At 40.9% G+C, this 140,135-nt stretch overlaps 15 protein-coding genes and 2 non-coding genes across 21 annotated transcripts; 10 read left to right on the forward strand and 7 right to left on the reverse strand.

The window, feature by feature from the left end:
- Positions 1-16,048: 16,048 nt before the first annotated feature.
- On the forward strand, positions 16,049-45,964 carry LOC6036502. Its single transcript, XM_038248985.1, has 5 exons — positions 16,049-16,431; positions 20,103-20,263; positions 26,542-26,743; positions 40,603-41,987; positions 44,324-45,964. The coding sequence occupies exons 1-5, from the start codon at positions 16,070-16,072 to the stop codon at positions 44,530-44,532; spliced, it is 2,319 nt and encodes a 772-aa protein (XP_038104913.1). The 5' UTR covers positions 16,049-16,069; the 3' UTR covers positions 44,533-45,964.
- Positions 45,965-53,455: 7,491 nt separating this feature from the next.
- On the reverse strand, positions 53,456-53,529 carry Trnar-ucg. Its single transcript has one exon. It is a non-coding gene; the product is annotated as a tRNA-Arg (tRNA).
- An 11-nt stretch (positions 53,530-53,540) lies between these two features.
- On the reverse strand, positions 53,541-61,639 carry LOC6036505 (autophagy-related protein 16). Its single transcript, XM_038249368.1, has 3 exons — positions 61,218-61,639; positions 53,794-54,570; positions 53,541-53,722 (listed from the first exon to the last, which is right to left on the reverse strand). Exons 1-3 carry the CDS (start codon positions 61,315-61,317, stop codon positions 53,556-53,558), a joined length of 1,044 nt encoding a protein of 347 aa, XP_038105296.1. The 5' UTR covers positions 61,318-61,639; the 3' UTR covers positions 53,541-53,555.
- A 1,657-nt stretch (positions 61,640-63,296) lies between these two features.
- LOC6036506 lies at positions 63,297-65,376 on the forward strand. The gene is made up of 3 exons (XM_038253061.1): positions 63,297-63,364; positions 63,581-63,729; positions 63,787-65,376. The coding sequence occupies exons 2-3, from the start codon at positions 63,650-63,652 to the stop codon at positions 64,985-64,987; spliced, it is 1,281 nt and encodes a 426-aa protein (XP_038108989.1). The 5' UTR covers positions 63,297-63,364; positions 63,581-63,649; the 3' UTR covers positions 64,988-65,376.
- LOC6036509 lies at positions 65,003-82,790 on the reverse strand. Its single transcript, XM_038253086.1, is given in 5 exon segments — positions 65,003-65,253; positions 81,464-81,616; positions 81,618-81,901; positions 81,963-82,292; positions 82,324-82,790. Coding segments are annotated over 5 exon segments (1,335 nt in total). The 5' UTR covers positions 82,666-82,790; the 3' UTR covers positions 65,003-65,027.
- LOC6036508 (ensconsin) lies at positions 71,722-73,672 on the reverse strand. Its single transcript, XM_038253053.1, has one exon. The coding sequence runs from the start codon at positions 73,545-73,547 to the stop codon at positions 71,895-71,897; it is 1,653 nt and encodes a 550-aa protein (XP_038108981.1). The 5' UTR covers positions 73,548-73,672; the 3' UTR covers positions 71,722-71,894.
- LOC119766857 (putative mediator of RNA polymerase II transcription subunit 26) lies at positions 76,475-77,966 on the forward strand. Of its 2 annotated transcripts, none has more exons than XM_038253069.1 (2): positions 76,475-76,659; positions 76,715-77,966. In XM_038253069.1, exon 2 carries the CDS (start codon positions 76,920-76,922, stop codon positions 77,898-77,900), a length of 981 nt encoding a protein of 326 aa, XP_038108997.1. In that variant the 5' UTR covers positions 76,475-76,659; positions 76,715-76,919; the 3' UTR covers positions 77,901-77,966. The 2 variants fall into 2 exon arrangements, with proteins under 2 accessions (XP_038108997.1, XP_038109001.1); XM_038253073.1 differs by having other exon boundaries at positions 76,728-77,966.
- Positions 82,791-83,739: 949 nt separating the features above from the next.
- LOC119765646 lies at positions 83,740-85,476 on the reverse strand. Of its 2 annotated transcripts, XM_038249937.1 has the most exons (5): positions 85,265-85,476; positions 84,695-85,209; positions 84,446-84,630; positions 84,148-84,390; positions 83,740-84,087 (listed from the first exon to the last, which is right to left on the reverse strand). In XM_038249937.1, the coding sequence occupies exons 2-5, from the start codon at positions 85,202-85,204 to the stop codon at positions 84,030-84,032; spliced, it is 996 nt and encodes a 331-aa protein (XP_038105865.1). In that variant the 5' UTR covers positions 85,205-85,209; positions 85,265-85,476; the 3' UTR covers positions 83,740-84,029. The 2 variants fall into 2 exon arrangements, with proteins under 2 accessions (XP_038105865.1, XP_038105864.1); XM_038249936.1 differs by lacking the exon at positions 85,265-85,476 and having other exon boundaries at positions 84,695-85,228.
- A 227-nt stretch (positions 85,477-85,703) lies between these two features.
- LOC119765339 lies at positions 85,704-96,672 on the reverse strand. Its single transcript, XM_038249036.1, has 7 exons — positions 96,464-96,672; positions 96,053-96,402; positions 93,346-93,522; positions 93,175-93,288; positions 92,757-93,115; positions 92,536-92,696; positions 85,704-85,942 (listed from the first exon to the last, which is right to left on the reverse strand). Exons 2-6 carry the CDS (start codon positions 96,391-96,393, stop codon positions 92,683-92,685), a joined length of 1,005 nt encoding a protein of 334 aa, XP_038104964.1. The 5' UTR covers positions 96,394-96,402; positions 96,464-96,672; the 3' UTR covers positions 85,704-85,942; positions 92,536-92,682.
- A 997-nt stretch (positions 96,673-97,669) lies between these two features.
- LOC119771209 lies at positions 97,670-102,573 on the reverse strand. Its single transcript, XM_038266912.1, has 6 exons — positions 102,033-102,573; positions 101,755-101,972; positions 98,623-98,874; positions 98,202-98,568; positions 97,972-98,141; positions 97,670-97,913 (listed from the first exon to the last, which is right to left on the reverse strand). Exons 1-6 carry the CDS (start codon positions 102,492-102,494, stop codon positions 97,724-97,726), a joined length of 1,659 nt encoding a protein of 552 aa, XP_038122840.1. The 5' UTR covers positions 102,495-102,573; the 3' UTR covers positions 97,670-97,723.
- Positions 102,574-102,955: 382 nt separating this feature from the next.
- Positions 102,956-104,151, forward strand: LOC119771265. The gene is made up of 3 exons (XM_038267097.1): positions 102,956-103,651; positions 103,707-103,876; positions 103,935-104,151. The coding sequence occupies exons 1-3, from the start codon at positions 103,037-103,039 to the stop codon at positions 104,119-104,121; spliced, it is 972 nt and encodes a 323-aa protein (XP_038123025.1). The 5' UTR covers positions 102,956-103,036; the 3' UTR covers positions 104,122-104,151.
- Positions 104,152-123,771: 19,620 nt separating this feature from the next.
- Positions 123,772-125,146, forward strand: LOC119765031. 3 transcript variants are annotated; one of them, XM_038248082.1, is made up of 5 exons: positions 123,772-123,894; positions 123,942-124,016; positions 124,084-124,438; positions 124,495-124,664; positions 124,724-125,146. In XM_038248082.1, the coding sequence occupies exons 1-5, from the start codon at positions 123,797-123,799 to the stop codon at positions 124,917-124,919; spliced, it is 894 nt and encodes a 297-aa protein (XP_038104010.1). In that variant the 5' UTR covers positions 123,772-123,796; the 3' UTR covers positions 124,920-125,146. The 3 variants fall into 3 exon arrangements, with proteins under 3 accessions (XP_038104010.1, XP_038104011.1, XP_038104012.1); XM_038248083.1 differs by having other exon boundaries at positions 123,951-124,016; positions 124,078-124,438; XM_038248084.1 differs by having other exon boundaries at positions 123,951-124,016.
- Positions 125,147-128,766: 3,620 nt separating this feature from the next.
- Positions 128,767-130,313, forward strand: LOC119765290. Its single transcript, XM_038248850.1, has 4 exons — positions 128,767-128,795; positions 128,831-129,218; positions 129,283-129,694; positions 129,747-130,313. The coding sequence occupies exons 2-4, from the start codon at positions 128,839-128,841 to the stop codon at positions 129,966-129,968; spliced, it is 1,014 nt and encodes a 337-aa protein (XP_038104778.1). The 5' UTR covers positions 128,767-128,795; positions 128,831-128,838; the 3' UTR covers positions 129,969-130,313.
- Positions 130,314-130,496: 183 nt separating this feature from the next.
- Positions 130,497-132,658, forward strand: LOC119765530. The gene is made up of 6 exons (XM_038249560.1): positions 130,497-130,922; positions 131,443-131,508; positions 131,565-131,591; positions 131,647-132,019; positions 132,080-132,246; positions 132,302-132,658. Exons 1-6 carry the CDS (start codon positions 130,591-130,593, stop codon positions 132,486-132,488), a joined length of 1,152 nt encoding a protein of 383 aa, XP_038105488.1. The 5' UTR covers positions 130,497-130,590; the 3' UTR covers positions 132,489-132,658.
- Positions 132,659-133,396: 738 nt separating this feature from the next.
- LOC119771221 lies at positions 133,397-135,090 on the forward strand. Its single transcript, XM_038266973.1, has 5 exons — positions 133,397-133,520; positions 133,968-134,042; positions 134,102-134,483; positions 134,546-134,709; positions 134,777-135,090. The coding sequence occupies exons 1-5, from the start codon at positions 133,492-133,494 to the stop codon at positions 134,955-134,957; spliced, it is 831 nt and encodes a 276-aa protein (XP_038122901.1). The 5' UTR covers positions 133,397-133,491; the 3' UTR covers positions 134,958-135,090.
- Positions 135,091-135,994: 904 nt separating this feature from the next.
- LOC6036510 lies at positions 135,995-137,696 on the forward strand. The gene is made up of 3 exons (XM_001846504.2): positions 135,995-136,842; positions 136,900-137,396; positions 137,466-137,696. Exons 1-3 carry the CDS (start codon positions 136,102-136,104, stop codon positions 137,686-137,688), a joined length of 1,461 nt encoding a protein of 486 aa, XP_001846556.2. The 5' UTR covers positions 135,995-136,101; the 3' UTR covers positions 137,689-137,696.
- Positions 137,697-137,763: 67 nt separating this feature from the next.
- On the forward strand, positions 137,764-137,837 carry Trnar-ucg. Its single transcript has one exon. It is a non-coding gene; the product is annotated as a tRNA-Arg (tRNA).
- The last annotated feature ends 2,298 nt before the right edge of the window (positions 137,838-140,135 follow it).

Below are 140,135 nucleotides of genomic sequence, written 5' to 3' on the forward strand. Positions count from 1 at the left end.
ATTATCATAATTCTTGCAGTGCTGCTGCACGGCCTAACGGTCCCCTTTCCTAAGCCATTAACTCTCGCCCACTCGCGCGCGCCGATCTTGAAGACGTCTTCACGCGAAGAAGTGCCGCAGAAGCTACCCCCTGTTTCGACCTTCTCCGAGAGAGCGCGCGCGCGCTCGCGCTCGCGTTGCATAATACATTATCAAAACATATTACATTACAATTTATTTTATGAAATAATCATAATAATAAAAGCGGGTCGCGGACTGCCGCCGGCGCTCGCGGCTTTTACCCCTGCGAGGTCGCCGCAAAAAGATGACGAATGACGACGACGACCTGGAAAAGACGGCCGCGGCTTTGAACTTGAAGCGCCGCGCGATCGTAAAAAGAGAGCAGCAAGATGAAATAACTTCCGCGTAAACTCTCGGGGGCCCGGATGGCATCATAAGTCAAACTCCCATCAGCGGACGGTCCGCCGAGCCTCGGTGAAAAGTGATGAATGGCACCGTAAGTGATTGCCATTGTGTGTCCCGCAGTCGAGTCCGAGGGAGGAACTCATTTGATCGGGTGTAAAGGATGGTGGTGTGCATCAATTTAGAAGAATGCCTGGCGCTGTCACAACTGTGTGACTTGTAAAGGGTGGGATTTGTAAGGGTCATTTTGCGCGATCTTGAGCCAATTACAGGGGGGATTGATGGTGTAGATCTAACGCTGGAACACTTTGTATACCGGTTGGGAATGTTTCTTGTAACCAAAACTTTAGTATTTCATGAGAGTTCATCTGTGAATCAATACAGTCAAATTAAGAATATGTAAGCAATTAGATTTTGCATTTTCAAAACAAATGTATGTTTAGTATTGGAAACATTTTTTTAAGCATTCCTCATCAACTATCTTACGACCGGACAACTGAATACCTTCATAGCTGGAGTACTAGAATCCATAGATTTTCCACACCTTTCAAAACTTCAGTGAATGAACTTTCTCGATCTAGAAATATCCCATTCTGGGCAGAATTAACTATAGCAATCCATTTCAACGATTAACTACATGCAGTAGGCCTGGCCAATTTGAAAGAAAGACTTTGGAAGTGATCAACATAGTACTTACACAGTAAAAAATGCTTAAATTTTGTCTATTTAATGATCTAATATTACCCCAATTAAGACTAGAAAAGGAAAAACATTAAAAAGGAGGTTAATTTACACATTTTAAGAAGTCAAATTACATTTTTTTCTGGCATGATAAATGTACTCATTCTTTGATGTAATATTACCATATATTTAGGTAAAAATTCCAAATTTTGCGTTACGTAATAAAAGAACGCTCCCTTACCAGCTAATTCATCATAAACAGTAAAAAATGTGGAAATTTGGAAGGTGTAAAATTTGTAGATCTTATTACCTCTTTTATGATGAAATTTCACAAGCTCTTGGTGTAAAATGAGCAATTCTCTACGAAATCGGTCTTTTTTCTTCAATTTTAATTTTTGTATTTTTTAATCCGGCTGAAACTTTTTTGGTGCCTTCGGTATGCCCAAAGAAGCCATTTTGCATCATTAGTTTGTCCATATAATTTTCCATACAAATTCGGCAGCTGTCCATACAAAAATGATGTATGAAAATTCAAAAATCTGTATCTTTTGAAGGAATTTTTGATCGATTTGGTGTCTTCGGCAAAGTTGTAGGTATGGATACGGACTACACTGGAAAAATAATACACGGTAAAAAAATTTGGTGATTTTTATTTAACTTTTATCACTAAAACTTGATTTACAAAAAACACTATTTTTAATTTTTTATTTTTGATATGTTTTAGAAGACATAAAATGCCAACTTTTCAGAAATTTCCAGGTTGTGCAAAAATCACTGACCGAGTTATGAATTTTTAATCAATACTGATTTTTCAAAAATCGAAATTTTGGTCGTAAAAATTTTCAACTTCATTTTTCGATGTAAAATCAAATTTGCAATCAAAAGTACTTTACTAAAATTTTGATAAAGTGCACCGTTTTCAAGTTATAGCCATATTTAAGTGACTTTTTTGAAAATAGTCGCAGTTTTTCATTTTTTTAAATTAGTGCACATGTTTGCCCAGTTTTGAAAAAAATATTTTTGAAAAGCTGAGAAAATTCTCTATATTTTGCTTATTCGGACTATGTTGATACGACCTTTAGTTGCTGAGATATTGCAATGCAAAGGTTTAAAAACAGGAAAATTGATGTTTTCTAAGTTTCACCCAAACAACCCACCATTTTCTATCGTCAATATCTCAGCAACTAATGGTCCGATTTTCAATGTTAATATATGAAACAATTGTGAAATTTTCCGATCTTTTCGAAAAAAATTTTTGGAATTTTCAAATCAAGACAAACATTTTAAAAGGGCGTAATATTGAATGTTTGGCCTTTGTGAAATGTTAGTCTTGATTTGAAAATTCCAAAATATTTTTTCGAAGAGATCGGAAAATTTCACAAATGTTTCATATATTAACATTGAAAATCGGACCATTAGTTGCTGAGATATTGACGATAGAAAATGGTGGGTTGTTTGGGTGAAACTTAGAAAACATCAATTTTCCTGTTTTTAAACCTTTGCATTGCAATATCTCAGCAACTAAAGGTCGTATCAACAAAGTCCAAATAAGCAAAATATAGAGAATTTTCTCAGCTTTTCAAAAATATTTTTTTCAAAACTGGGCAAACATGTGCACTAATTTAAAAAAATGAAAAACTGCGACTATTTTCAAAAAAGTCACTTAAATGTGGCTATAACTTGAAAACGGTGCACTTTATTAAAATTTCAGTAAAGTACTTTTTGATTGCAAATTTAATTTTACATCGAAAAATGAAGTTGAAAAATTTTTACGACCAAAATTTCGATTTTTTGAAAAAATCAGTATTGATTAAAAATTCATAACTCGGTCAGTGATTTTGCACAACCTGAAATTTCTGAAAAGTTGGCATTTTATGCCTTCTAAAACATATCAAAAAATAAAAAATTAAAAATAGTGTTTTTTGTAAATCAAGTTTTAGTGATAAAAGTTAAATAAAAATCACCAAATTTTTTACCGTGTATTATTTTTTCAGTGTAGTCCGTATCCATACCTACAACTTTGCCGAAGACACCAAATCGATCAAAAATTCCTTCAAAAGATACTGATTTTGAATTTTCATACATCATTTTTGTATGGACAGCTGCCGAATTTGTATGGAAAATTATATGGACAAACTAATGATGCAAAATGGCTTCTTTGGGCATACCGAAGGCACCAAAAAAGTTTCAGTCGGATTAAAAAATACAAAAAAAATCGAATGACCGAAATCCTAGAGAACTGCTCAAATTACACATTTTTTCCGACATTAAAAATGTACCCGTTCTTAAAATGCGATACTACTTTTTTTCATTCGAAATTTTATTTTTGACATTCGTGAAATTTGATGTTATCAATTCTTTTTCAGTGATAGAAAAACGGATTTCCAGCAATTCCTTAAGTTGATAAAGCCTTGAAAACAATAACCATGAAACTGCACTCTTCGTTCCATAAAACTATTTTATGTTTATTGTAGCAATGTAACTGCACTGCTTTAAAGTAATTCAACCAATAAAGTCTGTGTCAATGATCCCAAACAGCAATTCTTGCTTCTCGAAGCGTAGAATCCGTCTAATTTATGTCAAGTCTACTTCGACAGCAAAAGACGCAGAATTTGCGGAAAATTAAAACAGTTCCTCTGCTCCACTTGTACCCAAACCCGCTAAACAACGTTAAATCCCCAAACAAAAGACTTGTCCGCAAGCGGCGACGAACCCGGCGATTCCCTAGTATCCAATCCATAATACATCTCTCTCTCTCTCGCAGTTCTTTCTAAAACGCTGCTGTGTTACCATTTCAAATGAGTATGAATTATGGAAATGGTCGTCGTCGCCGCCGTTGCGCGATTTCGTCGACGACCCAACGGAACTTGCCCGCGCGCTCCAATTTGTTCGCTCACTTTGTCTTGGGACCACCAGAAATTAATATTTTATTTGGGTCTTGAACATTCCTGGGGAAGGTTCCCTGCAGCAGCCGGTCCAGATCATCGGCTAGTACGCGGTCGTCGCTGGTCGGTTCAAGTCGCGCGCGCGCACGTCTTGCCTTGCCTTGCTCTCCCAAATCAGGTTAGTGTCCAAACCGGGCAAAGCAAACAACCCCCGGCGGTTTAGTGTGTGTGTGTGTGCTTGTGTACGGCGAAGAAGTGGCCCGTTAAAAGTGCGCAATCATCATCGTTATCTGCGCGGGTTCTAAGCCGCGTATTGCACTAGTGCAAAAACACGTCAAATTAAACCATAAATGAAAATTTCCCTCCCATTTTTGTGCGCGCGGCATCTCGGCGACGGCGTTCCGTGGTGTACAAGGCCCGCAGGCCGTGAAAACAAAACACAGCCCATTGAGATTATGAATGCAAATATTGCAAGTTCAGCGCGCGCGGTTGACCGCAGGGTGACTCTCCGACAATATCTAGCAAGGAAATCGACAGTTTTTCCTGTGGTTTTTTGCGGGGTGCGCAGCGCGCCGCGGTCTACAGACCTACAAATTGAACCGACCCTTGCGCGCCCCGTGTAGATCGCCGGAATTTCGTCGTGTTTGGTGAATTTTTCGTGGACACCCCGAAGGCACCTGTGGACCTATAGATGGGCACGCTACAATGTTGCCCGCCTCTCCGAAAAACGACCGGCGAATCTCACGCTGGTTTTTGCACCCAAAGTAGATCCCCGGGTCGGCTCGGAGTCACGCAGAGCGCGGCATACCCGCGACAGACCGCGGTGTGACCTCCCCTAACCAACGGCAGTCAGTGTGAGGTATTCAGTGGCGCACGACGCTGACTTCGACATGATGTTACATTGTCTTAATCCCAGGTGGATTTATGGCTTCCATCCCGGACGATCCCGCGGGGGAAACCCCTGTGACGGGTGTAATTCCAGAGCAACAACTCCGGTCGCTGCTCGCTGTTCATGGGTCGTGGTTTTTGAATAAACATTTATTTATATCTGACTGAGCCGGGGAGCTTCTTTGCTGCTTAGAGAGATCGTCGGTCCTCGTCGCAACGGGGTTCAGAGGCTTTGTCTTTGCTGTTGCGCAAAAAAAAACGGAAAAAGTGTTGTATATATGAGCGGTTTCGTGAACCCTGGGTCCGAGAGTTCCTAAATCAATTGCAGAACTACAACCTACAGCACGTACACGGCAGCAGCTACAACTTCATGAAATGATGATGATGATGATTGTTGTTGCGCATAATAAGTATGTTCTCAACAACATCATCCGACATGTGTAGTCGACCTGGCGAAATGAGGTATCAATCTTGGTAGAACCGGAGAGAGATTACCTTCCCCCCTGGTAATGACCCCGCCGCAGAATAGAGATGTTCATCGGAAGTAATAACATTTTTTGTTACTCTGCTGCTGCTGCTGCTGTTTCAGCTGTTGCTACTTGAGCGTTCTAGGAGAGCAACTATTCGCACCACCAAGTTCTGTATGCGAGCGCATGATTAACTAGACGTGCGGAATGATATATAAGTTGGGTTGATTTATTTTCCGCCTGGAGTGGCTTCCAAGAGGTTCTCCCTCAGCAGAAGAGTGCTGATTGTTTTAATCGTACACGATTGGTTTCCTTCCCCCCCAACACAGCAAAGCAGCTGCTCGCGTGTAGCAGAATGTGTTTACTTTGAGATTACTACCTTCCTGGCGCGCGGAATCGGACGGTGGGATATTTTTGTTTTGATTGCATAATAAAATGATGTATGCACACATAGTTGATTCAAGACGGTCTTCTTCGCATACGCAAAGAGGGGAATTTTCTAGCCTGGAGTGGGACCCTCTTGGACGGTTGAGATGTTGCCGATTGGAGGGATAATTGGATTTTCAGACACGTTAGGCACGTTTTAGCCGACGTGTCTTCCTATAGCGCAAGATTGAGTGTGGTGGAGGTGTTTTGCTAACTATTGCAAAGTTTGAGAGCCCTTCTGCGGAAGAGTAGAAGAGTCTTCCAAGTAGAATGACCACAATATGATTATTTGATGATGATGAATCTTAATCATGAGAAAATTGTAATGAAAGCAATAATTGAGTTCAAAGTTAAAATTTTGTAGTTTTAATTTTAGTATTTTTTTTTTATTTTGGCACATATTTGAGATCCAACCCAATGACCAAATTCAATTTTGCCTCACTAACTTCAAAATATTTGAAAAGCTATATCTTGTGAACTGAATCTCTGATCCAATAAGAGGTTTCAACACAGTGCTAAGTATGAGAATGAGAAAAAATCAGGAAAATATCTGAAAAATCTCTGTGCGCCAATCATTGCTTTTGAAGATTTTTTATAAATTTTTATGCATAAAGTTCAGATTCTAATACCGGAATATTTGGGAAACAATAGTTTTGCAACGAGTTCCATACAACTTTTTTTGCAATTCCGAAAAATACCCTTTGGACAGAATTATAATACAAATGTCCATGCATTGAGTCAATGAATCGTTCAAATCAAAAAAATGTTGAAAAGTGTTACTTTTCGAAACAAGTGATGAAAAGTTCAACTTTTCAGCACCCATTTGAGTGCTGAAAAGTAGAACTTTTCAGCACTCAAATGGGTGCTGAAAAGTTGAACTTTTCATCACTTGTTTCGAAAAGTAACACTTTTCAACATTTTTTTGATTTAAACGTTTTATTGACAAAATACATGAAAATTAGACATAAAATTTCACTCAGTGTGTGATTTTTGGAATTGCAAAAAATGTTGTATGGAACTCGTTGCAAAACTTGATTTTTTCAGCACTCTTCGTATTTATCCAACTCGGTGAACCTCGTTGGATAAATGTACGACTCGTGCTGAAAAAATCCTCTTTTTGCAACTTGTTGCATAAACTACTATTTTTTTTAATGTTTGAGCATGATCAACAAAATTTTCATTTTTTAATGAAAATGAAAGAGACTGTAGGAAATTTTGCCTAAAATCGTCCTGTGCATTTTTTTATTTTGCGAAAATATTATTTCTTAGCAATTTAACGTTCTTTCAACACAAACAATTATTATGCGATAATTCTGTGTTTGCTTCATATTGTTTTGATTTTGTTTAGATTTTTTAGTTTTCAACCCGAGAAGTTTAAATTAATTTATATGAGGTTTTTATTCAGAGCTCATGATACTTTTTAATATCTGAGAAGATTAAAAAAAAATTGTGTATTTTTATTCTTCCAAGCAAGAGCAGCTCAAAAAACTCAAATTTATATTCGGGACCATCCATAAACCACGTGGATTTTTTTTTGTATAGACAATTGTCCACGATGGGGGGGGTCGAGATTTTCAAAAAAGTGTCCACGTGGTTTATGGATGGTCCCTTCTTGAAAACATGAGAACCTCACTGAAAATTTCAAAAGCTTTTTTAAAGTTGCTTTCTGTGGGGTTTTGCTGTAGCAAAGAAAAAATTTCTTTTTTTTTATTAAAAAAATAAAGATATTATGAAAACCTCCTCTCTGTATTTTTTTTTTCAGAACATTATGAAATACTGTTTTTTATATTCCTTTTTCATTTTTCTGCATTTTTTAAAGAGATTGCTTTTAATATTCTCTAAGCAATTTGACAATCTTTTAAAATGAACGGTTATTTGTTCATTAATTATATGTTAAAAATACTGTTTATTTTGCATTCTTCTAACATTTTATTAAGAAAATATATATTTTTCATTGCAAAGATATGAACTCTAGAACACTGGAAACAACGTTTAACTTCAGAAAAAAGATAAAAAAAATAAAAAAATAAAGATATCAAGAAAACCTCCTCCCTCTATTTTTTTTTTCAAAAAAATGCGAGGGCAAAAAAATTTATGAAGATATCAATTCTTCATTCAAAAGGCAATAAATTTCGAATACTGTTTTTCAATTTCTTTTTTAATTTTGCTGCATTGTTTTTTTTTAAAACGGTTGCTTTTTAATAGTTTCTTAGCAATTTAACATTCTCTCAAAACGAACAGTTATTTGTGCAATAATTCTATGTTAAAAATACTATTTATTTTGTATTCTTCTAACAATTCATTTGTTTTTTTGGTGATTTTTGAGTTTTCAACCCGAGAGTATTTAAATTAATTTATCAAGAGCTCTTTTTAAACTTTGACAGGTTTTGAAAATTATGTTTGTGGGTATTTCCATTCTTTCAAACAAGAGCAGATCATAAAAAATAATTTCAGGTTTATAGCTCGCTGAAAATTTCAAAAGTTTTGCCTTCCTCACTGAGGTAAGGCTATAATCCTGCTCTAAAATTGAACTTTTTATTAAAAGCTCGAAAACCCACCTTGATGTATACATATCGACTCAGAATCGAAAACTGAACAAATGTCTGTGTGTATGTGTGTGTGTATGTGTGTGTGTATGTGTGTGTGTATGTGTGTGTATGTGTGTGTGTATGTGTGTGTGTATGTGTGTGTGTATGTGACCAATAATGTCACGCAGTTTTCTCAGCACTGGCTGAACCGATTTTGACCAAACCAGTCGCATTCAACTTGGTTTAGGGTCCCATACGGTGCTATTGAATTGTTTGAAGTTTCGATAAGTAGTTCAAAAGTTATGTATAAAAATGTGTTTTCGCATATTTTCGGAAGATGAATAAATGGCAGTAAACTGAACCAAACATCATCATGTTATACATCGTTATTTAGGTAATTGAAAGACCTTTCCAACGAGTCAACAACTTAGAAGATCTGGCAACCCTGTCTCGAGTTATAACCACTTAAGTGATATTTATGTACTTTTTTGTAGCCGGATCTCATTTAAATGTATGTAAACAATGTCCGGATCCATCATCCGACCCATCGTTGGTTAGGTAATTGAAAAAACTTTCCAACGAATCTACAACATTGAAGATCTGGCAACCCTGTCTCGAGTTATAACCACTTAAGTGATATTTATGTACTTTTTTTGTAGCCGGATCTCATTTAAATGTATGTAAACAATGTCCGGATCCATCATCCGACCCATCGTTGGTTAGGTAATTGAAAGACCTTTCCAACAAATCTACAACATTGAAGATCTGGCAACCCTGTCTCGAGTTATAACCACTTAAGTGATATTTATGTACTTTTTTGAAGCCGGATCTCACCTAAATGTATGTAAACGATGTCCGGATCCATCATCCGACCCATCGTTGATTAGGTAATTGAAAGACCTTTCCAACGAATCTACAACATTGAAGATCTGGCAACCCTGTCTCGAGTTATAACCACTTAAGTGATATTTATGTACTTTTTTGTAGCCGGATCTCATTTAAATGTATGTAAACAATGTCCGGATCCATCATCCGACCCATCGTTGGTTAGGTAATTGAAAGACCTTTCCAACAAATCTACAACATTGAAGATCTGGCAACCCTGTCTCGAGTTATAACCACTTAAGTGATATTTATGTACTTTTTTGAAGCCGGATCTCATTTAAATGTATGTAAACAATGTCCGGATCCATCATCCGACCCATCGTTGGTTAGGTAATTGAAAGACCTTTCCAACAAATCTACAACATTGAAGATCTGGCAACCCTGTCTCGAGTTATAACCACTTAAGTGATATTTATGTACTTTTTTTGTAGCCGTATCTCATTTAAATGTATGTAAACAATGTCCGGATCCATCATCCGACCCATCCCTGTCTCGAGTTCTGACCACTTATAATGCCACTTATGAGCCCTTGAGTGATATGTGTGTTTTTTTGGATCAATTTTGTGTCCAAACCCATCATATTACATATCACCCATTGTTGGAAAAGAGTGAGGAAGGCACCAACCACATAGGTGGATTAAGTTAGTTTTTTTTATTGATTTCGGTGAGTTTTGCAATGTTTCAAGGTGAAAACATAATATTCAAAAATTTAAAAAAGATGTTTAGAACACCTCCTCCTTCTAATTTATTTTCCAGAAATTCAGGGGGCAAAAATGTATGGAAACATGAAATTTTCATTGAATCTTAGATTTTTTTTAATATTTTATGAATTCAACAAGCAATTCAACGATTTTTGATTGTTTTTGCATCCTTCTGCCATAAAAAATTTCAAAAACATATTTTGTCCCTAAATTTCCTTAGTTTTGGAATTTGGAAGATATAAAATCAAAAGACTAGATTTCACATCTATTATCATGTAATATTACCTCAATTTAGACTAAAAAAATCGCATTTCAACGAAAAGTTGTAAATTTACTCAATTCTCAAAAAGTCAAACTTATTTTTTACTGTGTAGGCTGAACAAAAGCAATCTCGTTTCTTATTTCATTGAAATTTAATTTGCGATTTTTTTGTTTTTGAAAAAATAAAGTACCTAACTAAAATTTAGAATTTTTGACCAGCAAGACAAACAAAATGTTTCCCCTCAAAAAAAATGTTTAGTCCGACAACTGATTATGCATTCCTCAAAAAAATGTCATTCCCGAAATGCAAATGTCCCACATTATTAAAATGACATCAAATAGCCCCATAAACCCATTCAATAGCTGTTAGCGGGGTCCATTATTCGAAGGTTAGAAGCTATTACCATTATTATTATTATGAGGGAACCCACTTTACGATCGCTGCGTCGTAAATATTTAGGCAGGTCGTTTTTGTCACTGCAACATCCATTTGGGATTGACAGTAAAATTTGATGAAGCTTCTAATTTCCTGGGTGTATTTATAACTTTATAGATTTCGGTTTCGGAAAAACTGGCGGCCTTATCTCTGACTACCTGGCTCGATGCCGTTGGTCGCCAGCCCACACACCTGATTGCTGAACAGCTTTGTCCGGATAATCGTTAAATTTTATTAGTCAAATTGTATCGAATCGCTACACGATTGAAACATAATTCCTTAATTTATGGTCGAACTGGACTGCACGCTGCAGTGAAAGTTTAAGAGTGTCATAATCTCCGACCGCGGTGATGTAACACAACTGACCGAAATTACTCCAAAACGTTGGGGGATCAATGACTTGCACCGGCAGCATCCGAAACTGCCGCAATTATAATGATTTTGACGGCGCGGCGTGCGCGATTGTATCGGGAAATAATTCCTCGGACCAACCCACGCGTTTGAATATCTGAAGCTGCGACTATTATCGACGGCGAAAACTGAGATGTTGGCGAGCCTGTTGACGCGCGCTGAAGTGCTACCGCGCGCGTCAACCCACTTCTTACAAGGGGGAGCGAACATTTCCCAAGAAGCCGCTCCGCCGTCATCACGATGGCCCTCCAGGAGTCCGGAAAGTTTCGCGTAGGCGGAGGTATCACACCCGCGCAATCTAGACTGATCCGCTGGGAAGAAATGGTCGGCCAGCCTGAGATAACATCCCCCTCTCCACTTTCGAATGCAAATATTTGCTTTTCAATTACCCTATCGCGAACTTTGGCGTCTTCGGGAGGATCTCAAGCGAGCTCTTGGGGCAATGGAAATGGGAAATTTTTCCGTGCACGGTGCAAGTTTCGCGAAGAGCTGCAAGCGACGAGGTGGTGCTAAACTTTTCGCGGGCCAGCGATTGTTGGAGGTGATTTGTTTTTATTTTTTGCCTCGTCTATGATAGGCATTGAACTCTGGCTGATTTCGAGGAGGTTGGTACCGTGGAGTGGTGTTGGGTTTGATCTATCATATTTTTATTTTCGTTTGCATTCGACTGGTCCAAAGTCACCCCGCGAGACAGGTACCACCCTCGCTCACCTTCCTCGAAAGCTCCCATTTCTCCGTGGCGTTTCGCGGACTCCATGGCGATCATTATTCTATTATCATCCGGGCGCGATTATTAAATCGCAGCGCGTATTTATGGCACGTTACGGCGCAAGACCCCCACCAGCCTCGCCTCCCCTCCTTCAGAGGGGACGGGGCGACAATTGCACGCGATCATCACCAGGGGTGAAAATTGACGGCTGAATGCGACTCCTTGCAACTGCCTCAAGAGGGGGTCTCCCCTCTCGACAACAGTCATGAATTTCATTGCGAAATTATTATGATTAGTGCTGTTGAAGTCGCTGCTGTGGCAGCAGCAGTCCAAAGACTTCATTCAAGAAGACGTCGACGACGTGCCAATCGAGAGGTGCGTCAGCGATCGACGACGACGACGACGACTGCTACAATGTCTGAGGTGATTCGCACCACCGCGGCGATGCAAATTGATGGGAGGGAAGGTTCGGAAGGCCAATTTGAGGATGAATTTATGACGAGTCAGGCAGAGGTCTGGTACGACCTGTGAGCGGAGCCGCAATTGAGTCATATTGAATCGGGCGAGAAATGGGTGTTTTGATGGAGTTGGGACGGGTCGTATAGGGCTTGTTAACACGTGACCCTAAAGGGTAACCCCTCCCTGAGGGTAATAGGCCTGGTGGGAGGACGTGTGAATTTGTGAGTTTGTCTATTCGGGAAAAGTGAGCTTGCGCAAGTGTTATGACGGCGAAGCATGCATGTTGAATTATGTTGGCACTGAACAACATTTTCATCACTTTTTAACAAAAAAAAAGTCATTTTACCATCAGTCAAAAGTGTCACGATTCACCTGGGTATTATTTTTTTCAAAAGCTTTTTTCTAAAATCTATTTGGGGGTACTTCTACAGAGAAAAATTTACCTACATATTTCAGGATAATTTTAAAATGCTGAAGCAAAAAGTATAGTCACATGTTTTTTTTAACAATTCCACATGAAGGTTCAAACTCAAAATTTCAAAATGGCCCTAAATTGTTCAGATGGTTCTTTAGCTTTTATAAAGACATCAAGGTTGTTAACGATAAAATTATCCAGGTTCGATAACGATAACGATAAATCTAATAAATCTAATAAATCTAATAATGGACGATAACTTGATTTTGACATCTTTCTAAAATCGACATAATTCAATCATATCATGTTAAATTTTCAATATATTTTTTGAAAATGTTGTAAGTTTCAAATTTTAAATACTCAAATTGTTCACAAAATACCGTATTTTTTTAAAAAAATACTCAAATTTTCATAATTTGCAATATGGGTATCAAACGAAGCGATGCTTTTTCATATTTTTAGATTTTTTAAATACTAAAATTTTCACAAAATACCTTATTTTTTCGAAAAAAATCAAATTTTCTAAATTTGCAATATGGGTATCAAACGAAGCAAAATTTTGTTTGCTTTTTCACCGTATTAAATTTTTTTTAATTTCAATTATCAAAAAATACCGCATTTTTTCTAAAATACACTATTTTTCAAAATTTTCTATATGGGCAAAAAGGAAGTGAAGTCTATTAGACACGTATTTAAACATAAGGGGCAACCTAGCAAAGTTAAGGCCAAACGTGGTTTGAAAATTGAAATTTTCGGAAAAAAATACAAAAATGTTAGTTCTTTTGGACGCTAATACTCTTTAGAAGTGTTTTTTAGGGCCAGTACGCGCCTCCCAAGTAAAGGGATCAAAAAATAGTTTGAACGATTTCTTGGAGCTTTTCTTCACCCTCTCCGGCTTGCTTTCGCTACCGCGGCTGCACATTTGAAATTTTTCTTGAAGTTTTGACGATTTTTTTAGAAAATAATTTTTTTTGTATTGTAAATCAAAATTTGACAAAAACAATTTTTTTTTTTTTAAACTGCTTCAATCATGCTATAATAGTAGTTTATGCAAAAAGTTGCAAAAAGAGGATTTTTTCAGCACGAGTCGTACATTTATCTAACGAGGTTCACCGAGTTAAATAAATACGACGAGTGATGAAAAATCAAGTTTTGCAACGAGTTCCATACAACGTTTTTTGCAATTCCGAAAAACACCCTTTGGACAGAATTATACACCCAAAATTCAGAATCGAGATAATCGTTCTCTCAAAATTTATTGAGGGCTCAGTGCCAAAATCGATAGAATAATGGTACCAACTCACACCATCATAACAAATGAGTTCATTCGTTAGTTGAATCAATAAATCTCCAACAAGTGTCATACATTGACTTCTGACTTCTCCATGGTCACCAATCTGTGGTGGCCGAGGCAGCTAAGTCATTGGATTGGTTTGTCAAAGGTCTCTGGTTCGATTCCCGTTGTCGACACTTGTGGTTTTTTGTTTAACGGATGAACTTTTTTTGCAAATGAACCTCGAGAGAATAGTTCTATCGCCCATCTCGAGCTGTGTTCTCTGCGTCCGTGAATGGTACCACTATTCTCTCGACTCGAGACCATCATTCTCTCGGACTAGCGCTGCCAGTTTTGGGTCAAATTTTCATGCATTGAGTCAATGAATCGCTCAAATAAAAAAAAATGTTTAAAAGTATAACTTTTCCTAACAAGTGCTGAAAAGTTCAACTTTTCAGCATCCATTTCAGTGCTGAAAAGTAGTACTTTTCAGCATTTGTTTTGAAAAGGGTTACTATTCGATTCTTTATTTTTGGTACAGAAAAGTAGGCTGTTTCGTCGTTCAAGAATGACAGGAAAAGTAAGTAGTTTCACGACGGAATTGCAAAAAAAATATTTTCAGCGTATTAAATTTTTTAAATAACAACTTTTAAGTTTATACAAACCGAGTGTCCTCCAACATTCCAAACAGACATTACAACATCAGCTCCTGTAAATCTTCAACCTAATGGGGCAAGGAAACCTGCACCAATTTTGACAAGAGCCGACCTCCCACCAGAATGAACGTTCCGCGCTCCTAAATAGCCACTCTGCGCTACCGGTCCTGCAGTGTTCCGCCATAAATTGGCCACAAACTACACAAATATTTACACCGTTGCTGCCGCTGCTACCAGTACAATATTTATAAGCTGCTGGGCTGTTGCTTCTGGAACCTAGTCAGAACTAACGAGGTCCCCGAAATGGTACGACGTGGACACGCCGGCGGCCGCGCGAGGAAGATGTATCAGGTTACCATTTAATAATGGTCCGACCCCCCCGCCAGTGGTGAGCTTCCAGAAGCACATGTTATGTATCGCTTGGTGGTCATCGATTTTTACATATTTTTCCACCGCGATGAGACAGAATTGAAGAACATTAGGAAGAAGGCGCGGGCGCGCGCCCTCGCTCATTTGTTCTGGCAGAAGATCTTGTCGACCTGTTGGGATTAGCCGTTTAGGGACCCCTCACGGGACAGGATCCTAGACGCGCGCGCAATTGGCCTTTTGCAAATGACTTGTAGGGGGGTGGGCCGGTTTTCTGTCCAAGTCCGGAGGGGAAAAAATAAAAAATAAATTGCTACTGGTCATGGAAGCTGCGCTTCCGAGGATGAAACAATACTTGGCAGATAACGAAGCCCTAATTGAGGCCGGCAGGCCGGCCGGGGTTCCTTTTTGGGGGAAACCTCCCGGGTTCGAACGGGAATTTCTCGCGGTATTTATGCACATAAATATCCGCTCGGGAGCGCGCGCTCGCTCACATCTCATATTCAATGTCAAAAGTTTATCCCTTACAGCTACTTGTACAACATCTCGGGAAATTTGTTATTCTGGTTGTAGTTTTGCACGCCGCCTACAACGGCTTCGGACCACATTCCTGCAACGTGTTGCCTTCGACGATGCTCCCTTCTTTGGCGTCCGTCCGACCTTACCGGAATAGATCGAATAATATGATTTAATTTTGGTTCGTTTCTACTGGCAAAACAAACATGACGTGGGGGTTCCACGAAGAAGATGCGTCTCGGGCCTGTTCCATTCATAATTAATAAAGTGACCTCGTTATTCCCGCTTTGGGATCCCACTTTCTTTCACTTGAAGTGGTGCCTCCAACTCAAGTCATCCTCCACGCTGAGCCCGCTAATGTACGCCTCCTTCTTCGGACGGAAACGTGGTTCTCACGACTGTCCCCGGTACCAACCAACTACCGTGTGTTCAAGTGGGCGCGATTCACAAGCCATGTCGCGTCCTTTGACAGACAAGCCTCGGCAGATCTTGAATCGATGAATCATCTCGTAAAGAGCGCGCGCGGGAAATTATCAACGCTGCTCCATCATCGCAACTGCGCGGGGCGTAATGACGACTTGCACCCCTCCCAGTTCTTCCCAACTCCCGGTTGACAAATTTAAAATTGATTGCTTGCGGACTCCACCTAATAACACACCAATTATCTGCTCCTTTCCCCCGTTTCCGCAGAACTCCACTCCAAGATGCTGCCAAGATCGTTACACTCGACGCTGCTAGCGTGTCTGCTGCTGGCGTCCGCGCTCAGTATAGAGGGCGCCAAGCGACGTTCCCGACTGGACCTGCCCATCTCGAAGCCTGCGGAGGCCCCACTCGAGGATAACCTGGCGACGGCATCGGGCGGCTCGGATCCGGCGTACGACCGGGCCGAACCACCGGCCGCAGTTGTGGCGACGTCGGCGGCACCCGCTGCCGCGCCCAGCTCGACGGAGGTGGACACGGCCAACAGTTCCGGCAGCGGAAGCTCCGAAAACAGCTCGCAGATGATCGACGAGTACACCGACGAGGACTGCGATCCGGACTTTGTGGCGTTCGAGCTGGTTACCGGGTAAGTGCCTTGAGTAGTAACTTTGTATGAAATTTTATTTTTCAGGATTTCCATACCTATCCTAATAAAAAATATTTGTGGATATTTGAATTGCGACATACTAAAGCAAGAAATGAAAATATCATTGAATTAAACATAAATCATAAACCAAATTGCCTTAAAATACGTCGCTCGTTCGTGGTCTGGACTAGAAAAATAAATACCAGATCGGCTTTAATTTCTTTGCGATTTTTATTTTCCGCAATACGTTCATTTTCCTCTCATACGCCATACGGCAATTCCATTTGAAAAGAGCCTAAACCAAAAAAAAAGTTTTCCGATCGGGCTCAATTTTTTCTGGGGATTCCCTGGCCAAAATAATTAGACCCGTTCTTTCAATTACGAAAATTTACCCAAACCTGTATCATCGCTAGGCTTAGTGATTTTTCACGCTCGAAAATTGCAAATTTCACGTGGACCTCAATTTCGAAACACCAAATTTCACGCAAATTTCGCGGAACGTGAAAAAAGTTAAATTAACTCTGAAAATCTTATGTTGAAATCACAGAAACTGTTTTTTTTTGTTTCATTATATATTATTTAAATAAACTAAAAACAATTTCAATAATTTTGAACCTGACACAAAAAAAATATCTCCTAATTTTCCAAAAAGATTCCACCTGGTTTATGGGTGGGCTCTATATATAATATATATATTGAAACAAAGTGTAGGGCATGCGTATTCTCATTTATTGAACTGTTTTTTTTTTTTAATATTCGACTAATATAGCTAAAAAGTTTTCGCTGATTTGCTACAATTTATTCTTGTCCAGCCAAAATGGGTTGAATAATTTGTATTTAAAAAAATTAAAGGATTTCATCACCCTATTCCAAATTTAAATTTTAAAAAATTAAGCAAAATTAATATGTTTGTAACGAAATCGAAATTTCTATTCAAAATGAAAACAAAAACAAAAAAAGTAGTATTGTTGAAAAACATCTACCCAAATAATCAAACATCGTTAAAATAAAACAGGCCTCAGAAAAATCTGATTTTTTTAAAGTTGATTTCAAAGATAAAAAATATTCTTCATTTTAATTTTAATAAAACAAAGCCTGATTCTTTTAATGTCTAACAGCAGTTAAATTTTTATTATAGCAAATGAAAATACTTAGTAAGTTTCTGAAAAAAAAACTGAAAAATTGGAGCAATTCTTCAAATGGTTCATATCAAGCTTTTCAATTGTAAACAAATAAAATTTACTTAAATAGTCTGTATGGATAAAATATTTTTTATGTCGTTATTTTGAAAAAAATATTTGCGAAAATTGATAAATTTCACGAATTCACGCCGTCCACGAAATCGACAAAACTCACTAACCCTATATTTGTAATTAAACAAGGGTATTCACTCGCTTAATTCTACAGCATTTCATAAGATTAATTTTACTCTTATTTGAGTTTGATAAATCATTTTGAAAAAAACCATTACAGTTTCACACATACGTAAAATTTCACGGGATTTCACGCTGTCCGCGAAATCGTGAAATTTCACTAACCCTAGTCATCGCTGACATTTTTAAGTTATTGCAGTTTTAGTGAAAAAAGTTGATTTTTAGTCGATTTCGTCATTTTCTTGTTTCAGCGCATGGCGCGTTGAAAAACTCAGTTTTTATTTTCAAAAAATCATATCTTGGAAACGTACGGTTCGGCATCGCCAATTTTTTAATGTGTTATGTGAAATTTACCGAGGAATCAAAAAAAAATATTTTCAGACAAAGGCTCTTTGGTTCAGCAACGGTCAAAACGCCATTTTTAGTTTTTAAACGACTTTTTCAAATGTTAAGCTAGATTTTTAAACCTTTCTTTTGCGTCTGAGGCAGCTAAAATCGGTTGAAATGGAGTGGAGTTATGATTTTTTGAAAAAAGTGTTTTTTGCTAAAAAATACGAAAAAGGCCTAGCAAGGTGTAGGTCACCCTAATGGCCAAACAAAAAAAAACAAAAAATTTGGCCAAGGAACCCCCAGAAAAATTTTGAGCCCGGTTGGAGAACTTTTTTTCCGGTTTAGGCTCTTTCCAAATGGAATTGCTTTATAATTTTTGAATCAAATTTTCAATTTCGATGAAAACTTGTTAGGATGACGGTGTCAAAAAAAGCTTTTTCATGAATATTATTACAAAATTCTAATTCCGATTTTTTCCTAAGAAAAAAAATGAACAATTTCTTGGAAAATCATATTGATTCCTACCAAACTATTTGGTACAAATATTTATTTAATATATTCACTTCAGATGTCTAAATTTCGCAAGCCCAAGTTGTTATGTTTTAAGTGTTTTAATCCAATACTCTAATTTCCATGAAGCTTGAGATTTTTTATCTCCATTGTTTACCAAAAAAAAAAATAATAATATTCACCTTTTTAAACACATTTTTAGATGAAGACTCAAATTTTAAAACAACAGGATCTCACTAACCAAATCTGATCAATTTTCAACAAATATATTTGTGTTTATATTCTCAAGGATTCATCATCAATTGATAATTATTTTAAAAAATAACAAATTTTTTAATTGCAATTTTCCTAAAATAATTTAATAATTGTTTTATTTACAGTTAAAATTGCATGATATTATAAAATATTTCTAAATAAATATTTTAACAAACTTTGAAACAAAAAAGATGCATTTTTTCAATTGTATATTGTGTTAAAAAAATGAATTGAATTCAGAGAAAAAAAAAATGAATTCACGTTAGAGAAAAAAATAGCTAAGCTAATAAAATTTTCTCGGTTTGTCAGCAAAATTCCGGTGGATTTTTCCGGTTTCCAAAAAATCCGAATTGTACAGCAAAGCGACAGTGTTGCCAGATCATCAAGCATTCTGACTGAACAAAAAAAAATGTTTTGAAATACATTTTAAAATTCATTTAGGAGCTCTGGAAATAATTTTCTACCAAAGTTATAACAAATCAAAGCTATGGCTTGATATCGCAGGGCATTGTTGTACTTGTAAACAAACTTTGACTTGCCTTTAAAAGCTGCAGCTAAGTGTCCGTTACTCTTGACAGAGTTGCCAGATCGTGAATATTTCATGCCGAATTGATTGACAAAAATCTCGGTAGTAACAATGCCATGATAATCAAGTGACTTTTGATTAAACGAATTTAATCGAATATAAGAAACAAAAATGATTTGAAAATTTTTAGTATCCAGGACTGAGTCGTAGGTTAGTCAAGCTTAGTCGTCGACTAACAAGTATTTTTTTTTAAATTAAATTATTTAGGTCGCCCTCCTTAAACAATTTGACACCCTCAGCAGAACCCATGAGAAACTTTGCATTTTGCCAATTTGCTTTTATACTCACGTAAGACGTCAATAAAATAATCTTGTAGATTTTCCGTTGTTCTTACCTGGAAAGAAAAAGAGAAGTTGATTAGAAGGATACATCGATATTTATTTATTTTAATTTTGACAATTTGAATATAAGAGAGACTAACCATTTAAATCAAAAATTGGTCGTTTTGTATTCTGTTCATAATAATATCCACAACAACTTGTCGATAATTTGATGAAATCAAATGTTGGAATGATAAAGCAAATAATTTATTTTCATGAAAAGTAATCAAAAATAATTAAACAACATTAAACAATTAACCAATTTCACATTTATTTCTCTCTCCCCGCTCCTCACAGCTACGTCTTTTCCGCGCCGAACAAACTGCTCGACTCGATCCCCGGAACGCTGATGCTGACCGACTGTCTGGAGGCCTGCCAGAGCAACGATTCCTGCTCGTCCGTCAACTACGAAACCGGCCTCTGCGTGCTGTTCTCGTCCAACTCTGACAAATTGCCAGGTATTTTTTTTGTTTCGGCGCTACCCTTTTTTGTGCGAATTTCGATATCTTAAACCCACATTTCGGGGCCCCATTACTCAATCATCATTAGGCTTCTGGGGGGGGAACCCGGGCAGGTGATTGATTCGAGGTCACACAAAGTCGTCGGGGAGTCCGACGTCCAAAGCCGAAATGGCTTTTAAAGCAGACAGGATGGGAAATCGATAATGAGGATAAATGATGTCAGGAAAGGTTAAAGAAGCGACGTCGTTCCGTGTCGTGTTGCATCTGGCGCGGAGGTCGCCAGTTTGTCTGCGCCTTGACGACACGCTCGCAACGGTTCCGTCCAGATGTAACACAAGAAGGGTGGGGAGCTGACTTCTTTAATCGCTAACCGTAAACAGAAAGACCCCACAAAGCAGCTCGGCTGTGTAAGCTCCGCGGGCAACTCCAGCCCCCCGGAGGGGTCCGTCTCTTAATCGTAAAATAATTAGAGATAGTGCGCTTTAGCGATTTTATGGAGTTGAGCGCTCGCGCGCTCGGCTCTGTCCCGCGAGATGACCACCCGTTTGTGCCACGAGGTTCCCAGGAGAACCCTGTGAAACTCCCACTCGGGAGTGACCTTTGATTCCAACGGCACGGCAGCCGAGACCGAGATCCGCTGAAGCTGCAGCAGCATCATCCACCATTACAGGATAATTAAAATCGTTTTCCAATTGAATTTCCCCTTCCTCTGCCAGTGTGGAAAGTGGGGAGGTCGCGACGGAGACATACTACATCCCGAACCCGGGTACCTTGCCGGTGGCCCTAAAGGGCTAAAGACTCTACCTTGGATGACGACGGTGCTGGATTCGAAATTTATTGCCATGTTACGTGCGGCCCATTGAAGTGTACATAAATAAGCACGAGTTGGCTACGAGGTGACCCCCTCCCCCGGGGGTCTCGGACAAGTGTGAACCGTTCAATTGGTTACCTCCCGAAAAAAAGCATCCCCACATGATGCATCACCCGAAAACGGCCATAAATCTCAAAACCAGCAATTAATTCAGGAGGCCGTTGTTGTAATACGACCTCCGGAAAAGGCGCGCGATAATGAACCCGTTAAGGTTGATCATTAGTCGCGCTGCATCTACCTGTAGAAAGCCCCAAGTGCGGCGAAAAACAATTCCAGATATGCACGCTTAAGCCACTGACCTCCGGTTGTAAATGGACCCACATTCCCGGGACGCTCTTTAGAGAAAAATATGGGAAAGTTGGAGGTCGTGATGAGCGTTGGACGTGACACAGTTTTTCACTCTCCACGCGGGCTCGGTCGATACATCATCCTGCCCTGTCTGCTACCTCACCACCTCACCGCCGCTGTTTATCGGACAAGTGTACCTATTATTGTTCCCGATACGTTTTATTTATTAATCGACATGCCTGCTGATAGTTTTCGTTCCGGAACCCCCGGCGCCCTGGAACTCGCAAGGTCCAACCTGTGTGTACCATACCGGAATAGCCGCCACTTCAAACTCATAAATTTACCATTACGTTTCGATCTGCGATCTTCGCAAGGGGCTCGCGCAAACACACTCTACACTCTACTAGGCAGTACATTAATCCCCGTGTACTTGGGTGTACACGGGTTCTGATCGTTTCGAGGCTGTGTGCACCTACCAAGTTTGGATTGCGACAGGGTTTTAGCCACTGTTTTATGTGCGTTTAAAGTAAAGCATTCGGTGCGGTATGTCCACGCAACCTTCCTCCCCTGTAATTTCTGTGAAATGAGATCCGTTCACAAAATGCTCTCTTCGGTTAAAGCAACACAGTAGGCCTGGCCGCTTTAATGAGTAGTAATTTAAAAAAGGGTTCAACCCTGTCAAATCACGCCCAAACAAACAGAGCTAGAGTCCATAATAAAAGAGTACCCCGCTAATACACCACCGTAGAAACATCCCAAAAAAAACACCCCGGCGAGTCGCGGTTGCGACCTAAAACGGCAGCCCGGCCTGGTCGTGGCGCGGCCCCTTATCGTGCTCGCAGAGTTCAAACGCGCCATAAATTATTACGCTAGAGCGAGCGCGCGCGCGCGCCAAGAATCGGTTCACATATATCTTGTTCTGCGCGGCGAGGTTCCCCCTCCGTGTGACGGACGTGATTTATAGTAGCTTCGACTTCGACTTCGATGGCCGATCAGCTGGTCAGCGCTATCGCGGGAGGTTCCCCAAGAAAGGGACACTTTCACTCGCGATGAGCAAACAAACACGATTCAACATTGTAGAGGTTCGATTCTTCCGAACGAGACCCCTATAATGGGTCAGCCTAATGGCAAGAAATTCCTGGCGGCGTGAGTCACCTCGCTGGTTAAGGTACCGCCAAACGGCTTGCACGGATTCCGGTTGGTAACGAGGACCCGCGAGGTTCCCACCGTCTGTCATTGATTGGTGCATCTCTTCCGATGTCGTCGGATTGGCATCCGTCCATTTTCCCGACACCGACTCGGCCGACTCGCCCCCCTTCTACACATGCGAGGGATATTGGAGACTTGCGAAAATTAATTAATATTTCGTAATTTGTTTCTCCTTCCTTTCTGCGCGAAGAAACGCCAACTTTCATCACCTATTTTCCGCCGCTACCTCCTCTTTTGTCACTGCAGGGCGAGGGCACCTGGGACACCGCGGCAAACCCACAAATGGTCAGAGCTTGGAAGTGCCGCGCAGATCTTGGGAAAACACGATTTTATCATTATCTCTATTGGGTCCCCTCGGATTTTTTTTTTATTGCATCCCCGGGAACCTCCGGTCGGATTCTCTCGCGGGCGCGGGAATGTCGCTCAGTCTCGCTGTCGTGAAGTCCGGGACTCAGAACCGAGGGGACCTCCGCCGCCCCGAAGAATGTTTTCTACCCGGGCGCGACATCCCGTCACAACGACTTCGGCTACCAACCGAAAAAAAACCGACACGGCCGGGAACCTCCGCGGAACTCTGAATTGAAATGTTATTTCCATTTTACTGTCATGTATTCCCGGGGCGAATCGTCCCGGAGAAGTACGCTCCGTAGCCAAAACAGGCACCCGTGATATTTCTCAATTCGTGATGCAGACCTAGATGTACATAAATAAAAATTGGAGTAACTCCGCGCGCCGTCACCTCCTCGGCGATCTCCGTATTAGAGAGCCCGCGCTCGTGATTGTGCATATATAGCAGCATTCCCATCGACCTTTCAATCGACGACGACCGCCGCCGCCGCTCGGGGATCCGGGCCTGGGATCTTCACCACCGCGATGAATGATGAGAAGATTTCCTTCAAAGTCCCCCGGGCCGCACCGTCGTGATACACTTTTCGACCTCCATGACTCCACCCCCGGTAGACGCTGTTCTAATTTCCTACCACACAAAGTACACTAGTACTCATATCTCGCGGACAACGCGGGTTCACGCGAGAGCGTAGATTTACGACCAGGGTGCCCAACCCACCGCAGAGATCGCAACCTGTTCTGTCCTATCGCGAGACTGCATCTATTTCCAAAGTCATGGACACCTCCAGGGCAACCCGAGCTCTGCACTAAATCAAACAGCACTAACAACAATTGCCATAACTCCAATATCTCAATTACCTCAACACGGGTTACCGCACTAATCAACACCAACTGGAGATCGCTGGACCTTGGAGTGGGACACCCCGAAGGAAGTTTATCGGCGCCTATGACTTCATTAGGGGCGCCACGAAGGCAAATCCCTTTCGTAGATATTGGGGATTAATGGACAAGATCCCGGAGGGTGCGAAAGCTACCCAGGTATTGATTGGAATCGTTTCCTGGGAAGCTCGAGGTGTCGGTGTCGATTTGAGTCTGAATTGGCGAATTCAATTGATTGGTTCACGTTCAATTACCGGGGTGGGTTTAAGTTGGGTTTATGAGTGGGAACTTCTTCGAGGCATTGAGGACCTTTAAAGTACACGCAACTTCGTGATGTGGAGGTCGTTGACATCGGAATCCTTGGGATTAGCATTTCTGATCATTATTCTTCAAATTTATTGTGATGAAATTAACCTACAAATTCGAAGGTCAATACCAAAAACATAATTTGAGTACAAATTGGTAGTATTAGGAGACCTGCCCCACTAAACTCTTACAAATTGCCTCGAACATTCAAGATCGTTGCAGACCAATCCAATCTATTCTTAATTAGATATTGAACGCCATCAGCCCATTTCGCACGTAACTACTCCGCCAGTCCGCTACTATCGAGTTACCACCTAGCTAGGGCGCCCAATCGCCTCTATCCATCTTCTAAGTAGCTCAATTTACCCATAACACTCCCAGTTTATGAGTTCCCCTCCGTCTTTCTTCACCCCCACAATGTTAATAAATGCAAAATAAAAGATAATGAAACGGCTGATTAGAGGCCCCGAGTCTCATCGGATCTAATGGTTTCGCGTACTATCTCGGAAGATAACCACCAAATCACCCCGGTGATCCGAACCAGATCACGTCGTTGGCCTCATCACGAAGAAGCGCACCAGATGGCCCCCTCCGTAATGATGGAGGTAGCCGCTCGCGTCAAGATTCAATAATAATCTGCAATTACCGACCGCCGATCGATCGTTCACCACCGCCGCGATCATCCCCTACAAAGTTGTGGGATGACTTGAACTTTTTTCCCCGATCGAGAACATCTAGAACCCGGCGTTACAAAGTATACCGAACGGGTCGGATATCAGGGTCACGGTGCGAAGAAAGTTGCACCCGCGTGAAAACCGAAAAAGAAAGTACCTCCCCTACTACCAATTACCAATTTTGCACTGCGCACATGATCATCGATCATTAGACTACCAATTTGACGAACACGCCAAACAAAGATTCACTTTCGGTGGCCACGAGACCGCAAGGTTGGGAATTCGTGAGATTCCACGCACGCCTCCGCAACCACCCCCACTACTATTGGTATCAATCACTGTTTACGTACGACGGTGCGAGAGCTGCTCGTATGTTACTTGGAGTTCGCAAATTGCCTGACTGCTTTGCGGTAGTCGCCTAGCGACTTGTGTACCTGGTGGCAATAAAAACAAAAGCACTACAGTGAGCTCTTGGATATCTGGAAGCTTCGATGATACCTCGATTGTATAGAAGGACTACCTTTAAGATCCAACAGTCTTACAAACATCAAGTCACTGCAATATCTGAACGTAACCAATACAGGTCTCTCAAAACTCTAAAGAGGAATATCTTAGAGATCTCCTACAAGAACTGACGTAATACTTGATTTGAAGTATCAAAAGATTACTTGAGTTTTGAGATTTCTCAGATGTCTAAAACCCAGTAGCTTCACAATGATACGTTGATTCCAGCGGTATGTAGTCTGGACTTCGCCATGTGTATATGAAGATTTTTCCGAACAGGGTTCCTAGGAATTGATATTTGGGAATAAAACCAATGATCGCCATCCAATCCACTTTTTTAAGGGGACAAGAGAAAATCTCCACGGTATTCCCAAATAAGTTTCGCTTGGAATTCAAGTTTTACGATTTTAAGGGGTAGGTATCTTAAGATTCCTCAGATGTCTAAATCACAATTCCTTGAATAAATGAATGTGTGAGGTTCCCTCGATCGGCTGGAGTACCCATTGATCAATGGTCCGCTACCAAAAAGATCTACCAACAAGTCTGATCACCAGAGGATCACTGTACCCAACCACCGCGCGTATCGTCGCAGCGTTTCGTCATGGGAAGTGACTTTGCGGCGTGAGGTTTCGATTCGAAGTGACGCGAGGGTACAAAACCGCAAACCTCGTCAATGGGAGACGCGTCGCAGCGATTTCGCTTTCGAAGCTCCCGGGGCGTCGCGGCGCTCGGGACTTTGTTTCTCTCTATGCAAATCTCGCTCGCTTGCTCTCCTTCTGGTCATGGGAAGGTGCGCGCGCGCGCGTAGATTATCCAAGACCGGGCATTAATCTTCGATCGGACAAATGGCGTATAATTTAAGATTGGATTTCCTCCCTTTTTGCGGGGTTTAGCCCCCCTACGGGGGGAGGAATGTGGAGCGTACGGAATTGGTGTATTTTGTACGGGGAAGATGGCTTTGTGTGTCACATCGATCAAGTCACTTCCGATGGGGTTCGGTTCTGCGCGCGGGAAAGAAAATTGGGAAGTGACAAATGCTATGAATTAAGAGGGCACATAAATCTCCAGGGCGTCGGAAGCGTGATCGAGGTGACATGAGTTTCGAATAACTGTTGGGTTTTGTAATTGGGACGACGAGAAAGCTAATGAAGACTTCACACGACGATTATCTGAACCATTTCTCTCTCTTTTTCCAGGTGCCCTCACCAAGTCCCAGTTCCCGGTGTTTACGATCTACGCCCAAAAGTCCTGCCTGAAGCTGCGTCCGTGCGAGCGCGCCTGGTGCATCGACCGCGTCCAGGGCTACAAGCTGAACGGCCACGTCAAGCGTACCGCCACCGTCCTGAACCGCCGCGACTGTCTCGAGATGTGCCTGGGCGAGAACGAGTTCACCTGCCGGTAAGTGATCGCCGCCCGCTTCCTAAATCCCAAAACAATGAAGATCGTGACCTCAAGGTCGCCGCCAAAATACCTTCCAGTCATCTAAGAATCGGTTCTAATCCGCGTGATTAGGCAAATTGTTCTCGGCTACCCGGCGCGATCGATCAGGTCGAAATAGAGAGCGATCGTAAATAGATTGGATGACTTTGGAAAAAAAAAATGCGCAAAATAGCTTCACTTTCGCGCACGGTTTAATGTAGTTAATTAGGAGTGACTCGGCCGAAAGTGAGGTTAAGTTGGGATGACTACTTTGTAATTGAGCGATGCCTTTTAAGGGAGAGATTGATGGAATTGTAACGGTATGCGCGGGCCAAATTGAATCTAGATCGCGGCGTTCCGATAGTCGTTGAGCGATATTCGAGCGCGAGTTCCCAGAACTGTCACTCTACACATGGTTGAGGTCCAAATTACACACTTAGCGCGCGCGTGAGAACGTTGCGTAATTACAAACGCTAATAGAGCTGTCCGGTGCGACTGATCCTTTGAGATGAAAGCAGCAGGTACCGCCGTCGCGAGTGCTAATGGTCCATAAACGGTCCGCCCGACAGCTAGAACTCGGTGCACGCGTGCGCTCACCCAAAGGTCAAACGGGCCGCTTTACGTTTTTTTTTACGATGATGCACCCGGCTGGAACTAGACCGCGGAGACCTCTCCGCGCAGTAACTATACGCATCATTAAAGTGCGGCGCACACGCACACAGGAAGTTCTAACCTTTTAGCCCATCCGGCCGGCACTTCAACGGGCCCGAGATCTTAACGATCTCGCGGAGATCACGTGAGACGGGATGATTTGACTAGACGTTCGTCGGCGCGGCCACACGTCCCGTCTTCTGTAGTCACCTAATAAATATCCGCCGCGAAAGAGATGTTTTAATCCACCCGGGCAGGACTCTACTTTGTTCGCGCAGCGAAGACGCCAGAGTAGTCGATCGCGCCCAGATGATGATGGTGATTGGCAGAACAATTACTCCTGTCGGATTCTTGGCCGGGTTCCGCCGATCACGACGTCGATCCGTCCATCCGTTGAACACTTCTCCTCCTTCCATTTTATTGATCGGTTATTAATACCAATCTTCCTCCCGACCGAGCGCTCTTAGTCCTCCCGAGAGAGAGTCCTTCCTTCCATAGAGCCGGGCATAATTGCACATGACTTCCCGCGACTCCCAGGTGTCGCGCCCGTAATTGCCTCTCTAGACGCGGCCACCTTTTAAGCCCTATGGAAATTTAATGATTATCCCCTTCGGTGAGGAAAGCCGCAAGTCATAACATCTTAAAGAATCAATTTGGCCAACCTGGAGGACGGTCTGCAACATTGCTTCCGTTGCCAGGCAACAACATCAACAACAACAAAAAACCCCGATGAATAATAATAGAGATGTTTTTAAGTGTCGCCAGAGTCGGGGACCTCCCCCGGGGACTAGGTGTCGAGCAACCTCGAGATGAAAAACCGACACCGTCGCCACTTGGCGCGGCATAGATAAGCAATCTTCAGCGCTCGAACGCCAGGGGTAATTAAAAATTATGAAACACACTCATTGCGCGCGGCCTACAACTAAAACAAACCACTAGCGATCGCGATTACGCTGGACTTTTTTTGCCGGTATTGAGCGGTGGGACGGGTCGACCTCTTAAGATATCCTCGGGTACAAGGGAGAAAAAAAAGCGGAGCAAGTGTCCTTCTCACGGTTGAACCTGGAAAATTTCCCAGGTTCAGGGTGGCTACTTAAATTCCATTTCCAAATTTTCGACTTTTTCCCGATTTTACCAGAATTGATTTTTTACCCAAATCGAAAATGGTTTTTTAAACTCAACACTAAATTTAATTCAAGTAAATTTAAAAAAAACTATTAAAATTTAATAAAACTGGAAACTTTGATGTTCAGTTTCTTTTTTTCTTATTAAATTTCTAAAAGTTTTTGTTACTGTCAAAAATGCTTCAAAAATAGAAGCACTTAAAACTCAGGGAAGAAACAACCCAAAAAAACTTAATAATTTAAAACATAAAAATACAGTTTTTTTAATTTACAGGCAATTTTTTTTTGTTCCCTGGTTTCAACAGGAAGAGAAAAAGAAATGACAAAAAAAAACAAAATTCAAAATAATTGTCTTATTCTTTCTAGAAGCGAAAAAGAGCTAGATAAAGTATCTTTATAAAGTTTTTCAATTTTTTGATTTGTAATTCTCAAAATCAGCGTTGATCAATCTAGTTTTGAATATTCCAATGTTTTCAATTTTATTTCAATTAAAAAATCAACTCTCTTAGGCAATTTTATTTGAAATTTTCCAAACTTTTCGAAAAAAATGTTTTGGGGAATAGACAATCGTGGACACTATTAAAAAAATCGAAAAACGGGAATTTTAAGAAAAAAAATCTTGAAAACGGTGCATTTTAGCAAAAAATCTGTTAAGTACTTTTCGATTGCAAATTTGATTTTATATTAAAAACTGAAGTAAAAAAAAATGTCTAAAATTTTTTTTCCAAAAGCACATTTTTTCCTAAAAAGCATAACTCGGCGACAAAAATGTCAAATGACATGTCAAAATAAATGAATAAAAACCCGAATTTTGGAAAATTATTTTTTTGAGAAAAATAAGTTAGGCCGTTGCAAATATTTTTCAAAGTTTATGTAGCCCCCCCCCCCCCCCTCAAAATTGGCCTGAATAATCAGGGGGCAAAAAATATTTTTTCGAAAAACTTCAAAATTTTAATGAAAATTGAAGTTTAATCAACTGAAAACCAGTTAAAATGCATTTTGCCGCGTTTATAATCATATTTAGCATGTTTGAACTCCTTTGAAAACATTTCAAATTTTCATGAAATACTAATGTATAGTCCCACGAAAAGTTTTTTTTTTTTGCAAAAAAAAAAATCCGTCAATACCCCGATATTTTCAAAACTGATGATTGGAAAGCAACTGTACGCCTGTAAAACGCATTTTAAAACACTTTTTTTTTTCATCCAAATGTTAAAACCTAGGCTTGTTATTTGAATTTTGATTTTTTTTTTCAACATTTAATGGGGGGTTTGGGTGTGCCAATAGCACAAAATGACTTCTTTGGTCATTTGGAAGGACCCCACAAAGTTTGAACCAAATAAAAAAATAAAAATAAACTCCATTTCCGGTTTTGGTAGACATTTATACGAGCCGGGGGCAGTTTACCCCCTGAAAAAAAGAATTCATGTAAAAACACTGTATTTACAGTTTTTCAAAGAATTTAAGAATTAATCTTTGAAATCAGTATTGGTTTATGAAGTTTTCAGTATTTCAATGTTTTCAATTTTATTTCAATTAAAAATCATGTTTAATAAGCATAAATGGGCTTTACATCAGATTTTATGCGATTTTTTAAGAGACAAATTTTTAAACATGTTTTAAATTGTCTAAACACAAAATATAATGTGATTTATAAATTTTAATATTTTTTTAGTTTACCATTACTTTTCATTGTGGGGTATTAAAAAACACCCAAAAAGCAAAAACTGAAAATTTGGTTTATTGGACCTTTTCAAAAAAAAAACTCCACAATTGCAGTTCTCAAACACAGTATGAACTTAAAGTACCTAGCAAGTGAAAATGCTAACAAGTATTTTCAATTTGTCCATACTATTTTATAAAAAAAATCACGAATTTCGGTTCATGATACAAAGATTTTATATTTTTTTTCGGTTTGAACTCAGTAAGATTAAAAAATCTGGAAACACTGTCATAGTTTTGAGTACTATTATAAAATAAATTTAGTTAATTGAAACATAATTGAAATCTGTCTCCGTTTTTACACCAGCTCAAACTGTCAAAATACGCTCCAAGAGTCTAAAAACATGGTATGCAAGATTTTCATTTAATAAAATGTCAACTTTTTACACAATCTCAGATTATGAAACAACATTTGATTAAGAGCAAAATTTATGATAAATGAATTGATTGTCTAAAACATTAAATTAATAAAACTTGAAGAATTTAGTATACCACATTTTCCTTACAACATGAACAGAAACCAAAATAAAACTGACAGCTCGCACCACTCAGTTGAAGATCTGGCAACTTTGCCTTGAGATTTTTTAAATAGGTTACGAATTTTACAAAAAAACATATTATTGATACAGATATTCTGACTTTCTGGGAACACTGCCAAGAATGACAAAAAAATCTAATAAAAACATATTTTTATTCGAGAAAGGCAGAAATTATCTACAGGTGGATTTGATAGCATTTTTTTAGCGGAAAAAGTTCTTTAAAACGACTTTGAAAGACTGTTCTAAACAATAGTCGTCTAACGAAGTTGCTGAATTTCTGCTTTCTCCGACTCAACAATTTCCTTCATTTCCATCTCAAACCCATTGAACAAGCGCTAGCGCCCATCCACCGCAACGAAACAGAACAAAACACCCATCGAGTCCCAAGAAACAGCACAAATCAGAGTAGAATGAACTTTTCGCTCGGCTGAACGTCGTTTTCCAGATCATTTTTCATGCTCGTTGTGCTCCGAACCGCCGCCCCTTAGCACCCATCCCTGCCCATTTCGTATTTACAGATGATCAATTTCAAGCTCATTTTCGTTCGATTCAACTTTGCTTGTGCCCCCTTTGTTGCTGTGTTACATCGCCAACAGAACTTGAACGCAAAAGCTAAGAACTTTTCTAGCGATACGTGCTCCCCACCGTAGCTTCTAATGCCATTTTAGAACACGCCAGCAGCACCAAAGCATCATAAAGCTAAATTTTATCATCATCTTTATGGCGATTTCATGACTTCTGGAAAATGTCGCGCAACTCTCCCCGCGACCGCACACCCCGCCCCGCAGAGAGCAAAAACGAAATTTTCCCTGAAAATAAAAGTAAATCTTTCCGGTGTGCGATACAAACAGACACACACACACAAAGTTGGGAAGAAAACGGTGGTTTGGCCGATTCCGCTCGTCCGGTCCTAGAACAAAGAACCCGTCCCCCTCTCGCCTCGCCGGTTCGTGGCCAGTGCCCCAATGTGTAACATGCAGTGAATTTATTGTTATGATTACAACCCCAAACAGCTCTCAACCGTTTACACTAACAACATCGGATATTGCTACCATTAAGAGACCTGAACGTCCGACGACGACGCGGGGAACTCGGCGTTGTAATGGATCTACGTGCGCCTTTTTTTGTCCATGAAGAAGAACCGCGGGCGCGCGCGCAGCGCGCATTCTTCAGCCGCCGAGATCTTCAACCGAAAAGAACATTCTTGGCTTGTCCGGTCGCTGCGCGAAGAAGTGGGGGCGCGGGGAGAGCGTATGAACACGCCAAAAGAAATCAGCCCAGGTCGCGGGTTCCGAGAATTGCACCACCACCACCAGCTTCAGCAGCAGCAGCAGTTGCAGTAATTTCCTGCTTGTTCAAAAACAAGTGCCCTGGGAAGTTTGTTTGGGGACTGACTCGCGGACTCACGCGAGTACAATTGCGACTGTGGTTGCCCTTTTATGTAATTTCTGTCAACTCGATCACTTTTTCCACTCTTTTTTATGCAAATACCTCGCGCGGATCTTCGCCCCCAAACAACCGCGCTCATTATAGAGACTCGACTTGGCTGAAGCTCGGCGAAACTCGGCGACTGCCGGGATAAGCGACGAACCTCGCACTCACTAAAGAACAACGGTAGCAGCGGCAATATCCGCACCAACTAGAACAAATCCAACCCTAATCGGAGCACCGACTGCGGGGATAATGAACGTTCTGCGCACAGCGCACTTACGCGCCCGGGTTCTGAGAAATTGCAGGCGATTTGTTAAACGCACCGGCGACATCGCGCGAGCGATTTTACTTGTGATGAAGATCGTAATGATGATGAGAACTGGAACAAATCGAGCTTTTTTTTTCGCAGTTCGGTAAGCGGTTCCAGCAGATGATCGTGAGCGAACGGTAGAATCATATCGCGAGACGTCAGAACGGGACTCGGGCGTAGCTTGCTGAACTCGATCAATATCGGGCAGGATTGACTCGCGTGTTGTGAATCCTAGAAGATCTTCGAGATTCATTTGAGTATCTAGTTCGAACCAACGTCAAGATCTTATTACTGGGCTGTTGATCGAGTTATTTCCACTCGATTTGAAGATCATACAAGGTGGTCTCCTCCGAGCCCACAAGGACGCTGCCCAGCTCATTATCAACTGCTCCAATTCCGCCCGCGAAAGTGCCCCAAATTAGGCGACCGTCGCAAAACCGGACCCTGCCTAACGGAGTCCCTCCTACTACGACACCACAAAGCCAATAACCAGGTTACCGGGGTCCAGCAATATGCCCTAATCCGGGCCGCGCAACCTGCGCCGATTATCGCGCGTATCTCCCCGGCGATCTGCCGCGTGCAGCGGCGATCTACTTCTGGGCTAATAATCCTGACTAATTTGGCTCGGGTGGCCATTTCTTGCGGCGATAAGCTGCGCGGATCCCTTTTAAAGCCGCGTGCGCCTAATCAATCGAACTGGTTTCCTCGCTGAAATTGAGCGCCCATTTACTTAATCTTGGTCCGCGCAGACTACGGTGATGAGCAACAGCCGCTTAAAAATCGAGAGCAAGGCGCGATCCCGGTCCGGAGATATCGCGCGGAGACCTTCACAAGTGGCCCGGTAACTGTAAACCCCCTGAACAAGTGACTGGAAGGTACACCCGCGCCCGACTGCACTTGTTAAATATTTATTTAAGCAATCAATTTAAATTACCCTATCGAGGTATAACCCCCTTCTACAGACGAGGAGTTCCTGAAGACCCGTAGATGATCTAGTCCGCGGCGGCGTCGGCGCGCACCAAACTTGTACATTTATCTCGGGCTTATCTGGTCCCTCTCATACTGGAGTAACTCGTGTTGTGTAGTCCAGTTCTTGCGCGAGCGAAAATCAGCACCTTTCATTACACTTCTAGCGCGGGCCTGCTGAAGACCTTCCTTAATCTAATTTATTAGCGATTTTCCTTGTTTTGCCAAGGTTCGGATCGCCAGATAAGCGCGTATGTGCGACGACTACACGCAATAAGCTGCGTTTTTCTAAGGACTCGACCAATTCCTTTTGACGTGCAGCGACCCTCTAATCCTACACGGAAAAAAATAGTTTTTTTTTTTTATTCATAACTTATTTTTATTAGGTCCTTTTAGGTGCTACGACCAGGTTAGGACCGAGGATCAGTTTATAATCAAAATAAAAAAAAACTCATTACACTCCATACTTGGAGATCATGTAACTGACGAGGGTTACTTGGTCCAAGCGGGGAAAAAAATAGTTCTGAAAATCGAAAACAAGTGTTCATGATATTGGGAACCACGAACAAAGCGTTCAAATTCTTTCAAACGTTTTTGAAACACGTACCATGAAATTTGAACATTTTGTTCGTGGTTCCCAATATCATGAACACTTGTTCACGATTTTCAGAACTAATTTTTCTCCGTGTGGTCACCCCACTCAATCCAACAGCTCCCAAATCAATAAAATTAACATTCTATCGGCCCCGGGGAGGAGTGCGACTTCAATTTTCCGGGCAGTTGCACAGAAGCCCCCATTCAAATCTGCGCGCCAAATGAAGCGCGCGCACTTTAATTTGTCAGTGTAAGGGCCCCGCCGAACCCCTGCCAGCGATTACCATTTCTTCACCCCGTTAGGGAGGGTCCGCAGCGCAGAAAAACGCGAGCAAATTAACATACAATGTTAATGTTATGATAATATAATGGTGTGCTCGCGCTTCTGGAGCAGTTCTAAGAGGTAGCTGAACAGCTCGGGGTTCTTGTTTCCCGGAACGCCCGCCCCTCCCCTCGGGACCGGCCCCGGAGGTGTCAATTTGTCCGCACTCAACCCCGTGAGGGCAATCAACTGCGTGTGAGCAAGCGCGCGCGTCCATCCTGATTATGTCATGTCGTCGCCGCGTTGCCCTTCTGGGCAGTGACGGATTAGCTGGTCGTCGTTTGAGCACTTCCCTAGAAGGTGTTTGAAATGACAAGTATGGTTGGAGCATTTGCATACTGTGAAGGGGGTTGAACTTGTACGTGGACTTGCATGCAAGCGCGACCTTTAACAACAGTGCCATCTATTGGCGAATAGTTGGAGAGGTTACTTTGTTTCAAGATTTCAACAACCACGAAGATCCGTTATCGAAAAACAAATTCAACGAACATTCCGCGGAAATTGTCAAGCTGCATCCGACAAGCTCTATTACCGGGGAAATTCTTTCCCATACAATGTAGTCACGACCTGGTTCCCCAACACAAGAATGCCATCTCGACATTCACCCAAGTGAGATGTTCAACCACTTCCAGTGAAAGTGTTGCTGCCTGCCTTCTACCGGGAATCCTCGAACCTTAGCCAGCTTCCACAAGGGGTTCGTTCCAGATGAAGTCTTTATCTACCAGCCCGAGATGGAGCGATTTGCTCCCTGCCAGCAGCCGCGTTACGAAGCTAATTAATTTGCAACAATTTAAAATTTATTTCTCATTAGCGAAGAACGGCGCCCGTAAGGGCTAGAGCGTAGTTCCGCCAGCGCTCCGTAGGGGTGTAATGAGGGCTACCGCAGCAACAACTTATCGCACCTGGTGTCGAACACACAATCCCACTCGACCTGGAGAGTCTGCCGATCAGATCACCGCGCAGGAAGGAAATTTATTTACATTTATTACGGCGAAATGTTAACATATAAACTAGTGTGCGCCCTCTATTCCGCGCTAGCGCAGCTAGCACTCGATAATTTCCGCTCGTTCAAAGTAGAGGCGTCGTCGTCGTCGTCGACGACGAAGTCATTTTCTCTTTTCGCGATTTTCCTCGCGCAGGTGAAAGAGAGTAAAACAAGCGTTCCTAAATCAATATAATTGAGTAATCAAAGGCCTGCGCCGAGCGGTTCCCTCGGAACAGCTGCCGAGAAGAATTAACTAAGTAATTAGGTCAATCAGACCCCGGCCAGCGCCGACGATGACGGTGATGACGATGATTGTGTATTAACACCTTCTGCGACGACGACGACGACGTCGACTCCCCCCCGGAGTCAACCAACTTTGTTTGCTGGCGGAGATCGTTTGCAAGTCGGAGATACGTCCGGCGCGCGCGCTCTGTCAAGCACAGTTAGCGCAAACTGGGGCTTGCAGCCTCGGCAAGTGACGATGAAAAACCGGTATGCGCAATCGTGGGGCGGCTGTACGGTATGGTCGATGACGATGATCTGGATCCGTACTGGTGTGGCAGGTTGGCAGAGTGATGATCTGGATCAACGGGTACGAGAGTGAAATTGCGCGGGAGAAAGTGAACGTAACTGTGATTAGATTTATTGGACGAGTTTTTTTCTCTTCTAAATGGCCTCGTATGAGTAGTTGAATGTTGGTCAAACATCGCTTGCACTCACGACTTATCGAGAGCTCGAACTTGCAAGTAAACTTGCATTCAATTTGCATCTTTAATAGCACTGCCATCTATGAGCGCTTCCTGTCAACAACCTCTCGGCATCATCTGGTGAGAACGTTTCCCAGAAACCAACTCCAGAATGTGATCCATGGTCAGGTTTGGCCGTAGATTGAACCGACGATAAAATAAATCATCTCAGCGAACGGTTCGCGTGTGACCAAGCCCCGTTATCACTCACGGATCACCCAAACTATAAATCCACATTCACCAACCAAACGAGCTGTCGCGTTCCACGCGACGTTCTGGACGAGCTCTACATTGTATAAACCATCCAATTGAGTCATCATCGTTCTAACCGGCTACCTGGCGTGCCCCTGCTCGTATAAATAGATTCAAATTAAGTCCAGTCCATTCCGTGAGTTCTGGATCGCTTCGTGAGTCGTAAAGAAACCCGAAACCCCCGTTGCAACCCAACATGTCAATCGTCGACCCCTGATCGATCTCCTCGATTGATTTATGGTTAGAGTCCTCTACTCCACAACCCATGTGGTAATTAGGGAGCAATTATCGCACCCTTGGGAGTCGGGACTTGAACCCGCGCGCGCGATCGGCGCCTTGTACGTCTAGACCCTCCCAGAGCTGTCAATCTCCAAGATCGACAAGATCTCGCGGCTGTCTTCGATCTGCTCGAGAGGAGCCATGTTTTTCATAATATTTGTTGACAACCGTGAAATGAGATTCCGCGGCCGCGGCGCGGCCTGTCACGCCGATCCCGAGGTCGCGTCTACGCGAGAAAAAGCAAATAATATGACAGCTTTTATGATAACATGCTCTCGCACATTTGCGCGCCGGAGATCCTCTTCGCTTCAAGTTTGCCGACGTCAACGTCGGCGCATTTATCACCGGGTGAAATCTCGCGTTTTTCGCTAGTTCCTGCCTGGGATATCGGGATGCACCGTACGGAGTTGTGGGCGACTAGCTGAACCGGTACCGCGCGGTGATGAGCGCGCGCTCGCGCGCTGCCTTAAATGGAAATTATTTTTAATTGGACTTTCTTTATCGTCGTCGTCGAAGACGTCCCGCGGGACTTCAAGGTTTGATGGTTAGGCACTGAGCCGTAGACGTGGACAGAAATTAATTACGGGCAGGCTCGCGTTGGTGGCGTTGCTTAATTGACGACGATCTATTTCAAGCCGAGCACGTAGCGCACAAACCGTACGGAACCGAGAGGGCCGGACACATGTGATAGATTAGTCGCGTGAGCGGGGCTTTTCCACCAACATTCCCGCAGCTTGACCTCGATCGGACGTGGGAAAAGGTCCCGAGCGATTCGGAGAATCTCCAATCGGCGGTTCGCGTCCTGGGAAAACTTGCACGCAAGTTAATCGCTCAAACGAGCTGCCATCTGTACGCGAAAACAAGTGAAAAGGCGTTCCAAGAATTCCTCCGGATTCACTTTTTCACCTGACCGCGGCGGTAATTATTCTTGAACTCCGCGGTAATTAACGACGCGACGCGCTCAACGAGTTTTCGCTTTCGCGGCGGTTCCCGCGAGAGTTATGATTTTTATTGGCCTGCGTTACGCCTCTCGGAAAGCGAAACTCAACCGCCGCGGGTAATGACTGAAGAACCCGTTAGTCGGTTTGTTCTTCCAGGTGGATGGGTTTTATGGGCACCGGGCCGGTATCGTTCCCAGGGGATCGCCGGCCGGCCGGCCACCCACCCAGCTAAATGTGCTCAATCAGCCCCGCAAGGTCATGACCCGGGAGTGTCTGCGTTGCGTTGCGTGCAAGTTCTTGCTAATCCGGCAACAACGAGCGGTAAAACAAATGAGATTAATGCATCATACGGGTCGGTCCTTTTCCTACGGGACGTGAGACCGGCCATTATCTGCAATTTATTATTATTAGCGCTATTGAATTGGGTGCAATCTCGTTGCGCCATCTCGGGGCGAGCCCCGAGAAGTGGTCAATGGGAAGCATGCACTATGTATTAATTAAAATTGTATTTACAATAGCTCCGCTCCACTCTGGAGCGCATTTCTTCCTTCTTCTAGTCTCGCGAACGTGCGATCATGCCAACCGGGCTCGCTCGCCGCGTAAATTGCATGGAATTAGTAGGTTTATTAATTGTTTAGAAATTAATTAACCTATCTCTGCGCGACGCGCTGCTTCCCAGAGGGCGTTCCTGCAGACATTGTGTTCCGCAATGAGTACCGTTGCCGCTAAATTGACGGTCTCGCCCCGCGAGTAACTGTCACGATGACCTGTGGCGAAGATTCACACCTCTGCTTGCACCTCAACTTGCACGCAAGTTGAAGCTCAGCTGTGCGCGCCATCTGCACGAGACTAGCAGTGACTCGCCCACCCAGTCACGGCGCGCGATTACCGCAAAAAGGTCGGGTCACGTTGATGAAGGTCCGATAGCCATCAAGACGCGATCTTGACGACGGTAAACCCGAGAAAACCACATACACACAGGTATTCCAATTGCTCCAATCATCTCTTCACTGTGCCGACCTTTCCCCCCAACGAGAGTTGCAGTTGTTCTTGTCTTATTAACACAGAAAAGGGATCACATGTAGCGGTGGTCCCCACGGGGCTTCAGAACCGTGCGCGCAACCTTACTCCGTCAAAGAATCCGTAACAACCTGTTAATTATATTCTTTCTCTCTGTTCTGTGTGTACGACGCCGGACTAACAAGATCCCCGCTCTCTATCATTACTGTGTTAGATAACCGGGGGTACGCGCGGCCACGGCCGCGGACAATCGGCCACAACACCAACAATACGCGGGCGGCCATTAGGGACCGCAGTCGTCGCGCGATACGATCGCGAGCCCTGCTTTCGTGTGCTCTATTAGGTCATGCACCCTCTCTGTTATTATCGATTTTCTTCGATTTAATAAACCACCAAGAACGTCGTCCGTTGGGGGGGATTCTAACGAGCTTGTCAATTCGGTTTGATCTTCCAGTGAGGGGTGCGCCCCGGTTAATGATGACCAACTACAGCTTGGTCGGGTTTGACGTACGGCGTTGCTGAACTTCTCCCAATTAGTACACGGAGAAAAATAAGGTTCCCAAAATCATGAACACTTGTTCACGATTTTGGCAACTGTTTTTTTCTCCGTGTACGGGGGGCGTTACGGCCAATTAACATCCTGACACGCGCGTCCGCGGGTTCAACGGACCTTCGTCACATTCGCGATGGTCTGTTTTTTTTCGGCTGGTGAAAGGGATAATTGAATTAATGGGTCGCCCCGTTTGATGAGGGTTATTTGGGTTCGTTTTGGCAAGGTTTTTTTTTTTTGCTGCGACAAAGAAAGCTTGCGAATATTTTTAATTTTGAGAAAACCGGTTGTTAGAACGATGCAGCGTGACTCGAGAAGAAGAAATGAAGATATTAATTTTCTCTGGAAGGTTTCGTTGATACGATCGCTGGAGAAGGCACTATCAATTTGGCAGATCGCTTTCATTTTTGGGATTTAAAAAAATCACTTTTTAATTAGTATACTTTGATATCTTCTTTAAACTCAATTTCGAATCGCTAAGGAGCTTAGCGATCGCACAGAATCCAACTCCGGTTTTCAACGAATCTTGTTGAGAATCCACTGGTCAAATCATACAATCGCTTGTACAGCTTCATTCAGCATTCAATTTCACGCTACAACGACATCACTTTTACCTAAATCAACACACTTTCGTTAAAACCACAACAATTCAGTGAAAACGACTATTCCTTAGAAATCCCGCAACCACAACCGCGGTCTTCACGGTCATTCACAGCCCCATCAGCAGCAGTAGGTGAAACTGTCCTTTTGTCCTTCTACAAAGGGAAAAGGGCCTCTCCTCTAATTCAATCAAGTTCGCTCCAGTTACTCCCAGTTATGACCCCGCCGGCTATGGGTTTCTGTAATTCGCTCGCGCGTTTTTATCCCTCTTCAATATCCAAAGTCATGGCCGGGTTATTAACTCCTCGTTAGGGCCGGGGATAGAATTTAAATTATGTGCCACTATAATTCATTCGCTCTATTCGCAAATGGAGTTCTAATCGACCATCACTTGGGCCGAGCGCCCCTTTGGGAATACCCCGCACTTAGAGTTCGGCGCGAACCCCGTTTATCGTGCCAAATTTATCAATTATTATAATTATTGGGTTTGCGCGGAACCGGACCGGGGCCGAGAAATGCAAATTTAGAGCGAGAAAGTATGCCGCGAGCTGCCCTCTTGTGGGACCGACGACCAGCCAGCGGTGTGTCATACGAATGGGACCGTTTTATTGCCACGTTCTCGAAGGGAGAGAGATTGGTATCGATGCTGGGCAACCAAGGCGCGCGCTCTCAACGCGGAAGTGCAATTTGTTGCAATTTTTATGATTCATTGTTAGCTATCGAAGGGCGAGGATCTTCAAGCCCATATAGCCAGCGGAGTCCGTATGGCACTTTAATTAACCGTTGTTTGTTTTCTCTCCTGCCAGGTCTGCCAACTACTACCAGTCGACCAACACTTGCGAGCTGTCCGACATGGACCGTATCACGCTGGCCGGATCGAGTGCCTTCGCCGCGACCGACGGATCGGACTACCTGGAGAACAACTGCGCCGAGGAGCCAACCAAGCTGTGCGAGTTCAAGCGTATGTCGGGCCGCATTCTGAAGACCGTGGATTCCGTGTACCAGGAGGTGCCCAGCGTGGACGAGTGCCGTGAACTGTGCCTGAGCTCGCCCTACCGTTGCCACTCGTACGACTACGGAGATACCGGAGACATGGTGTGCCGTCTGTCCCACCACAGCCGTGCCACTCTTGCCGACATTCAGGATCCCTATCTGGACGTGCCGGAAGCCGCCACCTATGAACTGAGCTCGTGCTACAACGTTTCGATCGAGTGCCGCGCCGGAGACATGATCGCCAAGATCCGCACCTCGAAGCTGTTTGACGGAAAGGTCTACGCCAAGGGAGCCCCCAACTCGTGCTCGGTCGATGTCAAGAGTGCTCTGGAGTTTGAACTGCGCATGGGATACCAGGATATCGATTGCAACGTGCGCCAGAACGGACTGGGACGCTACCTGAACGACGTTGTCATCCAGCACCACGATACGATCGTTACCTCGTCGGATTTGGGACTTGCCGTCACCTGCCAGTATGACCTGACCAACAAGACTGTGTCCAACGACGTTGACCTGGACGTTACCGGAGACATCGAACCTGCCCTGTCCGAGGAGGTCGTGGTCGACTCACCGAACGTAGTCATGAAGATCACCTCTCGCGACGGCTCGGACATGATGCGCACCGCCGAGGTCGGAGATCCCCTGGCCCTCCGTTTCGAGATCCTCGACCAGCAGTCCCCCTACGAGATCTTTGTCCGCGAGCTGGTTGCCATGGACGGAGTCGACAGCAGCGAAATCACCCTCATCAATGCCCGCGGATGCCCGACCGATCACTTCATCATGGGACCGATCTACAAGAGTGCCGGATCCGGAAAGATTCTGCTGTCGCACTTTGACGCCTTCAAGTTCCCCTCCTCGGAGATGGTTCAGTTCCGCGCCCTCGTCACCCCGTGCATGCCCACGTGCGAGCCCGTCCAGTGCGACCAGGATGACTTTGCCGCCGGCGAGCTGCGCTCGATCGTGTCGTACGGACGCAAGCGCCGCTCGGTGAACGCCACCGCCGACTTTAGCCTGCGCCGCGAACGTCGCGAAACCACCCACCAGGCGCCCCAGGACGACATGCTGCTGGTGCAGTCCATCCAGATCACCGACAAGTTCGGCTTCGAGAAGCAGCAGCAGGCCAAGCCCAAGATCAGCAGCAGCGAGACCGTGTTCGTCGCGTCGTCCGACGCCCAGGGCATCTGCGTCAACGGACTGGGTACGTAGCGACTCTACTCTTGAACTTTTAGAATCTTTCATGTCCTAAATGTTATTGAAACAACATTGCTTACCTCTAATGAAACGTTTGAAACCCGTACCGTATTCAAACCAAAATCTTCGAAACTTTGAACCGATCAAACATAAGCCGGTGACCAAAATTGGATACCACATTGCCTACCCCTTTAAAACAGGTCAATAGGCAAAACTTATAACAAGATTAAATCTTTATTCACGTTCGATCGGAACATTTCGAAACATACTCGGAAGCTCAACTTTTCAAACATTGGCACGTGATGTTCTTTGTTAGGGACAACATTGCTTACCTCCAATGAAACTTGAAAGAGTTCTTCTGAAAGGATTAGAACACGAAGATCGGATCCTTGTGCTTTCAACGATATCATAGACTTAGAAGAGACCATTCGACCAAACTTTGCCTCGGTACATTGAAGACCACACTGCTTACCCCTTTAAAAAAATAATTACGTACGATCGGACGAAAAATTTGTAAAGACACTTTCAACGATCTTTAAACTATTTGAAGGACAACATTGCTTAGGGCTTGTTCAAATATTACGTCCTGACACTTCACGAGTTATCAGAATTTTACAAAAAAGTTTTTTGAAAAAAGTTATGATTTTGACTATTCTTTTACCAGTTTTTCAAATTTTAACCCCAAAAACACAATCGTGTGCTTTTGAAAGTATTTTTTTCGGAAAGTTCTGCTAATTTTGCATAAGAATGACCCCTTGGATGATTGTTGTGGCTGGAGTTTTTTAAGTCCAAAAACAAACCAAATTTCAAAATTTTTTTTAATTGTTCTCGCAACGAGTCACTCAACTCAGTCAGTTTCAAAAACACCCAAAAAACAAAAACACGATTGTGTTAAAAAAACTGGTAAATTGTCATCACTAACTCAAACTTTTAAAATCTCTAACTCGAAAATACATGCCAATACTAATATATACAAAAATGTTTTTGTCATTACAATTTGTAGAACATATACCTCTCAAATATACCTATAAACACGTAATTTTAAATGAAATGTCGAAATGAAATGTTCTGGGTTATTTCAGTTCAACATTTTTCCATAAAATGACATGTCTCACGATTTGGCTGAAATGGCGATTTTGGCCGTTTCTTTATTCTGTTTTCGTTTTGGGATACCCTAAGACCCTATTAAATTTTATTTTATTCGTAGTAAAGTAAATTTAAAAAGTTAAAAAAGAAAAAGATTTTTGTAGATACAAAAATGGGTGATTTTTTGCATAACCTCAAGCAAGACCGGGTCTTTTGTTTCGTGTGAGTTGAGTCGCGCCTGATTAAGCGATTTAAGTTCGCCGAAATGTAGATTGCTTTCATGATCACGTCTGGAAGCTTCAAACTTTTCATGTATATTTTTTCATAAACTTATTTTCATTATTACTTTGTTAATGTGAGGAAGGCACCACCCACCTAATGGTGGATTAAGAAACTTTTTTAAATAAAAACTCTAGATGTGATCTTAACTTAGGACAACATTGCTTACCCCTATAGAAATCGCAAACAAAACGTCGAAAAAAATATCTAATCAATATTATGAACGGTCGGATCCTGATGCTTTCAACGATATCAGAAACTTCCATTCGAGCAAACTATTGCATGTGCAAAACATGAAAGACCACATCGCTTTCCCCTATAAATAAAAAGTCCGTAAGCAAAACTTCTAACAGGATAAAATCTGAATAATGTTTCAACCGATCTTGATGATTTAAATTTTGAAATTCAGAAACTTCAAACTGATCAAACAATAGCCTGTGAGTTAAATTCGAGACCACATCACTTACCCCAAAAAAACAACAGGCTAGTTTCTAATAATGTTCAATCAAATTACGTAAGATCGACACCTTTGTAAAGGTGCTTCAAACGGTCTTGAAGTTCCTTTACTTCAACCCTTTTACATGTGGTCTTCTTTGAGGACAACATTGCTTACCCCTTTAAAAAAGATGATTTCGTTTGGTTGAACTCTGAAGGTAAACTGCAATCGACGCATCCTAAATTAAGAGACTTCAGAATGATCCTGTAAGTTAAATTGGAGACCACATTGCTTACCCCAAACAAAAAAAAATCACAAGCAAATTTCTAATATTGTTGAATCAAATTACGTACTACAACTTTGTAGAGATGTTGTCCTCAAAGTAGATCCTTTGAGGACAACATTGCTTACCACTACGAGAAAAAAATATCGTTTGGTCAAACCCTAAAGATCAACCGCGATCGAGGTTGATCGAGCTCCTAAAGTGTCCTCGCGCTCAACGAATCTAATTCAAACCTTTTTCTTCCCCCCCATCACAACAGGACTCATCGTGGCCGCGGCCGTCTTCCTGCTCGGCCAGCTCGCCGTCATCGCCATCTGGACGTTCCTGTGGCAGCGCCGCCGGAAGCAGCGCCAGTTCGAGGGCGCCTCGATGGGCTCGTCGGTGATGCCCAGCCCCACGATGACCGCCAGCCGAGGGGACTCGATGTGCAAGCTGTACGACAGCGGCTACGCCGGAAGGCACTTTTAAGGATCCTACCGCTCTGAACACTGTCTTCTTCCCCCTTCCAAAACAACAAGGCTGATCTACTAATTTTCCCGCGCTGCACCACCTTTTTCTCTCGAACGAAATCTGACCCGCTTTCCTTTCCCGAGTTGTCTCGTAATGTTTAGGATTAGGATTGTCGCTCCGTTTTTGGCGGAGGGACGCGCAAAGAATCGAACGCAACGGAACTGCCATTTAATGGTCTAATTTTTGTTTTATAAAATCGTTTCGTCCCCATTAAGCAAAAACAACAACAAAAACAGTATCGGCACATTCAATACGAGACCAGTACCGGGATGTTTTTGAGGACATCCCTCGCGCGCCTTCAGTTTTACACAGACATACACAATTCATAACCTATTTATGTAATCTGCCGAAATAGTTGTATTCTCCCTTTCCTAAGAGTAGCAAAGTAGTGTTTGCCACACTCTAACTCTTTACTTAGAAGAAAAGAAACCTAACTTATTTTTTACATACACACACACACAAACACATTCCCAAAATACACACACACACACACACACACAATCAAGAAGGGGAGAATAGGACGACTGGAGTATAGACGCAATTTAAGCCCAATTGTAAAACCTTTACGAGAGAGAGAGAGTGAGAGCGCGAAATGTTTTCGTGAAATTCGTGAAAATTATAGTATTCTTACAAAGTGAGCAAGTGTGAGTGCGAGAGAGACAGAGACCGACTGCTTATTTAGTGTGTGCGTGAATGCGACTTAGGCTTAGCTGAAAGTAACACAAAAAAAACTTCCCCTTCTCGAAACGAAAATGCACAAAAAAATTCACGAACAACAAGCTAAATTTAAAAATCTCTTCTAAACAAGCGAAAAAAGTTTATACTCCTTTGTCCTTTTCTCCCGGAGCGACGCAGCCCCTCCTCTGAAAAGGGGCGCGGAGGGACCATCAACACAGGATACTAACACTGAGAGAGCACCCCACGCCCTCCGCCCCCATGGCTCGTCGCTCAATTTTAAGCATTTATCGTAATTTATTTTTTATTCATTAATCCCTAACTTTTAGTAGCCGATTCCGTCTTTGAAAGCAGAGAAAAAATGATATACTTTTTCTCCGTTTTGTAATTTATTTTAGCAGTGACATACCCCTCCCTACTTTCCAAAAACCTTTCATTAAAACATAGTTACAGATTACAGAATGCAATAAGATAAAAACGAACACTTGACAACAAATAGCGTAAACAAAACCGTACTTGTAGAGTTTAATTGCTTAGAACAGATCATATAGGCTTCTCATTTCAATCTTTTTTTAATTCCCCTATTTAAAGCAAATAACTGTTTATTTATAGAAACAAACAATCATAGCCTAACATACATAAACAATCACACAAACACACGCAAACACTAACCATTCATCATCAAGCATTAGTTGTGACTTACTAGGAAAAAAAAGAACCAAGACACATACGCACACCCACACACACACACAGATTGTGGCTGTGTGCACGTGTTAGTAGGAGGAAAAAAGAAATATAAGAATACTTGAAAATACGAACAACACTGCGGAAGAAAAAAAAAGAAACAAGACAACAAGACACACACCGAGTAAAAGTCAAAAATTAATATTTAATTTAAAGCGAAAAAAATGCAAACAAAAAAAATCGTATAAAAAAAAAACCTTAGTGAAAGATAAAATTTAATTTAATGATTAATTTTAAGGCCAAACAATAATAACATCAACAACATCGACAACACAATCATAATCGAAGTGTGGAAGAAGAAGAAAAGAAACGACGCCGCGCGAGATTGTCGTGCGGTGAAAAAAGAGTAATACATAAAACACATATGCATATGTTTTCTATGTATTCGAGCAGAAATACATCCACACACACACACATAATGTAAAACATTATTTTTATGAATAAAATAAAAATTGGAAAAATAATCGATGGGGGCTTTAGAAATGCGTGAAATATCACATCCATAAAGAAAATACAACGAATTATTTCGTTAATTTTTGTGAATCAACATGTCGCGTTTCTTAACTACAAGATAAGGCTCAAAAGTTAGGACGCTTGGTGCTCTATAACATATCTACTGAAAAGTACTACAACTTTGTCGAAGATACCAAATCGATCGATCAGAAATAAGAAAATCCCTTCTCAAGAAAAGGGGATTTGAACGTTTTCATGACACTTTTGTATGAACCGCTCCCAAGTTTGTTAGGAGACTTGTATGGAGAAACCAATTATGCAAAATGGCTTAATTGGATATAAGGAATCTAATACTATACAGCATAGAAAATCGTGAACAAAAATTGCAAAAGGTCTGGGTTAGGACTTTTCAGAAAAATATAGTTACTCTCTAAAAAAAACTTTTTTTTTTGCACAAAAAAAATTACGCAAAATTTATTGTAATTTATTTTTTGACTAATTCTCTTGTTTTTCTTTAAACTGCGAAATAGTAGTTTATGCAACAAGTTGCAAAAAGAGTATTTTTCAGCATGAGTTGTACATTTATCCAACGAGGTTCACCGAGTTGGATAAATTCGAAGAGTGCTGAAAAAATCAAGTTTTGCAACGAGTCTGTGGTTGACAGAGCAGCGAGTCAGACGTGCGTCCCTCACACATCAAAAAAGTGCTAAAAAGTGCAAAAATGCCTCAGGGCAAGAAAAGAGGCGGTCCTCACCAGCAGGATCGGCAGATTTGAAGAAGCTAAAGAATGCTGAAGCACTACCTGCAAAACCAGGCAGTTTGAGCATGGACGCTCAAATTTCGTCTGGAAACCAGTTTGCTACCCTCCCTGTGGACGTGAGCGAGAAGGAAGAATTTGAACGACGGGAAAAGTTGCCACCCATTTTTGTGAAAACATCGTCATCGGACTCGGTGCGAAAGTGGCTGACCGGATTTATCAAATCTGGTGCTTTACGAGCTTCCATTCGCTTGTGTGCTGATGGACTCAAAATTCTGCTACCTACCAGAAAGGATTACAACTACGTTCGGGATTTCCTGAACAACACAAAGATTGAATACTACAGCCATGACGATCCAGGTAAACGCCCCATGAAACAGGTCCTCCGTGGCCTGTACGACATGGATGTGAGTGTGCTGAAAGAAGAGCTCAAAACTCTTAAGTTGAACGTGATCGAAGTCTTCAAGATGACGAGACACAACAAGGACATCAAGTATCGTGATCAACTGTACCTGGTTCATCTCGAGAAAGGATCGACAACGCCGTCTGAGCTGAAGGCAGTTCGGGCAATTTTCAACATCATCGTGACGTGGGAACAGGGATGGTATTTACTCGTTTCCTCGCCGATGGCGAGGGCTTTTAGATATCGTCCCTCGCTCAAATCATCAAATTTTTGGCGTTCTCTCAAAACTGCATCAAGAGAGCGAAGCGAAAACGACGCCGATGAAATAGCGAGCAACGAACAAACCGATGCATAAGACGGAAAAAAAATTCTCACACAGCCAGTCCCCTCGCTCAAAAAGCAAGAGAAAGAGCAATCGTGAAATTCTCTCGCCCGTAAGCCCTGTAGAAATGAGTTCATTTGTGTGTGTGAGCTCCAGTGTATGTATACAGCAATTTCGTGTGCGTGCCTCTCCGGTTGGAACGATAGTTCCATCGGAGCCAGCGAGAGGGTATTTCTCGTCGATGTGATGGGCTTTCGATATTCGCGATAGCAAGCCGACCATCACTCGGCTGCGAAAGAGAAGAGAAATTTTAAGAGACGAGGAACGCACCGAAATATACATCAATCATAGTGCGATGGTGATGGTTTACCTACCCTGCGTGGGAACGTTATCGTCCAGTGCACCGTGACGTGACGCAATGTTCGAACTGCTTGCAGTTTGGACATGGTGGAAGGAACTGTTTCATCAAGAATCGTTGTGCAACCTGCGGAGGTGAGCACAAAACTCAAGCTTGCGAAACAATCAACGAGAATATCGAAGCGAAATGCTTAAATTGCGGCGGCGACCATTCTACCAAGAATCGAAGCTGCCCAAAACGAGCTGAGTTTGTGAAAATTCGGCAGCAAGCGACGACGAGGCACCAACCAAATCGTCGCAGAGCACCACCAACTTTCACGGACGTGGATTTTCCTGCTTTGGCGTCACCTGGAGCGGGATCTGTTCGAGTGTTTCCAAATCTGCAGCCATTGCCGTTGAATCAGCGGCAAAAAGTTGCAGAGAACACAACACCTCCTGGCTTCAGACAGCAACCCAGGGAAAACCAACCAGCATCAACGGATGAAGGCAGTAGTGACCTGTTTTCACCACAAGAACTTCTGAACATTTTCATCGAGATGACAACAACAATGCGTGGGTGCAAAACTCGCCAGGAACAAGTAAGGACCCTTGGAGCATTCATCTTAAAATACAGTTCATAGTTTACTCGTTCTAATGATTTTGAATAATTCAAAGATTTTTTTATTTTAGTTTTAAGTTAGGATTAGTTGTTAAAGTGATTTTTCTTTTTTTTACCCAAATGTATTCGATTAAATGCAAAAATGTAAAACAATTTGAAATAAATGAATGAATATGAACAGTAATAATAAAACGAAAAATACAACAAAGATGAAGAGCATTTAGCCATACCACTTAGAATATAAATGAAATGTAATTATTATAAGAAAGTTCAATAAAGACATATTTAATTTAAAAAAAAAAATCAAATTTTGCAACGAGTTCCATACAACATTTTTTGCAATTCCGAAAAACATCCATTGAGTGAAATTTTATGTCAAATTTCCATGTATTTTGTCAATAAATCGTTTAAATCAAAAAAGTGTTACTTTTCGAAACAAGTGCTGAAAAGGTCAACTTTTCAGCATTTATTTTGAAAAGTGTTGCTATTCGATTCTGTTATTTTTGGTACAGAAAAGTAGGCTATTTCGTCGTTCAAGAATGACAGGAAAAGTAAGTAGTTTTACAACGGATTTGCAAAAAAGTATTGATCATTTTTTTTACCTTATTTTTAAGATGTCCAATCAAATTGACAATTGAGGTTTTGCAGCGTGACTTTAAAATAATGAACATCAATTTTTGGGCGCGCAAAAATGTGCGACCTTTTTCTTTTAAAAAAACATGTTTTGGAACAAGAAAAAATGAGTTTCCCCGTATATATCAATGAAATATACAGTTTTATAGTTGATAACAGATGTGTTTACGTAAAACAATTGTTATTGATTTTTGACAGACTTTCTTGCCTAATAGTCCAAATTACTATCTTTTTAGAAATTTACAGTTTTCTCATTGAGGTTTTGCAGCGCGACTGTGTTTCAAATGTAGGGTATTTTAACCATTAGTGGATCCCCTAGTAGAGCCGAAGCACATTTTTCACAAATTTTCAATATTTTGAGCACTTTTTCATAACCCTTTGTACAAAATAATCTGGAATCTGGAGTGTTTTGAACAATTTTGAGTATTTGTTTCATCAGTTTTTTGTTTTTGAGCAGAAAAATAGCCATTTGAAAAAAAGTTTTTTTTGCCTGTTATGGACCCCCTTTTCCTATAGTGGACCCAGGTCCATAATCCGATTGTGGACCCGGGTCCACTATAGGCAAACTGTTATTTTTATACCAAATTTAACCGATATTTGATGTTTTGATGGATGGTGTAGGTCTAATCATAGATATAATGAATAAAAGTTGGATTTTGCTCACTTTTCATCATGAACAAATATGTTTTGTTAACAAATTTGGCTTTAAACAACAAAAAAACCTAACAGACATTTAAACACATTTATTTCCAAAAAAGATCCGAGAAAACGTTTCAAAAACCACTGTAATCATACAAATAATTTAAAAAAATAATTTTGATGCAATTTTTTCCACATTAATTACATAAATGATTGACCGAAACTAAACAATAGTTTTGTTTGCAGTTGCTGATAAAACCACACATGTTTATTTAAAAATAATGTTTTGTTATTGATTTATTATTATAAAATATCATTTCAAACTGCAACTATGATGCTTTAGTTAAGTACCATTAACTAAAGTTTTGATTAATTACAAATTCTTTCGGCTTCAGCATATTGGTACTTTTAACATAAAAACAGCTATATTTATACTCATAATTGAAAAAATATGCGTTGAAGTTGATTACAACAAGCATTCATTGTATGTTTAAGAGAAACTTTTGCTTAAATACACAGTTTTCTTTATTTTTGTAAGTTAAATTAACAGGGGTCCACTTTTGGAAAAGTTTGGATTTTCGTTGTCCTATATTGGACCCCCCTAATTTTTGCTCGAAAATGAGCAGTTCTCCGCTTTATTTTAATAAAGTTTCTTAAACTTACATTATTTCGACCTGCTGAAGTTGAATAATCAGTCAAAAAATGATTGGATAGTTAATTCAATCATAAAATATAAATGCAGTTTTGTTGTGAAAATGCTAGTGGCCATGGCTGATTTCAGATGCCGAACTCAAAACACTTATTTTGGCTGAAAGGACACGTCAATGTCAGCCAACATTGTTTTAAATGATGCCGAACATGCCAAATAAAAGATTTGTAGACAAAAACACGCTTGAAATTGTGATTTTATTGAATTTTCCATCAAAAACCCTTCAGAGGGTCCACTATAGGAGAGGGGTCCACTAATGGATAACGTACCCTAGGTGGCGCCAAAATGAGGTTACTTGCCAAAAATCGCATTCCTTTCTGCTGGATTGAAGAACAAAATCGCTTATTTCTCATGATTCCCTGCATCAATCATAATGAAACTGGTTGCAAAAGACGAGAAAAATTTTTTGCTTTAAAATAATGAACATCAATTTTTGGGCGCGCAAAAATTTGTGACCTTTTTCTTTTAAAAAACATGTTTTGGAACACGTAAAAATTAGTTTCCCTGTATATATCAATGAAATATACAGTTATATAGTTGATAACAGATGTGTTAACGTATATTCAACCATTTTTATTGATTTTTGACAGACTTTATTGCCAAATAGTCCAAATTACTATCTTTTTATAAATTTACAGTTTTCTCATAGAAAAATCAAACAAATTTTGGAAAGTTGTACACCAAATTGTTGGAAATAATTTTTCTCATCCGAATCCGGCATAAGTTTTGTAAAAATGTTGATTATGGAGGAAAAAACACATTTTTCAAAAAATCATAGGTTTAAGCTATTTGTTTATAGGTGGCGACATGTGTCTTTTAGCATTGCTGCAAATTCTCTATAGAGATCAAAAGACCAAAATACACATGTCGCCACCTATGAACAAGTAGCTATGATTTTTTGAAGAAAAAAATTACCTTCAAAATCATCATTTTCTAAAAACTTATGCCAGATTCTTTAAATTGAAATAAGTAGGAAACTGTGCCAATTTTTAGCCAAATTGGTCAAGGTTTAGGGTCGCTTTTGGTCATATGGAAAAAAAAAATCGCAAAAAATGTATGAGGAAAAGCAAAAAAATAAAAATTCCGTCAAAGGTGGAGTTTAATGTGTTGGATCATTATCAAGTGAGATTCTTCTGTAAAATGACAAACAACTTTGTCGAAGACCGCAAAACGATCCGTGTTAACCCTGACGAGTTATTAGCGATTTGAAAAAGACGTTTTTGTATGAATATATTTTTTTCACCAGCTTTAACAATCTATAGCTATTTTTGCCTAAGGAATCGAGTCAAGAATGCGTATCGTATTTTTTCCGCACCGTACGGATTTTCGATTTTCGGATTTTACTGGCCGGATTTGTGTACGTTTTTTTAGTATAATACAGATTTGTACGGAATTTAATGATGACAAGATTTTTTTTTACTTTTGCTAAGGCTTTTGCTAGTTAGACATTTTTATTAAACTGTCAGTCTGTCTTTAACAAAAAAAAATCGTGAATCTATTTTTATTAGGTCCTTTTCGGTGCTGGGAACAGGTTAGGACCGAGTCGCCGTAATTACAGAGGATCTTGTACTTTTAAAATGTTATTTTGAGACATTTTGCCTGAGTTAATTAATATGGAATGGTTAACAGATCGGCCAACGTTCAAAAAATCATAGAACAACAATCATTGAACAAAATGTTTTGCTTTTACCTTCATGTGAAAGCTTTTCTTGCAATCTTTCGGTTAATGTATAAAATAACTGTAATTTTTACGCTTCATATCAAGATTTTAAAGAAAAACATCGACCCTTGAAATCCACAAATGCATTCGGAAACTTTTTTCTTACGGATGTAAACGAACTTTGGCTCTCTCCAGGAGAACATATTGAAAAAAATGACTTTACACACTGAAACTAATAAAACTTATCCTTAGTTATGGTTTATGAATGGTTTGATAACTTTTTTTAATGAAAATTTCAGTTAAATTCAGATGTTTCACAATTGTGGGAGGCACAATAACCTCTCAGAAATAATGGAACAGGCAATTTAGAGGTGCTCTGAACAAAAAAATCTTGATATTCAGTTTGTGTTTAAAATTAACTACTTTTATTAGTGGAATAGCAATAGAATGGTCAAATAAAGGTCCTAAAAATAGTAGGATCGACAGAAAAGATGCATTTGACGTGCTATTGACAAATTATCACAAAAGTGTTCCGAATTTGTGGGATGACTGTACACAAATTAAATGGAATTTGTGGGATGACTGTACACAAATTAAATGGACAATGGAAAAATGGACGAGTTTCGAAGGAGATGAAATGCCATTGATATATATAAATGAACAAATTTATTGACGAGGGATGTAAATCTGCTTTATCATCTTTCCCCTCAAATGCAATCGTGTTGTGTCTATCCAGAATAACAATCCCCTCACAGAGGAGCATAATTGCGCAATGGTTCATCTGCGCAGCATCCCCACACAACATATGAAAGGGTTCTTTTATGACAACAGAAAGAAGACGACTACAATTCCACCTGTTGCATCCCTCTCTCCACGTGACGAGTTTGCGCTTTTCGCCACCCTCCCAAAACAAAAAAGCTCGCAAATCTCCCGACCGTGACAGGACTCGAACCTGCAATCTTCGGATTCGAAGTCCGACGCCTTCATCCATTAGGCCACACGGTCCCGGCCACTCGACGGTGCCAGCAACGCTACCCAAAATGATCGGTACTCACCCGCAGCCGTTGATCCGCCACACTCCAAACGCGGCTCGCAAAGTCGTTGGAAGCGGCCAGGATGTGCGACCCGGTGCTGTCGAACTCGACCGAGTTGATGCCCTGGTTGCTGCCGACCAGCGACCCGCGCGGTTCCCATTTTCCTGTTGAAAAAGGAGAAGCGAAAAATGATTTTAGTTTGGGGGTTTGCTGCATTGACTTCGATACGACCTACCTTTACTAACATCCCACAGCTTGACCTTCCGGTCGGCCCCACCCGTGGCCACTACTCCCTCCACAGGGCTCCAACGAACCGCGTTCACTTCACCATCGTGCACGTCAAACTTAAACTCGATCCCCTCCGGAAACCCATCCGACCCGAAATCGAACCGATCCATCGCCCCACCACCCCCACCGAGCCCGGACGGCCCGGCAATGTCCCGAATCGCCCCCGCGAGTTCACTCTCAATCTGTGCCTTCTTCAGCTTCAGAAACTTGTCATTCTCCCGGTTCATCACTTCGGCGTCCCGCGACTTGTACTCCATCAACAGCCCCAGCAGCTTATTGTTCTCGTCCTGAACCGCCCGAAGCTTCTCCTCGGCGGCATTTGCCCGCAGCTGCAGGAACGGTTGCTCGTCCAGCACGGTCGTGTGCGCCGCCCTCAGCTTGTCCAGCTCCTCCCGCAGCGACACGTTCATCGAGCACTGCTCCACCAGGGCGCGTTCCTTCTCGCCCAGCGCCCGCTGGCACTCGGTCAGCTTCTGGTTCAACGTGATGATCATCTGCGAGTGTTCGCCCTTCCGTTTGTGCAGCTCGGTCAGCTCCTCCTGCTGGGCGAGACACTTTTTCTCCAGCGATTGGATCTGCGCGTTCGTGATGGCGGTCAGCTGAAGGTGATCGGAACCGGCACCGCCACCGACCAGGCCCGCCGAGCTGTCGCGGATCTTTTTGTCGATTTTGAGCTCCAGGTTTTCCTGGCGCAGCTTGGTGGCCGTGTCGAACAGGCGGTTGTCTGGAAGATGAAAAATCGTGATAAGTTTTTTTTCGAGGATTTTTTTTTTAAATTGAAAGAAAAAAAACAAATCTTTCTGTCTCTGTATCCCGAATTAGGCGGTTTTCTTACCCGTGATATCTAGTGGTGTCTTTGTGTGGTAAAACAACTTCAAGTAATGGCAAAAAAACTAACTTAATCCACCTATGTGGTTGGAGCCTTCCTCACTCATTACCAACAGAAGCTGTACACAAATTTAATATATTTTTTAGATCCGGAATAAAAAGTATATAAATATCACTTAAGTGGCCATATCTCGAGACAGGGTTGCCAGATCTTCAATGTTTTGGACTCGTTGGAAAGGTCTACTTATAACTTATCCAACGATGGGTCGGATGGTGGATCCGGACATAGTTTACACACATTTAAGTGAGATCCGGATATATGTGAAAACACATTTTTATACATAACTTTTGAACTACTTATCGAAACTTCAATCTGTATAAAACTCGATCTATGGGACCCTAAACCAAGTCGAATGCAACAAATTCGGGTCAAATCGGTTCAGCCAGTGCCGAGAAACATGAGCTAGTTTGTTGGTCACATACATACATACACACACACATACACACACACATACACACAGACATTTGTTCAGTTTTCGATTCTGAGTCGATATGTATACATGAAGGTGGGTCTACGACGTTTTGATTCAAAGTTCATTTTTAGAGCAGGATTATAGCCTTACCTCAGTGAGGAAGGCAAAATCTTTTGATTTTTAAGGTTTGCTTAGAAATGTCAATATCAGGTCAACATATCAGTAAATTTGCAGTTTTTGAGCTTATAATTTTTAACAAATGATTTATTTTGCTCAAAAATAAAAATGTCGGCACTGTCAAAAAAAATAATGAAAATTTTGCAACTTTCGTCAAAATGATTAATTTACAATTTATATGGAATTTCTTTCTAGATCGAAGTCCAGGCCACTAAGGCTGGTACAAATATTGCCTTCCTCACTGAGGTAAGGCTATAATCCTGCTCTAAAAATGAACTTCGTATAAAAACGTCGTAGACCCACCTTCATGTATACATATCGACTCAGAATCGAAAACTGAACAAATGTCTGTGTGTATGTGTGTGTGTATGTGTGTGTGTATGTATGTATGTGACCAACAAACTAGCTCATGTTTCTCGGCACTGGCTGAACCGATTTGACCCGAACTTGTTGCATTTGACTTGGTTTAGGGTCCCATAGATCGAGTTTTATACAGATTGAAGTTTCGATAAGTAGTTCAAAAGTTATGTATAAAAATGTGTTTTCACATATATTGGATCTCACTTAAATGTATGTAAACTATGTCCGGGTCCATTATCCGACCCATCGTTGGTTAGGTTATCAAAAGACCTTTCCAACGAGTCCAAAACATTGAAGATCTGGCAACCCTGTCTCGAGATATGGCCACTTAAGTGATATTGATATACTTTTTTGAAGCCGGATCTCACTTAAATGTATGTAAACTATGTCCGGGTCCATCATCCGACCCATCGTTGGTTAGATTGTCAAAAGACCTTTCCAACGAGTCTAAAACATTGAAGATCTGGCAACCCTGTCTCGAGATATGGCCTCTTAAGTGATATTGATGTACTTTTTTGAAGCCGGATCTCACTTAAATGTATGTAAACTATGTCCGGCTCCACTATCCGACCCGACGTTGGTTAGGTTATCAAAAGACCTTTCCAACAAGTGCAAAACATTGAAGATCTGGCAACCCTGTCTCGAGATATGGCCACTTAAGTGATATTGATATACTTTTTTGAAGCCGGATCTCACTTAAATGTATGTAAACTATGTCCGGATCCACCATCCGACCCATTATTGGTTAGGTTATCAAAATACCTTTCCAACGAGTCTAAAACATTGATGATCTGGCAACCCTGTCTCGAGATATGGCCCCTTAAGTGATATTGATGTACTTTTTTGTAGCCGGATCTCACTTAAATGTATGTAAACTATGTCCGGCTCCACTATCCGACCCGACGTTGGTTAGGTTATCAAAAGACCTTTCCAACAAGTGCAAAACATTGAAGATCTGGCAACCCTGTCTCGAGATATGGCATCTTAAGTGATATTGATGTATTTTTGAAGCCGGATCTCACTTAAATGTATGTAAACTATGTCCGGGTCCACCATCCGACCCATCGTTGGTTGGGTTATCAAAAAACCTTTCTAACGAGTGCAAAACATTGAATATCTGGTAACCCTGTCTCGAGATATGGCCACTTAAGTGATATTGATGTACTTTTTGGAAGCCGGATCTCACTTAAATGTATGTAAACTATGTCTGGGTCCATCATTCGACCCATCGTTGGTTAGGTTATCAAAAAACCTTTCCAACGAGCCCAAAACATTGAAGATCTGGCAACCCTGTCTCGAGATATGGCCACTTAAGTGATATTGATGTACTTTTTGGAAGCCGAATCTAAAAAATAGATGAAACTTGTGTACAGCCATTGTTGTGAGGAAGGCTCCAACCACATAGGTGGATTAAGTTAGTTTTTTTTTAAGTTTTTGCACCCCCCCCCCCCCCTTCAAAATTGGCCCGAAAAATCAGGGGACAAAAAAAAAATTTTTACAATAAACTTCAAAATTTCAATGAAAATTCAAGGGCAACCAGCTGCAATCAAATTAAAATACATTCTCCTGCGTTTAAAATCATTTTTAGCATGTTTCGGTTTATTACAAAATCTTAAGATTTTTTGAAAATTTTCGATGCAAAATCTTTTTTTTCGATACAATTTTTGTTTTTGTCAGATCTTAGATTTTTTGAAAACTAATGATTGCAAAACAACTGAACTAGTGTAAAATGCATTTTAAAACACTTTTTTCATTTAAATGTGAAGATTATGGCTTGTAATTTAAATTTTTATATTTTTTATTTTTGCCCCCTTTGACCTCGGCCAGGGTCGAGGGACAAAAACTTTTTTAAATATTTGCATCGGCCTAATCGGCCTAAGCAACAAAATTCGACATCGATTGCATATTTATTTTGGAAATTGCGAATTGCGAATTATTTTGCCTAAGTAACTCCTAACACGAAAACAACGAAAATATTTTTATTTGAGTCCTGATTTAATGTTACATCTGAAGGAAAAAAAAGCAAATTTAAAAATGAACGATAATATTCAAACTATTAGTAGGAAATATATCAATTTTAAGCCTAATAAGCGGTCGTGTTTGAATGATACTGGATAATCTGGAGTGTTCCTTGTAATTTACTTAAACCAAGTAGAACAACTTTTTGTGAACATTTCTGTTTATTTTCACTATTACTAAAAGTTTTTCTATTCCTTTTACAAGCATTTAAAAAAATATTTCCCGATTTTTTTTTTTCTTCCAGCTTCTTTTGTGTCTGCTTAGTGCTGCCAAAATTGATGAAATTTTACGCAAACACTCACGAAAAGTAGCATTTATAGCGAATGTTTCCTGGCATCACTGGCTCACTCCAACAGGCGCTGCTGGTAGTGTTGGTGGCCACCCTGTGTTCTTTATTGGCCTTCGCTTCTCGCTCGGTTTTCTTCAGTCTTCGATTGGAATTCAGCGTTGCCACGCGTACAGATATTTTTGGCACAGACCAAACACTCAAACGAATTATTTTTACAGGTAAAATACACTTGAGTAGCTTTTGTAAACTGCACTAAAAAGATAAACATTTTTTGCATCTTTTTACTTGTTTAGTTTTTGATAAAAATGTTTTTCTTTAAAGTTATACTTGGTTGAGTGTTTGGTATGTGCCAAAAATATCTGTACGCGTGGCAAGCCTGATTGGAATGGGTCGTCAAAAGTCAAACGTCAAAAAACTGGGCGCTTTTGTTTTTTTATGGCGCTTGCTAATTATTTACATGTTTCGGGATTATTTTCCAAGTGAGTGACTAATTAATGTGCAAAAGAACATGCTGCCGGTAGTTGGAAGCAATTTTATATCTTAAACGCTTTGAAAACGTTAGCGCAGGTGAAAAGATATGGATGGCGACTTTCGATAAGCAGTTAAGCTCTCATCTTGCGTGTGGATGTGTGTGTCAACAAAGTGCTGAGGAATGGTCTCGCAAAATAGAAATTATGATGAAAAGTGCAATAATTTTGATCTTTTTGGCCAGTAAGTGACATACATTTGCGTGCCTACTCGAGGCGGTGCTGTTGCTGGTAAGTTTATAGCCTAAATTGTATTTTTGGAGCTTTAATCGAGCAGCAAACTCACCATATGACGAAGATGAGTGTTTTATTAGTAAGGGTATATTTCCCTTATGTGAATTTGTTTTTTTAAGTAACATTCTGAGCAGGTCTAATCAATACTTACGACTTCGTCGAAAATCCAAAATCGATTCGAAAATCCGTTCTCCAGCTTCAGATTTTAAAATATTTCACTATTTTTTTATGGACAGCTTATAAAATTGTATGGAGACTTGTACACTAATGAACTAATGATGCAAAATGTATTGTTTGGTCAATACCAGAGCTGAAAATGTCAGTGCCCCTGACGCGAAAATCGGCGACGCATACACGATTTTTTCAGATCCATTCACTGAACCGCAAAACCGTGACATAAACAAACCCGACTCAGTCGTGAGTGCCCTAGCTCACTGAGCAGCTGCAATGCGAGGCAGTAGTCGACCAACGCTCATTCGACGTTGCACGCACACACATAAAGAAACAAGTTTTTACACAAAAAGTTGGTATTTATGCGTAGAAATGTAATTTTGAATATAAGTTATGGTTTTTCTAAGTGTTTTGCACAGTCTAGAACCATTCAATTGTTTGAAAATAGTCAAAATAGTGTTTAGAGATGATTTTACGAGTCAGTCATACGACACGAATTGAGTGAGTGTACCTCATTTTTTCACGTCTCTCATTCTCCAGCAGCCGACCGGCACGAGTCAGGCGGCAGTGTTTGAACGGACACAGTAGGCTTACAGTCAGATGCTAGCAGTGAACTGACATTTTGGTTTGCTTCATGTGTACGCTGGGTTGGAAACATTTTGTAGGCCTGGTCAATACCTTAATTACTAGATCCAAAGATAACAAGTCTACAGTTTGTTTGATTTCGGAGAAGGTCGTGTAAAAACAGTACCTTAAAATTTCTTGTTTTGAGCTGGAATTTCTCAGGTTGTTTTTTTGTGATATTTGAAACCTACATTTTTTTAAATCACTTTTCAATCGCTTGCCTGACACTTATCTTTTTAATTGAAAATAGTATCATTTTAGTACTCATTTAATTCCCATCACTCTAAGCAATGGTGTCTGAATGATGCTCGATATTCCGGGGTTTTCGTTAAAATGTACTAAAATCAAATACACCAAACAAGAAGAGCAGCTTTTGTGAACAATTCTGTTTAATTTGACTTTTTTAAGTTATCCCTATTTCTTTTACAAGCACGTTACAAAAATATGTTCAATGTCTATTCTCGTCTGACGAGAATGCACTGGGGCCCAAGCAATTTCTATTATCGGCCTACATTTTTCTTTTCATTCAGAGCATTTTTGTGGCTGCCTGTTCCATGTTAGTTGAAACAAACATTTAGTATTAAACTACACAAATGTAGTGTTTACAGACGAAGTCCCCTGGCATCACTGGCTCATTCTAACAAGGGCGATCGGGTTTCTTCAGCCTTCGACGAGATTAGGTAAAATGTCAAGTGACTTAGTATGATTGCTTTTTGATAGGGCTTGCTAATAAATTAAATGTTTCGGGATTATTTTTCACGTGAAAAGCTAAAGCATGTGCAAGAGAACATATTGCCGGTAGTTGAAACCAATTTTTCTATCTCAAGCACTATGGAAACGTTTGCGCAAGTGAACAGATGGTAATGGCGACTTTCGTTAAGCGCCTGAGCTCTAATCTCGTGTTTGAATGTGTGTGCAATGAAAAGAAATGTTGATCAAAAGTGCATTAAACTTGATCTTGTTTGCCAGTAAATTGCATAAATTTGTGTGGTTACACCAGGCGGAGCTGGTAAGTTTATGGCCTATGGCCTAAAAAAATATTTTTGAGCTTTTATCGGGCACTTTTTATTTTTTTTAATCGAGCAATGTATTCCACCTATTTTGTGGTTTTTAAAAACATTTTTATATAACAGTTTTATTTTTCAAAAACACGACCAAAATTGACCCCATGAATAAAAAGGTTTCAATGTTTTTTTTTTATGGAGTTTTTTTCAAAAAGGTCCAATAAACAAAATTTCCAGTTTTTGCTTTTTAGGTATTTTTGAAACCGCCTTGAGTCAGGGGTATTAAATACCAAATTTTTAGAATGTGTAAACCACAAAAGTAGATTACGACATTCAGTTAAATCACCTGAATAAAATTGCATAAATTATTTTAACCCACCATATGGGAAGCGTGACAGAGAACACGCGACCGTGCACTGTGGTGCAGCAAAAAAAGGACAAAAGCAGATGAACCACTTTCACTTTTTGCGCTGCTTCCAGCTGGTGGTGTTGCGTAAAGAAAAGCAAAAAAAACAGAAACACCCCAAAAAGGTGTAATCAAAATGCTGCAATTGCAAGAATCGCCGACCCGTGACCAAATTCGGTCATTGCAAATCTCTTTGTGTCAAAACTAGTAACCCTAAAACGATAAACAAATCAACAAAAGAAGCCAAATTGAGACTCACTGAAGGCGATTATGTCCGCGAACCGGGCCGTCTCCTCCTGGTTGCGCTCGCGAAGCCGCGTCGCGATCACGTCCCGCCAGTTGGAACCTGCCGTGGCCATGCTGGAGCTGAGGGGGGCCGCTTCCCGAAAACCCGGATCTATCACGACGCACACGCACGCACAATCCTTGAAAAATTTCGATACACGCCCGAAAATTTGCGCGAGTTGGCCTTATTTGGGGTTTTACGGGGGAATGAACGCGCGTTTTCGAGATGCACTACACTGCCGACGAATGGAACGACTTGAGTTGAAACTGCTTCCGGCGAAGCACAATTTAATCCGGATTGTCCGCGCACGAATCGAACGAATGGGCCAATGTTTGTGTTTTGATTAGCACTCTGACTGCGGCGACGATGGATTTTTCTCTTCAGCTCTTTTTGTTTTGACAGTTTGTGCAGATTGCAGCACTGCGACGAGTGCAGATTTTTTCGACTTGCGTGTACAGTCTAATACTCCGGTGTCAAATGTCTGTACAAGAAAAAGGTGCAGGTGGTTATGTTCTACATGACCAATAAGACAAAGAACTTTGTACAAAACTCTAAAAAATCATTCAATTGTTATTTATATTTTTTAATTCTTTGCCAATTTATTTAATCCTTAATAATTAATACTAATTTAATGTCTTCAATCATTGACATCTATGTGAAAATAAATTGCCAGAAAACGAAACTATTGCCAAAACAAGTATGGTTCAGAAAATGTCTATCCCCCCCAGAAAAAACGGCATCCGGAAACCATGGACCTTACAACCACTATCGAAATGACAAATTTCATGTCCAGTCTCAAAAACGATATTGCCCCAAGTCGCATGGTTCGATAAAAGTCCCCGGTAGAACCTTCCCTCAGGGCATTGGCCACTCCGGGTGTGGCCAATCCTGCCAAAATGGCCATTTTCATTACCAGTATCAAAAACCATGAATTTTGATACCCATATTGCCCCAAGTCGCATGGTTCGATAAATGTCCTCCCGGGAGAACCTCCCTGAGGGCACCGGCCACTCCAGGTTGTGGCCAATCCTGTCAAAATGGCCATTTTCATTACCAGTATCAAAAACCATGAATTTTGATACCCATATTGCCCCAAGTCGCATGGTTCGATAAAAGTCCCCGGTAGAACCATCCCCAGAGCACTGACCACTCCGGGTGTGGTCAATCCGGTCCGGTAGAACCTTCCCGAGGGCACTGGCCACTCCAAGTGTGGCCAATCCGGTCAAAATGGCCATTTTCATTACCAGTTTCAAAAACCATGAATTTTGATACCCATATTGCCCCAAGTCGTATGGTTCGATTAATGTCCCCCGGTAGAACCTTTTCCAGGGCACTGGCCATTCCGGGTGTGGCCAATATCCTACCAGATTGGTCCCATCCCCATTACTCCAAATCATTCTGGTTGTCCGTTGACCGTCCTAACAATCTTCATTAGAACAGAATTCCTCCCAATGTAGTGCACAAACTGTGTCTTTCAATGTGTGCGTGTGTGTGTGTGAGCAATAAAATTACCACCGTGGATCCGTCTTTGATGAAACCACGGAAGGCACTGAAATTTTCTGAGGCTAAGTGCTAGCTTAAATAGTTTGCATGAAATGTGGCAACAGTGGTGCAACATTCTCGCGTGACAGTTCCACGAAAGCAGAAGGCAAGGCAAAATTTGTGAAGTGCTCTCAGCCAATCAGCAGCCGGGATTTTTCCTGCATTCATTTTTTTATTTTCATCTTAACTTTTGAATACTTTAACAAAGTTTTATCAACTTTGTGAGGTAGTCAACTTGTACTTTAAGACTTCCCCTTTCGTTTGGTGGGTAAAACATAAAGATTGTTTGAATGGGGGGGAAGATATAAGCATTTGAAAAACGACAGAAAATCGTTACACTTTCGCTTCGCGAAATTTTGGATTGACACCCGTAGACAGTGCCCTTAGGACAAAGTTCTTTGTCAAAAGAAATCTGCAATCTCAACATCGTTTTGTTTGGGTCGCATTTTAAGACCGTTTGAAAAAACCATCAGCTTGAAAAATGAGTTACCTGTCAGGCGGTGAGTTCCTCGGGCACTCAAACTTATCAGCGTCGTCAACGTAAACAAGTTTGGATTTTAAATTTTCGACACATGAAAATTAGAGAGCCTGGAGCTTATTACACCCTTACCAAAAATCATGATTTTTTGAGTTCCAAATCCCACTTTTCATACGATTTTTTGAGTTCAGGTACTACAACCATAAAAATGGTTATATGGGTTGAACTGAAAAAATCGTATGAAAAGTGGGATTTGGAACTCAAAAAGTCATGATTTTTGGTAAGGGTGTAATAAGCTCCAGGCTCTCTAATGAAAATTTCCACAATCTCAAGACTGAGTTTAAATTAGTTTTCTTAATGCAATAGAATCAATGTAGAATTTAAAATGTCCTGCTTTTTGTTAGAGGACTTGCCTGAAATGCACGTAGCCGCAACAGAAGCTGGATTCAAGCTTAAACTCTACAAGTGAGAGAAGTTATAAAATGGGGTTTTCAATAAAATAATCCGTTGCAAATTTCGTAGATTTCCTCAGGTTCCAGCCGATCGGAAGCAATGGTACACTGCAATCAAACGCTACATAAGAAAGGGCCGTCCATGCCAGCCGCGGGAATTCGACCAACTGTGCTCCCTGCACTTCAAACCGTCGGATTTCATCGGAACGGATCTAATCGAGGGTTCGATTCCGTGCGTATTTTCTCCTCTCAGCACCGCGGACCTGTGGAAGCTGAATCGAAAGAGGGCCCAAGCCAGGTGCTGCGTTCCCAGCTGTGATACGTCCGCCCACTATAACTTGTACCCGTTTGTTCCGGCACACGACGAAACCGATGCCAGGTTGGCCAGAAAGCGGTACCAACTGTGGGTGCGGACACTCCAGGTGGCGCCTTGCCGAACCAGGCCGGAAGTGTGGATTTGTCGGCGACATTTCGTGTACGGATTTCCCGCCAAACTGAGCGACTTCCTCGAGGTTGACTGGGTTCCGACGCTGCATTTGGAGGGAATTCCTCCGAATCCCTGTCGGGAGTGCTCGGTTGTTTTGGAGAACCTTCCGGCCCAGCAGGACCGTGATCGCGCGCCAAATTTGAACACTCCGTTCTGTCGACTTTGCCTCGAGCAGAACGTCCCACTGCAGTCGATGTTCCTGGACAGCAGCGCGGGTCAGCGACTGGCCGAATTGATAAGGCAGTTCGTGAACATCACGGTTGACCTGCGGCACGACTCCGACAGCTCCGTTTGCATCGAGTGTCTGAAGAAGCTGGCCCAAATGGAGGAAATGGTTCAGGTCAGAGCGCGCTGGAACGCCAACAATAAACTGCTGGAACGGCTTCGTGAGAACAACAATCAGCCGGAAGAAACTGTCATCAAGGAAGATTCGCACATCCAGGAAATGGACTCACTGCCTGTAGTATCAATCCCACTGGACACGCTGTTCAACAGTATCTTCGACCCACCAAAGGAAGAAACCCTTCCGTACGAAGACTTCAAGGAAGATCTCGAGCAACACAATCCTGCCGAAATTTCACAAGACTGCCTAGTCGTAGACCCGCCCGCTATCGAAACCGTCGACCTAACCGAAATCGACGAACGCGAACGCCTTATCCGGCAGGCCATGCGCACTCTCCGCAAGCAACTCAAACCACGCAAACGAAAACGCTCCAAAACCAGCCAGAACACATCAAGCGAACCACCGCGTCGTAAGCCCTGCCGGAACACGCGAATCGGATAAATCAAACACGCTTCATTCGCAGACAGATGACACACACACTTTAATCGTCTATCGTAATGACATCCGGCGAGTCGACGACGTCCTGCTGCTGGTCGGAAGCCGGTCCCGTGACCTCGTACATTTCGCTGAAGATGGGATCCTTTTCGACGAGGACGCGCTCCAGAATTTCGTGCGGCGAGAGCTTCCTGCCCAGCAGCACAAACTGCCGGCTGCCGTCGGTGTCCTTGCCGAAGCTGCGCGTCTTCAGCTGCAGTTGCAGGGCCATGCTGTGGTGGAGAGAGAAGAGAAGGAGCGTTTCTTAGTTATTGGCTTAAAATGAGTTAAAAGTAGTTGATTTTGTCGGTTAGATATGCGCTGGATTAGTAAATACTTGGAATTAATGATAATTTAAAAAAATTATTCGCATATCACTTCCATGCTAATTATTATTATTAACGCCCTTTTGAAATGTTATTCTTGAATCAAAAAATTTAAAATGTTGTTTTCGAAATGATCGGAAAATTTCACGAATGTTTCATGTTTTAACATTGAAAATCGGACCATTAGTTGCTGCGATATCAACATTAGAAAATGGCAAATTTTCTGAACTTTTCAAAAAATATATTTTTAGAAATGGTCACTCATGTTCACTATTTTAAAAATCTAAAAACTGCAAATATTTCGTTAAATCAAAGTTTCGGTGGATATATAATGAAAACAGAACCCTTTATCAAAAAATCTGCATGTAGTACTTATTGCAATTTTGCGTAAAAAAAATTGAGGTCAAGTTTTGTTTTGGTATAAAATTTATTTTTTTTCCACAAATCACTATTTTTTTTTTAAATTCATAATTCGGCGGCAGAATTTTTGACCATACTTCTCTATAGCTCAAAAGTTGCGGGTTTTTGTCCCCAAAACATATCGAAAAATATCCAAAATCAAAAAAATCTTATTTACATTGTGAAAAAAAAAATTATTAAAAAATCGGGAAAACCCCGATATTATATCACCAGAGGTGAAATAGAGCCTTTCTTACATTTTTTTTTAAATTTCAGAGGTACATTATGGGTCGCAAGATATTTAAATTAAATTAAGAAAAAAATATTGGATTGACATTATTAGAATAAAATAAAAGGTACTCAGTCTTTAATTTTAGTCTATGATTAACTTAAAAAAATATGTATCGCTATTTCACTTTGTCGATCTATTATGAGAAGCCAGAAAGAACACTTTCACGCGCAGCGTAAAACGCGCAAGCGTAAATGTGCTGGCGTTTATGCTTCGACTTGACGACTTGACGTCTTGACGACTTGACGACTTGACGACTTGACGACTTGACGACTTGACGACTTGACGACTTGACGACTTGACGACTTGACGACTTGTCGACTTGTCGATCTTTCCATCGAGAATGGGCTGGGACTTTGAATTTGATGTTCAGTATATGATTCTGTATAACACCAAAAATTTGACGGGAAAAAATAGGGTAAAAATAAGACGAAAAATACTAATATGGCTATATCTCTGGAAATACATTTTGGAAAAGCTTCAAATTTTGGGCCCAAGCAGTTTATGGCGCATGTTTTCCAATGGATTTTTGCTTGAAACTAAATCCTTTTAATTTGATAGTGTTATCTGTGAAATTGTCCAAAAAATACCTCTAAAAATCGACGGTAACATTTCAAAAGGCATCATGTACATTTTGACAATTTCTGGGTTATTGCATATTCTAAAAGTACTCCTAATAAACTACCTCTCCACCAAAAATGAGCAAAAGTTACTTCAGTAAAGTCTGTTTAATCATGATTTTAAATAAAGTAACATAAACAAAATCTCTGCCATCAGCAGTCCCTGTTTATATAGCCCTGTCAACCTATCAAACAAAAGACTACATAAACCTCGTGACGAAAAAAAAAGCATCATGAAAAAAGCGCCATGTACATTCGGCGAAGAAAAACGAATCATAACAAAGCGCTCCCGCCAATGCCAGCAGGGTGATATAGACGTTGGTGATTTCAAAAGGAGTTATGTTTGTTTTTCTTAAATAAAATGACGAAAATAATGTTTTATTGAATTTGGATGATCAAGTATCAATGAAAGCAACGTTTTTCATCGTTTGTTATTATTAGAACATCTTATTTTGCTTTTATATTAAAATGGGAATTGAAAATGGATGCTCAACATTCAAATGCGTTTTTCTCAAAACGCATGGTTTGTACATGATGCTTTTTGAAATGTTGGCGTCGAAATGGCCTTGACCACATTTATAGGTCGAAAATTGTGTATCGAAAAATAAAATGTTCGTCTCCGACCCCACGGTTACAAATCTGACTTATATAAATTGTGGGTTTTACGAGCGGTTTTCCAATGATGGAAGACACAAATTTTTAGGAGCGGATGCAGACATCGCTCAAGTATTGCAGAAAAAGAGCTCTCAAAAAATTAGACTTTGAGTTCCGGGTTTCGGGCCAAAATTCAATCGAAAGAGCGCATCTAAACCTTCAATTTAGTAATAGATTTTTTTTCCTGGGACGATTCCTCGCCGTGCACGATTTTTTGAAGATTTCTGAGAAAAGCGTTTTTCCAAAAGCAAACCTTAAACCTTTCTTTTGTAAGAAAGGCAAAAAACGTACCATTTTTGTATGGACAGCTGCCAAAATTGTATGGAGACTTGTATGGGTGAACAAATGACACAAAATAGCTTCTTTGGTCATAGGAAAGGCCACCACAAAGTTTGAGCTAAATAAAAAAAAAATACAAATAAAATCCATTTCCGGTTTTGGTAGAGAGTTGCTCACATGAGCTTGCGGACCAAATGTTAAAAATTGTTCATTAAAAAAAAAATAGATACGTTATTTTAATCTATGAACTGAAAATATACATCTAGCAGCAGATATAGCAAAGAACAGAAAATTGATATTTGTCCAACAGCTTCCAATTCACTGATTCCAACTTCAAATCAACAAAACCAAAATTAATGAATTTGTATAGTTAAAAGAGCCTTAAATTTGTTGCTAAGTGTTCAAAACGAATTTCGTTTAGCTTTAAGTTCCTGACTTTTCACAACTTTTTGACAAAATATTCCAAATTCCCGTCTTTTTCCCGAAAATGGGTCCTAAAATGAAGCTGAAATTGCTGCTATTATTGTTTACAGCGATAAAGCTTATTTTTCTGAGTACAATGCCTCTTTGTACGACCACACAGAGTTTAAAATGGATTTTTAAATCAATTTTGAAAAATTAACCTCGCGGTCCTTCTTGACAGAAAAGCTCCTACTTGACAGCTCGTTCAAAGGGGACTATAGTTGATCCATTGAAAAAATGTTGTCTTGTCAAATTTTTTATTGCATTTAAATGAAAAAAAGTGATCAAAAATGGTTTTTAATCGTGTATTTTTACCGTTGTACATAAAAATTGTCATAGGGTTTTAGTACCCAATTCGGCAAATTCCGCAAATTGGGTCCTAAAACGAAGCTTAGATTGCTGATATTATTGCTTACTGCGATAAAGCTTATTTTTCTGAGTACAATGACCATTGTAGTTGTACACAATGAGTTTAAAATGGATTTTTAAATCAATTTTGAAAAAATAACCTCGCGGTCCTTCTTGACAGAAAAGCGTCTACTTGACAGCTCGTTCCAAGGGGACCATAGTTGATCCATCGAAAAAATGTTGTCTCCGCATTAAAATGAAAAAAAGTGATCAGAAATTGTTTTCAATCGTGTTTTTTACCGTTGTACATAAAAATTTACATAGGGCTTTAGTACCCAATTTCCGATTTTTTGCCGACTTTTCCGATTTCAGGACTTGGGTGGCCACCCTGGGTAATCTAAGATTAATTTCGAGGATTTCGAGCCTCGAGCATATCAATATCAGAGAGACTACTCCCGCACATGGGTCAGTCCAGTACCTAGCCTATAAATTAGGCCGGGATTGACATTAAATTTGACTTCCCCATCTGACGGGTCAGACACACCTCGTCTCGAAACAAGCCTACCGGGGTCGACTGGGATTAAACGCAGGCAACTGGGTACTATATACACCACCGACCCCGATGAAAAGTAAAATGCAGACTCAATAAATTCGACTAAAATGGTTTCAACAAACTCGAATTAGGTTCTAAAATTAAGCTTAAATTTGTGATATTATTGTTCACACTATTTTTTTTTCTGGAGGTCATAAAATGCCTACTTTTCAGAAATTTCCAGACTATGGGCAAAAAATCTTTGACCGAGTTTTGAATTTTTGAATCAATACCGATTTTCTTCAAAAAAATCGAAAAATTTGTCAATTTTATTTTTTGACGTAAAATCGATTTTGCAATCAAAAAGTACTAAAGTGAAATTTCGATAAGTGCACCGTTTTCAAGTTATAGCAATTTTTAGGTAACTCTTTTGAAAATAGTCGCAGTTTTTTATGTTTTTAAATTGTGCCCATGTTTGCACACTTTTGAAAAACTCAGAAAATTTTCTATATCTGGAGTTTTTTTTTTTGAAAAGGTCCAATAAACCAAATTTGCAGTTTTTGCTTTTTGGGTGTTTTTTAATCCCCCTTGGCTCAAGGCGGTTTCAAAAACGCCCAAAAAGCAAAAACTGGAAATTTGGTTTATTGGACCTTTTCAAAAAAACTCCAGATATTCTACTTTTATGAACTATGTTGATACGACCCTTAGTTACTGAGATATTGCCATTCAAAGGTTTTTTTTTACAGGAAAATTCTAGATTACTTTTTCTAAACAACCAATGCGCCATGGGTTTCCTATGTACATAGGACCTTTTGAAAAAGTAAGCAAGAATTGATGTTTTCTTAGTCTCACCCAAAAAACCTGCACAGCAAATTTCGGATTGCCATTTCAGTAAAATAATTAACTGAATGCGATTCAGTAATCATCACTTTTGCTGAAATTCGGTAATGAACAAAAACATTTCTGAAAAATCAGTAACTGCATATCTGTCAAACTGAAATGTCACTAATGACTTTTATTGTTTGGATGCTGCCGAGAGAAAATCCTCTTTCAAACATGTTGTGGTTTTTTTTTAAATTTTGTATTGTGATCTTTAGAAACCAAGGTAAGAAAAATGGTAATAACAAATGCCTCGATGCTAACCACCGGTTTTTTAGGTTTGGACGATTGATGAAATAAATGTTTAAATAACATTACTGGAAACATTTTCAATGACAAGCAAAATCAAATTTTGATAACTGAAATACTAGCAACGATTGTTGAATCTTCAGCAAATGATCTGTCAAACTGCCACAAGAAAATTACTGAATTTTCAGCAAAATAATTTGAAGTTTCTTTTGCTGAAATTTTAGTTGTTTTGTCAACCATTGAGCATGAGCATGAGCATGAGAGACCACCCATGGTTGTCCTTCTCCGTTGCTGAACAGGACCGTAATATCCTATCAATACAACCGGTCATACGCTTCAACGATCTAATGGTGTTTCCCTTATCAACAGCATGTATTAATGCGCTGAAAAGATAAAACATCAAGATCATCAAAACTAGATCTGGAGCAAATAGGTAACAGTCGTTGGCCACCAACGGCGCCCGCCATGTCAGTTTGTAGATCTCGGAGGATTGGGACGGGAATGTTAGTTAGCACAGGTTGCTACCAAGGGTGGGTTCTATACGATATCCACACCCCACGTGTGCCGGAAAAACTACTTCTACTTGGGATTTTGTTAGTGGGTAAAGGTAATGGCCAGGATTCATCATAGAGGATGATGATGCGACCCAATAATCAATAAATTTTGTTTAATAGTGTGATGGATTATGAGTTCTCAAGGCAAACAGTCGGATGATGCGGATGAGACTATTCCCGGTTATTTGGTATTGAATTAGAATAAATGATTCAATCTTAGACAGCCGGCTGTGGAAAGATAAAACCAAATAAAATGCGAAAATGCGAAACCGCCCGGATAGAAAAAAAAAAACAACCGGGGGGACAACAAAGACGGAAACGGCAACGAAAATCTTGTCGGATGACCGCGACGTGCACCGTTCAACTTCACGAACGCAACTCATTTTAGTTGTTTTGTCAACCATTTTACTGAAATTTCAGTAAATCATCTGTCAAAGTGACAAATATCAGTTAACTGAGAATTCAGTAAAATCTAAATTACTGAACCGTTTACTAAAATTTCGGTAGATGAAAATTCAGTAAAACTTTACTGAATTTCAGTAGAAAAAAATTGGTGCCAAATATTCAATATTACGCCCTTTTGAAATGATAGTCTTGATTTTTTTAAATATCCAGGTTTTAAAGGGAAGATGGCGTTCGAATGGTGAACGCCCGAAATGTAAAAATCGCGCAGTAGCACCAACATTCGGAAAAAATGTGGCTGTCATGCCATGGCACACTTTTTTCGTAATTTTGGTAACACTGTGTGATTTTGACATTTCGGGCGTTCACCATTCGATCGCCGTTTAGCTTAAAAATCTGGATAGGGCTTGTGTTTTCTCAGGCAGATGTCCATACCTACAATTGAATAGCTCGATTTTTTTTTTTTCATAATATAGGGCTTGTGTTTTTTCATGCAAATGTCCATACAATTGAATATTTTTGCGCAATGTGGGGACTTAACCAATCGTTGTTGAACTTTGAGGAGTTGTTTATGATCCCAAACGGAAACTGCATTGCATGCAACTCTTGGATTGACAACGAACTGCCCTAATTCTCTGGGAACAAAACAATGCCCCAAAGAATAAGATCCCATAGACGCCCTTGTTATCCCAAATCAAAACATCCCTCTTTTTTTCGCGGTACTAATGCTGTATTTTATTAAGATTATCACTTACGGCTACTTTTACAATATACGTTTAAACTTTATCGGCGTACGGTTAAATCATTGCGTAACTCGTGTTGAGTACATTTATATAATCATCATATTCACCTTCCTCCACCTCCCTTCCCACTCCGCCGGCTCAGTTCGTCGTCGTCGTCGTGGTTGTGCTCGTCGGCGGCGCTCCGGAACTCTTCGGTGCCCGCTTACCGCCACCACTCTTGGGCTTTTCACTCTTGATGGCTCCAGCGGCCATCACCGGGGTCGGCACGGTCAGCTCGGGATAGTACGGCGGTTGTCCGGCGGCCATCGTCGTCGTCGTCGTCGGGTAGCTCGTCGGATTGAAAGCTGGCCCCGCCGAAGTTTGCTGGCCGTTCTTCATGGGGTAGTTGAGAAACGACGGGAAGGCGGCCCCGAACTCGGAATAGTTGATCGGATAGCCCGGGATTGGCGTTTCCAGCGAGGGTTGTACGGTCGTCGAGGACGAGCTGGCCTGTTGGTGGTGTTCGGCTTTGATGTCCGCCATGAGTTGGCTCGGGGGTTGGTTTTGTATTTGTTGCTTCTTGCGCGGATCCGGACTACGGCAGAGTCGTGCGTATTCGGCTTTCCGACGGTTGCGTTCCGCGCGTTCCTCGGGCGTCTCGTTGAGGAACCGTTGACGGGCGCGGGCCGCTCCCTTGGCGAGTCGTACCTGACGCTGTTCGTACGATTCGTTGGAACGGATTTCGCGCATTCGCTGGGCGAGGCGTGCCTTCCGGATGGCCTTCTGCTCGGGGGTTTCCATGGCCCGACGGAGTCGTTGACGCATGGCGTTCCGCATGTGGCGCAAGGCACGCTCTTCCGGCGTCTCGTTTGCTCGGCGCCGGCGATTACTTTCGGCGTTTTTTGCTAGTGCGATCTTGTACTCCTCAAATGTGCGCGTGTTACGCTTTTGGCGCATTCGCTCGGCGTTCCGGGCCAACATGGCTCTGTACTCTTCGTACGTCTGGTTGGCGCGTTTCTGGCGCATCCGTTCGGCATTTTTGGTCAGCCGTTTGATCCGGGCCTCGGAACTTTCGCCCAACATTCGGCGCTGGGCTTTGGTCAGCAAGCTCGGATCGACCGGAGCAGGAGGCGCGACGGGTGCCGGGGCAGGGGTCTGCGTAAGGGTGAGATATACGTTGGGCTGAAGGGTGACGTAAGTCGGATTGGCCGGCAGAAGCGCTATCGGTGCCGCCGTCGTAACGGGTTGAGCCACGGCAGCCTGCTTCTCAAGCGATCGTTTCTGGCGCATACGCTCTGCGTTCTTTGCCAGCCGCTTCTGTCGCGCTTCTTCCGTCTCACCACGAAGGTAGCCTTTCGGAGTACCCGTTGGACCTGCCGGAACCTGCTGCGTTGTTTGTTGTGCTGCTGGAGGCGCCTGAACCTGCTGCAGCTGTGGCATCTGGCCAGGGCCCACCAGGTTGTATAAAACAGGTTGTTGTTGTAGTTGCTGCTGTGGCTGTTGCTGGAGTGGGGGTGGCGGTGGATGTGGTCCTGCAGCGTAGTTCTGTCCTGCAGTTGCTGCTGCTGCGGCCGCGGCCGCTCGCTTCTGGCGCATCCGCTCGGCATTTTTGGCCAGTCGCTTGGCCCTGTCCGCGTCACTTTCGCCCAGCATTCGCTGCTGGGACTTGGTCAACTGGCCAGGGCTGGAACCGACGACGGAACCGTGGTGGTTCGCCGGTGGCATCTGCTGGGCATGTTGATGTGGTCCCGGTGGTGGTGGAACCAGGTTATACAGATTTGCCTGATGCATCGTCGGAAAAACTGGATTCATCGCGGGCGGAACAAAACTTTTCAAGGCTTACACAAAACAACTTGGAAAATACGGCCATCAATGACGTCTTCGTACGTCAGACGCTAGCCCAAATGTCGTGTTTACGTTTCGTTGCTTCTGCGTATGCGTCAAAAATGGGCGACTGTCGATAACAAGGCAGGCTACCCTCCGAATGAGTAGGAACAACTTAAAGTTTGATAATAGAGGAGAAAACCGTGACGTCAGAAATGAACTCAAATCACTCAAAGTTCATTTTGTGAGTGACTTTAACATTTTGGCCTAGTTTGACAGCTACATCGTTCCCAGGTTTTCTGTGGGAGAGAAAAGGAGGCGAATACTTTATGATAATCATACCTGTCAAAATTCCTAGCCTCAAAATTTTGTCGCGAGTTGCTTTTCTTCTCCACTGAAAGAATCCAACATAGTAATCTCAAGTGTTATTTCACGTGAGTTCCTCAAAAAATCAACACGATAAATTCACATGCTTTTCCTTTGACCCACACATATTTTTCATACCAATTTGATGTTAAAATCATTTGAAATCAGCTGATCGTTAGCGCAAAACCTTTCATCATTTTTTCGCATGATGTTCACTTTAGATTCAAATGAATTTCACGTAGATTTGCCCCATTCGACATTTCCTTTGATTTTGACGTGAAAAACACGTTAGATTGAAATGTTTTGGTTTTTGAATGTTGTTGGCGAAAATTTCTTCATAAGTAAGATGGCTACGAACGGTGATGGAGCAAAAATTGCTCTTTGAGTTAAAAAATTGTTTTAACGAGGGTTTTGTGTAAATATTTTGACAATTATTGTATTGCACGGGTTATTTCTAGGTAAGTAAAAACAAGAGAAAAGTATTACTTCTAAATGATATTACAGTAGGTATGAAATTTTAATTGCTTTCAGAAGAATAGATTCCGGCCAGTGTTCGTGATCGAAATCCGGAGTTTTGTTGCCAACAATTTGCAAAACTCCTCGATCGTCAATCCTATGTGCATCGGAACATCAGCTGAGCGGCTTCATCACCGAAACTCTAGCCGAGCGGCGCTTCTGGAGTATTAACATGGACATCAATTGCGATGGATTCAACGCGGACACAGAATCTGGTCCCTATTCTTTGACTGTTTTGTGATAGAGAAGAAATATTTATGCTTTTAAGTGATTTATGTTTGTTTTCATAAGTGCAAAATTTAGGAAAAAATAAAGATATATTTATAACTGAAACTGAGCAATTAATAAATTAGAATTGAAAAAATCCACCCTTTTTACCCACTTGAATATCAATAGAAAACCATTTGATTGACACTACAAAATCATTTGACATTCATGTGAAAAGCATTACAAATTCATGTGCGTCATCACGTGAAGTTAACGTGTTTTGCATTTGACTTTACCGTGTCCCGCGATGAATATTTTCTAAGTGATTTGCACATGACATTTACATGTAAAGTCGTATGGGGCAGATTCACGTGTAAAACATGTGATATTTCAATGTGACTTTTTTACTTTTTTTGAGTTATTTACGTGCGCATGTATTGCGTGTACGTACACGAGTGAAGTTAAATTTTGTCCGGCCAGCAAAATCAAATGGTGCGCTACTGTGTGTACGCGAAACGTCATAAAGCTCTATTGTTCGTATTTTTCATAAATCGACGCCAACATTTCAAAAAGCATCATGTACAAACCATGCGTTTTGAGAAAAACGCATTTGAATGTTGAGCATCCATTTTCAATTCCCATTTTAATATAAAAGCAAAATAAGATTTTCTAATAATAACAAACGATGAAAAACGTTGCTTCTTTTACTGATACTTGATCATCCAAATTCAATAAAACATTATTTCCGTCGTTTTATTTAAGAAAAACAAACATAACTCCTTTTGAAATCACCAACGTCTATATCACCCTGCTGTCATTGAGGGGGACGCTTTGTTATGATTCGTTTTTCTTCGCCGAATGTACATGGCGCTTTGTTCATGATGCTTTTTTCTCGTCACGAGGTTCATGTAGTCTTTTGTTTGACAGGTTGACAGGGCTATATAAACAGGGACTGCTGATGGCAGATATTTTGTTTATGTTACTTTATTTAAAATCATTATTAAACAGACTTTACTGAAGTAACTTTTGCTCATTTTTGGTGGAGAGGTAGCTTATTAGGAGTACTTTCAGAATATGCAATAACCCAGAAAGTGTCAAAATGTACATGATGCCTATTGACATGTTACCTTCGAAATGACTAAAAAAGTGATCCACTGCTGAAAAAATTACTTTTTTGACGAAGAACTTCGTCTTAGGGATCTATAAGGGCAATTCAAAATTTTGCGAAGCGGAATGAAACGTCAAATGGGGCGAATCGGGACTACAGCCTGAATAGGGAGCACTAAAAAGCTTGAAATTTTATCTACACGTCTTTGATGTGCCCCATACTAAAAATAGTTGGAATTTTGATACAATTTGGAGAAAAACGAACTCTAGTGTCGTAGGTCACGGTGTGGCCAAGGTGGCTCTTACGGCTTTTTGAAAACTCACCCGAGAATTCTAGATTAAATGTTCAAAAGGTCCTATCTGCATAGGAAACACATGACTCATAGGGTGTTTTGAAAATTTACTCATGTAATTATTCTACTGACTTCTACAACAGAAGAAGCACAAAGAAAGTAGATCTGTTTAATTTCGTGACTTTATTCTAATATTTTGCAAAGGGCGACATTCAGAGATTAATATTTCGTGAATTTAGAAAATTTATATTTTTTAAACCATCTTTAACCTCAATTTTGAGTCGTTGTCCGAACTGCTCCCAGGAAAGTCTAAAGCTTTTTAACGTTTACCTAAAGCACACAGACGCACACTTGTGTCTGCGTATCGTCTGAAAATAAAACAGGCAGAGATAATTCAAAACTTGCACGCAACAAATGCTATGCTAATCAAACAAAGCTGTCAGTGTCGTCTGCGAGAGGTAGCAATTAAACACATTCGCATATCGTCGGTACTCGAGAGTTTAGTCAATTGTACAAGCGAAATGCGTTCAGTTCGAGTGTAATTCGGTGTTAAATTATCAAGAAAGATGGAGCGACGGTAGTCATCGCGGAGTTTAAATCGAAATTAGGGCGTAGGTTGGAAAAAATCCATGTTTGTCACAGTGCGGAAAATCTAAACATTTGCAGACCAAACATACAGGAAAATGACGGACAGAGATCGGTAAAGCAGAGCCCCACACAAACACATGCGCAGAGCTGTTTGACCCATGAAACAGAACGAGGACCAGCACAGTTATTGCTGATTTGCGTGTGTTTACAGATAGAAAGTTTTTTCTAGGGTTTGTTTTGAGCCCCCGTTTCAAACAAGTTGCCAGCCGCAATAAACGGAACCATGAATCCATCATTTCCATCGCACCACCATCAGTCACACTTGTACAATCTGCTTCCGCCGCAGCTGCAGCAGCACCATCATCAGCAAATTCCGGGACCTCCTCCTCCGCCGCTGCAGCAGATGGTACCGATGCCGGTGGACCATAACAATTCAGCCAACTCGGCGGCCAATACGAGCGGAAGTAGCACCGGAAGCAACAGCAGTCACAACGGTAGCTCCAGCACCCTGACCAAGGCCCAGCGCCGGATGTTGGGCGAAAGCGAGGAAGCTCGCCAAAAGCGACTGGCCAAAAACGCCGAAAGCAATCGACGGCGAAGACAGAACGAAACCGAGGAGGAGCGTGCCTTGCGTCGAATGCGAAACGCCATGCGCCAACGGCTGCGGAGGGCCATGGAAACACCAGAGCAAACGGCCATCCGGAAGGCACGACTCGCCCAGCGAATGCGCGAAATCCGAGCAAGTGAATCTCCCGACGAACGAGCGGAACGGAACCGACGGCGGGCCGAGTACGCTCGAATGTTCCGAAGCGCCAAGCAAAAGATGAAGGCGGAAGCAAAGAGTGCTTCCGCTCAGGCGACGAACCAAGTCACAATCAAACAGGAACCAGTTGCAAACTTGGGACAGCAGCAGCAGCAACCGCAACAACACAACAGTCAGGCTCAACAGCCCCAGCAGCAGCAGCAGCACAACCAACAGCCGGAATCGGCGCGAGATCAAAACTATCCTCCCGCTCCGGCTGCCCCCGCGGCCAAGGCCCATCCCATCTATCCGATCAACTATTCCGACTTTGGGGCGGCCTTCCCGTCCTTTTTCGGCCACCCACATCTCAAAAATGGCCAACAGGCCGGCTACAACGCCGTGTATCCGCCCCAGCCCTACTATCCGGACCTGACGGCGCACCCGCACCCGGCCCAGAACCATCCCGCGGCGGGGGCGACGTCGTCCGGATCGACGTCGAAAGGCGCTTCGCAAAAGATCTGATCTGGTTATCATTTTAGGTGTATGACTCTCAATAAACAAGCTTTATAAGGAAATTCGCGGAAGGAGGAAGGAGCGATACTTGCTAGATCTTCGAAAGTCCCTTGAAACCTCGGAAATGTTGCGGTGCTCTAGAGAATCATAGAATTGGTTGATGCGACGCACCGAAAAAAAAGAAATAGGGGCTTAAAATATGTACAACTTCTTTTTTTTAGTAACTGATTTAGGCCAAAAAAAAATTAACATAATTGTCATCAACTACCCCCTCCACTTTCAAAATCGGGTCGAAAAATTAGGAGACAAAAACGCGTTGAATTATTTTTAGCAGGTTTGGATTTGTTCAAAAACCATTTTAATTTTTAGTAAATTTTCTTTGTACAGTCAATAAAACATGTGGATACATTTTTTTTTTATCTCAGAAAAAGCTCTTTTTTTTTAATTTTGCGATTTTTCAAGTTTTTTAAATCTTGGCTATTTTTAATATTTTTCCAAATTTAAAATTTTTGGATTTTTTTTTACTTTTTGATTTAAAAAAAATATTTGAATTCTTCAATCTAATGATTTTATTTATTTTTATTGGTTTTTTATAACATATTTTATTTTTTTACATTTCTAATAAAAATAAAAATCAATGTATTGAAAAATATAAAAAAAGCTTTTTAAAAAAAACCTTACTTAATTCAACTTTAGGTGGTTAGTGCCTTCCTTACATTCATAAAGTGATTACACACGGTCGTATATAAGTAACACTTTATCTGACCTATGCATTAACATCACTAAAGTACTTTTCAGTTTTCAAAATATTACAAAGGCCTTTTTGCATCGGTATTCGACCTACTTACTATAAACCAATTTCAAAAATGGTTTAGATTGTTCAACTACACGTCTTTCAAGTGCCCTAAACTAAAAACAAATGAAATATTGTTGAAATTTGAAGAAAAACAAAAATTTGTGTCGGAGGTCACGGTGGCTCTTACGGCTTTTTGAAAACTCACCCGATTTTTAACTTTTGATAGGTTTGTCAGATCTTCAATCTTTTGGACTCGTTGGATAGGATTTTTGATTACCTATCTAACGATGGGTCGCATGACAGATCCGGACAACTTTTTCAACAAAATATTTGAGATCCGGCTTTAAAAAAGTGTATAAATAACACTTTAGTGCTCATAACTTTCGACAGGGTTGTCAGATCTTCAATCTTTTGAACGCGATGGAAAGATCTTTCAAATACTTTTCTAACAATATATAGCATGATTTCTTTTAAAAACCATCCTTTTTACAATTTTCCGAAGTTTAGCTAAAATCGTTTTTTTAGCATTACTTTTAAAATACTTTTCTAAACTTTAAAATATTAACTAGGGTCTTATGGGACCCCAAGACGGATCGAATGAGACCAGTCCCAGTCCGAGATAATTGTGTGGATATTTTTCGGTGCACTGATTACAGACATACACACGCACAGACATTTGTTCAGAATTTGTTTCTGAGTCGATAGGTATACGTAGGTGGAGGTAATAAGAAGTTCATTTTTCGAGTGATTTTAAAGCCTTTCCTCATTGATGTGAGGAAGGCAAAACACTGCAATTTAAAAAAAGGCTTTTTTTTTCACTACTGAGAAAGGCTTAAATCACTCGATGAACTTTTTTTGACACTTTTGGAATTTTAATTTATCGATTAATTTATTTTGTGTTTACTTTTCGACATTTACCAAACCAATTTTCATGGAATATTTCAAGATTCAAAAATTTTTGCAAGGTTTTAATCGATCTTGATTTAAGTTGCTATTTAAATTCATTTTTATCATTATTTAAAATTATTTAACTATTTCATATTAAATTAAAATTATTAAAAGTTTTTTTTCATGAAACCACATGTTATATATTTTTAAAGCATATGAGATTTTAGGTGGAGTAAATTTTCATCTGACTTACCTAAAAATTACAAGCAGTTTAAAAACTGGTTGAATTCAATAACCTTGACTGGTCATTGATCGCCAAAAATTTTTTATTTTCCTCAAAAAGGCCGTGTCATAATCTTGACAAAAGTCTGTGTAGTCTGTTTTTAATATCACTTAATTAGGACTTCTTAGTCTGAATAGGGACAGCATGTGGACACTTTAGAGCATTAAATCTTTTAAATAGAAATGGATGTACACATTTTGTTGGTTGAGTCTTTTCTAATTTTCAAACAACCAGATTTTCAAATTATTTTTTTTTTGCAAATTTTGGAATTTAATTTTATTAATTTATTTTGGCTCACTTTTCGATTTTTCAAGTTTTTTAATGCTTTTATAAATTTAAAAATTTTAAGATTTTTTTTTTGCTTTTTGATATTTTAAAATTTTTAAAATATTTATTTGAATTCTTTAAACTAATTATTTTATTTATTGTTATTGTTATTTTTTATTTTTCAAGATTTTTGAATTTTTTTTATATTTCTTAAAAAAGAAAAATCAATGTATTGAAGAATATAAAAAAAGGTTTATTAAAAAAAAGTTTATTATTAAAAGGTTAAAAAGGTTTATAAAAAAAAACACTGCAATTTTGGAAATATAGGCTTTTTTATATTTTTCAATGCATTGATATTTCTTATTTATTTGGTTTTTTTAACAAGATTTTTGGAATTTAATTTTATTAATTTATTTTGGCTTACTTTTCGATTTTTCAAGTTTTTTAATATTTACTTTTATAAATTTAAAATTTTAGGATTGTTTTTTGCTTTTTGATGTTTTTAAATTTTTATACTTCAAAAATTTGCTGTTTTATTTTATATTCAAGTTTTTTTTTTTGATATTTTTCAATATTTTAACTTTTCTGATTAATTTTGTTTTTTTTTTATTTTTCAAGATTTTGTGATTTTTTTTTATATAAATTTTTTTGGCTTCTTGACTTTTCAAAATTATTTTGATTTTTTTTTTGTGAATTTCTATGTGTTGAATAAACTATTCTCAAGAATTTAATTTTCCAAAAATGTTTAATGTTGTTGTTTAACCAAATTAAATTAGTTAAGCTCCGGCGATTCAAAACGGAAAGTGTGCGAATCGTTTTACCAATCGATTCAAAATGTTATCAGAAATTTTCTAATAAATTTTCGATAGTGACACTCCAACTTAACTATTGAAATATGTAATGCAATGTTCTACAATATTATCATTATTAAGGTAATCTCTAGACAAATGTGCACTTCCCCAACACGCACGTGAACTTCAAGTACTTAAAATGCATAAAATTTACCTTGACATTGCAAATCACAAAAAAAATGTCACCTTTAAGGGAGCGTTCTTTTATTACGTAACGCAGTAGGGGGGAGGAGATAGGTTCGGAGGCCGTGTTACGATCCATACATAATTTTTAAAATTTGTATGGAAATTTTGTTACGAGGGAGGGGGGGGGGGGTACCTATTTCTAAAACAACTTCCAGCTTGTTGATTTCTAGTTGAGCAAATGAATAAACTTTTTCATTGCCCTGGAGGTGCCTCGATATTTACTAAACTGATATAAATTATGTTATTCAGCGCGATTCTGGCTATGGAAGCGAAAAAAACAGGGAAAAAACATGCAACTTACTTGTGAAACAGCGCCCGCTCCTCCTTGGTAAAGTCCTTGCTGAACACCATGTCGTACTCGATGCCACTGTCCCGGAAGTTCTTCATCGTTTGCCGGTAAAAGTTGATGTCGATGCCGTACGTTTCGTTGCGCGTGTCGATCTTGCCCTTCTTCGGCGGACCTCCCGGGCTGTTCCTTCTTCGCCGGAGCCCCGCCGCCGAGCCCCTGGCGGCCAATTTTGATCTGACAGTTGATCGGATCGACGATTCCTTCGTTCTTCGACCCGAGCGAGCCGCCACTCCAGCCGAGCTTCTGGAGCAGCTTGAAGCCCAGATTGCTGGAGTCGATCTTTTGCTCCTGGAAATCGTTGACCACCTTCCGCCCGCGGTGATCGACGGCTCCCTGGACGGCCTTGCGCTCCACTTTGCTGTTGGCCAGATGGACCGCGTGCTTTTTACGCTGGAAGGTTGAGGAAGATTGAGTAAAACTTTAAAATTTGGAAATCTGAATCATTACTCACCACTATTTTGTAGCAATGCTTGCCCATCGCTTCCAGAAAGGCCAACTTGACGGCTTTCCGGGTGGTCTTCTCACTGTCACCCTCGGCCCTGGCCAACTCAAACTGTCCCACGCTGATGCGACCAACGGTTTTCCCGTTGCCACCCCTGGACAGCTCAATTTCCAGCTTGTTGCCACACCCCATCCGGTCAAATTCCTGCTGGGTGCACTCGTAATCGTTGTGCATCAGCACCAGGTTGTTGTACACATCGGCCAGCGTTCGAATCGGTGCCACCATCTGATGCTTCCGCGAACTTCCAGACACAAACTGAATCGGTCCCTTCTGCTGCTGCTGCTTGACCTGCTCCCTGGTCCCGTTGCACCTTGGACGCGGCAGCATCCGAAGCGGAAACGAACGTCCGCTGGAGTTTGTTCTTCCTCGAGTTCCGGTACTCGTCGGCGACGCCCTTCGAAAGCTCCCGCAGTCGCTCCATCGTCTCTAGCGGGTACCGGCAGTGCAGCAACTCGACGTTCACAAACACCTGCGCCAAACAGACCAGCTCGTCCTCCGCAATCCAGTGCTGGTGGCGCTCCATGAACGTGCGCCGCAGTTCCCAGTGCTCTTCCGGTTCGTACGCCGTCCGGTAACCGTTAATGTCCCAGTTGGTGTTGGGTTCCGACGAGGCGGCTTCCGCCGGTTGCTGCTGGCGTTTTCGTTTTCCCATCGTGACACTGCGAGATGTTCAAAATTGAGACCCAAACAATCGCACAGAACAGATTCTAATTTTTTGGAACAAGTAAGAACGTGCGATCTCCATAAAAACACCGCGCGGGACAAAAATCACAATGTTTTGTAAACAAGCGGTTGACAGTTCGTGAGTTACCCAATCGAAAACGACTTTGTCAGAGGCACTCATCGCGCCAAGAACTCACAACCCGCATCGAAAATTCTACACGAAACCTGACAAAATTGCGGTTTGAAAATATTATGCTCGTAGCACCAAACCGAAGTTCGTATGGCTTTTGTTAATTTGATTTGGTTAACCGCGGTGGATTTTCTTGACATAATTTGAACTGTCAAAAATCCACCAAAGCATCTACCGGTGGATACTTTTCTACCACAGATTTTTGTGCGATCAATCTCTTCTGTTGCGCGAAAAAAATTAGCCGACAGGCTTTGACAGGTTGCACTCGTAGGAGAAATATAATCATTTTCGTCACACTATAAGTCTTTTGACCTATTTTCACCACTTTTGCAGTTTTCTGCTATTCAAGCAACATTCTCAGACATATCAACAATGGAGCTTCTTGTTGTTCGAGTTACTTGCTCACTTTTATAAATTTTTGAGCTATTTATTACTTTTGGAATAGTTAAAAATGTTAAAAACACTTAAAAGCTGTGCACCCTAACAAAACATCATGATTTTCTGAGTTCAATATCCCATTTTTCATACGAATTATTCAGTTCAACCCATAAAACCATTTTCATGATTGTAGTACCTGAACTCAAAAATCGTATGAAAAGTGGGATATTGAACTCAGAAAATCCCCTATTCCCTTATTTTGAGTTTTGTCTGCTTTCACTGTATGCAAGGTGGTTGAATAAGGTCCTAAAATTAAGTTTAAATTTGTGATATCGACGCCAACATTTCAAAAAGTGCAAACCGTGCGTTTTGAGAAAAATGCATTTGAATGTTGAGCATCATTTTTCAATTCCCATCTTGATATAAAAGCTAAAGAAGATGTTATAATCATAAAAAACGATGAAAAACGTTGCTTTTATTGATACTTGATCATTATATGCAAAAAAAAAAAAAAAAACATTATTTCCGTCATTATATTTAAGAAAAACAAACATAACATCTTTTGAAATAACCAACGACTGTATCACCCTGCTGTCATTGGAGGGGTAACTTTGTTATGATTCGTTTTTCTTCGCCGAATGTACATCGCGCCTTTTGCTAGTGGAGTGGGAAAACTTTATTCAACAATGGATTTACCAAATTCATATGAAATTTAAAAACACAGTTCAAATTGACGAAACATGCAATTATTAACAATTAAGGTTTACTAAAACCTTACACTTATTTTATAGAAACTTTTGAGCGATCCACACGGCCTCCAAATGCGACAAAGATTCGTAGACTCTGAAAATAAAACAGAACATTAACCAGATACCACCACAAAAGAAACAAAGCTTGCTCAACTCTACTGATAAAGCCTCCGATAGTGCATATTTCAGGGATCCACACGTGAAAACTGGGTCCAGCTTGTGCTCGCGCTTAGCGGTTGCCGCACCTGGAGGTTCCAGATCGAACATCTCACCCAGATCGGAATGCTTTCCAATGATTATATCATTGACGATTTCTGGCCCGGTTCGCCTACTGAACACGACTAATGACCTAGTTCGAAGATCAAAACGAGTGCGCAAATTTAGATCGTTTGCAATGCTGAAATTTCAAATCGTTAGAAATTTAAATCCGAGTGGTTGCTATTTCGACCTACTCTATCAAACATTTTCGATCTATTTTATCCATCTCATCGGTGAATATTAGGTCGATTCCACAATCATGCTTCCTGAATTTTTTCAACAATCGACGGTAGTACTTGAGATCGAGCTCGTCCGACTTCCCAACGGTTCGGCGCAGTTCAAAGTATATGTCTTCGACCTCGGAATTCGGGTTGTCTTTCTGAAATTTGGATTCATTGTTCAAAAACGAATTTTCTTAAAAAACCTAAATTGCACCAGCTTACCTCATTAATGCTGTAGCAGTGCTGTCGCATCATCGACATGAAGTTCCCTTTAGCCATACTCATGATTCGATGACGTTGCTTCAGCACATTCTTCCGCGTCAAGCCGGCAGTCGGCCCGGCTTCAACACTGCCGAACGTAAAGCGACCGATTCTAACGGTCGCAACACTTTTCGCAGCGTTTTCCACCGAATCACAGACCAATCGATCACTTTTCAGTCTGTCGAACAGACGCTTCGTTTCGGTGAAACTGTCGTTTAATAGCACAAGATTCTTATAGATGTCGTCTAGAGTTTTAAACTCGACGACTGGGCCCAAATGGAAACGTTGTTTCGCAATTTCCACCGACTGGGCGATGAGTTCCGCGCTGGTTGAGTGCCCGTTTGCCATGAGTTCCAAGTTGGTCTCGATTTGCGCCATGATTGCCGCACGGTTTTCCTCCGGAAGCTGGTTCCGGAAGTGCTTCAGGAATGTTTGGTACAGGTTTCGGTGGGGTTCGACGTGTTCTGCCATGCTGCCTGGATGAAACATGTTTTGATTTTTTGCCAAACTTACCCTCCAATTTCTGTTTACCTTTAAACTGATTTTGAAAAGTTATTTTAATTTAAAGTAAATACTTTTCATTCATACTTGTTTAAACCCGAAACTATTTAGTTTGAACATAAAAATAACGTAAATATAAGAGGTAGAAATATGAAAAAAAATAAAATAAATAAATAAAAGCACAAATCACAAAATATTATCGCGCCTCTTAAATTTGCAACGAAAAACACGCTATAAAATGAGTAACGATTTGTTTTGATACCGCTGGAACTCACAAACTGAGTGACCGAAATCACAACAAACTACACGCTGAAGGAATATTATGAAGTTGTCGAAGCTAGTTTCTAAAAAAGTTTTCGCTGCAAATTACAGCAATAGTTAATTTTAACACAGTGTTTGCATAATGAGGATTTGACATTATCTGAGGATTTCGGAACATCGATTTCGGTTAAAACTTACACTCTTTAAAAAAACCAATGCATCATTTATTTGAACTCCTTACAACAAAATCACAAACCGTCTCCACCACCGACTCGTGCTCCGATCCTCGGCGGAGTCAACTCGTACCGTGCGCTCAGGGCGGGATCTTTGTGCAAAACAATGCGTTCGACAATTACCAGTGCGGGAAGGCCCTGACCGTAAACGCGCAAATGGCGATTGTTCTTTGGTCCGAAATGATTCGCACGCAGATTGATTTTTTGGGCAAAGCTGAAAATTGATTTAAAAAAAATATAGTTATGTATTAGAGTGTAACAAAAACGACTTTTTGGCGGGCATTCAAGGGTTTGTTCCGGTGGGCATACTAAGCCGAGGGGCGTGACAAAGGCCTTAATATATTAATTTTTGCTATTTAATACATTAAGGAATTAAATTCCTCGTGTCATTTGACATTTGACAGCGCCACACCTGCTTTGAAAACATTGGTTTGCTTCGTATCTCTTTCGCGTGCTCGTCTGTCAAGTTTGTTTTGGTTTCGCGCTTGGTCGTGATGGATAAAAAAAAGAAGCGGAGGAAATTCTGGAGCAGGACGATGCAAAAGTGACATAGGCGGAGAAGTTACAGCCGGCGGATTATAATTAAATTGGCCAGTAGCGAATCAAAAAGCTGGGAAAGTGCGGTTTCATCGATGACGAGATCCTGGGACGCGCCTTGCGTCGGACACTAGCAAGATTTCTTTGCAGCTGGTGGTGGCTTGTGACAGCGATGCCTTCAACAAGTCGACACCGGATGAAATGAAATTCTGTTGTCCACTCACGCTCGGATGCTGGAGTGATCATTCCGGCAAATGGTTCGACTAGCTGGCCACTTTAACGCTCGCTGGTTCAGGATCAGGGGTCAAGGAAGAGCAACCAGAAGGGAGTGGACCATTATAATTATGAGACTATCAGGGTTGGTTACTCGAAATGGCCTTCAGTTCCGTTAGGTGGTGACTTTTTTGTAGATTTTATTGAATATAGACAAATAAAATAACTCAACTCTGTTATTTCATTTATTTCAACAAGAATCGCATCAATTGTGGAACCGACGACGGTCGCGTTCCCGGGAAAAGTCCTCATCACCGTCAACCGGCGATTGAATTTCCACCGGGCTCATGGTAGTACCGGTGATGGAGGTCGTCACGGGACTAACGGAGGTCAAAGACTCAGCGGTGATGAGGGTGGCAACGGTAGGGACAACATCGGGGGAAACCACTTCTGATGGGTCTCGTTTAACATGCCCAGCTGTTTGGCGGGAGTGGTGACGAAGAAACCAGACCAAATAAATAGGACCATTTTTGCCAAAATATGTGGCCCGTGGGAAGAATTGGAGTCGAGGATACGTTTCAGCAAACGCAGCATCCAGATGTGTCTCAATGCGCCGCTTCCGGCTGGGCCAGCTTCGATATCGTCCCTAGTTACGTCCTGGTTACTGCCCTGGATGGCGCTGCGCAACTTTTCCGGTTTGCCCGTGCCGCGCTGGCATTTATCTGCTCGACCTGCTTTTCGAGGACGGAAATTTTCGCGCCAAACACAACAACAAACACGCGCGGTGTCAAACTGTCAAGCCAATGTAGTGTAAGGAGAGGTGGCGTTGTTTTGACCGTAAACAAATCGTTAATGTATTTAAATTCTTGCCGTTAATTAATTAAATAATTTAATTTCTTACTATTGTCAGTCCTGTCTCAACTGTCAGAGAAGCAACACTTGTTTTCCAGAGCGCGAGAGTATAAAAAAAAAGCTTTATTCTACTTAACAAAAGGTTGCCCTTTTGTTACCCGCCTTGATTTGTTCGATAGTTTCTTTGTTACGTGATCCGAAACAGTGCACAAAGATGGCAGATTCCGTGCCAATCCGAAAGAATACTTTCGTCATCGATTTCACGATGGTGCCGCGCCAGGTCAAAGATAACGAGGTTGTACAGTTCATGGAGGAGGTATTGCGTATGACCTATGAGCACGTGGTGTCGATGCAGCCGAGGAGGAACCTAATTTTCGTCGAGACGCCAGATTTGGACTGCGCGCAAGGGTACGTTGATGACCATGATGGTAAGCATGCGATGCGGATTGATGACCAGGAATATGCTGTACGACTCTACATGGAGGATGGAGCGATCAACGTGAAGGTCAGGGATCTGCCGCCCCAATGGGAAAATGACCTAATTGTTAAAACTTTGATGCAGTACGGTAAAGTAGTAGCCATTAAAGATGATCTGTGGGAGGTAGGTTTCGTTAAGGGGAAAAAGAATGGCACCCGCACGGTTCGGATGGTTGTCAAGAAACCGATCCCGTCGTACGTGCTGGTAGCGTCAGAACAGGCGTTCGTATCGTACCCGAATCAGCAACATACATGCAAGTCATGCTCCAAACCAGTACACCCAAACAAGAAGTGTTCCGAGATGAAGGAGGGCCGTAAAAGTGTTGGCGATCGTCTTGAGCAAGCTCAAAGTTCGATTGATCTTACTGCGGACTCGAATGAGAGGTTGGACACGTCTCAGAATCAACTATGGCAGAAGATCCCGCCGCCACCGCTTATGATTAGTCCGTACGCAAGCGCAATTACTACAGGTTCAGCTCCGGTCAACTTGAACCGTCTCAACGATGCTCATCGCGAGTCCTTGAAGAGACCATCGGATGTGTCGGTACGGGGACATGGACGTTTCGAAGCAGCCCCTGACATTGCTGGACCTCGCTAGAAATTTGGCAAAAACACCACGCCAAGAAGATACGCTGTAACAAAGGAACAATAAGTTGTAACGTAGGACTACGTTGTTTCCCCCCTTTTTTGGTTTGAAAACAAATGCTTGATAAATGGAAAACTCTAACGGATACTTGACCTACACTATTGCAACGGCTAATATTAATGGAATTTCTTCTGCAACCAAAATTGCTGCTCTGAATAGCTTTGTGCATTTATTAGACATTGATGTTGTATTTTTACAAGAAGTGGAATCTGAACATTTAAGTTTATGTGGATATAATATTTACTTTAATATTGATGAGAAAAAGCGTGGTACTGCAATTGCAGTGAAAACCAGATTTAGTGTTACAAATATTGAAAAAAAGTTTAGATGGAAGAATCATTACAGCGCGATTAGACGGGAAAACAACTTTATGCAATATATACGCGCCATCAGGTACAAATAATTATTCTGAACGGGAAGCTTTTTTTTAGTAATAGATTACCTTTTTATCTGAAAACAGCTACAGAAAATCTTATAATTGGTGGAGATTTTAATTCTGTCGAAAGAGCCGAAGATTCATCTGGTACAAGTAATTTCAGTCCATCACTAAAACGATTCACAGATTCGTTGAATCTAGTTGATAGTTGGATAGCATTAAATAAAACAAAAGTTGAATTTAGTTTTATCAGAAATACTTCATTCTCGCGCATAGATAAAATCTATGTAAATGAGCGGTTGAAAGGGTGTATTTCATCAGTCAAGTTTGAGGTCACAGCTTTCTCCGATCACAAAGTGTATTTAGCAAACATTAAATTACCCAAAACAAACACAAACTATAGTAGAGGAAACTGGACACTGAAATCAATCGCGCTGTCAGATGAAAATATGATAGAATTCCAACAAAAGTGGAAATATTGGATAAAGCAAAAAAGGCACTATGACTCGTGGATAAATTGGTGGCTAGATTTTGCAAAACCTAAGATCACTTCTTTTTTCAAATATAAGACAAAACTTATCTATGATAAATTTAAAATGAATATGGCATTTTGTTACAGATACTTAAAATTAGCATACGATGATTATATGATTGATAAAAATGCTTTGAGTCAAATTCATAAGATAAAGGGAAAAATGTTGAAACTACAAAGAGAATTCTCGTCGTTTTATTATAAACCAAATCCACAATTTACTGAATCAGAAACAGTAAGTGCGACTCACTTAGCGGTACAAAATACAAGAAGAAAAAAAAACAATTATAACAAAAATATGTAATGTTGATAAGGTAATAGAAAGTTCATTTGAAATTAAGGAAGAGATCACAAGCTATTATACTACATTGTATTCATCGAGTAATGTAAATGAAAATTCAGACTTTATGCCACAAAAAACAATTAATTTAGACATGCCAGAAAATGAGCACTTGTCTGATTTAATAACAGAAGATGAGATTTATAAAGCTATTAAGCAAAGTCAATCCAAGAAATCACCAGGGCTAGATGGACTAACAAGAGATTTTTATTTAAAAGCGTGGCCAGTGATCAAAAATGAATTGTGTTTAGCTCTGAACGATGCACTACAATGTAAAATTCAGAAAAATTCCAAGATGGTTTAATTATTTTAGTAAGGAAAAATTGAACAAAATTCACTAGAAGACTATAGACCAATAACACTTTTGAACTTTGATTATAAAACATTCACTAAAGTCCTCAAAAATAGATTAAACGTGCTTACGCCTCATCTATTGACTGATTATCAGAAATGCTCTAACAAAAACAAAACAATACAAGAAGCATTGTGCGAGATCAGAGACAAATTAACTAATTTAGTATTGAAAAATAAGCAAGCTGCTTTAGTTGCATTTGATCTATGCAAAGCTTTTGACCGAGTTGAACCTAAGTTTTTGATAGATATTATGACAAAAATGGGGCTGAATAGAAGATTTATTGAATTGTATAAAAATCACAGAAAACAGCTTTTCTAGAATATTAATCAACGGTCAGTTATCAAAGGAAATTAAAATTTGTAGATCTGTAAGACAAGGAGACCCGCTTTCAATGATCTTATTTGTGATTTATTTAGAACCGCTTATACAAAAAATTGCCATGGTGCTAAACAATGAAAACAACATGCTAACAGCTTTTGCAGATGATATAACCTGTTTGATAGATACAAAAGAAAAGTTTTGCAGAATAATTGAAATATTTGATAGGTTTGAAAAAGTTTCCGGATCTAAATTAAGTTTGACGAAAACAGAATATTTGCCTTTGGGTTTGCATTTAAATAACATCACAGAAAAGAAGAAGTTAAAATCTTAGGAGTGATTTTCGGCAAAAAATTCAATCAAATGTTAAATTTGAATTGGGAGCGTCAAATTAGAAAACTAAATATTGTTTTATATGCGAACAGTAATCGAGACATCAATATTTATGAAAGTATAAATTTTTTGAATAGCTTTGCACTCAGCACGATATGGTATATCAGCGCAATAATCCCGATTACAAACAAACATTCAGCAATAATCAAAAGTAAACTTGGGTCATTCATTTGGAAAAAACGGAAAATGAGAGTAGCTTTGTATCAATTATTTTTAGAAAAGAAAAGGGTGGTTTAGGATTACATTCACCGGAACACAGATGTAATGCTTTGTTTTTGAACAATTTATTGAAATATTCTTTAAATACGGATTTGTTTGTGAATTTGGTATTACCAAATATAGATAACCCGCCAAACAAAAAGATCTGCCACTTACTCCCACACATTGCGCCTCAGTTAATGGAAATGGCATATAATCCTAAAAAGTTAGAACTTACACCAGTTAAGCAAATGTATTTAAACGAAATTAAAAACCTACAACAACCGTACATTGAAACAAGTATAAATGCAAATTGGTCAATGATTTGGAATAATATAAATATGAAGCAGTTCAAAAATGATCAAAAATCAATTTTATACATATTTGTTAACGAAAAAATAATAAATGGAGCACATTTATATCGAACAGGTAGAAGAAATAATCCTAACTGTTTAAATTGTGGTTTTCTTGAGGATCTAGAGCACATGTTTACAAAATGTTTCAAGATTAATTTAGTATGGAACAGTTTCATTAGAGCATTAAGAAGAAATTTTGAGCCAAGGCGTGCACGATACCTAAGTTTTTCGAATTTATCAAAACCATCTTTGGAAAAATTTAGCAATATTGAAAAAGTGTTCATACTTAAGAAGTTAGTTTGTTATTTACAATATGTAATGGAAACAAATCATGACAATTGGTCAGTAGAAGGGTATAGGTTCTTTGAAGGAACAAATTTAATGTAGATTTGCTGGAGCTAGTTTTAAGTTTTGCAAGATGATGCTGTAAAAGTTTATGACTGAATAAAAGATTTTATAAAAAAAAAACTATTGTCGCGCCCCTCGTACTAAGCTCAAATCCAAAATATGAGCTTGAGTGGACATAACAGGGCTGGCGCTCCGCCCTTCAATTTTAAATAAGGCTTTCTAGTCAGAAATTTACCAACACATTCAAAGTATGTTTACATGACAGCTGGACGTTTGTTTGCATCAGGTTTCTTATCTCTTTCTAGCAAAAAAATTTTGTCAGGCGACTTCTAGCTGGGTTTTTTGACTGACTGCCCGATATGTCAGCCAACATACTTCGCAGGGCTGTGACAGCTACAGCTCGACCTTTGTTTGCATCAGGACACTGTGACGAGGAGTTCGTCATTTTTGAGTAAAATTATATTTTTTTCACTGGGCCTAGAAAGCCTTATGGGATTTAACCCGTAAAAACCGATTTTTCGAAAAAATGCCAAACTTTGAAGGTCTGTACCGAGCTCTAGGGTGCTCCAAATTTCAATGTTATATATACCATAGATGCGCAAGGATCTGGCCTATACGCCAATGATGTTAAAAATAAACGGTTCAGTGGCCAAAATTGCCTCAAAAAGCGACTTTTTTTAAAAAAATCTTTTTATACGGGTTAAATCCCATTTAAAATTGAAGGGCGGAGCGCCAGCTCCGGTTACGTCCAATCAAGCTCATATTTTGGATTTGAGCTTAGTATGCCCACCGGAACAAACCCTTGAATGCCCGCTAAAAAGTCATTTTTGTTACATCCTGGTATTTATTATGAAAGGGTAACAAACCTCTTCAATATTTTCTGTTCAGTGTTGGTGAACTCGACACCAAAAACCAATTCTTGCTCAACGCAATCCTTGGCAAAGTTGATTATCATGTCTCTGTAAAACTCAATGTTACATTCCTCTCTGGCAATTGCATTTCTAAAATTTTGCTTAGCTTTCTTCGGCTGGAAAATTAAGTTTCTTTAATACCTAAAAACAACTTCCCTCAATCAATAATTTCTTACCGTAAGCTTGTAGCAAAACATGACCGCTTTTTTGCAAAAATGCCTTCTTTGCGCATCTTGTGGCCAGCTTTCGGCTCCGACCGCCAGCTTCGACCAGAACAAACTCACCAACAACAATCCTGGCGCAAAAGCCACCATCCGGGGTTTGCGTGTTTGTAAACTGCAAAGAATCCGAGCCCACCCTCTCAAACTCTTTGCGAGTTCGTGTAACCGAGTGGCCAATGAGCACCAAGTTGTGATACACGTCCTCTAGCGACCGCAGTGGCCGAATCGGTTTAAAATGGGTCAAACTGTCTAGGATTGCGTTGTCTGTCTGCTTAATGGCTGCCTTTGGTGAACCTTCCTCATCGGACGATGATCTGAAAATTTTAAAATCAGCTATATACCCTAAGTTTTCACACCTCGCATTCAAACTTACTGGGAATCGTTCTCCGAATCTTCCGAATCATTTTGATCTTTCGATGCTTGGACCGTTTCCGGTACTTTGCGACAATCTGGGACCACATCGGAAGCAGGCTTAACTTTTACGAAACTGAAAAAGCGCCAAAATAAGCCCAATTTCACGAATAATACTAATCTACCGCCTCACCTGGCGCTGCGCTTGGGTGGCAAAACTCTGTACTGGCCGCTCAAGCTGGCGTCCTTCTCGATCATGACTCGGCGGACAATTTCCTGCGGCGGCAGCTCCGGCGCCATCACCGCGAACCGCTTGACGCCCTTTGGCAGGCTGACAACGCGACCGTCCAGTCGGAGCTGGGAGGCAATTCTGGTGGTGGGGGGAAGAGGCAGGGGAAAAGTTACTTAAATCTCTAAAATACAGCTGCATTTTTTTAATCATGTAATTTTTTAGGGGTGATTTTAATTTTTTTTATTTTTTTCTATGATTTCAAACGAGTTTCTCCTTGCCATAAGAGAAATTCGTTCAGATTTCGTTAAAACCAGCGTTGAGTTGCCATAAGTCAAAATTGGATAGATTTAACTCAAATTAACCCTCTACAACCTAACCCCGCCTTTAGACGGGCTTCGATCTGAAAAATTGCCAAAAATCCATTTTCAACCAATTTTTGATCTTTGAAATGCATTGGAAAGAAAAACTCTTAAAATTTTAGAAAAAATTAGGATTGGAAGTTTACTTGTTTAATGTGACTTTGCCATTTGTTTACAATATAAATGATAATGGTGCCATTCTATAGCAGAAAATGTGAAAAACAAGAAAAAAATGAAAAATTGACTGTAAAAACATGAAAAAATTAGATAGGCAAAATGTAATGATAGGAGGTGTTAGAATAGGCCAAATACTATCAAAAACAAACTTGAACTAAATAAGATAAATGAAAACTAAAATACTAAAAATAAAACAAGAAAAACATAAAACAAGAGAAGTGAAGTTTTTCGTAGAACAAAAGTTGCTCAAAATGACTTCCTGAACACGGGAAAAATAAAAATTTTCGAAAAAAAAAATTGGGCAGTAGAGGGTTAAAAAAAACAGTTTAACGAACAAACTGTCACTTTTATACATATTTTGATCATTTTGGTAATTTTGGCCATTATGATCATTTCGATTATTTTGGTAATTTTCATCATTTGGTCATTTTGGTATTTTTTTTTTGATTTTGGCCATTTTGTTCATTTTGATCAATTTGGTCATTTTCCTCATTTTGGTCATTTTGATCATTTAAGCCATTTTGTTCATTTTGATCAATTTGGTCACTTTGGTCATTTTGGTCAAATGATCACTTTGGCCATTTTGATAATTTTTGTCGTTTTGGAAATTTTGATCATTACCCATTTTGGTCATTTTGATCAATTTGGTCATTTTGATCATTTTGTTAATTTTAGCCATTTTGATCATTTTGGTCATTTTGTTCATATTGATCAATTTGGTCATTTTAGTCAATTTGGTCATTTTGATCATTTTGGTCATTTTGATCACTTTGATCGTTTTGATCAACTTGATCATTTTTGTCATTTTGATAATTTTGATCATTTTGGGCATTTTGATCTTTTTGGTCATTTTGATCATTTTAGCCATTATGTTCATTTTGGTAATTTTGTTCATTCAATCAATTTTAGTTATTTTGGTAATTTTGGCCATTTTGATAATTTTTGTCATTTTGATAATTTTGATCATTTTGGCCATTTTGTTCTTTTTGGTTATTTTGAAAATTTTGATCATTTTGTTAATTTTGGCCATTTTGATCATTTTGATCACTTTGATCGTTTTGATCAATTTGATCATTTATGTCATTTTGATAATTTTGGTCATTTTGGTCATTTTGATCATTTTGATCTTTTTGGTCATTTTGAAAATTTTAACCATTTTGATCATTTAAGTCTATTGAATAATTTTAGTCATTATGTTCAGTTTAGCCGTTTTGATCTTTTTGGTCATTTTGATCATTTTAGCCATTATGTCCATTTTGGTAATTTTGTTCATTCAATCAATTATAGTTATCAAAATTTCCAAAACGACCAAAATTATCAAAATGGCCAAAGTGATCAAAATGACCAAAATGATCAAAATGGCCAAAATTACCATTTTGATAATTTTTGTCATTTTGATAATTTTGATCATTTTGATCATTTTGGCCATTTTGATCTTTTTGGTTATTTTGAAAATTTTGACCATTTTGATCATTTTAGTCATTTTGATCTTTTTGGCCATTTTGATAATTTTGGTCGTTTTGGAAATTTTGATCATTACCCATTTTGGTCATTTTGTTCATTTTGATCATTTTGGCAATTTAAATCTTTTTGGTCGTTTTAGTCATTTTGATCAATTTGTTCATTTTGATCATTTTGGTCATTTTGCTCATTTTGGCCATTTTGATCATTTTGGTCATTTTGATCACTTTGATCGTTTTGATCAATTTGATCATTTATGTCATTTTGATAATTTTGATCATTTTTGTCATTTTGATCTTTTTGGTCATTTTGATCTTTTTGGTCATTTTGAAAATTTTGACCATTTTGATCATTTTAGTCTATTGAATAATTTTAGTCATTATGTTCATTTTAGCCGTTTTGATCATTTTGGCCATTTTGATCATTTTGATATTTTTTGTCATTTTGGTCATTTTCGTCATTTTGATAATTTTGACCATTTTGATAATTTAAGTCATTTTGATAATTTTGATCTTTTTGGTCATTTTGAACATTTTGGTCATTTTGATCATTTTAGCCATTTTGGTCATTTTGATCATTTAGTCAATTTTAGTTATTTTGGTAATTCCGGACACTTTGTTCATTTTGGTCACTCTCACAAACACCCCTACAAATGATTTCTTCCCCCTCACCTTTGCAGCCCAACACACTCCTGCTTGGTAAACTCCGGGCTAAAAACTAGCGGGCGCCCTTCGTTCCGAGCACGGAAGTCCGTCATCACCTGCCGGTAGTGGGCCGGATCGATGGTGTCCTCCAGGGGCGCACCGATTCCGGCGCGACCTTTGCGAAGCGTGCTACTCTCGATCGGGTCCAGCCGGCCCTGGGCTTTCGCGCCAAGAGGCCCCCCCGTCCAGCCGATCTTCTGCAGCATCCGGAAACCAACGTTACTTTCTTTGATCCGATCCGGCGAGTTGGCTTGCTGCAGCTGTTGGGCGGTCAGCCGCGGGACGACGTTCGTGGTCGATTGGAACATCGATATGGGCTGGAATGGTTTTTTGTTTATTAAATGAAGAAATGACCTACGGTCAAATTTTCAAACTTACGGCAAGTGTTTCAATTCTGTAGCAATGATTGCGCAAGCTTGTGAAAAATAGCTTAATGGCCCTTGTTTGAGCTTTACCGCTCTTTTTGCCGGATGCCTTGGCCAAGACGTGCCGGTCAACTTTGACTGTTGCGCTGTACGATAGGTCAATGTTCTGTTTTAAGACCACTTCGAGGCGTCCACAATTGAGACGGTTGAAAAAAGCTTGCGTTTTCTAAAAATTTTGGTCAAACAGAATCAAATTGCTGTACACGGATTCTATTGCGATCGTGTCGACGGCCGGAACGACACGAATGACCTTGGTAGCAACCTGCGGATCTACTTTGGGTTCCGGAGTCGCATCTTTGGGCTCCGCTGGCGGCGAAGTTTGACTAATTTCAACGTCCGGGCTTGAGTGGATTCCCGGTTCCTCTTCACCATCCCTCTCACCATCGCGCGAAGCGGAAATCTCCAACGCCTCCATCTCAACAACCGGACTCACATCCGGAAACTCCGGTTCGCCCTCCCTTTCCAAGCAGCGATTCTCAAAATTCTCCACCTCAACCGCAGTGCCCACCGGAAGTTGATCTTTGGCCAGATCCAACACCAGCTCCATCGTTTGGTTCTCGTCGCCGCGCAGCAACAGCTGCGTGTTGGCAAAGATGTGGGCCAGCGCGAGCAGCTGCTCCTGGGGCAGCAGATTCTGGTGGCGGTCCATGAACTGGAGGCACAGCTTCCAGTGGCAGTCCGGCAGGGAGTTGCTCCGCAGAGCGTTGGGGTTCCAGTTGGGATAGATTCGCGAGTTTTCCGACATTTTCGTGGGGGCGCGGTCAAAAGTGAAAAATCCGGTAATTTCCGGAACAACAGTCGAACCACAAAATCAAAACGGGTGAGTGTCAGTTTGCTATAAAATGTACACGCAAACCTTAAAGTAAGTAGATCGCAAAAAATGGGACCTAAATCTTAAGTTGACAGCAGGCATGCAATCGCTTTGAGTTAAAATTACTCACTCCATGAGTTCAACTAAAATCCTTATTGCCTCAAAAAGCTTTCTTTGGAATAACGTGATATGAAACTCAAACAAAAGGATTTTTTATGCAATTTTAGACAATTTATTGAGTTCAAGCAAAACACAAACATTTTTTTTTTCTTAAATATAAAAGATTAGTAACATTAACTCATTATTTTTTAAAATCTTACAATTATTATGATTTTCCAATTACTCTGGTAATAATAAATAATTATTTAAATTTAAACAATAGTAAAAAATGAAATCCCAACTTTACGGCGAATCACCTTCCCCCGTCTGGCGCGATCCCACCCTCGGCGCCGTCACCTCGAACAGCGCGCTCAGCTTGGGATCTTTCGCCACGACGATGCGCTCCACGATGGCCAACGCTGGAAGTCGGCGGCCGTAGATTCGCAGCTCCTCGCCGTCGCTGCTCGACTGTAGGTTAAGATCTTGGGCAAAGCTGGAAGGCTTGAAATTTTTAAAATCTGTTCGATTAAACGTCCGACATTGGGACCAACCTGTGGAACTTTTGGCGATCCGCTCCGGTGAACTCTGCGCTAAACACCAGCTCCTGTTCGAAGGAATCCTTCCAGAAATCCTGTATAAGGCACTTGTAGTAGCCAATGTTCGTTGCGGAATCCCCCTTCTTGATGACCCGGATCTCCACTTCCGGAGATTCGATTTTGTTCTGCAATTTATTAGTTTAAATAGTCAAAAAAACAATTGTCTTTCCGCAATCCCAACTCACTATCTGATAGCAGAACATTTTGGCCCTCTTGAAAAAGGCAGCCTGGGCCCGCCTGGTAGCTCCCCTTTTGCTTTGTTCGTGGGCCTCAACCAGAGCCAACTTCCCGGCTTGCACCGTTGCGCTACACCCGCCTTCGTCGAGCACTTTGGTGCTTACCCGCAGGGACTCAACGTTGAGCCACCCAAATTCCTGGGCGGTTTTATGAAAGTTCGAACCAATCAGCACCAAGTTTCGGTACACGTCATCGACGGACCGGAGCGTGCGGACCGGTTTGAACACGGTTAGGCTGGCCAGAGCTTCGGCGTACGATTCTGGCACGGTGTCAACCTTTTTCAACTGCTTGGCGTTGGGAGCATGCTGCTGTGGGCTGGAGAGTACGCAGTTATATAAAAATTATAATAGTTAAACAGGTAAAACCTACTTAGCAGATGATGACGCAGGTAGATTTACAGAATTTTTTGAAGATTTCAACGCTTGAAGTGCGATCCTTCTGGCTCTGCTCATTTGTTGAGGCAGACAAACTCCGTACTGCAAGCTAAGCTCGGCATCCTGCTCGATCACAATCCGGCGAACGATTTCCTGAGGAGGCAATTCCCTGGCCAGTAGAATGAATTGTTTTCTTTTCTTGGGCAGGTCGTAAGACCGGCACCTGAGCTTTAGATGATCTGCAATGCTGAAATAGTTGATAATTTGCTGAAATTAATTTCACTGTAAAGCTTAATACGGAGCTCGGAAGAAACGCGGTCAAAAAACGAGGCGCATTCTTTCCGTGACCCCCAAGAAAACAAATATTTTTTGCTAGAATTGTAAAAAAAAAAAAATAATACTCAAATTCCTAATTTAAATTAAATCTCAATTGGGTACTAAAGCCCTACGTCAATGTTTATGTACAACGGTAAAAAACACGATTAAAAACCATTTCTGATCACTTTTTTAATTTTAATGTAAAATTTTTTTTTGACAAGACAACATTTTTTCGATGGATCAACTATGGTCCCCTTGGAACGAGCTGTCAAGTAGGAGCTTTTCTGTCAAGAAGGACCGCGATTTTAATTTTTCGAAATTGATTTAAAAATCCATTTTAAACTCTTTGTGGTCGTACAAAGGGTCATTTTCAGGGGGTAGCGAAGAAGCCGCCATCTTGGAAGTTCAGATTACAAATACTGTGAATCAGTATTATTCATATTATTTTGGTAACACGAAGTGTGTTATCTTGGTTAAACTCAAAAGTCCCATGGAAATGTGTAAAACCAAACTGAAAAAATTGTAATGCCGATTCACAGTGTACGGGCGCACTGTTTGATCGACCAAAAGAAAAAAAGCAAAAAAAAAGTAAACAGAAAAATCACTTTTTTCGATATGAATTTTCAGCCCAATACTGGCTGGAATCTCCAAGGATATGATAGATTTTACCATCAGCAACACAATTCACGTGTTTTTTCAGGTATTTATCATTTGAATTGCGGGAAATTTGAAAATCAACAACCCAAACAATGATTTGTTATGGGCTACCATTTGACAGCTATTGCTTTTGTTGTGGGCTCTCATTTGACAACCGTACTAATATCGACTGTTGTCAGTTTGCTTTGGTTGGAATAGGGTTGCCATCCCCCCGGTCATTTTACTCAGAAAAATAAGGTTTATCGCTGTAAACAATAATATCAGCAATCATAAGCTTCATTTTAGGACCCAATTTTCATTTTCTTAGAAGAATTTTTGAAAATTTAAATAAATAATAATTTTCAAAAATTCTTTAATTTTTATTTTCTTAAATTCCTAAATGCTAAAATTCCAATTTTTTAGATTCTTGCATTTTTTTAAATTCTAAAATTTAAAATTTAAAAAAAAATCAAAAATTCAAAATATTGAATTCATAAATTCTTAAATTCATAAATTCTTAAATTCTGAAATTCTGAAATTCTTAAATTCTTAAATTCTTAAATTCTTGAATTCTTAAATTCTTAAATTCTTAAATTCTTAAATTCTTAAATTCTTAAATTCTTAAATTCTTAAATTCTTAAATTCTTAAATTCTTAAATTCTTAAATTCTTAAATTCTTAAATTCTTAAATTCTTAAATTCTTAACAAAAAAAAATATGTTTTTAAACCATTATCAATCTTCTACTTGGAACCCTTGGAACGCAACATGCTCATTTTGTATGTAAATAAAAACAAATCAAAGTGTCGTGCTGAAAACATTTCAAGCTGTCCAAAAATATCGCAAATAAGTTGCAACTAATTTTGAAATACAGTTAAACCGGCGCTCTTATGCCTCGCATTTGCAACTTTGCATATACCAGTAATTGAATTTATTAGATATTTCGATTACTCCAATGTTTACAATTTCTCTACAAAACTCTTAAATTGTTGATCCAAAAATAATATCGTTGAACAAGTCTAATTTTTGTTTAAATGCCTTAAATCGGGGTGATGAAATCGATATAATTTAATTTATTTTTCAAGTGTTAGAATTTTCTCATGATTTGTATGTTGAAAGTGTGTACTGGGCTGGATCACAAAATGTCCATGTATATATTCTCAAATAAATTCAAAAAAGCTTTAAAAAATAGTTACTTTGAAAATTGTTTATTTCAAAGCCAGGGTATCTTTGATAGTTAATGCACACCAATTTCTCATTACTGAATTCAATTAAATTTACTGAAATCTGCACTACTGAAATTTTCAGTAAATGAAAACTTGCTTAAAAAAAACAATTGAAAATGTTCCAATTTTTCAAACAACAATATTCAAATTTACTCAGAAAATTGTTGTGCTGAAAATGTTTGAAATACAGATTAGGTGTCGGAGTCGGAGCCGGAGTCAACAAATTTTGAAAAGCTGGATTCGGAGTCGGAGTCGGCTAAAGTTGGTAGGCCGGAGTCAAAGTCGGAGCAGAAGTCAACAATTTGTGGAAAGCCGGAGCTGGAGTCAGAGTTGGCTTAACTCAGAAAGCCGGAGTCGGAGTCGCTTGAAATATGACCCGACTCCGCAGCCCTGCATTTTTTCATATTGCAACATATTGCAAACTAGCACCACGAAGAAACGTCAGAAGCCACTTTCCGGTCCTGTTCCTTCTCAGATGCGTACCGCAGGACACTGTTCTAAAATAAAAAAAATACCTGTCAGAAAATTAAAAAAAAAATGTTTTAATTTTCTTTTCATTGCGGTTCCAAATGATTTTTTTTAAATATTTTCGCTGTTACATTTAAAATCTTAGACGCTTATAAATTCCTCATAATTCATCAAAACTTACCCACAAATAAATCGAATTTAGATTAAAAATTAAAAATTTGGTTTAGTGTGCAAATTCAAGAACTGTCAGTTTTTCGGATATCGATTATTTCTAGATAACATTTTCAAAAGGTCCTATCCTATTGAAAATTTAATCTAGATTTACAGTTTGGGTTCAATTGAGTTTTACAGCGTGACGCCACGAGCACACACGCACACACATCTTCACTGAGACAAACGTGCGGAAAATGTAATTTTCTAACCTAAATGTCAAATTTCTAACCTAAAAATCGAGTCGGCGTAAAACCTAAACCTTCCTTACCCTTGCAGCGCGTTGCACTCCAGGTTGGTAAAATCCTTGCTGAAAACCAGATGGCACCCGTTATCGCCTCCGGCCTGGAAGTCTCGCATCACCTTCTGATAGTGGGCCGGATCAATGCCCAGCGATGGCAACGGTTTTCCGGAAGATGTCACTCGCGGCGGTCCGTTAAACGGCACCCGTTGAACGATATTCGTGGTTCGTGGGAGGGCGTTTTTGGGCTGAAATTTCAATGAAATATTGGTTTTGGAGAAGATTTTTCCGGAAACAGAACTCCTCACCGAAAGTGTTGTCACTTTGAAGCAGTGCTCTTTTGTGACGCGAAAGAACTGAGCAATCGCCTTCCCCATCGCCGTGGGACGATCCTTGGCCGAAACCTGGGACAAGATGAGCGTATTCACGTGGATCGTTACATTCGTGACGCAGCGGTTGGAGTCCAGCTTCACGGTTAACTTGAGTTGGTCACCGCCGAGGCGGTTGAAGTAGGTTTGCGTTTTGTTAAAGTCGTCGTCGAAAAGAACCAGATTCCTGGAGACGTACTGGAAGGTTGTTGATTCGTCTGCTGGAACTGTCTTATTCGAAAGCGTAGGAATGGCCACAGGCTCTTCTGAGGAGGTGGATTTATTCGTGCAGTCCAAAACGGGGACTTCGGCGTCGACGACGATTATTTCCGGACTAGAACAATCCGTTTCAGGGACGGTTTCTCCCACGACCACCTCAACATCAGAAGTAGAAACATCCATGGCCTCGATTTCAACAACCGGACTCGTTTGTGGAAACTCCGGCTCGGCTTCCCTTTCCCACAAGCAATTCTCAACATTATCCACTTGGTCCGTCGCGCCAGTTTCCACCGGAAGCTGATCCTTCACCAGGTCCAGCACCAGCTCCATCGTTTGGTCCGCGTTGCCGCGCAGCAGCAGCTGGGTGGTGGCAAACATGTGCGACAGAGCGTACACCTGCTCCTGCGGCAGTAGATCCTGGTAGCGCTCCATGAACTGGCGGCACAGCGCCCAGTGGCAATCCGGCAGCGTAGCGGGCCGACACGGGTCGGCTTCCTCGCTGGGGTAGATTCGGCAGTTTTCCGGCATATTTTGGCGCGCTTTGGCGAAATCCGCGGAACGACCGTTGATAAATAAACAACAAAACTGCAGAACTGTCAGTTTGCTATAAAAATTGCTGCTTCCAGGGTTGCCAGTCTGGTTAAGTGACAGTTTTCATTGTTTTGATTGCATTGTTTGCTTCTGCGAAATTCCGATTGTTCCGACGTTTTTTCTTGTTTTTGACCATGTCCAGCTGGAACCCGGACGTGTACCGGACGTTTTCCCCCTCGGACTGCCACTGGAGCCTGTGCCGCGAGTTCATTGACCGCCACCGGCACCTGTTTCCGGAAGAGCAGGTGGTCGCTCTGGCGCACAGTTATGCCAGCTCCCAGCTTCAGATGACCGGTGAGGCGGACCAGTTAAGCCGGCTCGTGCCTGGTCAACTACCGGCGGGAACGGAGCCTGTTCCAACAGGAAAGGAGGAGAGAAGCTGCTGGGAAAGGGAGGCCGAACCAGAATTCCGACAGTCGAGTTGGGTTCTCGAGTCCGAAATCGCCAAAATGACCTATCTGAAGCCGGTTCAGGTACTGCGGACAAGGGATGAGATTTATCGCAGCTTGGTGCTCGTTGATAGTGACTTTGACAAAACTCAGCTCGAATTTGACCGGCTGGGACTGGGACGTTTGGTGGTCATTGATCACGTATCCGACTTAGGCCACTGTCGAGCGGTTATTGCTGTAAAGACAAGTGAGAAGCAATTTTCACTGTCTGTAGCTTTGGGCTCCACTGTAAAGAAGGCTAAGCAGAAAGTGAAGAAAGCATTTCTGAAAGAGATGAAACAAGTTTGCTATCAGATTGTGGTAAGTCTTTTAATGTAGAATTTGACATTTCAACACTAACTTTGTTAATTTTCAGTCAAAGAATCCATTTCATCATCCCGGAAACGAAATCACTCGCCGAGAAGACCCTGCCAAACAAATCGAATATTACAGGTCGATCATGGAAACTTTTTCAAAGCTGCCCATAAAGCAAGACCTGACTTTTAGCAAAGAGTTTTCTCAGGTAGAGCGCGAGGAGTTGAAGAGGTTTGCTGCACAGTTATTTTTAATTTGATTAAAAAAGTAATTTTCCTCCTTATTGCAGGATTGCTCTCGAACTGAACCTGACTACATGCATCGTGGGTCCAAAGAAAAACCGAAAGCTGAAAATCATGGGTCGAACCATTCCTGCCCTGGCCGTCGTCGAGCGCATCGTTGTCCACAAAGACCCCGAGCTGTGCGAGCTGTACAGTGTGGTCACGCCGAGCGTGGTGCTCAGTGGCAGCTCGTGAACCTGGATTCCTGAATTCATTGTTTTTTGCTGTTTTGACATAGGACTATGTCTCTACTTACTATATTGGGGGGCCAGTTCAGAAATTCGATCCAAAGCGTCACTTTTAAGCGTTCAAAAAAAGGGGACATTTTGAACGCTTATATCTTTTTTCCCTGTGAATTAATCCAGACGGTTGAACCACCAATCGAAAGGGGAAGACTTCAGCTATTGTTTAACTACATAGAAAGTTTGACTAAACATAATTAAAGCACTTAAAACATGCAATCAAAATGAGTAATTTTTCAGTACAAATCGGACAGATGACCAATCAGAGCGAGCGTATGCATTCGAGGCCGCGCCCCTTTTGTACCGTTCTCCGGCTGTGCCGCTATTTAAGCAGAAAATTTCGCAAAAGCAAATCACTTTGGAACGAGCACTCGAACTGTGCACGTCGGGCCGGCGCGGAGCAGCAGCAGCAGCAGCCAATAGAAGAAGAGGACCAGCACAGCATCTAGAAGGAAGAACCACCACCAGCAGAAGGAGGAAATTCGAGCAAAGCGGACCGGTGGAAGTCGCCATGATGCTGCGGTTCTCATGAAAAATGGCCATTTCGACAGTGGTGGCCAAAACCTGGAGTGGCCGCTGCCCTCAAAGAATGTTCCCCCGGGGCCTGGGGGGACATTTACAGAAACATAGGAGTTGTGGCAAAATGGGTATCAAAATTCATGGTTTTTGATACTGAACATAATAATGGCCATTTCGACAGTAGTGGCCACAACCTGGAGTGGCCGGTGCCCTCAAAGAAGGTTTTCCCTGGGCCTGGGGGGATATTTACAGAAACATACGAGTTGTGGCAATATGGGTATCAAAATTCATGGTTTTTTATACTGAACATAATAATGGCCATTTCGACAGTGGTGGCCACAACCTGGAGTGGCCGGTGATCTCAAAGCAGGTTCCCCCGGGGCCCGGAGGGCCTTTTACTAAACCATACAAGTTGTGGCAATATGGGTATCAAAATTCATGGTTTTTTATACTGAACATAATAATGGCCATTTCGACAGTAGTGGCCACAACCTGGAGTGGCCGGTGCCCTCAAAGAAGGTTCCCCCGGGGCCTGGGGGGACATTTACAGAAACATACGAGTTGTGGCAATATGGGTATCAAAATTCATGGTTTTTTATACTGAACATAATAATGGCCATTTCGACAGTAGTGGCCACAACCTGGAGTGGCCGGTGCCCTCAAAGAAGGTTCCCCCGGGGCCTGGGGGGACATTTACAGAAACATACGAGTTGTGGCAATATGGGTATCAAAATTCATGGTTTTTGATACTGAACATAATAATGGCCATTTCGACAGTGGTGGCCACAACCTGGAGTGGCCGGTGCCTCAAAGAAGGTTCCCCCGGGTCCTGGGGGACATTTACAGAACCATACGAGTTGTGGCAATATGGGTATCAAAATTCATGGTTTTTGATACTGAACATGAAACTGGCCATTTCGACAGTGGTGGCCACAACCTGGAGTGGCCGGTGATCTCAAAGCAGGTTCCCCCGGGGCCCGGAGGGCCTTTTACTAAACCATACAAGTTGTGGCAATATGGGTATCAAAATTCATGGTTTTTGATACTGAACATAATAATGGCCATTTCGACAGTGGTGGCCACAACCTGGAGTGGCCGGTGCGCTCAAAGAAGGTTCCCCCGGGTCCTGGGGGACATTTACAGAACCATACGAGTTGTGGCAATATGGGTATCAAAATTCATGGTTTTTGATACTGAACATGAAACTGGCCATTTCGACAGTGGTGGCCACAACCTGGAGTGGCCGGTGATCTCAAAGCAGGTTCCCCCGGGGCCCGGAGGGCCTTTTGCAGAAACATACGAGTTTTGGCAATATGGGTATCAAAATTCATGGTTTTTGACACTGAACATGATAATGGCCATTTCGACAGTGGTGACCAAAACTTGGAGTGGCCGGTGCCCTCAAAGAAGGTTCCCCCGGGTCCTGGGGGGACATTTACAGAACCATACGAGTTGTGGCAATATGGGTATCAAAATTCATGGTTTTTGATACTGAACATAATAATGGCCATTTCGACAGTGGTGGCCACAACTTGGAGTGGCCGGTGCCCTCAAAGAAGGTTCCCCCGGGTCCTGGGGGGACATTTACAGAACCATACGAGTTGTGGCAATATGGGTATCAAAATTCATGGTTTTTGATACTGAACATAATAATGGCCATTTCGACAGTGGTGGCCACAACCTGGAGTGGCCGGTGATCTCAAAGCAGGTTCCCCGGGCCCGGAGGGCTTTTACTAAACCATACAAGTTGTGGCAATATGGGTATCAAAATTCATGGTTTTTGATACTGAACATAATAATGGCCATTTCGACAGTAGTGGCCACAACCTGGAGTGGCCGGTGCGCTCAAAGAAGGTTCCCGGGTCCTGGGGACATTTACAGAACCATACGAGTTGTGGCAATATGGGTATCAAAATTCATGGTTTTTGATACTGAACTGGCCATTTCGACAGTGGTGGCCACAACCTGGAGTGGCCGGTGATCTCAAAGCAGGTTCCCCGGGGCCGGAGGGCATTTGCAGAAACATACGAGTTTTGGCAATATGGGTATCAAAATTCATGGTTTTGATACTGAACATAATAATGGCCATTTCGACAGTAGTGACCAAAACTGGAATGGCCGGTGCCCTCAAAGAAGGTTCCCCGGGGCCTGGGGGACATTTACAGAAACATACGAGTTGTGGCAATATGGGTATCAAAATTCATGGTTTTTATACTGAACATAATAATGGCCATTTCGACAGTAGTGGCCACAACCTGGAGTGGCCGGTGCCCTCAAAGAAGGTTCCCCCGGGGCCTGGGGGGACATTTACAGAAACATACGAGTTGTGGCAATATGGGTATCAAAATTCATGGTTTTTGATACTGAACATGAAACTGGCCATTTCGACAGTGGTGGCCACAACCTGGAGTGGCCGGTGATCTCAAAGCAGGTTCCCCCGGGGCCCGGAGGGCCTTTTACTAAACCATACAAGTTGTGGCAATATGGGTATCAAAATTCATGGTTTTTGATACTGAACATAATAATGGCCATTTCGACAGTGGTGGCCACAACCTGGAGTGGCCGGTGCCTCAAAGAAGGTTCCCCCGGGTCCTGGGGGACATTTACAGAACCATACGAGTTGTGGCAATATGGGTATCAAAATTCATGGTTTTTGATACTGAACATGAAACTGGCCATTTCGACAGTGGTGGCCACAACCTGGAGTGGCCGGTGATCTCAAAGCAGGTTCCCCCGGGGCCCGGAGGGCCTTTTGCAGAAACATACGAGTTTTGGCAATATGGGTATCAAAATTCATGGTTTTTGATACTGAACATAATAATGGCCATTTCGACAGTAGTGACCAAAACTTGGAATGGCCGGTGCCCTCAAAGAAGGTTCCCCCGGGGCCTGGGGGGACATTTACAGAAACATACGAGTTGTGGCAATATGGGTATCAAAATTCATGGTTTTTTATACTGAACATAATAATGGCCATTTCGACAGTAGTGGCCACAACCTGGAGTGGCCGGTGCCCTCAAAGAAGGTTCCCCCGGGGCCTGGGGGGACATTTACAGAAACATACGAGTTGTGGCAATATGGGTATCAAAATTCATGGTTTTTATACTGAACATAATAATGGCCATTTCGACAGTAGTGGCCACAACCTGGAGTGGCCGGTGCCCTCAAAGAAGGTTCCCCGGGTCCTGGGGGACATTTACAGAACCATACGAGTTGTGGCAATATGGGTATCAAAATTCATGGTTTTTGATACTGAACATGAAATGGCCATTTCGACAGTGGTGGCCACAACCTGGAGTGGCCGGTGATCTCAAAGCAGGTTCCCGGGCCCGGAGGGACATTTACTAAACCATACAAGTTGTGGCAATATGGGTATCAAAATTCATGGTTTTTGATACTGAACATAATAATGGCCATTTCGACAGTGGTGGCCACAACCTGGAGTGGCCGGTGCCCTCAAAGAAGGTTCCCCGGGTCCTGGGGGACATTTACAGAACCATACGAGTTGTGGCAATATGGGTATCAAAATTCATGGTTTTTGATACTGAACATAAACTGGCCATTTCGACAGTGGTGGCCACAACCTGGAGTGGCCGGTGATCTCAAAGAAGCAGGTCCCCGGGCCCGGAGGGACATTTACAGAAACATACGAGTTTTGGCAATATGGGTATCAAAATTCATGGTTTTGATACTGAACATAATAATGGCCATTTCGACAGTAGTGACCAAACTTGAGTGGCCGGTGCCCTCAAAGAAGGTTCCCCGGGGCCTGGGGGACATTTACAGAAACATACGAGTTGTGGCAATATGGGTATCAAAATTCATGGTTTTTATACTGAACATAATAATGGCCATTTCGACAGTAGTGGCCACAACCTGGAGTGGCCGGTGCCCTCAAAGAAGGTTCCCCGGGGCCTGGGGGACATTTACAGAAACATACGAGTTGTGGCAATATGGGTATCAAAATTCATGGTTTTTGATACTGAACATAAACTGGCCATTTCGACAGTGGTGGCCACAACCTGGAGTGGCCGGTGATCTCAAAGCAGGTTCCCCCGGGGCCCGGAGGGCCTTTTACTAAACCATACAAGTTGTGGCAATATGGGTATCAAAATTCATGGTTTTTGATACTGAACATAATAATGGCCATTTCGACAGTGGTGGCCACAACCTGGAGTGGCCGGTGCGCTCAAAGAAGGTTCCCCCGGGTCCTGGGGGACATTTACAGAACCATACGAGTTGTGGCAATATGGGTATCAAAATTCATGGTTTTTGATACTGAACATAAACTGGCCATTTCGACAGTGGTGGCCACAACCTGGAGTGGCCGGTGATCTCAAAGCAGGTTCCCGGGGCCGGAGGGACCTTTACAGAAACATACGAGTTTTGGCAATATGGGTATCAAAATTCATGGTTTTTGACACTGAACATGATAATGGCCATTTCGACAGTGGTGACCAAACTTGGAGTGGCCGGTGCCCTCAAAGAAGGTTCCCGGGTCCTGGGGGACATTTACAGAACCATACAAGTTGTGGCAATATGGGTATCAAAATTCATGGTTTTTGATACTGAACATAATAATGGCCATTTCGACAGTGGTGGCCACAACCTGGAGTGGCCGGTGCCCTCAAAGAAGGTTCCCCCGGGTCCTGGGGGACATTTACAGAACCATACGAGTTGTGGCAATATGGGTATCAAAATTCATGGTTTTTGATACTGAACATGAAACTGGCCATTTCGACAGTGGTGGCCACAACCTGGAGTGGCCGGTGATCTCAAAGCAGGTTCCCCCGGGGCCCGGAGGGCCTTTTACTAAACCATACAAGTTGTGGCAATATGGGTATCAAAATTCATGGTTTTTGATACTGAACATAATAATGGCCATTTCGACAGTGGTGGCCACAACCTGGAGTGGCCGGTGCGCTCAAAGAAGGTTCCCCCGGGTCCTGGGGGACATTTACAGAACCATACGAGTTGTGGCAATATGGGTATCAAAATTCATGGTTTTTGATACTGAACATGAAACTGGCCATTTCGACAGTGGTGGCCACAACCTGGAGTGGCCGGTGATCTCAAAGCAGGTTCCCCCGGGGCCCGGAGGGCCTTTTGCAGAAACATACGAGTTTTGGCAATATGGGTATCAAAATTCATGGTTTTTGATACTGAACATAATAATGGCCATTTCGACAGTAGTGACCAAAACTTGGAATGGCCGGTGCCCTCAAAGAAGGTTCCCCCGGGGCCTGGGGGGACATTTACAGAAACATACGAGTTGTGGCAATATGGGTATCAAAATTCATGGTTTTTTATACTGAACATAATAATGGCCATTTCGACAGTAGTGGCCACAACCTGGAGTGGCCGGTGCCCTCAAAGAAGGTTCCCGGGGCCTGGGGGACATTTACAGAAACATACGAGTTGTGGCAATATGGGTATCAAAATTCATGGTTTTGATACTGAACATAAACTGGCCATTTCGACAGTGGTGGCCACAACCTGGAGTGGCCGGTGATCTCAAAGCAGGTTCCCCGGGGCCTGGAGGGACTTTACTAAACATACAAGTTGTGGCAATATGGGTATCAAAATTCATGGTTTTTGATACTGAACATAATAATGGCCATTTCGACAGTGGTGGCCACAACCTGGAGTGGCCGGTGCGCTCAAAGAAGGTTCCCCCGGGTCCTGGGGGACATTTACAGAACCATACGAGTTGTGGCAATATGGGTATCAAAATTCATGGTTTTTGATACTGAACATGAAACTGGCCATTTCGACAGTGGTGGCCACAACCTGGAGTGGCCGGTGATCTCAAAGCAGGTTCCCCCGGGGCCCGGAGGGCCTTTGCAGAAACATACGAATATGGGTATCAAAATTCATGGTTTTGATACTGAACATAATAATGGCCATTTCGACAGTAGTGACCAAAACTTGAATGGCCGGTGCCCTCAAAGAAGGTTCCCCGGGGCCTGGGGGACATTTACAGAAACATACGAGTTGTGGCAATATGGGTATCAAAATTCATGGTTTTTATACTGAACATAATAATGGCCATTTCGACAGTAGTGGCCACAACCTGGAGTGGCCGGTGCCCTCAAAGAAGGTTCCCGGGGCCTGGGGGGACATTTACAGAAACATACGAGTTGTGGCAATATGGGTATCAAAATTCATGGTTTTTTATACTGAACATAATAATGGCCATTTCGACAGTAGTGGCCACAACCTGGAGTGGCCGGTGCCCTCAAAGAAGGTTCCCCCGGGTCCTGGGGGACATTTACAGAACCATACGAGTTGTGGCAATATGGGTATCAAAATTCATGGTTTTTGATACTGAACATGAAACTGGCCATTTCGACAGTGGTGGCCACAACCTGGAGTGGCCGGTGATCTCAAAGCAGGTTCCCCGGGGCCCGGAGGGCATTTACTAAACCATACAAGTTGTGGCAATATGGGTATCAAAATTCATGGTTTTTGATACTGAACATAATAATGGCCATTTCGACAGTGGGCCACAACCTGGAGTGGCCGGTGCGCTCAAAGAAGGTTCCCCCGGGTCCTGGGGGACATTTACAGAACCATACGAGTTGTGGCAATATGGGTATCAAAATTCATGGTTTTTGATACTGAACATGAAACTGGCCATTTCGACAGTGGTGGCCACAACCTGGAGTGGCCGGTGATCTCAAAGCAGGTTCCCCCGGGGCCCGGAGGGCCTTTTGCAGAAACATACGAGTTTTGGCAATATGGGTATCAAAATTCATGGTTTTTGATACTGAACATAATAATGGCCATTTCGACAGTAGTGACCAAAACTTGGAATGGCCGGTGCCCTCAAAGAAGGTTCCCCCGGGGCCTGGGGGGACATTTACAGAAACATACGAGTTGTGGCAATATGGGTATCAAAATTCATGGTTTTTTATACTGAACATAATAATGGCCATTTCGACAGTAGTGGCCACAACCTGGAGTGGCCGGTGCCCTCAAAGAAGGTTCCCCCGGGGCCTGGGGGGACATTTACAGAAACATACGAGTTGTGGCAATATGGGTATCAAAATTCATGGTTTTTGATACTGAACATGAAACTGGCCATTTCGACAGTGGTGGCCACAACCTGGAGTGGCCGGTGATCTCAAAGCAGGTTCCCGGGCCCGGAGGGACATTTACTAAACCATACAAGTTGTGGCAATATGGGTATCAAAATTCATGGTTTTGATACTGAACATAATAATGGCCATTTCGACAGTGGTGGCCACAACCTGGAGTGGCCGGTGCGCTCAAAGAAGGTTCCCCGGGTCCTGGGGGACATTTACAGAACCATACGAGTTGTGGCAATATGGGTATCAAAATTCATGGTTTTGATACTGAACATGAAACTGGCCATTTCGACAGTGGTGGCCACAACCTGGAGTGGCCGGTGATCTCAAAGGTTCCCCGGGCCCGGAGGGCCTTTGCAGAAACATACGAGTTTTGGCAATATGGGTATCAAAATTCATGGTTTTTGATACTGAACATAATAATGGCCATTTCGACAGTAGTGACCAAACTTGGAATGGCCGGTGCCCTCAAAGAAGGTTCCCGGGGCCTGGGGGACATTTACAGAAACATACGAGTTGTGGCAATATGGGTATCAAAATTCATGGTTTTATACTGAACATAATAATGGCCATTTCGACAGTAGTGGCCACAACCTGGAGTGGCCGGTGCCCTCAAAGAAGGTTCCCGGGGCCTGGGGGACATTTACAGAAACATACGAGTTGTGGCAATATGGGTATCAAAATTCATGGTTTTATACTGAACATAATAATGGCCATTTCGACAGTAGTGGCCACAACCTGGAGTGGCCGGTGCCCTCAAAGAAGGTTCCCCCGGGGCCTGGGGGGACATTTACAGAAACATACGAGTTGTGGCAATATGGGTATCAAAATTCATGGTTTTTTATACTGAACATAATAATGGCCATTTCGACAGTGGTGGCCACAACCTGGAGTGGCCGGTGCGCTCAAAGAAGGTTCCCCCGGGTCCTGGGGGACATTTACAGAACCATACGAGTTGTGGCAATATGGGTATCAAAATTCATGGTTTTTGATACTGAACATGAAACTGGCCATTTCGACAGTGGTGGCCACAACCTGGAGTGGCCGGTGATTTCAAAGCAGGTTCCCTCGGGGCCCGGAGGGCCTTTTACTAAACCATACAAGTTGTGGCAATATGGGTATCAAAATTCATGGTTTTTGATACTGAACATAATAATGGCCATTTCGACAGTGGTGGCCACAACCTGGAGTGGCCGGTGCGCTCAAAGAAGGTTCCCCCGGGTCCTGGGGGACATTTACAGAACCATACGAGTTGTGGCAATATGGGTATCAAAATTCATGGTTTTTGATACTGAACATGAAACTGGCCATTTCGACAGTGGTGGCCACAACCTGGAGTGGCCGGTGATCTCAAAGCAGGTTCCCCGGGCCTGGAGGGCTTTTGCAGAAACATACGAGTTTTGGCAATATGGGTATCAAAATTCATGGTTTTGACACTGAACATGATAATGGCCATTTCGACAGTGGTGACCAAAACTTGGAGTGGCCGGTGCCCTCAAAGAAGGTTCCCCCGGGTCCTGGGGGGACATTTACAGAACCATACGAGTTGTGGCAATATGGGTATCAAAATTCATGGTTTTTGATACTGAACATAATAATGGCCATTTCGACAGTGGTGGCCACAACCTGGAGTGGCCGGTGCGCTCAAAGAAGGTTCCCCCGGGTCCTGGGGGACATTTACAGAACCATACGAGTTGTGGCAATATGGGTATCAAAATTCATGGTTTTTGATACTGAACATGAAACTGGCCATTTCGACAGTGGTGGCCACAACCTGGAGTGGCCGGTGATCTCAAAGCAGGTTCCCCCGGGGCCCGGAGGGCCTTTTACTAAACCATACAAGTTGTGGCAATATGGGTATCAAAATTCATGGTTTTTGATACTGAACATAATAATGGCCATTTCGACAGTGGTGGCCACAACCTGGAGTGGCCGGTGCGCTCAAAGAAGGTTCCCCCGGGTCCTGGGGGACATTTACAGAACCATACGAGTTGTGGCAATATGGGTATCAAAATTCATGGTTTTTGATACTGAACATGAAACTGGCCATTTCGACAGTGGTGGCCACAACCTGGAGTGGCCGGTGATCTCAAAGCAGGTTCCCCCGGGGCCCGGAGGGCCTTTTGCAGAAACATACGAGTTTTGGCAATATGGGTATCAAAATTCATGGTTTTTGACACTGAACATGATAATGGCCATTTCGACAGTGGTGACCAAAACTTGGAGTGGCCGGTGCCCTCAAAGAAGGTTCCCCCGGGTCCTGGGGGGACATTTACAGAACCATACGAGTTGTGGCAATATGGGTATCAAAATTCATGGTTTTTGATACTGAACATAATAATGGCCATTTCGACAGTGGTGGCCACAACCTGGAGTGGCCGGTGCGCTCAAAGAAGGTTCCCCCGGGTCCTGGGGGACATTTACAGAACCATACGAGTTGTGGCAATATGGGTATCAAAATTCATGGTTTTTGATACTGAACATGAAACTGGCCATTTCGACAGTGGTGGCCACAACCTGGAGTGGCCGGTGCGCTCAAAGCAGGTTCCCCTGGCCCGGAGGGCCTTTTTGCAGAAACATACGAGTTTTGGCAATATGGGTATCAAAATTCATGGTTTTGACACTGAACATGATAATGGCCATTTCGACAGTGGTGACCAAAACTTGGAGTGGCCGGTGCCCTCAAAGAAGGTTCCCCCGGGTCCTGGGGGGACATTTACAGAACCATACGAGTTGTGGCAATATGGGTATCAAAATTCATGGTTTTTGATACTGAACATAATAATGGCCATTTCGACAGTGGTGGCCACAACCTGGAGTGGCCGGTGCGCTCAAAGAAGGTTCCCCCGGGTCCTGGGGGACATTTACAGAACCATACGAGTTGTGGCAATATGGGTATCAAAATTCATGGTTTTTGATACTGAACATGAAACTGGCCATTTCGACAGTGGTGGCCACAACCTGGAGTGGCCGGTGATCTCAAAGCAGGTTCCCCGGGCCCGGAGGCCTTTTACTAAACCATACAAGTTGTGGCAATATGGGTATCAAAATTCATGGTTTTTGATACTGAACATAATAATGGCCATTTCGACAGTGGTGGCCACAACCTGGAGTGGCCGGTGCGCTCAAAGAAGGTTCCCCCGGGTCCTGGGGGACATTTACAGAACCATACGAGTTGTGGCAATATGGGTATCAAAATTCATGGTTTTTGATACTGAACATGAAACTGGCCATTTCGACAGTGGTGGCCACAACCTGGAGTGGCCGGTGATCTCAAAGCAGGTTCGGGCCCGGAGGGCCTTTGCAGAAACATACGAGTTTTGGCAATATGGGTATCAAAATTCATGGTTTTGATACTGAACATAATAATGGCCATTTGACAGTAGTGACCAAAACTTGGAATGGCCGGTGCCCTCAAAGAAGGTTTCCCCGGGTCCTGGGGGGACATTTACAGAACCATACGAGTTGTGGCAATATGGGTATCAAAATTCATGGTTTTTGATACTGAACATAATAATGGCCATTTCGACAGTGGTGGCCACAACCTGGAGTGGCCTGGTGCGCTCAAAGAAGGTTCCCCCGGGTCCTGGGGGACATTTACAGAACCATACGAGTTGTGGCAATATGGGTATCAAAATTCATGGTTTTTGATACTGAACATGAAACTGGCCATTTCGACAGTGGTGGCCACAACCTGGAGTGGCCGGTGATCTCAAAGCAGGTTCCCCCGGGGCCCGGAGGGCCTTTTGCAGAAACATACGAGTTTTGGCAATATGGGTATCAAAATTCATGGTTTTTGACACTGAACATGATAATGGCCATTTCGACAGTGGTGACAAAACTTGGAGTGGCCGGTGCCCTCAAAGAAGGTTCCCGGGTCCTGGGGGACATTTACAGAACCATACGAGTTGGCAATATGGGTATCAAAATTCATGGTTTTGATACTGAACATAATAATGGCCATTTCGACAGTGGTGGCCACAACCTGGAGTGGCCGGTGCTCAAAGAAGGTTCCCAGGTCCTGGGGGACATTTACAGAACCATACGAGTTGTGGCAATATGGGTATCAAAATTCATGGTTTTTGATACTGAACATGAAACTGGCCATTTCGACAGTGGTGGCCACAACCTGGAGTGGCCGGTGATCTCAAAGCAGGTTCCCCCGGGGCCCGGAGGGCCTTTTACTAAACCATACAAGTTGTGGCAATATGGGTATCAAAATTCATGGTTTTTGATACTGAACATAATAATGGCCATTTCGACAGTGGTGGCCACAACCTGGAGTGGCCGGTGCGCTCAAAGAAGGTTCCCGGGTCCTGGGGACATTTACAGAACCATACGAGTTGTGGCAATATGGGTATCAAAATTCATGGTTTTTGATACTGAACATGAAACTGGCCATTTCGACAGTGGTGGCCACAACCTGGAGTGGCCGGTGATCTCAAAGCAGGTTCCCCCGGGGCCCGGAGGGCCTTTTGCAGAAACATACGAGTTTTGGCAATATGGGTATCAAAATTCATGGTTTTTGATACTGAACATAATAATGGCCATTTCGACAGTAGTGACCAAAACTTGGAATGGCCGGTGCCCTCAAAGAAGGTTTCCCCGGGTCCTGGGGGGACATTTACAGAACCATACGAGTTGTGGCAATATGGGTATCAAAATTCATGGTTTTTGATACTGAACATAATAATGGCCATTTCGACAGTGGTGGCCACAACCTGGAGTGGCCGGTGCGCTCAAAGAAGGTTCCCCCGGGTCCTGGGGGACATTTACAGAACCATACGAGTTGTGGCAATATGGGTATCAAAATTCATGGTTTTTGATACTGAACATGAAACTGGCCATTTCGACAGTGGTGGCCACAACCTGGAGTGGCCGGTGATCTCAAAGCAGGTTCCCTCGGGGCCCGGAGGGCCTTTTGCAGAAACATACGAGTTTTGGCAATATGGGTATCAAAATTCATGGTTTTTGACACTGAACATGATAATGGCCATTTCGACAGTGGTGACCAAAACTTGGAGTGGCCGGTGCCCTCAAAGAAGGTTCCCCCGGGTCCTGGGGGGACATTTACAGAACCATACGAGTTGTGGCAATATGGGTATCAAAATTCATGGTTTTTGATACTGAACATAATAATGGCCATTTCGACAGTGGTGGCCACAACCTGGAGTGGCCGGTGCGCTCAAAGAAGGTTCCCCCGGGTCCTGGGGGACATTTACAGAACCATACGAGTTGTGGCAATATGGGTATCAAAATTCATGGTTTTTGATACTGAACATGAAACTGGCCATTTCGACAGTGGTGACCACAACCTGGAGTGGCCGGTGATCTCAAAGCAGGTTCCCCCGGGGCCCGGAGGGCCTTTTACTAAACCATACAAGTTGTGGCAATATGGGTATCAAAATTCATGGTTTTTGATACTGAACATGAGAATTGACATTTCGACAGTGGTGGCCACAACCTGGAGTGGCCGGTGATCTCAAAGCAGGTTCCCCCGGGGCCCGGAGGACTTTTTAATAAACCATACGAGTTGTGGCAATATGGGTATCAAAATTCATGGTTTTTGATACTGAACATGAGAATTGACATTTCGACAGTAGTGGCCACAACCTGTACTGGCTGGTGCCCTCGAAGCAGGTTCCCCCGGGGCCCGGGGGGACATTTACAGAACCATACGAGTTGTGGCAATATGGGTATCAAAATTCATGGTTTTTGATACTGAACATGAAAATGGCCATTTCGACAGTAGTGGCCACAACCTGGAGTGGCTGGTGATCTCAAAGCAGGTTCCTCTTGGGCCTGAAGTAATATTACAAGAAACATACGAGTTGTGGCAATATGGGTATCAAAATTCATTGTTTTGATATTGAACCTGCAAATGGCCATTTCGACAGTAGTGGCCACAACCTGGAGTGGCCGGTGCCATCATGAAAGGTTCACCTTGGGGGAACATTTATGACAATTTTGCCGACAAATCTATGAAACAAAATACAATAATCTTATTCCAGATTTCAGTACGGTATGCTGATCGGAAGGAACGCGGTCAAGAAATGTTGCGTGTTCTTTTCGTGACCCCCCCAAGAAAAGTTGACAGTTCGGTATGAGCGCGATTGACGGTGTGCGCGCTTGAGGTTCTTTCGAGGAAAAAATAAAAAGATTAAAAATATTCAAAACTTAGAATTAAATAGATTAAAAATGTTTATTCAAAAACTTTTAACAACAATTATAAACAAAATTAAGAAATCAATAAATAAAAACAAATTTAGAAATTCTAAAACAAGAAAAACTGAAATTTAAAAAAAAATATGTAATTATGAAATAAGGAAATTAAAAAAACTATGTACTTATGAAATAAGGAAATTAAAAAATTAGGAAATTAGGAAACAAGGGAATTAGGAAATTTGGATATTATGATATTAGTAAAATAAAGAAAATAAGAAAATTAAGAAACTATGAAATAATGAAACAAGGAAATTAAGAAATTAGAAAATTAATATGTAAGGAAATTAGGATGTTAGGAAGTTAGGAAATTAGGAAATGAGGAAATTGGGAAATTTATAAGTTAGGAAATTAGGAAATTTGGAAATAAGGAAATAAGGAAATTTTTAAAATTAGGAAACTAGGAAATTAAATTAGGATATTAGGAAGTGAGGAAGTTAGGAAATTGGAAAATTAGGATATCAGGAAACTAGGAAATTAGGAAGTTAGGAAATTAGGAAATTAGGAGTTTAGGAAGTTAGGAAGTTAAAAAATTATGAAACTAATATAATAGAAAATTAGGAAGCTAGGAAATTATGAAATAAGGAAAATGAGAAATTCAGAAATTAGAAAATCGTGAAATTATGAAAATAATATGTTAGAAAATTAGGAAGTTAGGAAATTAGGAAATTAGGAAACTAGGAAACTAGGAGTTTAGGAAGTTAAGAAATTATGAAATTAATATGTTAGGAAATTAGGAAGCTAGGAAATTATGAAATGGGACCATCCATAAATCACGTGGACACTTTTTTGGGAATCTGAAATTAGGTTAGGAAATTAGAATATTAGGAAGTGTGGAAGTTAGGAAATTGGGAAATTAGGATATCAGGAAACTAGGAAATTGGGAAATTAAGAAGTTAGGAAATTAGGAAATCAGGAAATTAGGAAGTTAGGAAATTAGGAAACTAGGAAATTAGGAGTTTAGGAAGGTAAGAAATCAGGAAATTTGGAAGTAAGGAAATTAGGAAATAAGGAAATTAGGATATTCGGAAACTAGGAAATTAGGAAGTTAGGAAATTTGGAAATTATAAAATAAGGCTGGTACAAATGTTTAAAAAAAATTCTGGAATTCTTAAATTCCTAAAATTCTGGAATTCTTAAACTCTTAAATTTTTAAATTCTTAAATTCTTAAATTCTTAAATTCTTAAATTCTTAAATTCTTAAATTCTTAAATTCTTAAATTCTTAAATTCTTAAATTCTTAAATTCTTAAATTCTTAAATTCTTAAATTTAAATTCTTAAATTTAAATTTAAATTTAAATCTTAAATTCTTAAATTTAAATTCTAAATCTAAATTTTAAATTTAAATTTTAAATTTAAATTTTAAATTTAAATTCTTAAATTTTAAATTTAATTCTTAAATTCTTAAATTTTAAATTTAATTAAATTTAAATTCTTAAATTTAAATTTAAATTTAAATTCTTAAATTTAAATTTAAATTTTAAATTTTAAATTCTTAAATTTAAATTTAAATTTAAATTTAAATTTAAATTTTAAATTTAAATTTAAATTTTAAATTTTAAATTTAATTTTAAATTTTAAATTTAAATTCTTAAATTTAAATTTAAATTCTTAAATTTAAATTTAAATTTAAATTTTATTTAAATTTTAAATTCTTAAATTTAAATTTTAAATTTTAAATTTAAATTTAAATTTTAAATTTAAATCTTAAATTCTTAAATTTAAATTCTTAAATTCTTAAATTTAAATCTTAAATTTTAAATTTAAATCTTAAATTCTTAAATTTAAATTTAAATTTAAATTCTTAAATTTAAATTTTTAATTAATTTAAATTTAAATTTTAAATTTAAATTTTAATTCTTAATTTTAAATTTTTAAATTTAAATTCTTAAATTCTTAAATTTTAAATTTTAAATTTAAATTTTAAATTTAAATTCTAAATTTAAATTTAAATTTAAATTAAATTCTTAATTTAAATTCTTAAATTTTAAATTCTTAAATTTTAAATTCTTAAATTTAAATTTTAATTTAAATTTTAAATTTAAATTTAAATTTTAAATTTAAATTCTTAAATTTAAATTTAAATTCTAAATTCTAATTTCTTAATTCTTAAATTTAAATTTAAATCTTAAATTTTAAATTTAAATTCTTAAATCTTAAATTTAAATTTAAATTCTTAAATTTAAATTCTTAAATTTAAATTTAAATTTAAATTTAAATTTAAATTCTTAAATTCTTAAATTCTAAATTCTTAAATTCTTAAATTTAAATTCTTAAATTCTTAAATTTTAAATTTAAATTTAAATTTAAATTTAAATTTAAATTTTAAATTCTTAATTTAAATTTTAAATTCTTTTAAATTTAAATTTTAAATTTAAATTTTTAAATTTAAATTTTAAATTTTAAATTCTTAAATTTTAAATTCTTAAATTCTTAAATTTTAAATTTAAATTTTAAATTCTTAAATTTAAATTTTAAATTCTTAAATTTTAAATTCTTAAATTTTAAATTTAAATTTAAATTTTAAATTTAAATTTAAATTTAAATTTTAAATTAAATTAAATCTTAAATTCTTAAATTTTAAATTTTAAATCTTAAATTTAAATTTCTTAAATTTAAATTTTAAATTCTTAAATTCTTAAATTCTTAAAATTAAAAAAAATTTAAATTTTAAATTTTAAATTCTTAAATTCTAAATTTAAATTCTTAAATTTAAATTCAATTCTTCAATTCTTCAATTCTTCAATTCTTAAATTTAAATTTTAAATTCTTAAATTTAAATTTAAATTCTTAAATTTAAATTTAAATTTAAATTCTTAAATTTAAATTTAAATTTCTTGAATTTAAATTTAAATTCTAAATTTTAAATTTTAAATTCTTAAATTTAAATTCTTAAATTCTTAAATTTTTAAATTTTAAATTTAAATTCTTATTTAAATTCTTAAATTCTTAAATTTAAATTTTAAATTTAAATTTTAAATTTAAATTCTAAATTTTAAATTTTAAATTTAAATTCTTAAATTTAAATTTTAAATTCTTAAATTCTTAATTTTAAATTCTTAAATTTTAATTTAAATTTTAAATTTAAATTCTTAAATTTTAAATTTAAATTCTTAAATTCTTAAATTCTTAAATTCTTAAATTCTTAAATTCTTAAATTCTTAAATTCTTAAATTATTAAATTCTTAAATTCTTAAATTCTTAAATTCTTACATTCTTACATTCTTAAATTTCTTAATTTTTAAATTTTTTAATTCTTAAATTCCTATTTTTTTTTAAATTTCTTATTTTTTTTTAATTTCTTTATTCTTAAATTTTCATTCTAGATTTTTTAATTTTGGAAGAAATAGAGTTTTTGATTGTTATAATTTCGAGGTTTTCGTAAATTTGTATTAACGAATTTCTATATTTCCGATTTTTAAAACTTTTGGAATTTCGACTTGTACATTCGATTCGAATTTTAACATTTTTGATCTATGGAATTTATAAAAACGTTAAAAATTAAAATTATTATTCAATTCTGCATATTTTTAATTTTGATTTTCCAAATTTCAGATTTTTGTTGAAATTTTCTTTATTATTTAAAAAAATGTTATTTGAAATTTCTGATATGTTTGTTTTTTCACATTTTTGAATTTGTTGTTTGGTTGGATTTCAAAATTTCAGATTTTTATTGTATTTTCAATAAGAACATAGATATTTGCATGATTATTGTCAAGTTTAATTTCACTCTGATTTACTTCATTTTGGTCCCGCGAGTGTGGATAAATCGGACAGTGCAGGGGACTCATAATCCAGAGGTAGCTGGTTGGTACTAGCAATAAATTGTTGGTGACACGATGGCCGACATCTATAAATACAACTTCTTTTTTTTACTCCATTTCGACCGAAAAACTAAATCTGTCCTATTAGTTTCAATATTCTGCTTTTTTAAGATTCGGCGGGAATTTTAAATATTATTATCTCCAATACAAAATTATTAAAACGTTTGTAATTATCAGTCGCATTCAAAAAGAAAAATTACAATTCTTTGATTTTTTCATCAAAACATATTACAAACAAGCACCGCGCGAAGAAACGTCAAACGCAATCATTCCGTTTCTGTTACTTTTCAGCTGCGTACCGCTTAAGAAAAATCTTTTCGTGACCCTTTCCTTGACCGTTTCTTGGGCGTTTTTTTGTATGGAGTTTTGCGTTCCTTCCCATCTGCGTATCAGCCTTTCACTAGCAATCCAAAAACTCATTCAAATTGTTTTGTCCTATGTCTTTCGGTTATGTCTCTGACATACCATCTTGAACTTTTTTTTTAATTCGTTGTATTTATCAGTCAGGATTTGATATTTTTTTAATGGAATAAATGCAGAACTAACATTGAACAACTCACTTTTGAGTAAGTCCGAAAGTCAGTCAGCTTTTATTAAATCAGTGAGGATACGACCTTAAAATTCATATATCCAGATTTTCAAGCGAAGATGGCGTTACGAATGGTGCACGCCCGAAATGTCAAAATTACGCAGTGGTATCAACATTACCAAAAAAGTGTGCCATGGCATTACAGTCACATTTTTTATTCATACCACTGCGCGAGTTTGACATTTGGGGCGAGTACCATTCGTAATGCCATATTCGCTTAAAAATCTGGATAGTTTTATTAGCGTGAAACCTGGCAACACTTGAGCACGTTCAATAACATATAATTTTTTATAGCAAAGTGACAGTTCTTTTTGTTTTATGCATGTTTTGCCGGTTTTATTATTGTCATTACAAAGAAAACGTTACTTAATCCACCTTTTGGTGATTGGTGCTTTCCTGACATTCATAAAGTCAATACATTCAGTAAAAATAGTAACATTCCCCCTCAACATGTTTAACAAAACAACTTTATTACTCATTTCTTTTGATAGGGTTCGCAGACCTTCACTATTTCTGGCTCATCGGCTAGGTCTGATAAAAAACCTTTTCAACGATAGTTCGCATGGAAGATTCAGACAATATTTCTACTACAATATCTGATATCCGGCCTCCAAAAAGTGTATAAATAACACTTAAGTGCTAATAACTTTTGATAGGGTTGTCAGATCTTCAATGTTTTGGGCTCATTGGAAAGTTCATTTTAAAAAATATAACTTAATAGGTTTTCTTGCAAAAACCACCCTTTTTACAATCTTTCGGACATACGCCAAAATCGCCAATTTTAGCATATGGGCCTATGGGACCCCAAGAAGGAACGAATGAGACTAATACGGTCAAAATCTGTTCATCCAGTCCGGAGATAATCGAGTGACAATTTTTGTGTCCACCCACCTACACACATCCACACAGACATTTGCTCAGAACATGATTCTGAGTCGATATGTATACGTGAAGGTGGGTCTACGAGGTCAAATTAATAAAATCATTTTTCGAGTGATTTTAAGCCTTTCCTCAGTAAGGTGAGGAAGGCAAAAATGTCACAAGCCAACCCCTAATTTCTTCCCAAAGTGCGGACAATTTTCTCTGAATCAGCTATACCTTCCGTGGCCACCGCCATGTCCTGCCGGAGCCCTTCCCTCCCGCACTGGCACTGGAAGCTGAGCCGCGAGTTCATTGAGCGCTACCGGCACCTCTTTCCGGAAGAGCAAGTGTGCGCCCTCTCGCACCTGTTTGCCAACACCCAGCAGCTTATGCTCGGCGAGGCGGACCTGGTGAGACGGCTCGTGCTGGACCTCGTGAGGGATGACCTTCCGGTGGGAGCTGAGCCTGATCCAAAGGTTGAGGTGGCCGTCAAAATGGAAACGGTTGAGGTGAAGCAAGAAATGGATTGTGGTGAGAGTTGGGATAAGAAGTTGCCCGGGCTGGAACCGATTACGGCAAAGGGCGCTTTCAAAACAGAACCGGAAGTGGTCGTCGAGAAGTAAGCGTTTCGAAATTTAACGAAAAAAATATCGGAATTTTTCAAAGTATTTTTAGGGTAGTTCCAATCACTCAAGGAAGAACGATTAATCCTGACATTTTAGACTCAAATTGTGATGTGAAGTAATTATTGAAATAGTTTTTTTAGTAACCATTCTCATTTTTATTTTTTATTCTTCCCTAGGAGCAGCCCATTGGTCAAAATGAACAAAAAGACTTTGAAGAAAGCAGAAAAACAAGCCAAATTTAAAGCAAAGTCTGTTGAATCCCTTCGAAAAATTAAAGAGATTTATCGTAGCTTGGTGATTTTTGACAATGACTTTTCGAAAACCGCGCAAGAATTCAACAAACTGGGACTGGGTCGTATTGTGTCCATAAATCATCGAGAATTCGACAACGTCCATCGTCGGAGCGTTGTTGCTGTTAAGATCGGTGTGAAAACATTTCCCCTGGTTGAAGCTTGGGGCAAAACTGCTAAGATGGCCAGAAAGAGCGCGATGGCTGCATTTTTGAAGGAGATGAAAAAAATCTGCTGTCAGATTGTGGTTTGTCGTTGAAAGCTGGAACATTAGTTCCATTTACTAATTTAAGAAAATTTCAGTCCAAGAAACCTTCGTGTCGTCTCAAAAACCAAGTCACCCGTCGAGAAGACCCTGCCACAAACATCGAATATTACAGGACCATGATTGCAGACTTCGCCAAACAGTCCGTGAAGCAAGACCTGACCTTTGGCAAAGGGTTTTCTCCGGAAGAGCGACGCCAGTTTAAAAAGTTTGTGGTGTTCATAAACGGTTTGTCTAAAAAGAAAATAATTTCTCCTCTCATTTCAGGATTGCTCACAAGCTGAAGCTGAAAACGTGTTACGAGGGGCCGCACCGGCTGAAAATCCTGGGCCGAACAACTCCTGCACGGACCATCGTGGAGCGCATCGTTGTCCAGAAAGACCCAGAGCTGTGCGAGCTGTACGAAGTGATCCAGCCGAGTGGGGCGGCCCGATGGAAGGTCGCTCGTAAATGTCCACTCTGAAGTTCTTTGTTAAGTTGCATTTGTATACTGTTTTTTTTGTATTAAAAAGTTCAGGGTGTTGTTAAGATTCAGAAAGTATGATGTATAGCCGTTTCAGGGAAGGCGTCATAAGCCGCCCCTTGATTTGTTTCCAACGTGCTGACATTTTTCTCTGAATCGGCTATACCTAGAATGCATAAAATTGGCCACCGAAAAAGCGCTTCCCTAACACGGACGAAAATCTAAAGAGTACCTAAAATGAATTGAATTTATTTGTTCGAAACAAAGCATGCTAAATAATTCAAAGTGCCTACACTGAAAGTTAAAAGTATACTTTTTTCAAGTTAACCCGTCGTCACCCTTTTAAAACGGTATCGAAAATGTACTGATTTTACCATACCTTCTTGACAGGGTGACGCCGGGTGAACTTGAAAAACGTTACTTATTATAATCCACCTTTAATTGGTTGGTGCCTTCCTCACATTTATAAAGTTAATACAATCAGTAAAAATAGCTTTGCCCTTACCATGTTTATTGCGCGTATTCCCGAGAAAGACACGCGGCAAACCAGCCTCGAAACGACGCGCCGCACTTTCGGCAAATGCGTGCTGTCAAATCCCATACTGCGCGTTTTGTTTTTGTTGATCTTCTTCTTCGAATCGGCTGTCATTGTTGTCAGGTATGTTTCATAATGCGCCAAAAGAGCAGAAAATCGCTGGCAAAAATGTCTAAGGCAACTTCTGAAATGCCACGCGGCGTGTACCTTTGAAATTAACGGACAGTACCAATCAACTTTATTTCTTTTGATAGGGTTCGCAGACCTTCAATATTTCTGGCTAATCGGCAAGGTCTGATAAAAAAACCTACCCTACGATAGTTCACATGGAAGATTCAGACAATATTTCTATCACAATATTTGAAATCCGGCCTCTAAAAAGTGTATAAATAACACTTAAGTGCTAATAACTTTTGATAGGGTTGCCAGATGCTTGATGTTTTAGGCTCATTTGAAAGGTCTTTCGATTAGCTAACTAACGATAAGTCGCATGATCGACCCGGACATTATTTTCATTGAAATATCTGAGATCCGGCCTCCAAAAAGTGTATAAATAACACTTAAGTGCTGATAACTTTTGATAGGGTTGTCAGATCTTCAATGTTTTTGGCTCACTGGAAAGGTATTTTTAATACCATTCTGAAAATGTATAACATGATAGGGTTTCTTGCAAAACCGACATTTGGAAAATATTTCGGATATACGCCAAAATCTTTTTTTGCATAACTTTGAAGTACTTAAATAAACTTGCTGATTTAAAATAGAGACCTATGGGACCCCAAGACGGATCGACGGAGACTAATCCGGTCAAAATCCGTTCATCCAGTCCGGAGATAATCGATTGACAATTTTTCGTCCACACAGACATTTGCTCAGAACATGATTCTGAGGCGATAAGTATACGTGAAGGTGGGTCTACGAAGTCAAATTAATAAAATCATTTTTCGAGCCTTTTTTAGTACACAAAAAATCACATTGCTGAGTTCGTTTTCGCATTTTCATACGATTTTTCAGTTCAACTACGATAACACTTTTTGTGTAATCGCAGTCGAACGAAAAAATCGTATGAATAAGTACAAAACGAACTCAGCAGATGATTTTCAGTTACAGTGTAAGGTGAGGAAGGCAAAAGGATAGAAAGTATCCTTTTGAGGAATACTTCTGATTTTGAGTGTAGATTGCATGAAACCTTCCTCCGTGGAATCCGCTGCCTTCGCTGCAGTTTTCGCATTTTATCCGGTCAAGGAGCGATCTCATTCGTGGAACTTGTTGCACACTGGTAAACAGCATTACACTTTTTTCAGTTCACTTTTACATGGGTATGGGATTTTTCAGTTCAAGTATGATTACACACTTTCGTGTAATCATTTGAACTGAAAAATCCCATACAAGTGTGTAAAAGTGAACTGAACAGTGTGTAATGTTGATTATCAGTGCAGAAAAGTTTTGTGATTTTCACTTGGATTTCAGTTTGCAGTGCAATCATTTATCAGCGTGTACACTGGCAACACTTGAGTTTAAAATAAAAAGTTCCACTTGAGCAATTCTCTACGAAATCGGTCTTTTTTCTTCAATTTTAATTTTTGTATTTTTTAATTCGACTGAAACTTTTTTGGTGCCTTCGGTATGCCCAAAGAAGTTTTCCATAGCTTTTCCATACAAATTTGGCAGCTGTCCAACAAAATGATGTATGAAAATTATCTGTATATTACGATTTTACACTGGCAAACAGGTATGGATGGACTACACTGGCAGATTTTTTTTGACTAAAACTTGATTTACAAAAACACTATTTTTAATTTTTTGATATGTTTTGACATAAATGCCAACTTTTCAGAAATTTCAGGTTGTGCAAAAATCACGACCGAGTTATGAATCAATACTGATTTTCAAAAATCGAAATTTTGGTCGTACAACTTTCATTTTTCGATGTAAAACAATTTGCAATCAAAAGTACTTTAGTGAAATTTTGATAAAGTGCACCGTTTTCGTTATACATATTTTGACTTTTTTGAAATAGTCGCAGTTTTTATTTTTAAATTAGTATGTTTGCCCATTTGAAAAAATATTTTTGAAAGCTGAGATTTTGCTTATTCGGAGTTGATGACCTTTAGTTGCATGCAAAGGTTTAAAAACAGGAAAATTGATGTTTTCTTTTCACCTTAACAACCCACCATTTTCATCGTCAATATCTCAACTCAATGGTCCGATTTTCAATGTTAAATATACCCGATCTTTTCGAAAAAATATTTTCAAAATTTTCAAATCAAGACTAACATTTTAAAAGGGCGTAATATTGAATGTTTGGCCTTTTGAAATGTTAGTCTTGATTTGAAAATTTTGAAAATATTTTTTCGAAAAGATCGGAAAATTTCACAAATGTTTCATATATTAACATTGAAAATCGGACCATTAGTTGCTGAGATATTGACGATAGAAAATGGTGGTTGTTAGGTGAAACTTAGAAAACATCAATTTTCCTGTTTTTAAACCTTTGCATTGCAATATCTCAGCAACTAAAGGTCGTATCAACAAAGTCCGAATAAGCAAAATATAGAGAATTTTCTCAGCTTTTCAAAAATATTTTTTTCAAAACTGGGCAAACATGTGCACTAATTTTAAAAAATGAAAAACTGCGACTATTTTCAAAAAAGTCACTTAAATATGGCTATAACTTGAAAACGGTGCACTTTATCAAAATTTCACTAAAGTACTTTTTGATTGCAAATTTAATTTTACATCGAAAAATGAAGTTGAAAAATTTTTACGACCAAAATTTCGATTTTTTGAAAAAATCAGTATTGATTAAAAAATTCATAACTCGGTCAATGATTTTTTGCACAACCTGGAAATTTCTGAAAAGTTGGCATTTTATGTCCTCTAAAACATATCAAAAAATAAAAAAAATTAAAAATAGTGTTTTTTTGTAAATCAAGTTTTAGTGACAAAAAGTTAAATAAAAAAATCACCAAATTTTTTTTACCGTGTATTATTTTTTTCTAGTGTAGTCCGTATCCATACCTACAACTTTGCCGAAGACACCAAATCGATCAAAAATTCCTTCAAAAGATACAGATTTTTGAATTTTCATACATCATTTTGTATGGACAGCTGCCGAATTTGTATGGAAAATTATATGGACAAACTAATGATGCAAAATGGCTTCTTTGGGCATACCGAAGGCACCAAAAAAGTTTCAGTCGGATTAAAAAATACAAAAAAAATCGAATGACCGAAATCCTAGAGAACTGCTCACTTTTTATAGCAAGCTGACATTTCTACTTTGTTTTGAATTTTGTTGCTTCATGTTCCGAGTTCCGATCTACTCCGACGATTTCGTTCCGACCTCCTGCTCGAGTAAGATTCCCCACCATCACCACCACCATGTCCAGCAGCTGGAACGTGGACGCGTACCGCAGCGTGTCCCTCTCGGAGTGCCACTGGAAGCTGTGCCGCGAGTTCATGACGCGCTACCGGCACCTCTACCCGGAGGAGCAAACCGTGGCGCTGGCCCAAATCTTCGCCAACGCCCAGCTGCTGCTGCGCGGCGACGCCGACCAGACCACGCGGCTCGTGCTGGACCTGGCCAGGGAGCAACCTTCGGCGGAGGTGAAGCTCGAAGTGGATGGCATTGAGAAGGGGCTGGTTAAACGGGAGGAGGTTTCCTCCGAGGATGTTCCGCAGGTGGCGGTTGAAAGGGAGCTGAGCAGTGTTGTTGTTAAAGCGGAGCAGATAAACGAATCGGAAAGGGATGATAACGCTGAGTTAGTATTAGTTAGAATCTTTGTTTTTTTTTTACATTTATTATAAATTCACTGAATTTTTCAGATTGTCCTCCACCCACGAAGACTCAACAGTAGAATCGTCCACAATTGGTCCACCCAGCGCCAAGCAGCGTAAAAGGGACCAGGGGGAACCCGAAACGGACGCCACAACCACAATCCTGGCCAGTCAAACCCACTTCAAGCCCGTTAAAAAACTCCAGAACATCGAGGACGTGTATCGCAACCTGGTGATCGTGGACAACGACTTTGAGAAAACGTGCCGCGAGTTCCAGAGACTGCACTCGGGATCAATTGAGTCGTTTCAGCAAACTTGGGACGAAGGACACTGCAGCAGCAAAATATTCGTCGATCAGATTGTGCTCGTTGAGGGCTGGAGCAAAACCGAGAGCTTGGCCAAGAAAAAGGCTCTGGCGGCCTTTTTCAAAAAGATGAAAGTTTTCTGCTATCAGATTGTGGTAGGATTTTTTGTTTATGTAAATTTTCATTATTAATTTCGAAAAATTCTAGTCCAAGAAACCGTCACACCTGGAGAACCAGATCGCACGAACGGAAGATCCCACGACAAACAGCAAGCATTACAAGTCCATCATGAAACGTTTCGTTAAGGACTCCATCGAGCATGAACTAGTTTTCAGCGAAGAGTTTAGCAAAGCAGAGCGGGATAAGTTACAAAGGTTTGTGCAAGTTTTTGTTACGGTTGACCTTAAAATAATACCCTCAAAACTCTAGGATCGCCACCAAATTGGATCTGGAAACGTGCATCGTGGAATCTTCAACCAATCCACAGTTGAAGATCATCGGCCAACCCCTTCCGGCCCTTGCCATCGTAGAGCGCATCGTTGTCCAGAAAGATCCAGAGCTGGGCGAGCTGTACGAAGTGATTGCACCGAGTGTGGGGGCGCGAGTGGAGGTCGCTGATAGCACGTGAAAGATGTTTAAAGTTTACATTTACTGTTACAGTAAAAATTCTCTATATTTTTTGAAAAATTGTGGTTAAGCACAACGATTATGTTTATCCTTGCTTTATAAAGTTCAAAATATAATATATGAATGGGCTTCTAAGAAGTGGTCGCTTCTATAATTTTTCCCCTTTTTGTCGATATTTCGTTGAGAAATTTTTGTTTTAAAAATCCTTGAGTATGCTGCTCAAACTCAAATGTAAGTCTATTTTATTCAGTTTACTGCCGGTTCAAATTACTCAACTCGACTCGACTCTGTTTGATTCGGCCTAACCGTGTACCTAACAAAACCATTTTTTATGGCAAAGTGACAGTTCTTCAATGTTTTGATTTTCACTTAACCCAAAATCGTGTCATCCACCGAAGAATCTGCCACACAGTTCCCACCGACCATGGCCAGCACCACCCTGCCCGATTGCCACTGGGAGCTGTGCCGCCGGTTTATGGCCCGCTACCAGCACCTGTTCCGCGAGGGTCAAGTGGCCACCCTGGCCCACTTTTTCGCAAACACCCAGCTGGCGATAAGTGGCCACGCGCACCAGACCGGGCAGCTCTTGCTGGAGCTGGTGCGGGATCAAGCGGAAGTGAAGCTCGAAGTCGAAAACGTTGAGAATGGGGTGGGTGAGGAGGCTGAGCTGGAATCGGTGCCAACCGAGGTGACCATCCAGCAGGAAGCGAGCGAGGACGGAGAATGTGCTGCGAGGAAGGAGGTCGAAGTCGAAGAGTAAGATTCATTTGAAAATAAGTCAAAGCAGTTATGCCGTGACATAACCGGAATGGCGTTGAATAACGTAGTTCATGTTAGTTTAGTTCTTCGAGTGGTACTAGAAATTCAATGACGGGTTTGGTAAACGCTGGATTTCCTTCAAAATTGTACACGCACGTTCAAAATCACTCAGTTTTCGTCGAAACCGAACCTACTCAGAAATGAGTAAAGGGGGCATCTGTCAGAATTGAGTAAATTTCACTCAGAATTACGAAAAGAAGGTTAAGTAGGTTCGGTTTTGACGAAAACCGAGTGATTTTGAACGTGCGTGTAAGCATTCTAGGTACTTGAAGTTCACATCCGTGTTAAGGAAGCGCTTTTTCGGTGGTCAACTTTATGCATTCTAGGTACTTGTCATTCCCGTCCGTGTTAGGGAAGCGCTTATTTTGCTTGCAAACTCACTGCATTTGGCAAACATACAAAATAATTGTTTTGATAGTAAAACAACGTAAAACTTTTGTAATGTTTGACTTTCCAGACCATCAAAATCTACTCAAATTGCCACAGAGAATGCGGAAACATTAGTCTCAGCAGGTTGTTCGGAGTGAGTGCCAGGTGAAGTAAAGTGTACACATTTTTAAATTTATTAATTTTTTTCAGAATCACCTCTATGGAACTGTCTTCAAAGTAATTTTTGTCAATTCTCTGTTAAATTTTAATTCGACACTCAAATTCTTTCTAGTTTAAGATTAAACGACCCGCCTTTGGTTAAACCACCCGCAATGGAACCGATGAGGCACGAGTCGGACGCGGAAATCATTGCCAAACTAACTTTTTTCAAGCCTGCTCGGTACATTCGTAGTCTCGAAAATTTGTATCGTAATTTGGTGATTTTTGACACAGACTTTGACAAAACCATCAACGAATTAAATCGGCTGGGATCGGGTACGTTGTTTATCGCCGGCCATGAACTGCAAGCCGGACAATGCCGTGGTATGGTTTGCTTGCGTGAAACGGTTCTGGCGGACGCTTGTGGCATCACTGTTCAACGAGCGAAGGGGAAAGCGAAAGAGGAGTTTCTCAGGAATATGAAAGCTTTTTGCTATCAGATTGTGGTATGTCAATTTGTAATAATTAGCATGCGATTTTGATCATTAAATTTGATTAATTTTTAGTCTAAGAAACCAACTTTACCACCAATCCAAATCGCGCGGTTGTGGGACCCTGCTACAAACATTGAGTACTACAAATCCATTATGCAAAAGTTTACAGAAGAGAAAACTCAGCGAGAATTGATATTTAGCGAAGAGTTCACCGAGAATGAGCAAGACATTTTACAACGGTACGTTGTAATTAGAGTTTTCCAACTCTAAAACTAATTTTTCTTCAACTTCTAGGATTGCTTACGAACTGAATCTGGAAACGAGTTACGTTAGACGGGCGCACAGCAGACCACAGCTAAAAGTTCGAGCTCGAGCAGCTCCTGCCTTGGCGATCGTGGAGCAGATAGTTGTCCATAAAGATCCAAAACTGAACGAGCTGTACGATGTGTTTCCACCGAGGGGGCGAAGCCGACGCTGGTAGTTTATGGCTTATATTTTTGCTTTTGGTTTTTTTGCGAATTTTTACGCAAACTTAATTGTTGAACTTATCGCAGTGGTGTATGTTATAAGCTGATATTCAATTTATACAGTTTCGATAAAGCTTTTTTCTTGACAATAATAAACATGTTAAAGCGGGGATGCAAATCTGAACTTTTCTGATTTTTTGACGTTCGTAGCATCAGGCAAGATTGGGTTGTTTAGCGCCATCCCAAATCGTTTAACACTTTCAGGCCTGATGGGTTATCAAAATCAAATTATTCGCTCTACAGCATTGCCTTGGCGTTCTCGCTTGCGAGATTCCTACTGGAATCTAGGTGTCCGAAGGCTTGATTATTGAGACAATTGCAAACCTCTTTTTACACCTAAGCTTCCATCCACCCCAGAATTCGAACTGACGACCTTTGGTTTGTGAGTCCAACTGCCTACCAGCGACTCTACCGAGGCAGGACCCAGGGAGACGACTCGAACACCTGGACTGAGCTAACGACCTAATCTCTAGGTTAGACCGGGGCCAACATTTACTTTCCCGTCCGAAGGAAGGCTTGATCAAACAAATCTCTTCTCGAAAAATGCCACCGGGACCTTCTGGGATCGAACCCAGGCCGACTGGGTGAGAGGCACCCTTACCCCTACACCACAGGTCCCGGTGATGGGTTATAAATGACCCAATTTTTAAAAATGTCCAAAACATGCCTATAATTTTCGTATAGCCATAAGAATAGTTTTCCCATCATTACAAAAAATAAATTCAGAAAATTCAGGCCTGAAAGGGTTAAGGAAATCTTAAAACTGATTTATTTTTGTCATTTTTGCAAATAAAATCTGACTAATTTCTGTTTCACGTGTTGAAGGGAACTGTCAACTCTGCAACTTTATGGCAAACTGACAGTTCTTTTTGTATTGTTTACATTTGTTGGGAGGAGGAGATTGCCGACTGTGAGATCGTTGAATAAGATTAAATGCATTAAAATTGCAACTAAAATATGAACTTTTACAATGATTTTGATATCGGGTAAGTTAAGACGAATTTTACGTAGCAGTAATTAAATAATCTATTTTTATCAAACTCTAGCGTGGCCCGAAGAGATGTTGGAGAAAGCCTTACACGCACGTTCAAAATCACTCAGTTTTCGTCAAAACCGGGGTATCTGTCAGATTACTCATTTCTGGGTAGGTTCGGGCTTGACGCAAACAGTGATTTTGAACGTTTTTTCTAGGTTAGATTACGCCTAGCTTTCTTCTTGTCATTTATTCACATTTAAAGTGCGCCATTGCACTAGAATGCATTGAAACATCACAAACGATAAAGCGGCCAGTCCTACGGCGTAAAGTTTGCCGCAGAGATATATTTTTCTACGTCCAAAGCTGTAACTCAAAATGCAACTCGCCTTTCTTCTCAATTTTTCTGTTGCAACAATTACATTTTAAATCCGAGATTAAATCTATCCTAATTCCCTAGGTTCGACTTGTTGGACTCTCCAATAGTCACAGTAGATGCACCACCCGCGGAAGTGGCTCCAGTACGGGCCCCAGAGTAAGTTTAAGGAAATCAACTCGCTTGGTGGAATGGAGATTTTTTATTTTTTGTTGCAGTCGCGTCGTCGCCGTCGCGCCCAAGGTCAAAAAGCCAGGAATAAGAAAGTTAAAATTCTTCATGTTCGAAGCGCACGCCAAAATCCTGGCCGGCCTGACCCACTTCAAGCCGGTCGAGACGCTGCGGACGATCGAGGACGTGTACCGGAATCTAGTGGTTTTCGAGGGGAACTTTGAGCAGACTTGCAACGATTTCCGGAAGCTGGGCGCGGACCGGCTGGAGGTCCAGCAGGTGGGAGGGAAGGGAGGAGCGTCGTTGTGCCGGATCAAGGTTGGCCAGTTTGTGCTGGCGGAAGCTCAGGGCAGCACAAATCGGGCGGCCAAGCGGCACGCACTGGACACGTTCTACCAGACTGCCAAAAGGCACTGCTACAGGCTTGAGGTGGGGTTTGCTAGAAAACAGATTTAATTACAGAATTTAATTATAAATTTGTTAAATTTAAGTATCTGAAAGCAAGCAATGCGTTGGAAAACCAAATTGCACGACGTCCCAATGGAGGGATCGGTATTTACAAAAATATCATCAAACAGTTCAGGCAAGAATCCATCGATCAAGAGCTGGTGTTCCGGCCTGAGTTTACCAAAGAGGAACGTTCCGTGCTTATCAAGTTGGTTAAAAACTTATTGAATCTAATACACCCGTAGAAGGTATATCTGAACGTTTTCTAATTTCAGACATGCCCAAGATGGACCTGAAGGCGATCGCGTTTGGGCCGAAGGACAACCTGCAGTTGAAAGTTATCGGTCTGCCCATACCGGCACTGGCCATCGTGGAGCGTATTTTGGTGCGAAAAGATCCCCAACTGAGGGCGCTTTACCAGGCCATTCCACCGATGGTGGGCGCGCGACGAATTGACTAGTTGATGGATTCTGTAACTGAAGATTTGTTTTCTTTTTTAAATCTGTTATTAATTACTATCTAAAAAGATAGACTGGCTTAAGTATGTCGACTGAATTTGGACTAATAAATGAACTTTATTAAATACTAACAGTTTAACTATTTGCTTTTTTCCCTGCGGAGTAGGATGAATAGCGATTATATAATGAGGTTCAACCATTTAAATCGGTGCTTCTAACTTTGGTAATTTTTGAGTTCCTAAACGATTTTTTGCTAGATTTTTGCTTATTTTTTTTTTGAAATTAAATGGGTCTTTATTGAACATTCTTATAATAATTACTTTTCTTTTACATGCCAAGTGGTATGGCTGAATGCTCTTCATCTTTGTTGCTCCTGGTGACGCCAAAGCAGGAAAATCCACGTCCGTGAATGCTGGTGGTGTTTTGCGACGATTTGGTTGGTGTCTCGTCGTCGTTTTAATGCCGATTTTTTACAAACTCAGCTCGTTTTGGGAAGCTCCGATTCTTGGTCGAATGGTCGCCACCACAATTGAAGCATTTCGCTTCGATGTTCTCGTTAATTGTGTTGCAAGCGAACCGGTTTCCAGACGAATTTTGAGCGTCCTTGCTCAAACTGCCTGGCTTTGCAAGTAGTGCATTGGCATTCTTTAGCTTCTTCAAATGTACCGATCCTGCTGGTGAGGACCGCATAATTTTTCTGCCGTGAGGCATTATTAGCACTTTTCAGGAGCTAATATCGTGGAGTGCCTCATTGGTTGGTGATCCACAAGGGCATAGATTTTTTGCTTATAGTTCGTGTTCAAGGGAACAACTTTACAAAAGACGTCAAAGAGATTTAATTTGAGATTTGAGAAAGATATAATTTCTTCACACAAAACTCGGAGTTTTCTCTCAAGCTGAAAATTTCAGCCTTACATTTTTTTTCATAATTCAAATAAAATTAGATCAAACTTTCTTCAGCGTGTTAAATGAACGTCACTTTTTTATGGCACACGCGTGCCATTTGTTTACATTCGTTTTTACACACAACCAACAAAATCGTTTCGAGTTTTAACAGATTTTTTCGAGTTTTATGATATTTTAAAGTTTTCTTTTTCGAATAAAGAATAAAATTCTACCCAGTTATCACAAAGCCGCGCACGATGGTCCACCGCGAATCTGTTCACAGCGAGGACCGGGACATCCTGCTCATTTGTGAACCGGTTTCGCTAGACTGCGACAGCAACGTGGATTTGACCTCGAAAGGGGAACCATTGTCGGTGGTTCCAGACTTGGAGCAGTACAGAAACCCGTTCGAACCGGACATTCACTGGGAGCTGCGCCGGAAGTTTTTGGAGCATCACCGGAACAAGCTGGCGGAGGACGAGCTGGTCTCGCTTTCGCAGGCCTTCGTCAACGTAGAGATTTGGGGGGCCGTTTACTGCGAGGAGCTGATGGCGAGGGTAGCATTGTTGGGTGGGACGCTGGCGGAGGAGTTTAGGAATCGGAAACGGCAGATGACGCAACGGATAACGGTTCCGGCGTCGCAGGCTGCCGTCGATTGGGTGCACCAGGTTTCGGAAGGTCAACGGCGCGCAGAACGGAGGCTGCAAGCAGCCGAAATGCTAAATCCGGTGTTTCCCGTGACGACCGTGGCGGACGTGTTCCGGAACTTTGTCCTCGTGGAGGACAACCTGGAGGACAGCAAGCTGCACTATGAGGCGCTCAACGGCGGTGGGTTCGTGTACGATGTGCGCGCAACCGCGGATCCGAAGCAGTTTGAGGCGACCATCACGGCGTCCGGGTTGCGGCTGTCGCGAGTCGTTGGGACGGTGCGGAAGGCCAAGCAGAGGTGCAGGGAGGAGGTGTTGCGGTTGGTGCGGCAAAAGTGCTACAAGATTAGGGTAGGGACGAGTGGCAGAAAAGTGGATTTTGCGGGGACTAATAAAGCTCCATTTCAGACCAACCCGAACCGCTGCTGGTACAGCTGCAACGTGGAACGACTGCCCTCGGAACAGAACGTCGATTGCGACGGAAACCCGTTTGCCAGTCGCTGGCAGGCCCCGCCCAAACCGTTTCAGTCCAAGGACCAGCTCAAGGAGGACAACGTCGGCTATCGAATGCTGAAGAAGCTCGGCTGGGGCGGAGGACCGCTCGGCAAGCACAAAATCGGCATCGTGGACCCGATCGAGGTGCAGGCAAAGCGAGGCCGCCGCGGGCTCGGGCTTCCGCAGCCAACACCGGCCCCATCGATTTTGTCACTCTCCGAGACGAGCAACTTCCCGCTGGCCCTGAATTATCACCAACCGACGCCGGTGCTGGATTTGGGCACGATTCCGTTTCAAATCGATGTGAATTTCTATAAAGATTTGATTCGAAACTTTAAAGCGCGCCAAATCGGGTACGATCTGATCTTTTCGCCGGAATTTACCGACCTCGAGCGGACGCTACTGTTCAAGTAAGTGCACCCAACGATTGGACCATTTCATTTGAAGCCCTACAAACCTTTCCCCAACCTCTGTTCCAGACTCGCGTCCGAGCAGAACGTGGCGGCCGGGACCGTCTCGTACGATTACGAACACTACCAGTTTATGCTGCCGCGGCATCGCGTTCCGCCGCACGAGCTGCTGGTGAAGATTCTGGTCGAAAAACACCCAGTTTATTGCTCACTGTACACGGTGGAACCGCCGGAGGTGGGCGAGGATGGCCGCGAGCGGCACAATAAAGTGCTGGAGCTGTGCTCTAGATAAAATTTTGAGCCGCGTTTTATTTCTTTTCTAGATTAGTATTTAAAAAGCTCCTTCGGAGCACATCCGGCCAACCAGGACCGTGTGGCCTAATGGATGAAGGCGTCGGACTTCGAATCCGAAGATTGCAGGTTCGAGTCCTGTCACGGTCGCGCCCGCTGAGAATCTCTCTTTTTTTGCTCACCTTTCCAAACAAACAGCAAGTTTCTGCGCATGTTCGTAACTTCTTTGCCGACCAAATTGAGGGGAAGTTTCGTGCCACGTGTTATTTTATCACCCCTCGCTCGGGGAGCCGTTAATCGTGTTGCCCCCTCTTTTGACATTTCCCGATGCTTTATGGCATCGAAAATTACCGTAGTTGAAGGAAGGCCGCTGGCCAGAAGGTTCCAACACACTGGCCGCGTCGACTACTTGGATGAAGTTATCAAAATTATACCATTATTCTTGACGAGAGCGCGCGCGCGCGCGCTCTCCAGAAAAGGTCAATAATAAAAGCGAAAGCAAAATATTATTTATGATTACTTCCTCAACCTTCCCCACCCAGCGGCCGCGACGCACAAAAAAAAACTCGGGGAAAATTGACTTGCCAGGGTTTGGGGTGTTGGTCAGCGATCGAGAAAACTTTGTGCCAAAAGGTTAAATTGATTTATGCGCCAAATGAAAAGGTTTACACTGAGCGCGAATTTCGTAATCGAGGGTGGAATACATATCGGAATGGCCCCCGAAAGATAATATTTAATCCGACTCGAGAAGGAATCTCGGAATTGTTTTTATATAAGCTTCTATGATTACTCTATTATTTTAGAATTTTATGGCATTTGCATTTGAATTTTAATTTTCATCATGTTTTTTTGGCATTGTTTTCAAAATTGCATTGCTAGTACGGTCAAGACTCGATTAACCGAAGTCATTTGAAAAATTTATCTTTGGATCATTGCAATCACGAACAAAAATATGGTTGAACATGTTATTCACAAAGATGGTTTGTTTTATTCTCGCTCAGGTAGTTTGTAGTAGTACGGCGTGAAATGAATGTCTTCTCCCCATTGTCCTACAGGCCCTTTTGTCCACCATTATGAAGATTAAACACGCCGCTTGACCGCCAGAACCCTCGCTCTTCGGCCCAGTTTGTGTAAGCGCGGATGAGCCGGCTTATTGGCTTATTTTTAAGAAGCAAGGACCCCCTCTCGGTTTGCCCCCGATCGGCCGATCCAATCAATGAAGGAAGTCCTGGAAGGAGTATCAAATCGTCGTCGTCAGCGGAAAAACAGCGGTACGTACCGAGTACACAGTTGCACTTACAAATATACACTTCAAACCGATTCAACTTGTTTGTAATTCCTCTTTCTGTCTCCCAAAAGAGAAGTTTTCATTCAATCCCGTAACTTGAGAGTAGATGAAGTTCCCAAAACTAGTTCGTGTATTTCCTCCTTGGCGACTAGCGCAGCCGACCCCGCGATTCTCGGAAGTTTGTGCTGTGGCTAGCTAACCGTTGGCAAGATACTAATGCGGGTAAGTCCTAACTAGTATCAAGTTGCAAATTTTATTTCAAGTTTTTGTCACCCCCACGCACACTGATATTTTTTAAGTTCTACTCGAGACATGCAATTGAAGCGAAACAGCCAACAAACCGAGGGGGACGTCACTTCCGCGCTAACCGAGCGATAAAGCTTTCTTTTCAAACCTTTGCAGCGTTCACTTTCACCTTTCCGCTTTAACTTGCTTTAACGCGCGTTAACTGCGATAACTTGCTTTTTGGCTTTCCTTTTTTTGCGTTCTCGCATCACACTGCTCGATTTTTTTGACAGCGAGAACTGTCAATAGCAAATGACAGTTCTCGTTGTCAAATCAGTCGAGCAGTTTGTTTTGCTCAATTTTTCTCCGTCTCCGGAAGGATGGTGGTCAGAAAAAAACGATGGCGCCCGGAGTGTAAGAAGCAAGATTCTCGCCGCATTGTGCTGGTCAAGAGGGACGCCAGCGGCCCGGCTTCAGCGAGTGCAACTTCCCGACGGAACATTAATCAAAACTGACGTGTTTTGTTTCGCACGATGGGGCAGGTGTTGGGTTCTAAGAGCCTGCCTACGGTGATGTACGACGATGAACCTGCGGAGGGCAAAACCTGCAGCCCACTGGTCGAACCAAACGATTCACAAGGTGCCCAAAAATCAGATCGGATGTCCTGTCAACTGTTGCTGTACGAACCACACGTGTCCTCGTACCACATTCCCAAGAATCGCAAGATCTTTCCAAGAAACGCTACTTGAAGAAGGATTGATTAATCCGCCGCTGCCTTCTCTTGAAATTGTGAAGCTTGGGTCAAACATCGTCTAAGCCAGCAATTCTCAACCTTCTTCTAGGTCGGTACCCCCTACCATGCAAATCAAGTAGGCCCGGTACCCCCGTTGAGAATCGCTGGTCTAAGCGGCTGTTCTTTAATCAGCCGGCAAAAA

This window comes from Culex quinquefasciatus, chromosome 1 (assembly GCF_015732765.1).
Source record: "Culex quinquefasciatus strain JHB chromosome 1, VPISU_Cqui_1.0_pri_paternal, whole genome shotgun sequence".
Taxonomy (NCBI): domain Eukaryota; kingdom Metazoa; phylum Arthropoda; class Insecta; order Diptera; family Culicidae; genus Culex; species Culex quinquefasciatus.

Coding starts and splice junctions, on each gene's coding strand:
- LOC6036502 (XM_038248985.1), top strand. CDS start 16,070: ATGCTGCCAAGATCGTTACACTCGACGCTGCTAGCGTGTCTGCTGCTG. Junction 20,264..26,541: donor CAACTCTGACAAATTGCCAG/GTATTTTTTTTG, acceptor CTCTTTTTCCAG/GTGCCCTCACCAAGTCCCAG. Junction 26,744..40,602: donor GAGAACGAGTTCACCTGCCG/GTAAGTGATCGC, acceptor CTCTCCTGCCAG/GTCTGCCAACTACTACCAGT.
- LOC6036505 (XM_038249368.1), bottom strand. CDS start 61,317: ATGGCCACGGCAGGTTCCAACTGGCGGGACGTGATCGCGACGCGGCTT. Junction 54,571..61,217: donor CGCGGACATAATCGCCTTCA/GTGAGTCTCAAT, acceptor TTCATCTTCCAG/ACAACCGCCTGTTCGACACG. Junction 53,723..53,793: donor GCTGTGGGATGTTAGTAAAG/GTAGGTCGTATC, acceptor CTTTTTCAACAG/GAAAATGGGAACCGCGCGGG.
- LOC6036506 (XM_038253061.1), top strand. CDS start 63,650: ATGTCCTGCTTTTTGTTAGAGGACTTGCCTGAAATGCACGTAGCCGCA. Junction 63,730..63,786: donor TTCAAGCTTAAACTCTACAA/GTGAGAGAAGTT, acceptor CAAATTTCGTAG/ATTTCCTCAGGTTCCAGCCG.
- LOC6036508 (XM_038253053.1), bottom strand. CDS start 73,547: ATGAATCCAGTTTTTCCGACGATGCATCAGGCAAATCTGTATAACCTG.
- LOC119766857 (XM_038253069.1), top strand. CDS start 76,920: ATGAATCCATCATTTCCATCGCACCACCATCAGTCACACTTGTACAAT.
- LOC119765646 (XM_038249936.1), bottom strand. CDS start 85,222: ATGTTTCATCCAGGCAGCATGGCAGAACACGTCGAACCCCACCGAAAC. Junction 84,631..84,694: donor ACTGCTACAGCATTAATGAG/GTAAGCTGGTGC, acceptor TCCAAATTTCAG/AAAGACAACCCGAATTCCGA. Junction 84,391..84,445: donor GATCGAAAATGTTTGATAGA/GTAGGTCGAAAT, acceptor TTGAAATTTCAG/CATTGCAAACGATCTAAATT.
- LOC119765339 (XM_038249036.1), bottom strand. CDS start 96,393: ATGTTCCAATCGACCACGAACGTCGTCCCGCGGCTGACCGCCCAACAG. Junction 93,523..96,052: donor GAGTGTGTTGGGCTGCAAAG/GTGAGGGGGAAG, acceptor CCCCACCACCAG/AATTGCCTCCCAGCTCCGAC. Junction 93,116..93,174: donor GATTCGGAGAACGATTCCCA/GTAAGTTTGAAT, acceptor TAAAATTTTCAG/ATCATCGTCCGATGAGGAAG.
- LOC119771209 (XM_038266912.1), bottom strand. CDS start 102,494: ATGGATGTTTCTACTTCTGATGTTGAGGTGGTCGTGGGAGAAACCGTC. Junction 98,569..98,622: donor CCTGCGTCATCATCTGCTAA/GTAGGTTTTACC, acceptor CGTACTCTCCAG/CCCACAGCAGCATGCTCCCA. Junction 97,914..97,971: donor GATCGCCAAAAGTTCCACAG/GTTGGTCCCAAT, acceptor CAAGCCTTCCAG/CTTTGCCCAAGATCTTAACC.
- LOC119771265 (XM_038267097.1), top strand. CDS start 103,037: ATGTCCAGCTGGAACCCGGACGTGTACCGGACGTTTTCCCCCTCGGAC. Junction 103,652..103,706: donor AAGTTTGCTATCAGATTGTG/GTAAGTCTTTTA, acceptor GTTAATTTTCAG/TCAAAGAATCCATTTCATCA. Junction 103,877..103,934: donor GAGCGCGAGGAGTTGAAGAG/GTTTGCTGCACA, acceptor TCCTTATTGCAG/GATTGCTCTCGAACTGAACC.
- LOC119765031 (XM_038248082.1), top strand. CDS start 123,797: ATGGATTGTGGTGAGAGTTGGGATAAGAAGTTGCCCGGGCTGGAACCG. Junction 124,017..124,083: donor GACTCAAATTGTGATGTGAA/GTAATTATTGAA, acceptor CCCTAGGAGCAG/CCCATTGGTCAAAATGAACA. Junction 124,665..124,723: donor GAGCGACGCCAGTTTAAAAA/GTTTGTGGTGTT, acceptor CTCTCATTTCAG/GATTGCTCACAAGCTGAAGC.
- LOC119765290 (XM_038248850.1), top strand. CDS start 128,839: ATGTCCAGCAGCTGGAACGTGGACGCGTACCGCAGCGTGTCCCTCTCG. Junction 129,219..129,282: donor GAAAGGGATGATAACGCTGA/GTTAGTATTAGT, acceptor TGAATTTTTCAG/ATTGTCCTCCACCCACGAAG. Junction 129,695..129,746: donor TTTTCTGCTATCAGATTGTG/GTAGGATTTTTT, acceptor GAAAAATTCTAG/TCCAAGAAACCGTCACACCT.
- LOC119765530 (XM_038249560.1), top strand. CDS start 130,591: ATGGCCAGCACCACCCTGCCCGATTGCCACTGGGAGCTGTGCCGCCGG. Junction 130,923..131,442: donor AAGGAGGTCGAAGTCGAAGA/GTAAGATTCATT, acceptor TTGACTTTCCAG/ACCATCAAAATCTACTCAAA. Junction 132,020..132,079: donor CTTTTTGCTATCAGATTGTG/GTATGTCAATTT, acceptor ATTAATTTTTAG/TCTAAGAAACCAACTTTACC.
- LOC119771221 (XM_038266973.1), top strand. CDS start 133,492: ATGAACTTTTACAATGATTTTGATATCGG. Junction 134,484..134,545: donor GGCACTGCTACAGGCTTGAG/GTGGGGTTTGCT, acceptor GTTAAATTTAAG/TATCTGAAAGCAAGCAATGC. Junction 134,710..134,776: donor GAACGTTCCGTGCTTATCAA/GTTGGTTAAAAA, acceptor TTCTAATTTCAG/ACATGCCCAAGATGGACCTG.
- LOC6036510 (XM_001846504.2), top strand. CDS start 136,102: ATGGTCCACCGCGAATCTGTTCACAGCGAGGACCGGGACATCCTGCTC. Junction 136,843..136,899: donor AAAAGTGCTACAAGATTAGG/GTAGGGACGAGT, acceptor GCTCCATTTCAG/ACCAACCCGAACCGCTGCTG. Junction 137,397..137,465: donor GAGCGGACGCTACTGTTCAA/GTAAGTGCACCC, acceptor CCTCTGTTCCAG/ACTCGCGTCCGAGCAGAACG.